Source organism: Paramormyrops kingsleyae, chromosome 11, assembly GCF_048594095.1.
Source record: "Paramormyrops kingsleyae isolate MSU_618 chromosome 11, PKINGS_0.4, whole genome shotgun sequence".
NCBI classification, from domain to species: domain Eukaryota; kingdom Metazoa; phylum Chordata; class Actinopteri; order Osteoglossiformes; family Mormyridae; genus Paramormyrops; species Paramormyrops kingsleyae.
The window spans coordinates 25,007,321-25,149,634 of NC_132807.1; the positions used below are offsets into that span (position 1 = coordinate 25,007,321).

Consider the following 142,314-nt stretch of genomic DNA (forward strand, 5'->3'; position numbering starts at 1 on the left):
CACCCAGAGAGTACCCACGGTTTATGGCCTGCTGCGTCCCAGCTTGCATAAGCACACCTCCAGGTGAGAGGGCGACGATTGCTGAGCTGGCTGTACTATTGGACATAACCTGCGACAGGAGAGGGCAAATATCAGCACACGTTGAGCTAATATGGACTTGAAGTCAATCTCAGCTCTGTCCAGGCTAGTGCGCACACATGCTAATCAGTACCTGAGTAAGACTGGGCTTGTAACTGGTCATTTCATGCTGGATGATACTGACAGAGTTGATGATGTCCTGGCTTGTGCTGTAGTGCTGATTCTGGATGGGCACAGGGCCGTGGGAATACCTGGCGGCACACGTAAAAATTCAACAGCTCAGATGCGGGTGACTTTGTGCTCCACAGCTATGGTTAAAACCTCGGCTGCCCCAGAATCTCCAACAGCAATGTCAACGTTTACTTGTGGGAACCAAAAACTGGCTAAAGGACAGACACCGACCTGTCAGATTTCTTCAGATTCAGGGCAACGGTCTTTTGTCCATTGCCTCTCTGTAAGTCCTCATACTCAATGGCCTCCTGCAGCTTCACCTGGGGAAACACCATGTCTTTGAGACGCTGCCCATGAGCCACGGCTAATGTTCTCCTGCATAACTGCAGAGGCACTGCAGCAGGGAAACTTCAGTCATCGCAGAAGCAGAGATTATACAGCCTTACATACGGATTCAGTGAGACGATTATAGGTTTATGGGACCTTGCTCAGAAGCTAGACCCACATCTGTCATTACCTTCTTGATGGGTGGCTGAAAGAGGTCCGAGTCTCTGGAGTTACCATCGGTGCTGCTTGTCTCACTGGCCTGGTCACTGAAAGGGTCCCTGATAGGAGAGTCACAGGGGACATGTGACTCTCCCTAGAACATCCAGCTCCACTCTCTAATGTATATTACAGTTACCAGGGTCATACATCACACACCACTCTCTAATGTACATTACAGTTACCAGGGTCATACATCACACACCACTCTCTAATGTATATTACAGTTACCAGGGTCATACATCACACACCACTCTCTAATGTATATTACAGTTACCAGGGTCATACATCACACACCACTCTCTAATGTATATTACAGTTACCAGGGTCATACATCACACACCACTCTCTAATGTATATTACAGTTACCAGGGTCATACATCACACACCACTCTCTAATGTATATTACAGTTACCAGGGTCATACATCACACACCACTCTCTAATGTATATTACAGTTACCAGGGTCATACATCACACACCACTCTCTAATGTATATTACAGTTACCAGGGTCATACATCACACACCACTCTCTAATGTATATTACAGTTACCAGGGTCATACATCACACACCACTCTCTAATGTATATGACAGTTACCAGGGTCATACATCACACACCACTCTCTAATGTACATTACAGTTACCAGGGTCATACATCACACACCACTCTCTAATGTACATTACAGTTACCAGGGTCATACATCACACACCACTCTCTAATGTATATTACAGTTACCAGGGTCATACATCACACACCACTCTCTAATGTATATTACAGTTACCAGGGTCATACATCACACACCACTCTCTAATGTATATTACAGTTACCAGGGTCATACATCACACACCACTCTCTAATGTATATTACAGTTACCAGGGTCATACATCACACACCACTCTCTAATGTACATTACAGTTACCAGGGTCATACATCACACACCACTCTCTAATGTACATTACAGTTACCAGGGTCATACATCACACACCACTCTCTAATGTACATTACAGTTACCAGGGTCATACATCACACACCACTCTCTAATGTATATTACAGTTACCAGGGTCATACATCACACACCACTCTCTAATGTATATTACAGTTACCAGGGTCATACATCACACACCACTCTCTAATGTATATTACAGTTACCAGGGTCATACATCACACACCACTCTCTAATGTATATTACAGTTACCAGGGTCATACATCACACACCACTCTCTAATGTACATTACAGTTACCAGGGTCATACATCACACACCACTCTCTAATGTACATTACAGTTACCAGGGTCATACATCACACACCACTCTCTAATGTACATTACAGTTACCAGGGTCATACATCACACACCACTCTCTAATGTATATTACAGTTACCAGGGTCATACATCACACACCACTCTCTAATGTATATTACAGTTACCAGGGTCATACATCACACACCACTCTCTAATGTATATTACAGTTACCAGGGTCATACATCACACACCACTCTCTAATGTATATTACAGTTACCAGGGTCATACATCACACACCACTCTCTAATGTATATTACAGTTACCAGGGTCATACATCACACACCACTCTCTAATGTATATTACAGTTACCAGGGTCATACATCACACACCACTCTCTAATGTATATTACAGTTACCAGGGTCATACATCACACACCACTCTCTAATGTACATTACAGTTACCAGGGTCATACATCACACACCACTCTCTAATGTACATTACAGTTACCAGGGTCATACATCACACACCACTCTCTAATGTATATTACAGTTACCAGGGTCATACATCACACACCACTCTCTAATGTATATTACAGTTACCAGGGTCATACATCACACACCACTCTCTAATGTATATTACAGTTACCAGGGTCATACATCACACACCACTCTCTAATGTATATTACAGTTACCAGGGTCATACATCACACATCACTCTCGAAATCTAAATTTCCTTCTGTTTCCCCGGCAAACCCTAGTATGCAGTAACCCCATGTTTCTGCTCCAGGTTTACAATTACAGTCGAGAGGTTACACAACCCTTAATGTTTACTTTTGTCGCATTTGCTGTATGACAATGATAACACTGTGCCTACATGTGGATTAATCTCCAAAGTGAAAGCATCTACATTTAAAAAAAATTTAAAATAACATTTCGCCACCCTAAAAACAGGCCATAAAATTCAGGGATGGGCTGATCCACAATTTTTCCATTCCGATCCAACTGCCAATACTGATGCAGATTCCAATACAAGAGCTTGTTTTACTTTAATATTTTAATATAATATATTTATAGTTTATATATTATTAATATTTTTAAGCTAGTAAATGCAGATGATAAAATGTATGTCAAAAAATCTTTAATTAGGTTACTAGAAACATACATAACGTACTGTTCCACCTCATTTGTACGTCTTGGGTTAAGCGTTCTTGAGGCATTTTGCAGTTCAATTTTGAATATCTTCCAAGCGAGGATGTGCAAGTAGCCGCTGCTTAAAAAGCCCCACAATTTTTCTCCCACTGATCGCAGCTGATCGTGTATCACAAGCTGCAGCGAGTGAACAATACAGCCCAAGCTACAATAGAATAATCATATCACTGTTAAGCCCTTGAAAAAGACCTTTAATCCCAAATGCTCTGGGGGCTCTACACACCCCTGACCCTGCTTTCCAACACCAAAAAAGTTCTCTCATGTGTATATACATGTATGTCTCTATCTCACATGGAAAACAAGGTGGGTATGCAAAAATTAAAAAAGAAAAATGTATGTAGCTATACAAATGCACTGTACAGCTATGTACTCTACAGATGTATGTAATGTACAAATGGCAATGTCAAGCCCTCTCATAAAAACGTACGTCTTGCCACCAAACTAAAACTGGGAAGGAAGTTTACCTTTTGACGCAACACTGGGCACGCTGCTAAAGCAACTGTGGAACTTGCTAAAGCACAGATAGGGCCCAGACCACAGGCAGAGACCTGATCTCAACCAAACTGGAAACCCAGGGAGTGACTAACAGTCTAATAACAGCATGTTGAAAATCTGACTATGAGAATTATTACAAAATCTAGTTACGCTATGCTGGTTGGTACCTACCCACAAATACTATCAGTAATTCATGACAGGGACGCTGAACTTACATACAAATGACCCAAAAGGCCCATTTTAAAGGCCTGTACAGGTTGTAGTCTGTCTGCACGGTTCCCCTCCATTCACTCACTGTTTGCGCAGACCTGCAGCCAGCACCATGGCACTGTGGTGGTTGAAGCGCTTGATGATGGCAGAATTGCTGTTCTCTTTTACAGATTTACCAGTATTGGAGGTGGAGGGGGCTGGACCGTAACCCTGCAACAGATACGATTGTGGGTTTGTTTGCAGGATGCTCACACCCTCTATGGGGTTTAGGAGACAGCTGCAGGCGGCCCTCACCTCATCCAGCGTCTTGTCTTCCAGGGACAGGAGATCGACCAGTGGGTTCTTCACACCTTGGACTACCATAGATTTTAAGCCTGGGGCACACAAAAAAACATATGAAATGTATGTTTACCATAGATTTCACAGCCATTTCCAACCAGTGAACAGCTACAATTGGATGCTTGACATAAACAGAGGACATGATGAGACCCACTGGCTCAATTCCCTGTACCAAACAATGCCAGGAGAGACAATGGATGCCCTGCAGACCCAATCACTAACCAAGCCATTACCCTTCTCATCCTGCTTTGCACACTCTGAAAAAAGGTCCTGCAGGCCAGTGCTGATTCGGTCCCGGTGAAAGTAGTGGGACTGGAAGAACCGGGTCCAGAAGTCCTTCTCTGTCAGGTTGTGTGGCACGTTCTCAGCATACTTCTGCTTCACTACAATAAGGGAGGTTACAGTAAGCAAACCAACGGCTCCCTCGCACTGAGCTGGTACTCTGCTGATTTGGACCAGATTGTAGGTAATAAATTTGCCTCTGGTCCTAAATGTGAGGAATTAACCTAAGCAGAGAAACCAAAACATGATAAAATTCAAGACATCAAATGACCTCACAAACTCTTCCCTCTGGTCATTTGCAGAACAATCAAGGACAAGATTACAGACAGGAAGCCAAGGCCACAGAGCAACTGACAGAGGCGAAATTCAAAAGCAAAGGAGATATGACTCATGAAAATATAAATACATTCCAAACCTTCAGGATGGCAACAGTCAGAAAAACAAAACCGTAAACCCCAGGCAACAACTCTTGGATATTAATCAGACCTTTCAGGCACTGTACCTGCAGGGTACGTTCTAAAGATGGACTCTATGATGTCTGAAGTGAGGTTGTATCTCAAACCGTTGCAGCCGTCTGTCTGAGGCCTGATGTCTGCCTGCAACCCACAGAGCCACAAGTGTACCCAGGGATGAACTAGGCACCATTCAGCATTAGGCATTGTTGGCTTTTGTAATTCCGTTACTTTGTCTTTTGAGGGTGGGGTCTAGTTTCACATCATTAAGGCTTACCAAGAAAGCAGCAGAGATCCCAACTTCCTGCTTGCTGCTGGAGTGGTCTACAGAGTTCATGCTAAGGCGATTGGCCCAAAACTCCTCAGCACTAATCACTTGACTGACCACCAGGTCCTTGTACAGCTGGAACAGTACGGGGTCCTCCTGAAGCATTCTAGGAGGTCATCAGAAGAAGCAACTTGTAAACAAACATATCCATGCCACAGGAGAACCCCTCACACCACTAAAACATTTTTGTTGAGCTGACAATAGACATAACTCTAAACATTTCATTTTATGGTAAACATAACCCTTATGAATAACCCGGACAACAGGTGGATTTAAAGTCAAAGATAATATTCTGTAACCATAATATTAAATGCATCAGAACTGTAAAATGTACTTTTCCCTGGGTTCTTACCGCTAGTAAGCATGAGAATCACAGACTAAGACATGTACTTTCACGCTGGTGTTAATTTGCAGTTTCAATTTGAAATGTTCATTACATACATTTCAAACAAAAAGCTCTGGATAAGAATGTGTTTAGCTATTGAATTATTAAGAGATCAAACATGGCAAACAATATGAATCTACAGACAGGGGGGTGCAGACTCAGGGTCACGGTCACAATAGACTGGGCCGCACCGGTTCTTCTCCTCCAGCTCCTTGTTAGCCTTCTTCTTGAACTTGGGCAGGAGCTGCTGTAGAAGGTCCTTGGCAGCGTCGCGGTCCCTCAGTGCTGTGCTCTCGCTGGCAAAGTGGAACGTGGTGCTCTCCCCGGTGTGAAGGACCAGCTGAAGCTGGATTTTGGCTTTGCCATCGGGGCTGATTTTTTGACCTGTGTATGTTGGGCGATGGAGAGGTTGGAGAACCGCGACACTTATGGTCAGACACATGAGGTGGGAATTACTGTGCCCCAATAGCTGCTGCATTCAGGGGTACAGCCATGAGCACTGGTTGTTCTTTCCGAATGTGTTTGCAGGCCCATGCAAGATGGCGAAAGTCCCACAATAATGTTACTTAAATTTAAGAGACCCTCATATTGATGAGGTAGGAGAAGCACAGGCGATTCCAACGCTCAGTCACCAATGGGTGTTGGACCTTCCCTTTTGGTTAAGTAAAAAATTCAATAATTGAAGGAGCTACTAAATAAAAAACTATTTAGTATCTATCAATCACCACTGGTACAGTATCTAAAAGTAGATGATCAAGATTTGCTTACAGATATATGACATTCACTTAACTGAATTACTCTTCAAGCATGGCACAGAATCCAGAAACTATAAAAATAAATTAAAAGGTCTAACTGATCTTCAGTAGCTTACTGAAGTATAGGAAAGTGTCATTAAAGACTTCCATCACAATGTCAGTAAGCTGGGCAGGACAGACCAGACTTCTGTTCTGAAGCCATAAACTCCAGTTTGTTCTGGATTGTCCCCATACATTCCCAAACTGGTCTGGGGGATATGTGCTGGTAACAGCACTCTTGGGAACCAACATGATAGCATTCTTAGTCAATACCCAAGCCACACCAGCCAACTCCTAGTCCTTAACTCAAATCTGCACAACCTTGCTCGGGAAAAGTATTATATTACACCTACAAATACTATCAGTAATTCATATGACAGGGACTCTAAACTTGCATCTAGTGCAGTATTTCAAGCATCTCTGAAAAAGTAGCAGCTATTCTGTGATTTATTCTCAAAACAAGAACTTCTTATATGAAACACGAAGGAAATCCTCAAAACAGGAGTCACACAGCATTCCCACAGTATTTGTCTATATCAAAGTGTGCAGGATATTGCTCAGGCTGATTGAAAGTTCAAGTGTATATGCTCATTTTTACTTAGCCAATTTAATTTAATTAGCCAAAGCTGTCTAAATTAACCATTAATCTTTCAGCCATTCCTTCAATAAATTACATAAGCCATTAGGGGAATAGGATTAAAACAAATTACTTGGAGGACATGTATATTTGCAAGATAAGACAAATCATATATATATCAGAATTTAAATTACCTGAGTTATTAATTTCACTTCATCATCATCATCATCATCTTAAATGACAATAAACATATATTGAACTAAAATTATTAATATGAATGGAAACACCTGAAAAGTCTGCCAAGTAATGTTTGTGTTGAATGGGATTTGAACGTAGTATTCTTCAAATCTCAACAAGCTTGGCTGCAATAAAAGCCAGAAGAGACTGGGCCCCCAGCAGTGTGACTGCAAAACCCCGTTAGACACATGTTCCTTCTGTTCAACTAGGAAAACATGCTGTTACTCAATAAGGCACATTGCAGGAATTTAGAAAGTGACAGTTAATGCACTGCTGCTTATAGAAATACTATGATGTTAAGTTCTCCAGTACAAACTCTTAAACTTCTGTTCTTTGATTTGAAAACAAATTTTGCATAAGCGAGATCTTCCATTATATATTACTCTATCATAAATGGTCACAAAGTGAAGGAAGGCATAGTGGACTTATCACAGGGAAACTATAACCTAATTCTACGTGCAGGCTACAAAAGACGTGCAACTTTGCTTTGTTACACAGCAACAGAAAATACTATTCAATTTTAAAATTAACTTAATTAAAACCTCCACTCCGCTCTCACATGGCACTGGTCATTGTGTTTTTCTTTTTAATCGTGCTTTACCGCAGTTATTGCTTGCCTCACATTCATAAAACATATGTAAACGCCCATCTGTGCAGGCAATTCTACTGTACTGCAGTAGCACCTGCAATGCATTTACAGCAGATGGAATTAGTCTGGTGGAAAAGTGTGTTCAACTGGATGCTGCAGTGTTAATGCAGACCTGCAAGAGTGTGAAAGCAGGCATTTTGAGAGTTGAACACCAAAAGAACAGAATGCAGGTAGTATGGGACCAAATATTTTGCTGGGCAGCCGATTAAATTAGATAAGAAGATCTTGTGTCACTGTGAACAAATGCATGTATGTTCATGAGGAAGCAAGGAAGACTCACAGCGAATGTCCGCATACAGGTGGCTGACTGTGAAGCGATCTTTGCCCTCTGGGCTCCAGGCGATCCTCTCCGCCATCAGGTACAGGGTGCCATCCTGCTTCCTCTGTCTCACTTTCTTCAACACCAGCAGCACCTCCTCTGATGAGGCTGCCATGGCTGGGCACAGACACAGAGACAGGCTGACCATCACCCACACAAGAGGCACGAAACGAGCAGCTGAGGCAATTCTTCGATGATGAAGGATCAGAGAGGATGTGGAGAGAGAGGCACAGGCTGACTACATAGCAGCTCACACTTTGACTGTCACTAATCTTGCAATCTGCACCCTGTCATGGAGCTGCCCTTTAGTAATGACAAATGTAACCAAATAGAAACACATGAAGTAATTTCTAACCAAATCAATTAAGAAGCACAAATCAGAATATAAAATTAAAATAACAATTACATAAAATAAAGCCAAAAATTCATTCATGAATTTGGTTCCTGTTCTTTGGCGACCCATCAAACCACGAAATAGCTGTCATTTATACAAAAGCACCGATTTTTTTAAAAAAAGAAGACTAAGACTAACTGCAAGGCGCCCCTAGGTCCTGGACCTGTGAAGCACTAGAGTAATGCTAATCACTTGTACAAACGTAAGCTGCACAAGTAAAACACCGAATGGGTGTTTAATTTTAGCGCGTACACCAGCAAACACACCAAAATCCCCTAAACAATATTCTTGTGACCAGGTTAAAAGAAAGTATGGGTCTACTTCTGAAACCTATCAACAGGCTCCACCATGAAACGCTACTTAGATAAAGGAATGTAGACTGGTGTCGTCAGTATTCCGAAGCAGAAAAATGTGGCTTGTACCTGTCTGCTGCTAGAAATATCTTTTTGTTTATAATTACCAGTCAACGGCCCAGACTACACCGATTTATTTTTAGATAATATGAAAGGGTACCAGTCCATCATGAATAGGATGCCGGTGCATCGGTTTCATAATGTACAATAAATCTACACTCATGGGACCACACAACATTTTATCAAATACCAACCTGGTAAAACAAGTAAAAAAAACATCAAGCTTCGCAACAGCTGCATATTATTATTAAAGAGCATGTTTTAAATGTCAGCTACATAAATGCCTGTCCAGCTAGTGAACATACCAAATATTCAGCCAACAGTAAAAATGTAGTCTAATATTCCCTCAGGATATTTGTATGCAATAACACCCACTTAAGTAGTTCATTTCTTAGTAACTCTCAGACAGGCAGACTACTCCAAATCCTTTTATCTATTGTGTTAATTATAGTCAGACATTATCAACTAAGCTGGTCAGCTAGCTACTTAGCAAAAGACAAGGGTCGTGCACTTGTGAGGGTTAGCAACCTTAGCTACATTTTCGATAGAAATCTCTCTGAAATATATTTACATATGTCTTACGTGACGGAGTTATTCGTGTGAATATCGTGGTAATTAATTTTGGGACAATAAGATGTTCTCAGCAAGACGGATAATTTACCGTTAACGTTCGTTATTATCAATGGAAACAAACGTGCAACTTCTCAAAAATCGCCACTCCGAACTCCTCCATCGGCACTCCGAACCGACTGTTACACTGAAATACATCCGGAGAGGAAACAATGGCTTTTCAATAAAGTGACCGTGAACATGTCTACGAGTGTTTAATATATAGAAAAAAATAATTCGTGCCATTATACTGATAATGGATATTTGAAATTAAAGTTTTCCAATATGGGCTCATTGGTTTGTTTAGGTTTACGTTGACATTATTATAAACTTACTTGGTTTCTGTGACTTTCCTGATATTTTTTATTTACTTTTTACAATTTTTTCTCTCTAGCTTCCTAAGACGCCTAAGCTGCTAATGTAAAATACGTGCTGAATTTGCAGTATATACAAACCTATGCCATTTCGCATATCTCACAGACTTTTTTTCTAGTGATATCGAGACAAAACTTTCTGAAGCAATGAAACTTCCTTTCCAAATGGGTCGGAAAAGGGTTCATTACTCGAAGCTTCACTGCACGGTGCTCAGTAGCAGCACCTGCTGGTCAAAGGGAAGAAGGAACTTGGCGGGCGCTACATTTGACTGTATCTAATCAGTCACTTATGATTTCACATCTTATCAATAAAGGCCATTAGAAACACTAAATATGGTGCCTAAGCTTACACTTGTATAAGAATAAATAGTACATCCAAAGAGGCTATAATAATATTTTTTTTAATTAATTTTTCATTGTTATACACATGTACTGCAGTGGCGTATTAGGGCCATTGTACATTAAATAAAATACTGAGCAGGGGGAGGAGAGTAATTTCTCAAAAATAAATAAATAGACAAACTAAGAAAAAAGAATTTCCGAGATTAATGTTGTAAATTTAGGAGAAAAAAAATTGGACATTCTCTTGATCCCAAATGTTTTAGGAAAACAAAAGCTGAGCATGCAAACAATATTATGGCAGCTGTTTAGGCTACAGTTTTTAATAAGGAAAGTATCGCGTTGTTTTTTTTTTACAGTGACGAATATGGCCTTTGTAGTTCAGTGCCCTTGCTCTAAGTATAGTATAGTAAGTATGGTATAGTATAATATTTATCCCAGTCTTGTGCAGTTAATACAATCACAGTTGCTGACTTGACATTGATTAAATGCAATAAAAGCACATTATTAATAATTAATTTGCCATACTTCTGTTGAAAAGACTACCACAACCACTCTAAAGAGTGTGTCACCTGTGTCATCTACGGCTTGATCTCCTTGTAGGGCACTCTTGAAGACTGTGACACAACAAAGACCTCCATTAAATCTTTGAACGAAAGCAAAGTACAGTGTCTGTAACAAAATGACTATGACCCATTCCTGGAGGTGCCGTTCCTGGTGGCCAGGCCCTCTATGTAACCCTGGCAAGACACAGCCTCAAATGGCAACACAGATCCATTTTGTGGACTCAACACCCGCAAGATAAAAGGTGGGGGGCAGGTGTAGTGTCAAAGACCATGAGGTAGCTAACAATGGCAATGGATACTGGCTTTGAGAATGTGTAATGTTACCCTTCTAATGGCGAAGGAGAGGAAGATAGAAATGTACTAGTTAGACATTGTTGTAACTCAAGTGGTGAATAGTTATTGGATTTCTGTGCTATGGACAGTACATAGCAAATATAATGTTCAATCGCAAGGGTATTCATAAGTGTACGTGGCACCATTGCTGCAACCACAATCCTCACCAGGAAAAGCGATATGAATGATGAAAACCACTATAATATAAAGGTATATTTGCCTCCTTTTAAAGACTATGAAAAGCAAGTCGATATACAGGACAGTCGGCATAAACACAAGATACTACCTATTACTATAACTACTTCAAATCTTTCCGGATTCAAATAGTATAATGAACACCACGCGCTCGCGCAGTGCGGTTGCTGCGCAAACGACGTAGAGAAACGTGTCCGCGTATCGTAAACCAGCCGTGGGCGTATCAGCTGACTGAGTAGGAAGGGTAGATGTTGTACTCACCGAGTCTGACTGCGTATTTGGGTTCGTAATTAAAAAACAAAAATAACATTTTAACGTTGTTTTACTAATAAGGACGGGAAGTGTGACAAATGGCTACAACGATCACAACCCAACGGGGTCAGGTACGTGTATATTTGCGTTTCCACACCTACGTGGATTTTCGTAGCTCTCGCTTTTGCTTATTTTGCCCGAATTTCTTGTTTATCTTATGAAGAGATGTGTATGTTATTCGAGGTGCTAAACCCGACTGGCGTCCAGTAGCGTAGCAAAATTGAAAGGAGCTGGAAACTGTTGTTTTGTTTTATGTCTAGTCGTAATAATTCCCATTCGATTTAAGCGTGTTTCATATGAAAATCCTTTTCTCAAAGCCCCGTGTAGTTGATTAGCTAACTGGCTAACCAGGTTGCTATTTTTGTTTTTGAGTCGATCTGGGTGAACTGCAAGTCTTGGTGACATTGGACACGTATGAGGATTTAAGCAGGGGCTTAAAATGGTAACTTTACATTAAGTTTTAAGAAATTAAGAGTGTCATGGCCGCGACATATCCGTCAGATAAGCCGCCTTAAGTGGAGTTTTATAGAGGCGTCGCGTGTTCAGCGGGTGATGTGATGATGCGACTCTCCGGCCCTCCGTGACACGGGCTTCCCTCTGCCGCTGTGAACGGCTTCTTCTTATGGGCTCTTCTCTCATTTCTTCCTCACTTTTTAAAAATAGGAAATAAAGTGATGCAATACCTCCTACAGCCGAATACTGGAATATTAGCTAGTCCTAATGCATGATATTTTTTCTATAAGCTGAGCAGTTCGTGACTTTTTTATATATTAATTTGGCATTATAATAACGTATATGAAATTCATGGATATATGCAATTTTCACAGTAAGACTTAATACTTCTGGCCACGTATCAAAACGTATAAGCAATGGTGTGTCACATATATGTACCAATCATATGACTGACTCACTATTAAGTGGTTTGGAAAATGGATGGATCGGTGGGTGATTGGGCTGTCTTGCTTGTTATTCTGCTTACTGGGAAATTCTGCAGTGTATTTTTTATTATGTGGATGAGTGGATGAAAGGTATATACACACAAAATATTGAAAGACTTGGTACAAATGCATATGAAATGGAATTGATGTGCTGTAACAGTTAGGATAGAAAGAAAATATACAAAGTACAAACCAAATGGATCATTCTTATGTTTGTTGTACAACCGGGTTTTTCTTAAACACCAAAATTCTTAGCTTAAATATACAGTGGAGTCTTAAATGTGATATTTTATAATAGTATTACTGGTCATTAAATATCATAAATTGATTTATTATTATTACATTTTGCATACATTTGTATTGTTTAATTCTGCAGTTCTGATGCTCTGTATGTGATCTGATATGAGGGGACAAAGTCCCTGATATCCCTTAAGCCAGTATAGTCACATGACCTTTATTAGATGTCTTCAGACCACAATAAAGATAGACGAAAATACTGAGCGTACATTTGGTTGCCTTTTCAGTTCCTATAGAAAGGACACCTCATTTTGTATTTCCACAGTGTGTGCTGCCAGTCTGGTTCCTAGCCCACCCTGTTGAAAGGGCACAGCTTTCCCAAATAGAGATGCTGTTCCCTACCCAGGCCCTCCTGGCATGGATTAATCTGCTTTTCCTATGAGTAACAGTTTCCTAATAACTGTAACATTTCTGCAATGGTCCTAGTGATGTAAAAACGTAGTTCTCCCACATCCAGTCCTGTAGATTGATATTGTTAAGTTTCAGGAAATACCACACTGAGTAGTTTCTATATGCCCAAGTTTCTCTTTCAGTCCTGTCTTCCTGTGGTTTTTGACAGTGTGAAGACACACGTTACTAATAAAGACGGCATGTACCTGCCTGTACTGCGATTACCAAACAATTCGAGTTATTTTGTTTTTTCTTTTCTAAAAAAGCTTATTTTTAAATTTTAAGAAACCTGAAAGACGAGGAGCATTTTCTTTCTGGGGGGGGGGGGGCAGTAAGTGTGCATGTCTCTCAAGTCAAAAGAAGGTCCAGTATGGGTGGGGCACAGCACTCCTCCTTTCAGTCCAAGCAGAGAGCAACACATTTTTCTTTCAGCTTGCACAGCTTTGGAGGGAGCTGAGTCACCATCATGGGCTTTTCTTTCTTTACACAGCTGCATTTGGTAGTTAAATGACTGTCTGTTTCAGCTTTTCTGTAGAATTGTGCTGGATCCCAGTTTGTGTCTATATAAAATAATACGACGTCTGATTTGTTGACAACGCTTAAGTGATGACGACAACTCCTAAGGACCACGGCGTGGCTGACTTGGGTGTGCCTGAATGTTTCTAATATGCTGCCTCGCAGGTCCATAGGATATTGCCAAGAGAGAGAGAAGTGTGTTGTCAAAGAGTAAAAAGTTGGCCAATACAAACATATGATGAAATGAATAGTCATCCATGATATGAGAAGGGTGGTAACTAAAGTAGGGAGATGGATTTTTCTGACCATTTTTTATTTAGGTAATTTGAAAAAGGTTCAAAGTTGTATTTTGGGTTGTACTCTGATTGTGAAAGATTTTTGATGAAGTTATAGCCAAGACAGGGATTTACATATGGGAAAGGGATCCATAAAGATAACAGGACACGCCCCCTTCATTGCGCTTGCGTCCCCTGCCCAGGTGTACATCGGGGAGCTTCCCCAGGACTTCCTGCGCATCACCCCGACCCAGCAGCAGCAGCAGGTCCAGATGGATGCTCAGGCCGCCCAGCAGCTTCAGTACGGTGGTGCCTTGGGGACTGTGGGCAGACTCAGCATCACCGTGGTACAGGTGGGGCTGTTTTTCACTTCCTGTTTCAGTTTGCTTGGATTGAGCTCCCTGTGAGTGTATGTACACGTGAGTGTCAGTATTGAGACTCACTCATTTTGGGTGTATATTCACATATCTGTATGTATGTAAACTTCTGTGTGTTTCTGTGTCCTACAGGCAATATAGTGCAAGTCACTTAAATTCTTCTTTAGCAATAACGGTCATTTGAAAATTGCATGTGATATGTGTGATCGTGCCCTGCTTTGCATGTTCCTGATCTGCTTTTGTGTGGAACATTGAAGACTTTCACTGGTCACTGGCACTGTGTCGTGCTACAGCATCCTGGAGGTGTTGGGAACGTGGGTGTGCCCTTCCTGCTAGGAATGGATGGCTGCTGTCTCTGATCCTGGTTTATTGGCCACTGGGTCACTTTCATATCCTCTTTGCATTCAGGCCAAGCTGGCAAAGAACTATGGTATGACAAGGATGGACCCATATTGTCGGATCCGACTTGGCTATGCGGTCTATGAGACGCCCACAGCGCACAATGGTGCTAAGAACCCACGTTGGAACAAGGTCATTCAGTGCACTGTGCCTCCCGGTGTGGACTCATTCTACCTGGAAATATTCGATGAGGTAAGGGGACACCATGCTTGTTGATGGAAATGATGTAAGGACAAATAGCTTAATGTTCTTGGGTCTGAGATTCTGTTTCCAATGCCTAGAAGATGATCGTGGAGCTAGATCCACTCGAACTCATTATTTTGCTAATAATTATAAATGGCCTCTAGGTGGAACCTTGAGGCACCCCAGGTATGAAATAGCTTGTTTAAATGGGCCCGGCTTGATTGTCTTCCTCCCAGAGAGCCTTTTCCATGGACGACCGCATCGCTTGGACACACATCACCATTCCAGAGGGTCTGCGGGAGGGTGGTGTGGTGGATGAGTGGTACAGTCTGAGTGGAAGGCAGGGTGACGACAAAGAGGGCATGATCAACCTCGTCATGTCCTTTGCCGTAAGTCTGCATGCATCTGTATAGGACCACAGTATTTACATACAAGTAATTGCTACCAATTATACAAATAGTCTTACACTTACTCTTTCTAGTATTATTACTATTGTAAGCTCCTGTCCTGTTAAGTAATTAAATACTAAATTGCCTGTTTCACTACACAGATGTTTATGTATATAATGTTTTTTCTATTTATGTTATCAGCCACATCTCTTAGAATTTTCAGAACTTTGTTTTGCTGTATAGTCAAATCATTTTGCAGCACATTGCACTATTTTTACTTGCTTGCATGGCTGTAGGCTTTTTCCTGACGTGTTTTGCTGATGGCTAGGCCCCGTTAAAGCCTGAACAATACACAGAAATAGTATCCTGATGTTTTTTTCTTTGCTGCATCCCTGCCCTGTCAGTCTGTTCCAGCCGGTATGATGATGCCTCCGCAGCCCGTGGTGCTCATGCCCACAGTCTACCAGCAGGGAGTTGGATACGTGCCCATTGCAGGTGTGTGAGACCCAGCACACATTCGCATGCCACACAGATGTCTGCATACGGCAGCCTGGGTCTGTATGCACGAGCATGGACCACCAGTGTTTCCGTGTAGTGGCGTGACTGTCAGCACGTGCAGAAAATGTCGACATATGGCAGACCGGGTTGTGATCGTAGATGCCTCGACGTTCCCTACACTTGGTTATATATGTGCACACGGTTGTGGAGCGGCATGCTTGTGTCTCCAGTCCGTGTGCACATGCTGGTCTAGGGATTGATCTGTGGATGTGCACAACAGACGCTGCAAGTGTGCAGACGTGGTCTACAGTCTTATTCGGGTCTGGTACTAGTTTCTGGCGGCAGTCCTGCCGCGTCGTAGCTGGGCAATCTGCTTCACAGGCCACGTGGGCATCCTTAAGGCGGGATGTTTTTCTATTCCCTACGGGCTCATCTCACATGTGTGCTGTGTTCATCAACTCCGCCCTGACACTTGCACTGTTTGTCCGGGCCTGCCTGCCTTTTCCGCAGGGCTGACGCATTTTGCCCCAGGTAAGTTTTAGCGCATGCATGTGTACATGCACGTTCATGCATGCAAGTGTGCACCTGGTGCTCAGACCTGAAACAGGCGGCGATCCACTTGTTTAAAAGGTCAGGCTTCCTTTATTTCAGTGGACATTGATGACTGTCAGGCCCCCTGCCCCGAACATGCTGCCGGGAGACATCGTACGGCAGCCGGTCCTGCTGGTGGCGTTTCACCACTATCATGGGAGGGCCGATACTAGTGAAACTCGTCTTAGCTTGTGAATAAACAAGCCAGTTTTAATGAGCATTATGATGTGAAGAAAAAGAAATGTAATTTGTAGTGCATTATTACTGATTTACAATTTGAGCTTTTAGTTATGAGAGTTGTAATGTATGTGTAAACTGGACAAAGAGTGAATTGCAAGAACAAAGTTGTAGAATGTAGGGACCCTGACAGGCAGCTCTGATAACATGCATCAAATGCATTGATGAGTAAACTACATTGAACAGGAATTTCCACCCGTTGTTGCTGGTACTGGATCATGGGACTCTGAAGTTCTCCAGATATAGCATTAGGCGCATCTGCACACCCTTAATGGGGGTGTCACACTTCCCACATTACCTCAGAACTGCTAAAAACCAGGATAAAATAAAAACAGCACTATAACATTGCAGGTACACCTAGTTTCATTCTTTCAGCCTTCTTTGTATGATCATTTATATGGATACGTGTCCTACCTTGGTTTCACTGCCAAAACAGCTGGTTAACACTAGTGGAATTTGCTGCCTAGTCATTCTCTTGCTATTTTTTTAATGACAAGCTTCAACCAGTGAAATAGACATTTTGAAATGGTTGGGTAGGGATGTGGGGCAAGCTGTTGCATGGTTATATACCTTTCCAGAAGGAGAGGTACTGACTTGAAGGTTGAGCTTGTATGCCTGTCTGCATGCTTGTGGAAGTGCATTGCTGTGTGCATGGAGAGCTTGGCTAATACTGTGAAAGCGCTGCTTCTGATCGACCAGGAAACAGGCTCCAGAAAACTTCTTTTTTTTTTTTTTTGCCTGCTGGTGAGTAGTACAGATAGTGCAGCTTTCCAGGACGCCCTGGAATTGTTTCTCTAACTAGTAGGTATGGGGCATGTGGAGAAACGAGGACATGTAGGTGACCCCGTGACTTCACTCTCTCTTCAGGAATGCCCGGTATATACAGCCAGGGGATGGTGCCTATGGCAATGCCTGCCGTGTCTGCGCCCGCTCAACAGGGCGCCCCCTGCAGCGAGGAGGACCTCAAGGCATTGCAGGACATGTTCCCCAACTTGGACAGGGAGGTTGTCCGCACTGTGTTGGAGGCCCAGCAGGGAAACAAGGACACCGCCATCAACTCCCTACTTCAGATGACTGAGGAACTGTAACGGCCTTCTAACCAACTCTTACTGCAGCCACCTGTACATACTTCTACTGTATATGTGTACTTATGTGTACTTGCGTCCGTGTGTTTGATAATAATGTAGATGTATAAATATAGTTATATATATATATATATATATATATATTTAAAAGGGTATCATTTATTTAATACATGCTAAAGGATCATTGGGTATGGGCTATAGTGGAAGTAGGAGGATGTCGTGCTGAGTGGAGGTGGGGGGGGGGAGCCGCCAAAATTTAGACAACTCAGATTGCCACTGAACGAAACAACGGGTGCCGTCGTTAGCCATTACACAACACTGTCACTGATGTAATAATGGTCTTTTCTACCACTGCAGTTGCTCTGTATCCTGTGTATTATCCGCTGACTCTAACCAAATACGCACGTCAGGCTTCATCACGGTCTGAGCTGAACTGTCACTAACCAGAGCGCATGGATGCTCCCGCTCATTGTTATGGAGTGTGTGAATATTGCAGTCTGCCAAAGGTTTTATTTGCTGTGTATTCACATGGTCTCGAAATATGATTGGGGGGGGTGGGGGGTTGGCCCTGTCTTTAAGAGAGATGAGTTTTTTGTGATTGTTGGTTTTTCTGCTGGCGCGCTTCACTGTGATCGAATTTTCTTTCTCCCCTGGATCAGCCGACGAGACCCTTTGGAACAGATAGACCGTTACTGCCATTTCTTTTCTCATTTTTCCTCAGTTGAATCACAAAAGCAATAAGCACACAGGTAATTTGGGGCTTCTTGTGCAGGAAATGAAAATGTAATAATCACCAAGTGGAGAAAGCCAAACGTAACCTTTTTTCGTTGGGGTTTGCAGGAGAAAGTACTGGATTATTTTGTATGCTGTCTGTGTCCTGTGTGGGTTAATTTGCCACCAGTAACTACGTTCACATTCTCAGCTATTAGCTAAAGGAAAATCTGAACAGGTTTGTTGATTCTGCTATTGTGGGAAAAAAGAAGAGTTATTGCTGATACTCAGACTATGCTCATGCTCAAAATGATCGGATTTTCTTCTTTTGTGTACCAGAGAAAGAAACTAGCTTAAGTACAAGATGGACTATACAAAATGTACATACCGGTGCCATTACCTTCAAGCCAGTTTTTGGAGGCTGTTATAGACTTTTTGTGTCAGTTACAGACGTGGTTCGCAAAAAAGGAAGATGGCTCTAGCATTATTGAACTAAGATGTATAGGGGGGGGGGGTGACCAAATCTGACCTGTAATATGAGAAAGGGATCAAACAAGTAATTGGGATTAAATGTACTTTTATCTTGCTTTACTGTCTTTAAAATATCTTGTTCTCTTTTACTTTAAAAATCAATTGAGCAGATAAAGAATAAAGGTAAATGTTCCACCAAGATGATTTTAATTATTTGTATTTTTAATTAGGGTTGTATCATGCTTATGTTTTCTGCATAGGAATGGGGAGCATCTTATACTAGATAAGCAGTTTGAAGGTGGGTGGGTGGGTGCAATAATTACAAGATAATGATTACAATTAAGTAGAATGATATTGATTATCAGTTTCAATAATAATACCAGTCATAATAATTATAAAGCCGATAAGAATAACTGGTGTAACCGCCCATTGTATTTTAAAATGATTGTTATTTTTAGAAAAGGCCCTTGAATTTGGAAGGTCGCTCTCCAGGAGAATGATGATGCCCCCAGCTTCCCATTCCTAGGTGCTGTGTTGCGGTATATGATGTGTGTGTCGGTGTGGATCAGCATGTCGGTGTCAACGAGTAACAGAAGCTGGCAGCTCCTCAGCTGTATCACTGAGTGCCACCTTGTGTTTCAGGAAGCGGCTCCTCAGCCAGACCGCGGGAATATTCTATTTTTGAGCCTACAAAGGCAAAATAAATCCACTCCACCTACTTAATCTAATAAAAATTTACAGCACAGGCAGCCAAAGAAGATGATGTTTAACTGATTTTCATGTTGGTGTAAAACTATTTCAGTTTAGCCATTTCAAAACCTCACTACGGTATTTTCAGCAAACATCCAATACACCAATGTGTTTTTTGACCACTACCCTACCTTGTTTGGCTAGTCAATTCCTCATTGAGTTTTAACTAGTTAAGTGAATTGACTAATTGAGCTGGTTTTGAAATTCAACGGATACATGGAATGGTGGGTGATGGGTGGCATGGTGGGGCAGTGGTTAGCACTGTTGCCTCACACCTCTGGGACCAGGGGTTGAGTCTCTGTCACGGCTCCATGTGTGTGGAGTTTGCATGTTCTCCCTGTGTTTTCGTGGGGTTTCCTCCAGGTTCTCCAGTTTCCCTCCCCCCACAAACCAAAATCATGCTGAGGTTAACTGGAGCTACCAAATTGTCTGTAGGTGTGCATGTGTGAGTCAATGGTGTGTGACTGTGCCCTGTGATGGGTTGGCGCCCCATCCTAGGTTGTTCCCTGGCTTGTGCCCATCGTCTCCAGGATCGGTTCTCGACCCCCCGTGACCCTGAATAGGGTAAGTGGTTACAGAAAATGGATGGATGGAATGATTGAGGTGCCCCTGAGGAGTGGTTTGGGAACCAAAGTGATGTATCAGTAACTTTTTGGAGAACAGGACAAATTCTTGTTTATGGATATGTTTTATGCATAAGATTTGAGCTAAAGGGAATGGGGAACCTGAAATATGAGAAAGGGATCAAACATGTAATTGGGATTAATTGGGCTTTTCTTTTGCTTTACTGTCTTTAAAATATCATCTTTTACTTTAAAATCAGTTGAGCAGATAAAGAATAAAGGTAATTATTTTACTTTATTTTAATTATATTTAATCAGGGTTATATTATGCTTATGTTTTATGCAAATATACACTTAATACCCAGATAAAAAGTCTTTGCTTGCATAAGACTTTTGCATGGTACTGTATTTGATTACTTCTCTGCATTCAATGTTTTCCGTTTTCTAATTACCAACATTGTGTGTCAGTAGGTCTTGCGTTACTTTCCTCGTTAAAGCAGCAGTGTCTGTCTCCACCAACAAGGAATAAGGACATATTGTGTAAGTCGATGCTTCTGTAATAGTCAGCCAAAAGAAATTAAGGAACATTAACTACAGTGAACATACGGGTGAATCCAATTTGTGTAACTAAACCCTGAAAGTGTGGTAATCTGCATATCCAGGAAACGTTCATTTTGACCATTCAAACATCTAGATGAAACAATTGATGCTTTAAAACTTTTTTAACCTTGCCTACCAGAAAAATAAAAAATAGACCATTTTGGTCCGTTCTCCATTCTGTTATGTTCTAACAATTTAACAACAATTGGAGATACAAAATTCAGACTGATTAATAAAAAATCCAATCCTGATAAGACTTCCTTTTTATGTAGAGGCCATAATAAAGGCACTTCTTAATATTATAAAAGTCTGGGAGGAGACAGGTAACTGCAAAGAGGTGCAGACTGATGTCTTGGTATTTTGTAACGCGCTATCTGTTGTACACGCTAAAACCTCAATCCGGGATTAAAACAGTGGATAAATATAGACTGCAATCAGCCCACAGTCACACTGATGGCTATTCCGATGACCACACCCAGAACAGGCTCTGCAGAGCAAGTAGAAGATCACCTACACAAATAGTGCCGAGTTTCAAGTTTTATTATAGACAGAAGTTGGTAGGATCTAGAGGTACAGCTCTCCGGTAATGTACCTTTAAGAGTCTGTGGCTTTCTAGTAGTGTGGGTTTGGGAATCAGCAGAATCTATAAACAAAATCACAAAATATTCCCATTGGGAACATATGCTGACATCAGCGGTTTCCTCTGCAGTTCTTTAGGGATCTTCCTGAGAGAAACACTTCTTGATACCTTTGTCAGCTGGCATAAGTTAACATCCACTAAGTAAAGTGCAGATCGCCCTGAGGTTTATGCTCCTATATCCACACAGGATATATGGTTTCCATGTGGTCCCTGTGTAAGGTGTAATTATGTTTACATGTGACAATACCTACTGTATGTGTCTGCATTAGAAGCCAGTAACAGTATTACTGGATGCGTCTGTTCACAGCACACTGCATTTATATGGATTAAAGCAAAACAAAATGACCAGGCAGTACAGGTCAAATAATTTAAGCCCATAAAGCCAGTTCTGTTGAATGATCATATGTAGTTATTATTACAGCTAACACGTCTGAAAGCCCTAAGCCCTCTTACTTAAACATACACAGACTGCTGATCCCATAAAAGAAAGAACCTTTGTATTTTGTGCTAACATTGACAGTTTTCTACAGCCAAGAAGAATTCAAACTCTTTATTCTAAAAATATATAAAAATATATTTACTGGGCCACACTGCTAGTTTACCGTCCATATCTAAACATTGAATTGAAAACCAACAACATCTCCAAAAAAAGGTGCCTAAAATTACAACTCTGTTCACTTTCAGTTAGAGTTCAATTTTGGGGATATCCTAGGGTTTCATTTCCTCTCATTGAGCATGTCGCCAGAGACAAAAAAAATATTTGAGGCCATTAAATGGTGTCAACAACCATGCTTTGAAAGAGACTGATTTTACTCAAACCAGCATTTAACAACTTAGCCTCCTTCCAGGAAAGTGTGTCACCATTTCTGTTTGTTGGGGACGAATCGATCCTTTTTCGTTTTTCAGTCTGCTTCACGTACTCAGCGATGTCCATCTTGGCAGTTTTTCAGGGCACGCTAGCCTGGTCAGTGTTCTTCGCCATCCCTGTATCCACGTTCAGGTTTGGCTCGTCCCGTCCCAATAAGAAAGTCTCCACCCGCTCCCTCCTGCTCTATGCCGTGCGATCCTCACTGTCGCGCTCGAGCAAAGGCGTCTCGTAGCCAGGTGGAATCCTCGTAGAGCCGTGGATCACCCAGGTACTCCGCGGTGCGCTTGTAGAAGTAGTAATACAGCACAGCCGCTGTGCATAAACAATGACGTTAATAAAACACGAATGCGCTCCATACTGCAAACACATTGTCATTAATAAAGATTTTGATAACATACTAAAATGCAGAAGTGTTAAAGACATAAGTGTTTGGTCTACATAGTGTATGCATAAATATATAAAGTGACAGGCTTACAGTGCACACTTTTGCCAACCAAGGTAATTGTGACTATATTCCACCAGATTCAGCTTCTGCTGCGACTGCTCATTATGTTAATGAGATATGATGGTGTAAATTTCACACAGAGCAAACAACATAGTCTGAAACCTATGTGAGGGAGCACAAGGCATTAGGAAGGGGACACCTAAACAGGAAGCCAGTCCATCACAAAGCGCAAACACCCAGCAAGTGCAATTAGGAGACACCAGCTATAACCACCATCTTACACCAAGTATGGGTGAAATCCCAAGGACACATGGAGGGAATATGCAAAAAAGCACACAACCAAGGTGGGAATTAAAATATATCCAGACATGAACTTTAGAAAGACTTCAGACATCAGAGGTGTTTTCTGGAAGAAATGCAAACAGCTGTGTGACACTGCCAATGCGATCTATGCACTTTCTGTGTTACATGACAGCCAATACAGCCAATAAGATGCAGGCATTGTGTGCCTGTGTAAAGTGGTCAATGTGTGAGATGTAATGCATTGTAAGATACAGCAGTATTACTTACACAGTCGCTGGAAGACGAACAGCACCTGTAGCCCATCTGTCCAAACGAAGCGATTTGAGTCCAGCCAGCGTAAATTCTATTCAAAATTAACATAGAAAATACAGGAGAGAAACAATGTGAACTGAAAGTTGGCTTGATCAAAAAATTGTACAACAGGATTATTCCATTTAGTTAGCAATGAATGCATTTTGTTGTGCGTTTCCCATTTCAATATCGTGGTCTACTACCCACACTGTTTTTAGTATCCTACAAACATGAATGCACCCCTCTCCTATAATATATGCTTGCTAATCTGGAACATAGCCTGAACACACCCACACACAGACAAACGAAAACAGCAACGATTCCTCCAAACAACAAGCCAATAAGTCCTGCTGGCACCATCTAGGTGGTTTTCAGTACCATGATCCAGCAGTGGAAGGAGATGCTGAGGCTCAGGTAGAGGGCAGAGAGGAGCAGCAGGGCCCGGAAGCGCTCCAGCAGCAGTGAAACCAGGCCCACCTGGAACACGTAGGTGTTGAACATCATGAGCAGAATGATGATCACATTGAAGAGGATGGCGATGTCCTGGATGCTGAAACACGGAAAAGCAGAGGGACCATGAGCCATGAAGCAGGATTAGCCAAGACATTCTACCCAACTATACTGTCACAGTCAAAATGTAGTCAAAACTTTAATCCTCTTTAGATTTTGTCAGTAGTAAAGGCTGGTTCATACTTTTCCACATGCGTCCATGTGAACTATTATGACGCGTTTTATATCATCGTGTGCCTCTGCATGAACGCATGTTGCACTCCGTTGCATGTTGTGCGCATGTGCAAAGTGGGCGGCTTAACCGGAGAAGTGTGAACCTTTCCTTGTCTGCGCACACTGTGTGGATGCGTGAATGTTGCGCGTGTGCGGAGAAACATGAGCCAGCCTTAATAGTCTAAAGGACACCAATCAAATAACCGCAACAATGACACAATAACAAACAGAGGGTGAAGGTTACAGGCACAGCTGAAGCACATAGGCTAACAGAGGGATAAAGAAGATTAACATATTATACAGATTGCATTGTCAAAGCTCACTCAAAGCCCTACAATATCCATCTAACTTCTAGCAGAAGCCCATTTTTCACCCTGTTAACACCCTGATAGCTTTTTCTTAGGCACTGTCAGCTTGAAAGGGCCAACAATGTTAGTGTCAAAGCATGGGTGACACCAATAATGAATGCATCTAAGGTGACACCTTCAGGAAATCATAATCCATCAGGACCTCACTTAAAAATGGAAGCAGTAGTGTTTTTGTGGGTTTATTTTCATGTAAAAGATAAGACTCTCATGGGGTCATTCATAGGAATGAAAACTGGTTATTTAAGCCGTCCATGGCCTCTAGCCCTGACCCCAATGGTCAGATGGATCAGGACCTGTAATGCTGTATGCCAACATCAGCATCGACTCGCTACCTTGTGCTAGTACCTTCCACACGCACTGCCTCTCTTTGTTACCCCTAACACAGCCTGGTGACATTCAGTATCCCAAAGCAAACTGAGTGACAGGCGGACACCTTATAAATACAGAAAGCTACATTCAAGTTAAGCCCAGGATTGCTATCTTATTCTGTCCCTTTTGTCCATTAGAGCCTGTTTCTACATTTCCAACACTACAAATGTCAGCTGTTAATGTGGATACTATACAAAGATACAGGTCCAGAACTAATACCATTAACTCATATCAACAGTGACATAGATTCTGCTTTAATGATCATTTCCACATCTATATTAATGTCACGATTATCACATCTAGTCTTGCTTACCCCTAAGTTAGGCAGGGGAGGAACAAAACCCATCTGAGCAAGGATGTAACAGAATCAGAAATCAGAGTAAATTTACCTATTCACTGGACATTCGCCTAAGCCCCTCCCCCATTCCCGCCCCTTTCGCCCCTGCAGACTCACATGAAGAGCACTAGCTGAATGACAGGCGCGGCCCTCAGCAGCTCGCTAAAGGAGTTGACGAAGAGGTCATAGGCCAGCAGAACCAGCTGGATCAGCAGCACCAGTGAGTAGTTGTTGGTCTGAAGCATCTCTGCACTGAAGCCGCATGCCAGTACGTCACTGGGGATCCTGAAGCATCTGCTGGGGCAAGTTCATAGGTTTCAGCACCAGTTGCTTCTCAGAACATAAATGGATGCATATACATACCTGGTCTAATATGAATGGTCTGCCCTTGTTTGGGGGGGGGGGGTGGATAGGGCAAAATCAAATCCATAATTGAGTCAAATACACCTTAGACATATTCTTATGCTGCAGCTTCAGTCGAGAACACTAGATGTGTATGTGCATGATTGTATGTATGTGTTTGTGTGTTTGATGCCAGGCAAACAAAACTCACCAGCCTGATATCAGCCATAACAAAAGAATCAGGATGCCAGCTTTAGGACCATGGAGAAGCTAAAAGAGGGAAAATATACAATAATATCAAAGTGCCTGCTGTTCACAAAACTGTGAAGCATGCCTACATATGGATGTGGTCAACCATAATCTCTTTAATAGAAATTGCAGGATCTAAAATCTTCCACTTAAAAAGCATGTAAATACTAATAAAAAAAAAGATAAGCATACAGATTAACAGAACCTGTGACTGGCCTCAAGTTTTCCATATAGAAATACTGCAGAAACCAAAATCTAAAGGCGAAAGGAAACAAGCAACAAATCTTGCACCAGCTTTTCACATCCACTTACTTTCAGCTTACAAGGTCCTTCCGGGAGTACTTTACGTTTTATTTAATGGCGCTTTGAAGAAAAAGAAAAAAAACCTCATGTCAAGAGAACACCGCGTCAGCAGCACATCTCTCATAGTAAGATCAGTGAAATCACAGCTCCATTGAACCCCGAGTGAGACTAGGAGTGGTCCTCCTACTTGGACTCAGCGTGGCATGGGATACAGTGGTAATTAACCAGTTACTACAGATGGTTAGTACAAATAACAGGAACAGAACAGTGTTAGGAGGTGCACGTGGACAGCGCGAAAGGGATTATGCCCAGCTGCACCGACTAGAAAGCCACAAATATTTCTGAAGAAGCATTAGACAAATTCAAAAATGGTATGATAATCCGATTGTAGGACAACGGCTCTATAACTCATATTTGATAAGGTACTCGGAACAGATTTCCAATTTCCAAACAAATACGCTACATAAATATTTATTAAATCACTAAAGCTAGTGTTAACAGTCTACTATGTTAGGTATCGTTTACGAAGAGATAGTTGTTAAATTTTATCTACATTAATAGTAGCTAGCTATGTCTGGACAGTGAAAATAAACAAATGAAAGCTTAGGTGACTTGCTGCCAAGAAGAAAGCCAATGGCACAGAGTGGATTATAGAATAGAGATTAAAGCCTATAATAATGTTGCCGTTGTTCAAAAATCTACGTACCATAAATTTTTACCTTAAGTGCGGCTTTCATTTAGCGCTTTGTGTTTTGCAGTTAATGGTCCCCGCATGACCGTCGCCCACCGTTAGCTCGCGGCGACCTCCTCCAGGGTTCCGCCCAGCGTCTCCATAGAAACGAAGCTTTTCCGCTGCCGTAATCCACGTAGAAAGCGCTCAGATATTGCTAACTCGTGACGAAGTACGATGTAATACATCGATCAGATAACATTTTACTTGACGGGGTACAAATAATATAGTATTACGCTGATACTTATGTATTAACCACAAACTAAGTCTTAGTTACATACAGATCTCATGTAAATTCATAAATAATAAATTGTGACGCATGTTTTATTCTAAGAAATTACTGTATTTGTTACTATATGTTAATTCTGTAAACCTTTCTGAACTACTGAAGGAACTACACTGAAGGAACAAGTCATGAATAACATAGTTTAAATATTGGTCATATTTGTTCATCATTAGTGAATCATGATGCAACTTTTATCCCAAGCAGTTACTATATATATATTGGTTGCTACATCTGTTAATACTGTAAACTACTTAAGGAACTACTAAGGAACTGCTTAAGGAACAAGTAATGAATAACACAAGTGAAACACCGACCTAATGTTTGTTCATTAATGAATCGTGACGTATCTTTTGTCAAGTAGCAACTATTTGTTCAATATCTGTTCATGATTTGTACTTCGGTAGTAACTGAGTTATTACTATGTATTTATGCCCCGTCAAGTAAAGTGCTACCCATTGCTTTTGTATAATTACAGTAACATTTTGAAACAATTTGATAACCAATTTATATAACAAGAGTCAATAAAGTTAGAAAATGTTAATGGCGCATCTTCCAATAAAACTGACAATGCCTTGTGTAATATTTTTTTAACCTGACAAATTAAACGTGAAATATTTTATAAAACTTTCTATGCGCATATGTACCCTACATTACGGCAACGCTTGTGTGACGCTAGTGCTTATGCATTCAGCTCCGGGTAGAAGCACACTTGTAAAGCGCCGTTCCAAATCACAATTGTATAGTGTTATTAATGTCTATGCGAAACGGCCGTTTCCGACGTGGGTGAATTCTGTAGCACCTTTGGTCTATAGGACGGTATATCAACTAACCTTTGCTTAACATTTCAGTGTGTTAAGCAAAATACTACCACCTAGTGGGAACACATAGTTATTAAAAACTTAATTGTTTTATATGTTAAGGGATAATCGTGAAAGCTATTTGCTTTCATTCTCCTTTTTTTATTTTAACGATGTCTTCCTAAACTATAAAACCAACATTGTAAACTAGTCTATGGTTAGTGCAGTTTAGTGTTTAGTTATTAATTTAGGTTCTGCCGTTTTCTTAAAGGGGTTTTACTATTGTATGGTACATGAAACGATGTACGTCAGCACGAAGTAACACCTGCATAAGGAGCATGAAGGAGACGGCGGCAGACAGACGGACGAGCGTCTGAAAGGCACCTGCTGCAGACACGCCGTCACGCCGACGGTCAGTATGGTGCGCTTTGGTTTTCGGGCTGGTTTGCTTTTCATTTAACAGACATTCCTTCACTTAAACGACTCGTTTCTTGTTTCTAATGAGAAAGCAATCCGGAACTACGCGTGGAATCGGGTGAGGACGTCGTCCGAAGTTGTTTGTTCCAGTAATTTTAGACGGGAGCGGGTATTTTCATTGTGTTGTACCATTGGGCAAAATACCTCTACTTACCTGTACGATATTCGTAATTAGTAATATAATTTGGCCTTTTTAAAATTTGATAAAAGTAGTCATTTTGAATTTGACCTATTTGCTTTTTTGGAGAATGAGAACATGTGTGTCAAATTAATTCAAATCTATAGTGGTTCCTTTTACACATTATGTTATCTGTCTCAACGCTATATAAAAATGCTTAAAATTTAAATATCGTTTGAGTTGCATGTGTTTCAGTGGGGATCTAAAATGCGTTTTCTTGAATGCAGTAGAAGTTTAACTTGGAAAAACAGAGGCGTTACACACAGACATTAAACATTAAGCAATGTTATTTGGGTTAAAAGTTACTTGCTCCGGGTTATTGAATCTGAATAGAAAACAGAAATTGCTGCATTTATTAAATCACTGTCCTGATTCAGTAGCTAGTCTAAGACTCAATTATGTTCCTACGATGAACAATCCAAATACCCATTTACTGGCAAAGGTTACTTATACCGTATAGAGCTGCAGAATTATTATTATGATTTATTATTATTATTATTATTATTATTATTATTATTATTATTATTATTATTAGCTTATTACCGGAGCACTGGAGCACTGACCAGAATAAATAAGTGAATGGATGGATATAAAGTGATATAAAATATCAACCGAATCATTGATCAGCCCTAACTTGTCGTTCATTTCATGTGCATAAACAAAGCAAAGAATCTCACTCAGAATTTCTCTCACACACTCAGCACAGTTTGGGTTTGTAGCTTTTAACATCTAGATGAAGAGGTCTGTCGCATTTTAAGTAGCACCTGATTTATACCTGAAACACTAAGTGATGATTTTTAATAAAGCCTTACAATTTGTGGTCGGGACAGACCCAGAACAGCCTGCTGCACCAGACCTCTGCTCTTCTCTGATACTGGTCATTATTTCCTGCCCAACCAAACCTAATTAAGGGGAAATATCACCTATCCTAATTTCTAGGACAGGCAGATGCAGCATCCTCTATAATCAAGAAATAATATAGAAAAGAGACTTTCATACGGCCACTGATATCCCAGATCCATATTGTGGCCTAGCGCTGTAAAGTTGATGGTACACAGTGAAAGTATCTTGTTTGTCATGGTTTTGTGACCATTTGTGAACTTTTTTTTTGGGGGGGGGACTGGATAAGAGTGAGGTTAGTGCTGGTAGACATGTCATATTTAATGCCTGATGTTTCGCGCATCAGTAATGGTTAATGCATGTCACTCCACACGTGTAATGTAATCCATCAGATGTAATAACTGATGTATTTAGGCTTTCATAATTAATGGCTATGCTTGTAACTTGTCATGCGTAATGTCACTTATACATAGTGATCAGTGTGTGTTACTCATATGTAATGGTTGACGTGTCATTTGTTTGGTCATTTGTCTCATTGTTGTGCTGTTTACATGCTTTCTGGTGTTTGCTTGTCGGGCCTTTTTAATGCAAATGACTCTTGTATGCAAACAACGTTTCTCTCTTTCCACTCCCATCGCCATCTTTGTCCACCTTAGGCTAGGGCTGGACTTTTAATCAAATAACTTCAATTATCATTTTGGCTTTCAACAATTATCAATACAAAATTATCGATATAAAACAATAATTGTGCCGCATTTGTGTGTCTTAGTTGAATGATATTTCAGGTTAGACACACCAGGGTAAGCAGAGAAAAAAACAGCAACAAATAAATTGTGATGGTAATGAGTTTTATAAGGAACCAAATAACGATCAAATAATAGAGAATAGCAATCCAGCAGCTAATACTGCTTGGACTTCCAATAATATGAACTATGGAAATATGTTATAGACACAATGGTAAGAAGATTTTCCTAAAGTTCTTGTTATTCCAGCTGACTCGCTGAGCTCATTCTCAAGTGCTAAACAAATTTACCACTGTACTCAGTGTTTCCATTACCCACAGTAGGCAGGGCGCTGTTAGTCCATCACTTTAAAACTATACACGCATGTATACCTTTAGAATGTACAAGTGGAGTTTTTATAGGAATTCGATGGCAATCAAATATTATAGGAAAATGTGCGAAGTTGTGCCATCAGGAGAAATCGGAGTGTATCTGGCAGTCAGCTCACAGAAAGTGGAATTGCCCCTAAAAGGCCATGTCCTTACAGACAGACACGAGTTTAATTAGTAAATTTGAAAGAGCTGAGTGTCTATGCAGGACGGTGACAGGAGCAGTGATTTATGGACGGTATGGCTGATGTAAACTTGACCCGTTGCAGTGTATCTCTCTCCTTGAACACCTTTCTTAAATCTCAAGAGGAAAAGTTTTTTTTTTTATTTAAAAAAAACAGTTCTAATTTACTGGAGTTGTTTGTATTTATTGACATGAAGCAGAAACTGCGTCTCTACATGTTTATCACGTCTCGTGTCCCTGTGTAATTATAGGGTGCAGAAGAGGCCAGCTCAGCTTTGAGTTGGTACCTGCCTTTTATTACCTGACATAAGATACTTTCTATATAATACTATAATCGCTTTAGTCATGCTGTAAGCCTTTGAAGACCAGGGCTGTTTGCCACTGAAATATCCACTCCTTATATTAATTAACAGTATTATGATCCGTCTGCTTGCCATAACTTCTTATTTAATGCAGATTCACAGTGAGCTTGAAGCACCAGTCCTGAGGCAAGTTACACCCTGCAATGGATGCCAGAGTATCACAGGGTTCTCAATCACAATAAGGACAATGTTGCTGGAATTTATATAGAGACTCTTTGCTGCTGTGCCTCATGTGACTCCCATCATATGACACATCCTGTTCCTTCATAGCAACATCCTGGAGCTAGAGAGAGTGATGGGGAGAGAGAGGGAAATTCTGCCGGTCTGTGTGCAGGCTTGGCTGAGATGTCTGAGGCCGGTGTGGGAGGGGAGAACGTCACAGAGCTCTAGCATCAGCCAATCCCTGCAGGATCCTGTCATGGGAATATCTCTGTAAACAGAGAGAGGCAGGAGGAAGAAAAACAGGCTTAGTTGACCGTGGAATATCTTGCAGGGAAGAAATTTCACAAACTGACTTATTGCAATTCACGCTTCAATTCGCTGAGCTTTTTAGAACGACCACTTCTTTCACAAATGTTTGTAAACCTGACTGCATGGCTAGGGGCTTGATTTTATACACCTGTGGCAATGGGTCTGAATGAAATAGCCGACTTCAGTGATTAAGAGGTGTGTCCCAATACTTCGGTCTGTATAGTATATGTCAGTTTGGATAGAAGTGTGATAAGTTAATGTTATGTACTAATTAGATGGAATTTCTGTTGGAGATGCATTATTTTCAGAAAAGACAATGAAACACTCGGTTTTCGAATGTATATACTTTTAATATCTTGGGTATCTAAATATTAGTGTTGAAGTGCATTAAGGGAGGAGACTGAGACAGACATCCTCAGAGTAATGGCCACGCAGGTGTGGAGTTACAGCTGATTGTGTTGATTTAAATATTGATGTTGTGGCTTTTTGCGCTGTTGACTTTCTGACTGAAAATGTAGATATGAGGTAACTTTGATCGTGGTTTTGTTTTTAAATTGGTGGCCACTGTGAAAGCATTGGTGAGTGAATGACAGTGATTGTCACAGGTGATTCTCTGGGTGGTACCATCAAAATGAGATTGATTACTGGCAGTGAGATGCTGATTTTCGTGACGCAGAGAAGTGTGTGATGAAACGGGCACATAGGTAATAAGTATCACAAATCACTGGTGCCGTTTGACTAGCTGAACATTTTCCCAGGTTAAAAGCCTCATGTTTGCTTTCAGTACCTCTTACGAGCCTTGAAATGACATTTCTGTGTGCTCACAGCTCACATTTCACAGTGGATGTGCAGGAACTGGGTCTGTTAGGTTATTTTTGTAACTTTGGTCAACCCAGATGATTGAAAGTTTTTTTTTTTTTTTTTTTACTTTTTTACTTCCTCATCACCTGCTCTGTATGTATAAACGTTACAAGGATGACGACAATTGCCCTGTTTGCCTAAATGACCAGTCAGGTTGAGATCCTGATCTGTTCTTCAAACTAGCTTAGTATCAGTGCAATAATGTTTGGTTATGTGGCCATGTTTGGTATTGAAAGTGCAACAAACATGACCTTAGTTCCACTGTGTCCATTTATCAGCGTCTCTCGAGTTACTGTGATTTATATCTGGTACTACAGTGAGTAGTGGTGTTCGGGGTCCGTCAATTCTCAAACAAGTATTTAACACTCATCAGCTCTTCCTGAGTATCTCCACCTGTGTGTATGTGTGTGTGTGTGTGTGTGTGGCATGCACTCTCATTTATATGCAGGTATGTTTTGGAAACAGACTCTGTTTGTGTAAGTGTTGCACTTCCCAAGCCTTTGGCACCATTAAAGGACTGACCGACGTTCCTCCTGTAGGCTAATTAATTTCCTCAATGGGGTCTCATTACCCGTTTCCTTGCGCTGATCTTGCCATCTCCCCGGCATGGCTTCCCTGGTTGTTGGTTCCTCCTGGGTATCTGCATGGAACACTGAGTTCATGAGCTCTGAGTCTCCTGGGCAGGAGTCCCAGCTGTCCCTATATGAGCTCTCCGGAGTCCCACCCCCATCCAGCACCCTGCAGTGTGGCCCCACCCATTTTTAATGACCTGAGTGCTGGTCTCTCCTGCCACTTACCTGTAGTGACCGCCTTTCCTTTATATGTTGGCTCAGCTTTTCCTGGATTGGTTCCTCTAACTTTATATTGAAACCGACTTTTTAAAGAGTTTAAGAGAGGCTGGGCCTACTGTTTCAGTTCAGCTAGGAGTCCATAAAGGGGAACCCTCACAGCTAAAAGGAACAACAGTGATCTCCCTCGGAGTCCAAATGTTAAGTGGCACACGTACACCAGGCTTTGGTTCTAAATGTACGCACTCTTCTGTCTTCCTGAGAACCTGCCACTGATTTTTTTTCCCACTGCAGAGGACATTGTTTTTGCTCATATCTCTCATGCAGAATGAGTCCTATTCATTCTGTAAAAGGACATTTTGGATCTTGCAACATACGTGTAGGCCCAACATTTAATTTATGTTTAAAAAAAAAAAATATATGGCCAGCTATGCTATTAAATGTATCTGGCTCCTATGACAACTTAATTTCACTCCAGGGATTAATAAAGATCTGTCTGTTTCTGTATCTCCATCCTCATCTATCTAATCGTTCAGCGTTACATTTAAGATGCTGTTATGTCTTTATGGAAGCTTCCTACCACTGCTAATGCAGTACAGGACACAAGTGTTATTCTTTAGCTTTTAACCTTGGGCAGCAGCTGTAATATGGTTTCCCTGATTTGATAAGGTATTTTTAGAACTCTTTTGGAAATACTCTTTGAGACCAAGATAACCTTTAAAAAGCTTTGTTTTTAAAAATGTATTTATTCTGTACATTTGTGTTGGAGACATTTTGTAAATGAAAGTGAAAACACTGGACCAGTTACCCGCTGCTGTCTGATACCAGGTTGAAAATTGAGATCCAGTAAGAAAAACATGCTTGTGTATTTGCATATTTTATGGGTGTAAGACCCCTGTGTCTCTCTTTCTCTGTGTCCTTGATGGTTCTTTTTAACTGGATGGCTGTGATGACGCGCCTTCCTGTCCTTCCCCCAGCAGCGATGTCCGGCTTGCTGGTTGACGGCGAGGTGTTCGTGGGGGAGGCCCGAGGTGAGATGTCCCCGTGTAGCCCCAGGCGGCGGGCGTGCGCGCACCCTAGGGCGGGTCGTGGCCGGAGAGACGCGGCGTCGCTCAGCCCCTTGGAGGAGGCGCGGACGTCGGGAACGCTGCAGCGGGAGGTGCTGGGGAAGGCGACGGAGCTCTTCCTGCTCTGTGATAAGGAAAGAAAGGGGTTCATCACCAAAAGAGACATGCTGGTGAGCAGCTCCCCGTCTCGGACTGTCTTTCAGTCTTAGGACTATATTCTCTGTGTTTGTGGTGGTGTCTTTACTCCTTTGTATATTTATATGATCCATTTTTATGTGTGTTTCTGTCAGTCTGTCTCAGTATTTGTATCTTGCCTGTATATGCCTGCTCACATTATTGTGTGTCTCATTTTGTTATATATACAGTTTTATCTGGGATGTCTCTCCATCTTGTCCTGCTGCATCTCTGACTTTTTCCTCTTTCTTTAACTCGTTAGCGGTTACAAGGAGAACTTCCCCTGACTGCCGAGCAGCTGGAGTCTGTTTTTGAGAGTCTGGACCAGGAAAGAAACGGGTTCCTGACACCTGTAGAATTCCGGAAGGGCCTCGGTGAGTCGCCTCTTTCATCAGGCCAGCGTTAGATACAGGGGTGCCTCGTGTGTTCAAGGCCGGGCCATCGTGAAAATCTGCAGGCGTCCGAGGTGAGGTCTGCGTGCCTATTTCCAGGGGAGTTGGTGTTGGAACCCGAAGCAGAGGTGGAGGAGGAGGTGGGAGTGCAGAGGGTGGAGAGGGTGAACCCAGATGAGCAGAGATTCACCCAGACCTTGGTGGAGCTGGGAGTGGAGACTCTGCTAAAAGAGTGAGTCTGCGTGTTTGTTTTTGTGTCTCAGAGTTTGATTCACCAAAACCGGATACGTAACTCGACAAATCGTTTATGTGGCACAGCTGATAAAACAGGAAGCTGGGCGTCTGTAGACAGGAAATCCGGGTTTATCCTTGCCTGCACCATGAGTAACCTGGCTTTCGTCGCTTTAGTAGTTTGAGCTGTAATGCGCTTGAACGCTTTTACCAGAGTGAGTGCGTGCTGTGCAGCACCGTGGCTGAGCTCTTCTGTGTGCCGTGCTCTGCAGCGGTCAGTGGGAGGCGCATGTCCTGTGGCGTAGCCTCCGACGGGACCATCCTGAGCTGCTCTGTGTCCTGGAGGAGCTCCTGTCCCATGCAGTGTCTCAGATGAGGGATGCGATGAAAGAGAGGGACAGCTTAGAGCATGCTCTGCGCAGGTCTGTCTGTCTGCCTCTGTCTGTCTGCCTGCCTCTGCCTGCCTGCCTGTGACTGCCTCTGTCTGCCTGCCTGCCTCTGTCTGCCTGTGACTGCCTCTCTCTCTATTGTGAAAATCTTACATTGCTTTGTTACTCTGTCTCCTCTTCGCCTTCTGTGTCTTCTCACATCTTCTCCATCCCTCCGCTCCTCAGACGGGAGCTGGATCATGACCAGGTGGTACGCTCCATATACGAAGAAATGGAGAACCAGGTCAGAGAGGAGAAAGAGAAGCGACACGCTGAAGTACGTCGTCACATGGGCTGTGTCCTTCACTGACGGGAGACTGTTATAATTATCGGTATTGTAAGTCTTCTTGATAACGATTCCAGAACAGCGTGAGGGAGAGTGACCGCTGCCAGCAGCTGCGGGAGCAGCTGAGGATACGAGGGCAGGAACTGGAACTTGCAGCTGCTAAACAGAAAGAGGTAAACCAGCAGGGGGCGATAGTATAGGTAGAGTTAATGGAGGCTATATAAATAAAATACATGCAGCATTAGATACTGAGTAGAAGTAATGCAAACTGTCTTTTATTCTGCAGTCACTGTACTGGTAGTGCAGACCAGTCATTGGTCAGGGAGTGTACACGCCTTCTCCGTGTCGTGTACACGCCTTCTCCGTGTCGTACACATGCCTTCTCCGTGTCGTCACTTGGACCCAAGCTGATTATGTGTGATGAGTGCCTCTGTCTCTCCAGCTGGAGGACATGGTGCGGATGCTGAGCTCTGAACAGATGGACACACGGGAGCAGAACCAGAAGGTCCAGTACCTCAACCAGCAGCTGCAGGAACAGCTGGAGTCCAGCAGGGCGGAGCTAGAGAGTGTAATGGGCCAACTCCAGCAGCTCCAGAGCACCTCCATTCATGAGCAGAGGGGGCGTGAGGGGTGAGCAGGAGACGAGCTGCTGGGCCCTGTCGCGTGTGCGTGTGCGTGTGTGTGTACACATCGTTTGGTAGTGATGTATCCTATGCAATTGGAACTTAAATGTACAAACAAACTTTTGATAATTGAAATTTACATCTTTCATGAATAACATAAAAAGCTTTATGGAATAAAAGCTTTACATGTAGATAATGTGTGTGCATGTCTTCATTGTTTACATTGTCTTTTAGTTGTTTGTATAGAGATTTTTTTTTATTGTCATCTAATAAGGAAATAATGCATGACTGACCTGTCGATCACTCTGTCCAGGAACGTGTTTAAGGTGTCCAAGAACATGCAGAAGGAGAAGGAGAGCTTGGTGAGACAGCTAGAGCTGCTTCGGTAGGTGCCCCTCTGTTTGGCTCCATCTTCTGGATCCCTGCGTCCTTGTCTGGTAAAACTACCAGAGTGCCGTGTACTTTGTTCAGTGTCAGACGACCTTGGTAAATGACTGACACAGTCAAGGTGTGTCCAGCTCAGGAGCTGAAGGCATGTGACTTATTACTGTTTGTTTGCTGGCTTTGCTCCAACAGTAGATTCCATTTCTGTTAATAAGTAGGCAAGATATAAGTGGGAATCGAGCTAAACCCAAGTCTGATTATTACTAAGTGCTGGAAAGAAGGATCTAGATCAGTGTTTCTCAACCCAGTCCACAGCGAACCCCAGCCAGTCCACGTTTTTACCCCCTACCAGCGCACCTGTACCAGCTATTCGGTGTTCCTGATTGGCTGGGAGCTGGGAGGGAGCAAAAACGTGGACTGGCTGGGGTTCGCTGAGGACTGGGTTGAGAAACACTGATCTAGATGGTCTGCTTAGTTCAAGTCTGTCTGTCCATATCTTCTTATCGCCTTTTACTAATTAAAAATTCTTCAGCTAATTTTCCCCAAACATGCTTCCTTTCATGTACTTTATAATGTGCTTATTTAAAAGACCAGTTTCTTTTTCATAGGGAGATGAACAAGAGGATGCGTGACGAGAAGGATGTCCATCAGTCTCACAGGGGGGTCTCTTACAGAAGTTCTTTCCACACGCTGGCCCCGCTCCCACAGTGCAGCTGGGAAAATGGTCACCCCCTCTGGCTGCACACCTCCCCTCCCTACTGGCCTTATCCGCCACCAATGAAGTAGAGGACCATGCCATTCTCAGGGCTGTGAAGGGGTGTTCCGCTGTGTGAAAACTGTTTTGGTTGCTGTCGGAATTTGGTCTGCAATCAGACAACAGGGTTAGTGAATGATGTATAGCAGCACTAGGTAAAAACAGATACGCTCTTTTTCTAGACACAGGATACAGATGTATCCAAAATATTTAAGCTTGAAGTATATTAAAAGCAATAATGTTAGAGCTAATGATGATATTTTTGGAAAAGGACTGGTTAGTCTTTTAGGGAAATTAATGTCAGTTGTTACGGGACTGAAATTTCCTATAAAAAAAAAATAATAATAAAAAATGTTAACTGAACTTTGAAGAACTGATTGAAGACTATCAAGCTAAAAATCAATCCAGTGACAACCCACAGCTCAGGTGAACCAGAGTAAGCTTGGCAAGTTTTACTTCGTTCTGGTCCACTCTAAGTACTGTTTCTTCCCCGTTATCAAACACATCCAATGTAATCAGTGTCTGCTGGTTAAAACTTTAAGGTGTATTTATTCTATGCTAGTGTGCATCTCAGAATGACTTTTTTTTAATCAGGTTCAGCTGTCACATATGAAATATGATTAATGTGACTTGCATGGACTTCGAAGGGTAGGGAGGGTTTTTCTGTGTTTAATGGCCTTAAAATGACACCCCCCTCCCCCCCGCCTTTATTATTCAATGAATGAGAAGTGTGTAGAATTAGGGATGTTATGAAATAAGCTTCGATTGTGTGCTCCTTTTATAGCGACTTTAGGGTTATTTGTGTATCAGCTCCTACATCATTTCCCAGAATGTGTTTTGGCTACTTTTTGTGGTAACTGTTACTTCTTGGCGGTATTTGAAATCGTTGCCATGGATATAACCTATAATCCAAAGTCTGCTCATGCAGGGTGAAATTTTTTTAATGTGAAACGTTTCTGAAATGTATGTCGCTCAGCCTTAAACGGTGCCTATCACACCATCCTTCATGTCTAGGTTCTGTAGTCAGGCTGTACTGGGTACATCTCTGACTGATATCGCTTATCAAGCAGTCATTTTGCTGGATTTCTTATACCTCAGTGTGCTCACAGAAGCTGGAAATGTGTGAATACTCTGAATTAAACTCACTGATTCCAACGGCTCATTTTTCATGCCCTTCACGAGCTGCGGTTCCACTATAAACTTCAAAATGCTGCTGATGCTCTGTTCCAGCCATCTTTGTCCCCGAGAATTATGGCTCATTTGTGTTGCCAGTGTCAATTTCTAACAGGATTTTTTTTTTTTTGTTATTGTGGATAATTGTTTTAATGATTGTCATTAGTCTTCATTTCATTAGAATAAAGCAGAGCTGAGAGCAAAGGCGAGATTCCTGCCCCTGATTCTGGTTCGTTTGATTCTTTCCTGGGATTTCTGAAGTGCTTACTGAGGTCAACTGATATAAAACCGAAGACTGTTCCAATGATCTATGCAAGCTTGAGGAGGCAGTATCTGTCTGCATTTGAATGTACATCCATATGAATGTTGTTCAGTGTGTTTATTTTTATTTCACTGTGTACAGAAGTTCAATTCCGAAAGTGTTTGTAATTGTATGCTTGGTTTGTGCTCAAATGCAGCAGATTTGGCATTTTAATGTTTGGTGTTTAAGTGTCATTTATAAAGCCATATTTTGCTGTGGAACCTTGGTTAAAATGGAATAAATAGCCTGGACAGATTGTGACTCATGAATATATTTCTTGTATTTTTCATCTGTGTGTCTGTCATAAAATTATGAAAATCTCCTCCCCATAAAACGACAGGCACTCACGTGCTTACCCAGTAGTAAATTAGACTTCATGTACAAAAATGTTGGCTGGAATTAAAACCGGTAAGTCATAAATGGTAATTAACTGACCAGGGAAATCAGTGTTTCCCCGTCAAAGTCTACTAATAGGATATTTTGCGGTGAAACTGGTTTAAATGGCTGTATATACTTTATAAAAACTACTTGACATGTCATTAACAGTAAGTTTACTGAAACATGCTGGGAATCTCTGCTGTTATTTGGTTATAAAAGATGGTTCATTTTTGAAATTCTGTGCATAATAAAATGGGATAATCTTATTTTTTTCCATTGGTTTTTCAGGAGATGATGATGATGATGATGATGATGGATGTGAAGAATGGAGAGTGAGGTGGTCCTTGCTGGGGTGCCGGCCTTGGCCTCCTTCCTCAGGCTGAAGAGGGACTGGGAGTGCTGAGCTCCGTCTTCCCCTCCCATTACCTTCCTGGACCAGTATGGACAGTGGGACTCGGGTCAAACTACAGCCCCTGAAATCTTCTTAGAGGCCAGAAGAGTGCAGCTTATCACTAAGGGACCAAAACTCCTGCTGCCCCCCCCCCAAGACCCAGCTGTTTTGGCTAGAACCATTTCTAAAGTCTGTCCAGAATCATTTTGTATGTGATGCCAGTGGCATTTATCAGTTTGTGTCAGATTGATTAAATTCTTCTGCCCCTGTTGGTGTGTTTCTTGGTGGAAGGTTTGTCTACATAGTACGTGGATTATATTTCTGCAGTTAGACAGTTTAATGTTAAAACATACCCCAGGTCTTTAGTTGGTGCTGGTGAATGATACCTATATGAATTTCCTTTTTTTATGGGGGGGGACACTGCTTACTGCTCTTCTTAAATAAAGTTGGACAACATCTGGTCATTTCTTGTCATAACAGCCCAAAGGTAAAAGGAAAATAAGTTTGTATTTGTACTGTTACAAGAAATTGCCACACGTATCGCTTCATATGGTAAATGCTACCAGCTATGGCAATCATTGCCGGTATCAAAAGTTCAACAGAAATATGAGTACATTTGGATCAAACACACAAACATGGAGGATTTCAGGAATATTTATTTGCGCTATACCAAGACCGTATGTGATCAAGGGGAAAAAAAAACTATGGCGGACCAAGTGACAATGACCATTTGAAACTAACCAGCAGCCACATTTACATCTACATACTTAGCCAGAAGGAGCCCTGGAGTCTTTTTCAGGCAGCATGGGGCCCAAGGCAGGTGAACACCCTGGATGGGATGTCAGGCCGTGGCAACACTCACACATTATGGGCAAATTGGAGATTCTGATTCCTCCATCTACATGGTACTAGTGATAGAACACTAAAATATAATCGTCTAGTATGTTGGAACTCTATTACTGCTGAAAGTAATGCACGGACAATCAAAAACAGCCCTTTTCTGCTGAATGCATTATGAAAGTGCATTATTAAGATGCACTGAATGTTCTACGAATGCATTATGAAGGTGCAATTAATGTAAAGTGTAACCAAAGCTTGGAATGCTAGATAACTATACATATCAATAACCAAATACAGTAGAAAGGTACACTGGGTGAAAATTTAGGATGGACAAGAAAAATGGTCACATTTTCTCGGACTTAGCTCCAACTGTTGGGCCTTTGTTCAGCAGAAATAACATATAGTTGTATTCTAGCTCTGGAGATGGCCGAAACCAAAAACTGTTCATTTATTTGATGATGATACCAGTGGTACACCAGTGGTTTAATCACAATGACAATGTTTCTCTCCAGACCAGAGAACCTGCGAACTGTGTCAATAACAGCCACATTTTCATCTATTTCCTCTGCGGATCCCAAGGGAAGGTCAGTTGTGCTTTTTAAATGTGTCTGATATCGGGAAACATCATCCAAAGTTGAAACGAGAATGGCAAGATCCTTTGGAGAGTTTCCTTGACTTCGCAGTTTTTCTACCAGTGACGTCAGTCTGGATAAAATGGAGTTTTCTTTTCCAGTAATCTCTTTGTAAAAACCCTGAAATAAGTACATGCAGTTGTTCTGTCTGATCATTTTCTCCATGTGATTCTTTACATCGTTCCCAAAATAAAATGTGCTTTGTGTTATTCTGTCAAGTTGCTTGCAAACCTCATTGTGTACAGCCACGCTATTCCGCAAGGATTTGTCTAAAACTATTTTATTTGTTTGACTTGAGGGTGATGGTAAACCATTGAATTTTGTGTGACTCTGCTGAAAGTAATCCAGAAAGACCCAAAACACACCATTCTTTGGTAGCACTATCCTTTCTGCTTTTTCATACCAATTTTCTTCTTCCAGGCGGAAATTCTGAGCTTCATCCACAATTATGTGCTTAATATCTGGAAATTCTTCTTTCAAGAAGTCTGTCCGTATTACAGTACAACAAATTTTCTGTTTTCTGAAGAAAAAAAGCTGTGTTATTACCAAATCAAATTACATTTTTAAAATTATTTTTTACATTTCAGAAAAAAACAATAATTTACAAAGTTTTGAATAAAGAAATTCTAGAAACTTACCCTACAAATTCTTTTAGTGGTGCTTTCTCACAGATGTAAAGGATATTACTTGTTTCACATCTAAATGTATTTTTAATCTTCCTGATTGCCAGGGTTGCCAGCACAGTCTTCCCTGTCCCAGGACAACCATGAACAAACAGTTTTCTCATGTCCTCTACGTCATATTTTGAGTGAAGGATTTCGAACTGCTCAACTGTGAGCAAATTTAATATCTCCTGCCCTAACTGATTGCTGAGTGCTGAAGTGAAGCTCATTACTACAATCACCAGGGCCCGTAGTAAGGCTCGCACTACCCCCATGTTCTCAGGCTTGTAGCACTCTGGGTACTGATGCTCTATCACAGTATCAGGACTACCCTGATCTCTTGGTATTAACTGCCCCGTCTCACAGTTCACCAGTTGTGGGATCACACAGACCCATTCTGAATAGCCTCCAAGATTCACAAGCTTCTGTCTGAGCTGGAAGGCAGTATCCTTGGCATATTCCCACAGACCAGAGCTTCCATTTTCCACCATAAAGAAAAGTTTAGGGTAATCCTGTTCACAGATCAGGAGGGCTTCACAAATGATCGCCTTGTTTTTTGGTCTGTCAATATCAACCGCCCAGCTGTTGGAGAGAATCAGGACTCCTTGACTGTCTTCTGGCATCAAGTTTTGAAGATTTGGATACTTTTCCCATTGCTGTTTTTTAAGGTCATTGGGGATTATTGTTACTTTTCCTTCATAAACTGTAAAAACAACAGCACAGTTTTTTTTAATTATAACCTCTTCACAATCAGTAAAAACAGTAATCAAATGTCTTTTAGACTTACCAGGGAACAATTTCTGCTGCAAAGAACTTAGGTGGTCATCTCTGATCCCATAGACTGGCTTGCATTTTGGAGGAGCAGCATTCTGACTGAGCACTTTCTCAAACTGTGCACATAACTCCTTATCATCTATATACAGGAGAACAATTAGGGTTAAGGTCTGTGTTTAATCATTTTCCCATTTTACCTGAAGCAAAAACAAAGATCTGTACCTGGATCAGTCACCTGCATCTTTTCCATCCAGACTGCAGCCTGTATCTGGCACACCTCTGTGCCTTCAAGGTGCCATGAATCCGGATCTTTTTCAAAAACAGTGCAGCAAAACTTTGGAATGTGTATGGCCACAACATATAGTGGGTCACTGGCATTTCCCCCAAGAACATCGAGGATGCGGACTTCCACAGAGCAGTCATTCTCCTGAGTGCAGCCTGAGGAGTGAACTGAGATAACCTTGCGGCACATGACTTCGACTTCTGTCTTTATGGATTCCTTGTTAAGACCTCTGCCACATCCAACAACCTTTTTTGTTTTGTCATCAACACCAATGAAGAGGTAGCCCCCATCAGTGTTGGCAAAGGCACTTACGTACTTTGGAATGATTTCTTTAAGTCTTGTAGGAAGGTTTTTTTCATTACTAAAACTCTTCAGCTCCACATTCACACTCTCCCCAAATGGTAACTCTTCTCCAAGCTGAACTTCCTGTCTTTCAAACAGCTGCTGACCATTAGGTCTAACTCCAGACGAGAAGCGGCATCTGTTTGCCAAAGACTCATCACCTTGTCCTTTTGCCAAATTTCTCTTTATCTTCTTCCTTAAGAACTCCGTTACTGCATTATTTTCAACATTTAAAGCTGATGTTCCAGATCTTATTCGTAGGCCGGTGTCAATACTACAAAGACGTACCCGACCCCCAGTGGAGCTCCATGTTTTCACAAAAATGAAGAAGTTCATCCCTATTTGCAAAAACCCAAAGTAATCTTCTACAGCAGAAGGATTAACCAGCTGTTTCAAAGCCTCTTCTAGGTCCAGGCCTAAATTTTCTTTGTCATACTTGTAGTTGTCATTCTTGACCGCCGCACGGACTATACCCCCACCAGAGTTGAGCAGGGCAACCACAGCCATTAAAATTCTCTGTTTCTGCTTCTGCTTTTCGGTCTTCTGTTGCATGATGCCTCTGGCATTCTCACCCAAGGTTACTTCTCCCACAAAGAGAACCTGATCAGGGAGGTCACTGCACTCCAGTGAAAGAGTCTCAGGTTTTGATAGAGCCATCAGGCTGAATTTTCTGTGATAACAATAATAAAGTTTTAAATTGTGGAATCTATTGACATTCAATAAAGACAAAGATGGCAGCATATGGGTAGTGTGCTGTTTGCCACAACCCCTACCTGTTGGTTTATCTTAAACTTTTCATGACCTAAAGGACCCAATAAAACCCTTGCACTCTTTTATTAAGTTTTTTTTTACTGCTTTGATGTTTATATACTAAAAATATTTTAACAAACGATATGATAATTATGTGACAAGCACAATTTGAACAAGCATTTTTATGGCTTTACAAATTGTATTATGCAACTTCAGAGTTACAAAAAATTGTTTTACTTTATTTTAAATTATAGTTAAATCTTTAAATTATAGAACGTCAGGATGGGAGACCACACCTCTTCTAATCATCCCAAACACAGCCACGCCACAGGGGTGCATCCTCAATCCCCTCCTCTATTCCCTTTTCACTTTTGACTGATTTCCCATTCATACCAGAAACACCATTGTCAAATTTGCTGACAACACCACCATTATAGGACTGATTGACAACAACGATGAATCAGCTTACAGGGAGGAGTTCCAGCAGCTGAGGCAATGGTGTGACAGTAATAACCTGGAACTGAATACATCCAAGACCAAGGAGATGATAGTGGACTTCAGGAGAGCCAAGCGGGCTGAGGACTCTGCCCTCTACATTGATGGAGGAGAGGTAGAGAGGGTGGAGAGCTTCAAGTTCCTAGAGGTCCACATCTCCGCCGATCTCACCTGGTCCAACAAATATTTCTCACCAGGTGGGGAAGGCACAACAAACAATGTACTTCCTCAGGAAGATGCGTCAGGCCCACCTCCCCTAACAGCTGTTGACCAGTTTTTACCGCTCTTCCATGGAGAGCCTCCTAACCTACTGCTGCGCAGTGTGTACTGAGGATCTGTAGCTGACACTGGCAGACTCCACCGGGGAGCCAGCAACGTCATCAAAGATGTCACACCCTGGACACTACCTTTTCTCTCCCCCCCCCCTCCCTCCACTCTGGCAGACGCAAGAAAAAAGAGACTGAACAAAACCTTTTACCCACAGGCAGTCAAATGCGCCCATCCCGCACCCTGTTTCTGTGAAATAATATCCACTTCGTTGAATGACTGTCTTCTATGCAGTACTATGCTTAGGGCAGGTCATTAAGCACACACTACCTCGGACTGACATATTGTACACATTGTACTCAGACACTCACACTGTATTAGGATGGCTGTCTCTTTTTGTGTGTTGTTCTTATTTCTTATTTTAACTTATGCTGCTAAACAGAGCTGCTAAACTGTTTTTCAATGTTTTGCATACATTTATAAACTGTGTATTATTACATTATTATGACTTGCTATCCATATTGATGAGATTAAGCTAGCAATACATTTTCAATAGGCTTTAATTAAACTGCTAATATTTACATGTGCCCAGAGAGAATTTGATCTAAAAATTTGTTCTAAAACTACTGCCGTTATGAACATTAGCCATCAAAATCGTACACAGAGTATTAATAATATAATACAGTAATAAAAAAAGAATTGATACTTTATTGATCCCCGTGGGGAAATTCTCCCCCAGCTTGCTCTCTGTAAGCGAGAGGGCAGCCACTTGTTGCTCGGGGTTAAGGGTCTTGCTCGCAGACGGGGCGAATCAGGGTCGCTAAACCTCAAGCATCTGGCGTGACACTCGCGCTTTCAGAGTCTCACCCTCACGCAACAAATCTTACAAATCTATATTGTTCCATTATAAGCCTAAAATTAGCTACATCAAAAGCACTGGCGTAGTTTGTAAAACCTACTGACTATTTACAAGATAATAAAACTGTTACATTCATGTAAATGCGTGTGGATTCGTGTGCAGACTTGTCTCGAATTGAATATCTCACGCCAGCCACCTGACCAAAGTTGACAACCCTGATTAAATAACTAAAGTATCACATAATGGGAAACTAAAGACATATTTTTAAGTGAATAACATAAGGCATTGACAACTTACCAGTCTCGTCTTCTAAATTTATAGGATTGTTCTCTTTTTTGACAAATGTCCCGTTTTTTGGGAACATGAACATCTAATTTAAAATTTCGTAGTTCCAAAAAAACTTCACTTGGTTTCCTTCTACCGCTATTCTTTTTCCTTCCTGTTCATGTGTACAACCCTATGTCCGTATATGGTTAAATACAGCGACGATTGGACAAGTCTATACTTTTATTTGATTGGTAGCAGAAATACAAAGCTTACTTTATTACCTAGCAACTTCGCGGCTGTTGGCCTGCCGCGCGCATCCACGTCAAGGAACAAGTGATTTACCACGTACAACTCGGGGGGACAAAAAGAGACAACTTTTCTGAATCGATAAGGCACAACCAAAGGGATTTGGGGATATTGCACAAAGAATTTCAGGGCTTGTCCTTTAAGGTGCGCAATTGCGCGTGCACGCCATCACGCGCCTAAAACGGTGAAGTATCAATAAAAAAGAATTAAATTGTACGCGCCTCATAATTTGTCACGTGACCACTCGACGCTCCACGGAATTATTCATGACAACAATGGCGTCGAAAAAAAGCATGGATAGCAAGGGTCATCCGTGTCAGAATGCAACGTTTTTGGGGAGGGGAGGGATGGTTGTTAAATAATTAATTCATAACGAATTAATTAATTGTAGCCTGCCATTTCCACTACCTGACCCGCATGGTCTTTGTTTTACCCATAACCAAACCATAAATAAATAAAGATAAGTTACACACAAATTACCACCTGTCAATCACTTTTTCCGCGGGACTCTGGCATGAATAGGTGTCGATAAACTTGGTTGGTAAAAAAAGTGCAAATTCACCTTTCTGGCAATACTTTAGCTTTAGACCGAATGAAACAGGACAGCCACGAGATACGTCTGAAGTGGTGTGTAGAATTTGCGGTCAAGTTATCCGCGCAAAAGATGCACAGACGTTCTGTTCGTTATGGTAAAACCATGAAAAATGCATATTTGGTGTAGTTTATTTAATCTAATTTAATTAAAATTATTTTGATTTTTTTCTGCTGTTTCTGTATGCCTCATTTATTAATGTAAACGAACTAGTTCGTGTAATTCGTTTGGAGTTCACTGTAATTTGTATTGTGATCGCTAACAACTTCCTTGTTATTATTTCCTTATAATAATAATAATAAAATAAGTAAAGATGCGGAAATTGAAAGCATGCATTTAATTTGGCTATATAGTGTGATTAAGTGTGTGTTTTTCGTGAGCTGGTTGCTGCTGCGGCGGGGGTGGGGCGGAGGATCGCGATGTCGGCTCAGCATCGTGATGTCTATCGGCCATCAGCGATGGACGATGGCATCGTCTGTCGACCCAACCCTATTGTCCAACTCTTAATATTGAGCTATCCCCACTCCTAGTCCAACAGCAATATCTTTGGCTACTGTCATTACTCAACCTGTGGTCTAGTTGCAGATTCTATCCTGGAAGGCAACCTACTCAAAACTACTCAAGCACTTAAGAGATGGCATCTTCATAACTAGTTATAGTATTCGCTGTATACATGTTAAGGATTGGCTGCTGCTGGGATCGACTGCTGATGTGTTCTTCATCCAAGAATGAAGTTTTCAGAGAAGACACTGGCTAACAAATGCAATTTCAGTGGAGAAACAGAATTTGGCTCATACAAATTATTGTATGCCATCTCTAAGTTTTGGCCCATATAATATTAATATTATGGTGCTCTTCCCCTCTGAGCCTTCTGCAGCAAGTGTTATGCAAATTGAGGACAATCTCCGAAGTATTGATGCAAAAAAGACTGAATTCTGAATTGCAAATTTTATTCATCAATAAAAAGTGATTCACTTTAAATGGGTTTCTACAAAATATGTTAAAGCATTAAAACTAGGACAAAATTCTCAACTAACACTAGGACTACAAAAAACAGAAATATGTACAAATACAAGTATATTTTGACTCATTGCACCAAAGTCCAACCACATTTTAGGTGCACAAAAAAAGGTAAAATTGTGCACCTAGCACTTTTAGGGTGCACAAAAAAATTTGTGCACCTAGCACTTTTTAGGTGCACAAATTTGTGTGCGCCTGCATTTTTCAAAGGACAAGCCCTGGAATTTCCCAGTTAGCTGGATAACTTAAGTCAAACATGAAAACTGTTCGATAGGAGGAGAAGTAAGTGACCTTCCTGTTGGACAACCCTTATATTTGGCTTAAGATATCTGGTTAATGAAAAAAGACTCCTTTCCGGAATACCCCCCCCCCCCCCCACCCGGTCTCTGCCACACATGATTTGAGTCCATCCAAAATTTCAGTTAAATATGAAGGAAAAGCAGTACAAGAAAATCATGCAAAAACAAAGCAGTACCTGATTTTTGTATTACCCAAACGCCAAATCTAAATAAATAAATACAAGAACTTTAAATGATCATCCTTGGATTTTAAAGCATTCATTGGGGGATGGCAGGTACTGTAGGTAGCAAACAGGGATGAGAAATAGGGGAGACCGGGTATGGTTGTGTCACGTCCACGGGGGCGGGTCAGTGCAGCAGCGGGCAATCACCACCTAATTAATGACTAATACGGAAGCGATTCCCCGAAATCGCGAAGTATTGTTGCCATATGCCTGTCGCAAACTGAGCATTTCTTTGTCTATTGTCTCTCCCACAGAGAACCAGAGGCTGCAGTAGCAGGTTGACCAGCTAATCACCCTCGTCTCTCAGCTTATGGAGGGACAGGCTGTCCAGGCTAACCTACCTGCTTCCCCACCCAGGGCGTCCGCTTTCGTGCCTGTTGCAATGCCTGAAAAGTATGACGGCAACCCAGATCATTGTCAGGCTTTCCTCATGCAGTGCGGGCTGTTTATTGAGGAACACCCTGAGCACTTTACTGATGAGACTGCCCGAGTTCGCTTTGTCAGCTCGCTCCTCACAGGACGCTCACGCGATTGGGCTACAGCCCTGTGGATGGATGACAGCCCGCTCCTAGATTCAGCACGCGAGTTTCAACAGGCATTTAAGGGGATTTTCAATCATCCCACCATCGGACACAGCCTGGGGAAGAGATTGTCCAACCTCAAACAGGGAGCCCGACCCCTCGCGGAATTTGCGCTAGAATTCCGCACCATATCAGCAGGGCTTCGCAGGCCAGAGGAGGTTCTGAGGATTCTCTACCGACGCACTCTCAACCCGGAAATACAAGACGAGCTGATGTCCCGCGGCGCCACCTTGTGTTTTGAGGACTACATTCGGTTCTCTCTGTCACCATTGACAACAGTGTCTGGGAGCGCCGTCGCAGACGTCCCCCCGAGACGATCCCCCCTTTGCCATCAACAGCCCCAGAGGAACATGCGGAGCACGTGCAGCTCGGACATGCTCCGCTCTCCACCACGGAAAGACGCAGATGCACCACCTAGGGATTGTGCCTATATTGCGGGGAAGCAGGACACCTCCTATGTTCCTGCCCTGTTTGCCCACACCGTCCTGAAGCCCAGACAAAGGTAGGCACCTCCTCGTTTGTTGGACTCTCCCTGACACAACTGTCCCAGTAGTTGTTACCTGCTTTGGAGAGGGACACCATACGTGTGTACTGGTTGATTCAGGCGCTGCTGGTAATTTTATGGACCTCGCGTTGGCCCGCCAACTCAAGCTCCCCTTACAGACACTCTCCAACCCCATTATGGTTCTGGGTGTCAGTGGAGAGCCTCTTCAAGGGGGACAGGTTGGCTACCATACGGACCCAATCAAGCTCCAGGTGGGGTTTTTTCATATTGAAACCCTCAGTTTCCTAGTTCTTCCCAAAGCTAAGGACCCTGTGATCCTTGGACACCCCTGGCTAAAGGAGCACAACCCCTGAATTGACTGGAGTACGGGTGAGCTAATCGCATGGTCGCCCCATTGTCTTCTCCAATGTATGGCCCTGCCTTACTGCGTCTCTTCAGTAGAAAGCCCAGAACCAGAGGACCTTTCTCGGATTCCAGCCGAATATGCAAACTTTCACGATGTCTTCAGTAAGGCCCTGTCGTTTCAACTACCTCCCCATCGAGAGTGTGATTGCACCATCGACCTCCTAGAGGGGGCAGCGCTTCCAAAGGGCTGCCTGTACCCCCTATCCGTTCAGGAGGAGGAGACCATGGAGACTTATATACAAGAGGGACTCCAACAAGGTATTATTCGTCCTACATCCACGGTTTCAGGCGGATTCTTCTTCGTGAAGAAGAAGGATGGAGGACTCTGCCCTTGCATCGACTATCGAGCCCTCAACGCCATCTCCGTGAAAAGATGAGAACCCCTACCGTTGATCCCGCCAGCACTCGAACAGCTTAGAAGGGCCACAGTTTTCACTAAACTAGCCCTCCGTATCGCCTATAATCTTGTGTGAATTCGCCAAGGCGAAGAGTGGAAGACCTCTTTCATCACCAATACAGGCCAGTATCAGTATTGGGTGATGCCTTATGGGTTATCTACCTACCCTCTCTCAACATGTCCGTCATGTGCGCAGGTCCTCCAGAGATTGCATGAGTACCACCTCTTCGCTAACGTTGAGAAATGTGAGTTCCATCAGACCCAGGTGCAGTTCCTTGGTTATGTCATTCGTCCTGGAAGTGGCCATGAATGAGAAAAAAGTGACCGCCATCCAACAGTGGCCATCACCTCGTACCCTAATGGAGTTGCAGTGGTTTCTGGGGTTTGCCAACTTCTATCGTCGTTTCATTCCAAATTTTAGCCAGGTCGGCGCACCTCTCACCTCACTCACGTGGGGCTCTGGCTCACGTCTGATATGGACACCCGAGACCGACCTAATTAATGACTCTAATACGGAAGCGATTCCCCAAAATCGCGAAGTATTGTTGCCATATTCATGATGCAAACTGAGAATTTCTTTGTCTCCCGCTAGCCCTGCCTGTCTCGCCCTGTCGTCTCGCCTGCCCTGCCTACCCGGTCTACTCTCGTCGTTACTCCCATCCCTTCGTCTCCACGTCCCGTCTCTACCCATAGGATTGACCTTCCTGGCTCCAGACCCACCGTGACCGACACGACTTTTGGATTTTCCCTCAGGACTCTGGTGTACCTGGTTTCCTTATTAAAGTGTTCTCCTGCATTTCGGGGTCTGCTTCTTCCCTGGGGAGAGTTGTAACACCACCAATTCCACCAATAAGGGATAGGATGAGAGTCATGTAATCATTTCAGTGTTTACCCACTTCCACTCTAAACCTACATGGTGGATATCAAGGCTGGAAACAGGTACATGCCGATCCTATTAATAAAAAAACATATTTTGAGGTAAAGTAATTTTTTTTGACCAAGATTATATTTTGTTTAGTATTTATACTATTGCAGATAAAATCATATGACTTAAGATTTAATTGTAGTTTCTCAGGTATGCTGTAATGTATTTTTCCCCTGCTAATTTCAAATCACTATCCTACTACAGCTAGTTGAACAACAGCTAAGAGGGATGGGGAGGGTTGTAACACATCTTTAATAAGTGTTACAACCATCCCCTTACATACAACTAAGGACACTTTCTTTGATTTGAATAATTTTGCAGAATGCCTAGACATTGGAAAAGAGACTGAAAGAGGTGTGTCTGCCAGTGTTTTTAAAAAAAGCATCTGATGAGGTCACAAGGAAGGGCCAATCAGTCAGGTCAGTTGCAAAGGCACATGGGTTCTGCCACGTAACACTGAGCAGATACTGCAAATCACTGCAGAAGCTGAGACCAGGGGTCCAGTGATCTTCCCAGTGTAGGTTACCACAGCAGCAACAAAGTTTTCTCTGAGGTGCAGGAGACGGTGCTGGTAGAATATTTGACTCACGTGGCAGACCTGTATTATAGACTGACAGTATCTGGGGGGGGACACACATTATTTTTATTAGATTTACATTTTTTATGCTCAGATGCATTGCAGTAGAGTGTACACATACATATCATTAAGGAAGTTTGTTCCAGCAGACTAGTGGATTTGAGTTATGGTCAGTCAGAGAGACACTGTTCTGGATTGTTCACTTATTTCAACAAACCTCTTATGAAGCATATAGCATGGTGTGACCAGTGTTTTTGCTTCTTTTGTCTAACTGTTACAACCTACCCCGGTAGTATGAAGGTCTCCAGCTTCGTGATGAAGCCACCCTGTAAAAGCAGACATCGCCTTTCAAGCATGGCGTTCTCTGTATCGAACCAACTCAAGTTCTTTATATCTCTGTACTCACATTAACTGCCATACAGCTGTTCAGTTACACATGAAGTGTTTGGAACTCAGAAACAATCTCTGCTTTTAAGTCAAGGCTTAAGATTGACCTCTTTAGTCAGTCTTTTGGATATTAAAATCCCCTTTTCTAAGGTGAATGGGAAATCGGGGGGTTCATGGTCATTTGAGATTAAAGGTAAAAGGAGGGATTGGTGCTGTCGTCCTGCCACTCTCGTAGATCACTTAAGCTGTTGACGGTAGTTTAGCTTGATGCCAAAACCCCTGGAACCCCTGGAAACCCTCATGTCTGTGTTTCCTTCCATCTCTCCATCTCTCCATCTCCATAGTTACTTTAACACTGCCGGAGGTGAGGTGTAAGGCAATAACTCTCTTCTCTTTCTTCTCTTTTCTGAACTGAATATCGAGCTGACACTTCGCCGCTTGAACCCTCACCGGGACTCCTTGGAGATCATTGTCTGGAACCAACTGGGACTTTTAAACTATATGGACTTGAACTCAATTCCAATTTAATACTGAACCAACTTTAGCTTAATGTTACCGAGAGGATCTTAGCATGCGGCCGAAGCAACAACACCTTCAGACTATTTTTATATCTTCACTTCCTTAAAATGATAAATGAATCATTAATCTTATACTAATGTTAATGTGCATGAATACATTTTCATGCTCCCCGGTCGCCCAGAGGACGATGGGGTCCCCTTCCGAGTCTAGGTTCCTCTCAAGGTTTCTTCCTGCTAGAGGGAGTTTTTCCTTGCCTCAGGCTTGCTTGGTCGGGGTTCAGGCTGGTTATATGTAAAGTGCTTTGTGACAATGACTGTTGTTTAAAGCACTATATAAATAAAATTGAATTGAATTGAATCAACCCTTTATATCCACAGACATTTTGAAACTTCAGTTTGATACCACAGTCGGTAAATTTTAAATCCGGTTTACGGTGTATGTGAATGCTGGTGTTTGTTTTGTCCTCTCAAACTACACAGTGGAGGGTTAGAGACCCCAGCCGACAGGCTCCCTCTGCCTCACCTCCACCTTGTAAATGTTGGAGGGGTGGTCTCTCTGTCCGCAGTGGTTGGTAATGGTCTTGCAGCAGCTATCCGGAACTATCCTGTCTTCAGACTGAGATGACAGGATCCAGGTGCTTTCCTTCCAGTCAGCAAAACTGTTACTGCCACAGCACTTAAACTATGGTAGGAGAGAGAAAGGGGGATGAAGAGAAGAAGAGAGGGTGGGATCGAAGTAGAAATGGGGGGTGAAAGGATGGCAAGAAAGAGGATGGAGACAGGAGGGGGTTGAAAAAAACAGAGAAGAATGAAAGAAGGATTCAGAAGGAAAAATAAACAAAATCAGCACACCATGGTTATTTTGGTGATGTGTGTTTGCCATAGTAACCATTTACAGATGATTGATGTTAATGTTTTTAAATAAGGGGAGTGTTCAATTCCATATGAGAGAATGGTTCTCATCCAAATCAATCAGTGCTCAGCTTTACGACCACAACAGATGTTTATCTGATCTCCAGAACTGGATGGTCGTGGAAAAATTTGCATGTGGAATAAACCACATCTCCCCACCTTTGGTCACATGCCTGGAGTTTTGACTAGCAAATGACGACTGACGCCTGCTGTGGGCACTCCTGCTGAAGCTGTGAAGCTGCCAGTGCTGTTCTTATTGGTTCAGGAAGCTGGCTACACTCAAGATGGGCCACACAACAAATGACTGGGAGACACATAAGAACATAAGAACTATACAAACGAGAGGAGGCCATTCGGCCCATCGAGCTCGCTTGGGGAGAACTTAACTAATAGCTCAGAGTTGTTAAAATCTTATCTAGCTCTGATTTAAAGGAACCCAAGGATTCAGCTTGCACTACGTTATCAGGAAGACTATTCCATACTCTGACTACACGCTGTGTAAAGAAGTGCTTCCTTAAATCCAGTTTGAAATGCTCTCCCGCTAATTTCCACCTATGGCCACGAGTTCTTGTATTTGAACTAATGCTGAAGTAACTATTCGGTTGAACAGCATCCAAACCTGTTAGAATCTTATAGACCTGGATCATGTCCCCCCTCAGTCTCCTTTGCACTAATTGTGTAGGCTGTAACCTTGTCTTGTATTGCCTGGGATACGCTGTAAGCCCCCCATTGTATTTATATATCCTGATATGTCAATATTTAGATATGAAAACGGGAACCAACACGTACAGTTCGTGCGAAATTCATAAAGGTCGGACCAAGTCTTTTCCCGGCTGCTCCAAACGTTCATTAACCGTGATTACAGAGCCGTGTTACTCATATCATATAACAAATAATATAAATAAAAACAATAACATACCTTTATAAACCTGGATACCTTATAAAATACTTCCAACTTTACGCTTAATAAAATGTATTTTCACAATTAAACCAACAATACTTTAAAGCACCTATTTAAATAAAAGCAATAATTACTCTTTAATACGTGGCATTTAAAGTAGGGTACAGAAGTAACACCTTACTAGGGGTATTTTCGCCGTTATCAAAACTTCCAACATTCCGTGCTGAAGATCACTTATTAAGTTATTACGAAACATTTGCAGCCAGCAACATTTACATATTTTTTTGTCGGAGTGAAAAGTTCAACGCATTTGGTGAAGTGTTACAAAGAGTTCATTTTCTGCTTTTTGTAATTAAATGCACGGCTCCGTCCGCTTGTGGGCGACACACATCCGCAGCGCTGTAAGGGGCTGAGTGACGGTGCGGCGGGTGGGGTCTGCGGGGCACGTTCCCCGTGCGGCTGCAAAGGACGCCGAGTAAGAAAAAGTGATTGCCGGGACAAGGGGAAAGGAAAAGAGGACGATTTGAAAGTTCACCTTCAGGAAAAAAGAATTACTCTGTTAAGTCGCGTGGACTACGAGTAATTACATTTCAGCAGCAGGTAAATGAGTAGTTTTATGGCAGATTACCAAAGCTATTGTTGGCTGCTTATAGGAAAGATACGTAGGTTGTATCAACAAAAAAGAGCGTTTAACCACTTGGTCTTTCTTTAAATATTACTTTACAGAAATCGCAAGTAGATACTTTTAAAGTGTGTGCGCAGTGCAAGTAAAAATTGCTTTTCCGCATTCGTTCTGCGCCATGTTATTTCTATAGCATGATCGTGATGTTGGTCCTGGTATTTGTGCCTTTCGGCGATGTGTATTTAAGTTACACACCATGTTAATCAGTGGCTATAATTTCCATTACTGTAATTGGTTTGTATGCGCTGTGGCGTGTTGAGCTGACAAACTGTGTATGCGCCTGTTTACTTTTGCGTGATAATAATGCAAGTTGAATACAGATCGCTAATGATCTGCACCCCTATGTATTATTTTATTGTTTTGTGGCTCTTCCCAAATATGCTAAGAGTCAATTTGGTGTTTTACTACCGAAAAGAATCACCCGAAACACTGTCCGCGTTGGGAAAGGAGGCTGCCCAGATTTTAATATTAATTACGATGTCGGATAATTTTTCATTTTGCAGTTCAGATTACACGAAATATTTTTTTCTCCCATTGGTTTAAAAGCTCTGACTGCAGGGTTTCGGCACTGACATCACCACAGAGAATAGTCTGTAATGTAAATAAATGCGTTTTTGGCGTACCGATTCCCATGCCGAGTCGTGGGAATACTCCTTGTATATTGCTGTGCTTTTATAAAATACTTATGTACTTAACCTCGAGGGGGTTCGTGTCGTTTTATGAAAGCTTAAGTTAGTTATCTGATCTTTGATTAAAATGTGCCCCTAAGACAAAGTTTTTTAAGTGTTATGTTATCTGCAATTTCCTTATGGATTAATACAGTATCTATCTATCTGTCTGTCTGTCTGTCTGGTCTGCCTCATTATACATGTTCTTTATTATATGGACATAGTTTCCATCCATCGATCCATTTCCTGCACCCGCTTGTCTCTAGCCTATAGTTTATAAATTATATGCAAGCATAGCTCTGCTTTCATTGCTACAAACACAGCAGCTCATGAGGTAGAGATGTCCTGATCTAAGGCCTATCGCTGAAATCTACAGTGTGGTTCTTCTGTGGTTCTTTAAGACGTTTAAAACTTACTTTTGTTCAACTGGTGGTTAAATGAAATGTCCTGTGTGCTGTCAGTATAGGTTTGTTGAAGATGCAGTGCTGATTATGAGGCTTTGTTTGGACTGGATTGACAGTCTCTTGTGAGCAGGGGGTCAGGCTCCGATCGGTGTGGACAGATGGGTGACAGGCCTGAACCGTGGTATTGTTGCCATGGTAACTGCAGAGGTGTACTATGGGGAAAGAATTTGCTCCACAAGGGGAGTTGTAAAGTTAAATTAAACAACATCATCTTTCATCCATAATTTAAGGAACAGCCCCCCCCCCTCCCCCATTCATTGATTCTTTCTTCTCTTGAGGGGGGCAGCTTGAGGAGTGGGCCATTTCTCATTGGCTGGAAACTGGTAGGGGGGGATGGGCACTGGGTGCCTGCTTCTATCTGCCAAGGAAGTCGGGAGGGGGGGTGGGGGTGCTGAGAAGGTGTGTATTATCTTAATGAACTGCTGCGGCAGGGATGGGGGCAGGATGAGCGGAGGGCAAGTTTGGACTCGATGACTGCAGACTGATTCAGAGCAGGATACCGGGTGGAATCACTGCAGTGATTACACTGCGAATAAGTGCTGTGTGTGTGTGTGTGTGCAGTGATTACACTGCGAATAAGTGCTGTGTGTGTGTGTGCAGTGATTACACTGCGAATAAGTGCTGTGTGTGTGTGTGCAGTGATTACACTGCGAATAAGTGCTGTGTGTGTGTTTGGGTGCCTGTGCCCATGCAGTGTGTGCATTTTTGGATTTTCTTCATCACCCCCTTTTTACTGAATACGCTTCCAGCTCAGGAATACCATACAGTGTGGTTGTAATGCCTCACGCCACATCTAACCAGATATTATCCGTAGGTAGGTTGAGCTTTTATAAGAAGTTTCCATGGATAAAGAGTGCACTGATGGCAGGGACCGGCCAGGCAGTGCGCAGGGTGTGGCAGCTGTTGGAGGTGGAGGTGGGGATGGGGTGGGGGGGAGGGGGGGTAGTAGTTGCTTTGTAGTTGCTGCCAGCCGTCTGCCGCCAGGTGATGGGCTGTCTGGGGAGAAAATAATCAGACAGAAGGAATGAATGACATCAGAGAGTCTGTCCAGAGTATGCCTTGCTACGCGTTCGGCTCGCCCCTGTTCCAAATCCACTTTCCCGGATGTTCCCTTCATGAATGAGGACCGCCTGTTAATGACTTGTGGATAAAACAGGGCCTCGAACAGAATTAAATACACGATATTGCCAAAAGTATTGGGACAACCCTCCAAATCATTGAATTCCGGTGTTCCAATCACTTCCATAGCCACCGAGGCGTGCAGACTGCTTCTACAAACATTTGTGAAAGAATGTGTCCTCTCTGGAGCTCAGTGAGTTCAAGTGTGATACCGTGATAGGATGCCACCTGTGCAATAAGTCCATTCGTGAAATTTCATCACGGCTAAATATTCCATAGTCAACTGTTAGTGGTATTATAACAAAGTGGAAGTAACTGGGAACTCAGCCATGAAGTGTTAGGCCACATAAAATCAGAGAGTGGGGACAACGCATGCTGAGGCGCACAGTGTGCAGAAGTTCCAGTGAAAGCAACTTTTAATGCTGCAGCATTCAAAGCCATTTTGGAAAATTTCATGCTCCCAACTTTGTGGGAACAGTTTGGGGACGGGTCCTTCCTGTTCCAACACTGCGCACGAGTGCACAAAGCAGGGTCCATAAGGACATGGATGAGCGAGTCTGGTGTGGAGGAACTTGACTGGCCTGCACAGAGCCTTGACCTCAACCCGATAGAATACCTTTGGGATGAATTAGAGCGGAGACTGCAAGCCAGGCCTTCTCATCCAACATCAGTGCCTGCCCTCACAAATGCTCTCCTGGAAGAATGGTCAAAAATTCCCATAAACACACTCCTACACCTTGTGGTCAGCCAGAAGCTGCTATATCTGCAAAAGGGTGGGCGAACTCCATATTAAAGCCTATGTATTAAGAATGGAATGTCATTAAAATTGATGTGTGTGTACCAGCAGCTATCCCAATACTTTTGGCAATATAGTGTTAATTCCTTGTGGCTGCTCTGGATCCATGTCCAAGCCGAGTTTTTACAGAGATGTGGAGCTGGACTTTGGAAAAGTTGTTGATGTTGTTGTGGATGTTGTTTACAGTCCTTTGCCTGTTCTCTCTCAGGATGGGGGCGTTTGATGAGAAGAAGGAAACGTGTGGGACCATCTGTCTCAAGTATCTGCTCTTCACCTTCAACTTCCTCTTCTGGGTGAGATTCTGTCAGCTTAGGAGTATCTGCTAGTAACACAAGGTTCATGTGTGAAGTTTTGTTGCTCGGGTGCCTTCATTTCGTAAATGTTCTCCTAGCTGGCAGGAGGTGCTGTGATGGCTGTTGGGATCTGGACACTGGTGGAGAAGAGCGACTTCATCAGCTTGCTGCAGTCCAGCACTTACGCAGTTTCTGCGTACATCCTGGTCCTGGCAGGGGTGATCGTCATGGTTACAGGGTTTCTGGGTTGCTGTGCCACTTTCAAGGAGCAGCGAAACCTTCTAAGAGTGGTAAGGCCTCTCAAAGCACTGTTTTTATTTACACTAATATGTAAAACTTTAACTAGAGTAACAAATTTGGACCAAAATCTGGAGTGGATATCTACAAAAATACTGTCTGGGTTTGTTACTGTCGATGGAGAAATATTTTTTAACCCTAGAGGCGTACTCTCCCATTGTTTTACATTTCCTGCGTTGTTTTATTTTTTATTTTTTTTAAGAGTGCCATGAAAAGCACTTTTCTACATGTCTGCATGACTGCATTTATCCAGCCATGCAATGCTCCTTCAGCAATAGCTCCATGGAATGCGATGACTGGTGTAGTGGTTACAGGTAGTGAGAAGGGCCAAAATAGTTTTATGTGTGTATGTGGCGATGGGAGGCTAGCAAGACAGTAAGAACTAGTTATTTTTAAACGAAAAGCCTGTTTCAGTGGACGTGCTTAGTGACATCACAGCTCAGCATTGTTGGTTTTCAGTTTCTGTCAATCAAACTAATGCAGTTTCTCAACCTGACCCTCAGGGATCCCCAGACAGCCCCCACCCCCCTCCCAGGTCCTAGCACACCTGAACCAAACAATAACGCAACCAAGGGCACTGAATGTCTGGTACTTGTATACTGGGAACTGGGCCGAGAAACCTTGTCATAGTTTCCGGTGCATTTTCAAATTCAGACATGCTTAAAAGCATGGATTACAGTCGTTTGGCAATAAAACTGATATCAGGCTGGGGAAATTCAGGGTCTATGAAATTCAGACACACGGCTATGTTCCCAAAGCCCCTTTGAAATACCAGGAGAACAGAGACTCGCTTTAGCAGTGGTAGCCTAATGGTTAGGGAAGTGTGCTTGTGGTTGAAAGGTTGCTGGTACACATCCCCAACCAGCAAAGTACCCCTGAGATACCCTGACCAGGGTGCTTCTTGAAGTCTGTACACCACAGGTTACACCAGCAGGGAGAAACGGGGAAACAAATGTAGACTTGCATGGCAAGCTGGATTTCGACTGGCCAGGAGACGAGGGCTGGGGTTGTGTGCTGGCAGCATGGAGAAGGAGGATTGGTGGGTGCCGGAGAATGTTTGTTTTTTGCTTCTCGGTGGATGAACTGAGTCACCATTTCCTTACCCTGACAAAGGGGGGGGGGGGGGGGGGTCCACTGCATAGCGGGTAGCAAGAGATGCACATTTACACCTTTGTCATGAGGAGCACAGTGCAGGGCTATAGCTGGACCTGACTGACTGCACATGTGTCTCTCATGTGTGCACACACATACACACGCACACACACACACATGCACGCACACGCACACACACGGCAGTATTCTCAGGATGTTGGGCCTTTTGTATCTCTCTTAGGAATACTTGTTATGTTGGCTTTCCACTTCCTTTACTTTCTTACTGAGCTGACTTTCTAAATTTGGAGTTTGTCCTGTTTGTCCTCTTTCCATCTCCCACCACATTCCAGACAGTTCAGGGCTTGTGGGGGGGCACACACACACACACACACACACACACACACACACGCATGCAAACATACCACCGCACACTATTAGATACTCATAGATAGGGGAACTGAACTGTCTTACATTCAGTGACACTCTTTCATGAGGGGTCTCTCTCTCTCTCCCTCCCTCCCTCCCTCCCTCCCTCCCTCCATGGTCACGCGATACAAGCTGGATGCGGACCTGCAGCATTTGCTGCCTCGTATTCGGCATCCAACCACATGAGACCAATGTACTCTTCTCATCCCCCTCGGTTTAATGTTCTTCAGTTTCCCACAAAGGTGTCAGATTCTTGATTGCAAAGACGTAGACACACAACACATGAGTGTAAATGGAGACGCACAGAGGAGGCGTCTCCTGTTGCATAAGCAGGTCATCAGCATGAATGGCTTCCTCAGTCCTACAGCAGGGATGTGGCACAGCGCCTTACACCAGTGTTTCCCAGCCCAGTTCTCATGGACCTCCAGACAGTCCATGTTTTTGCTCCCTGCCAGACAGTAATATGAGCCGGGAGGGAGCAAAAATGTGAACTGTCTGCGTGTCCCTGAGGACAGGTTGGGAAACGCCGCCTTATGTCTCTTGGTTTGATGGTTCACATCCCACTTTTGCTCTGTCTATGTAGTTTGAATATCTGAATGGGTTTCCTGTGGGGGCTCCTCCCCCAATCCAATGGCAGGCTGTTGGCCTTCTGTAGGTTACTCTTAGTGTGTGATTATGAGTGTGTGTGTGTTTGTGCTCTGTGGTGGATTGAGATCCTTCCAGGGTGTACACTATGCTTCCAGCAATAGGCTCCAGGTCCTTCCATGACCTGGACAGGAAGCGGTTTTAAGGTAGATGGATAGATATAGTAGGAGGGTAACATCACAGAGTGAGGTCTTTATCTAGGACTTGGATGGTTGCCAGACATCTGGGGCTTCACAGTCTTACAGTTGGATCTTTAATGTGTTTCCTGACCTTGTTCTGTGGAGGAGACAATGGTGTATTATAACTGCAGTTCTTCACTCACTTGTAATGGCCTTGAGTTGAGTTGGTAATGCAGTGGGTGTAGATAATGTGGTCTCATTTGTTGTCATGTCCCACAAGATGTTCCAGTGCGTAGTTAAGAGCTGACTCAGTACACTCACTCTGTAATGTGGACACACTGGGTTTATGTGTTTTTATGCTGCTGTAGCTATTTTCAGGGATATTAGCTGACCGCTGTTTGTTTGGTTGAATAATAGAGAGTAATGTATGTTTGGCTCGTTCAGAAACATTCTACTTAATGTACATTTTTCGTTTTCAGATACGTTGCATTAACAAGGCTTATGATTTTTGCATATATTACACTTTTTTATCTAATCCCCCAGTGCTCATTAGTCTGTAATTATGTATGTTGTATATAATCTAGCACTGATGCATTGGAATGACCATTTAATCAGCAACAAAACAAAACAAAGATTCAAAGTAGTGCTGTTTTGTGTTAGTAATGTCTAGCTTTATGTTACATTTACTTGGCAGGTGCTATTGTCCAAAGCAAAGTACCGCAAATACCACATGATATTAGGTAACACGTAGATTGTTAGTCCTGAACTTCTGCTCAGAATCCCTAAAAATGACCATTTAAACATGTGGTCGGGTGCATCTAGGGGCTCTAGAAATATTGAATTCTTCAGCACTGTCTAGATTGGCAGCTAAACATACAGCCTAAAAATCAAGCAAATGAACCCTTCTGTCCATAGTCCTATTTCACTTATTAGTCAGGTTTAAGAAGCCCATTGACTCTCCCACATACTCCTGGCCCATTGTGGTCCCATGGGAATCCTCCTGTCTTTTCATACTGTTGGCTGACTAGTTGTAGAGCTTAATATCAGTACCCTCCTCTGGGTGGGCTGGGCCTACTTAACATTCCACTTGCGTGACCTTTGACCCATGAGGCACCAGCGAGTCACGAGCCTTCACATGCCGAGCTTTCGGCCGCTCTGTGACTGCAGGTGAGATCACATTCCCTCACCCGTCAGCTGGAGTTTTTTCTCACACAGAATTCAAATTTCAAGTGTGTAGCTGTATAGTTTTTACTGGAAAGTAGTGTTTGTTTTTTTTTTTTTTTTTTACAACTAATTGTATTATGGTGGCAAGTTGGCAAGTTTATTCTGCTTTGTAATGTAATGTCTGGCCACCGGCCCCGTTTTGTTCTGCCAGTGAGGCACTGCCTGGTAGACCTGGTTACAGGGTGTATCTCTAAGTGCCTTGATTTGGACGGTGAGTCACATGAAAAGTATGAGCTATGAGGGAGGGAGATCTGTAAGTTGATCCTAGTTTATGGGAGTCCTGAGCAGGAAAACTCAGGGGTGAGGAGTGTAGCATGTGGGGTGGGGGCCCAGGGTGTTACTCCTAGCTAAAACTAACACAGCTATCCCCCCTCCCTAGCAGCTGATGGATTACCCAGGCGTCCCCCCCTTAGGTCGTACTCATGGTGCGTTCGTTTTTCTCTTGGAACTTGGAAATTCCGAGTTGAGTGACATCACGTCGGACAATCTCCCATTCGAGCGACCTTATCTCGGACAAACATGGCTGCCTTCACGAACGCGCTGCTGTGTGTTGTTGCTTTATATTTTAGCAGATTTGGAGTGAGATTATTTTTTCCCAGGGACAAACAAACAAGAAACACAAGCTAGTCAAACCACATTAAAAGCTTTATAAAAAATTTTAGTACATTCATAGCAATATTCTTTTTTCAAGAGGCAAACAAACTACAAACAAACCAAAGACACTAACAAGTCTGGTAAAAATCTGATATTGCATGATAGGATACTGTTTACGGTCATGATATGGTATTCTCTAAATCGAGCATGTGCAATTACATTTATAACTATTAATACATTTAACAAAATAAACATTTTTAAAGATTTATAAAATAGAATTACTGTTCAGTGTGTAAGCCGCCATGTTGAAATTATATCACTGGGGAATCTCGGACAAGAAAATTCTTTCCGACATCAATGTCATAAAAGAGGCGTGTTTCTGACGAGAAGTGATGTTTTTCGTGATGTTCCATCTCGGAGAGAAATAATCGAACGCACCATCACACTTGGCCCGGTTGCCTCATTCCATGCCCAAGCATGATTGTCCCCCCTCCCCACACCCCCTGCTGGTCCGTGCTCACATTGCACTTAATGTTGCGGCCAGACTTTTTGTGTGTTGTATCCAGTTGTTCCTGGATACTCTCATCAGCCCAGATTTCCAGCAAACACTGCACCTCTGTCATAGACCACAGTGATCCCTTTGCTGCAGTGATTGTTAAATAATTGTCGCTACCTGATCTGTACAGCCTACCTGATTTGTTCCTTCCTTGTTCGGTTCGTGTATAGTGTACACCTGTGCATGTGTGTGCCGGTCGCATCATTGTGTGTGTGTTCAGTGCTTGGGCACGGTTCATGATCACACTAGACGTGTAACGTATCCGAATCCAACTGAACCGTGTCCTGGCCCACTTCTCCAAGCGGGCCCAGGCACAGTACAGAACTATCACATTAGTCAAACAAACTGGACTTTGGGTGTCAAACGTGCATGGGCACAGTACGGATTGCCTAGTGTGACTACTCCCTTATTCTCTGATGGCCCTTGACCCTGGGCCTTCAGTATCGTGGGTAGAGCTGTGTGTACCTCCATACTGGTGCGGGTGGGGCTGTGTGTACCTCCATACTGGTGCGGGTGGGGCTGTGTGTACCTCCATACTGGTGCGGGTGGGGCTGTGTGTACCTCCATACTGGTGCGGGTGGGGCTGTGTGTACCTCCATACTGGTGCGGGTGGAGCTGTGTGTACCTCCATACTGGTGCGGGTGGGGCTGTGTGTACCTCCATACTGGTGCGGGTGGGGCTGTGTGTACCTCCATACTGGTGCGGGTGGAGCTGTGTGTACCTCCATACTGGTGCGGGTGGGGCTGTGTGTACCTCCATACTGGTGCGGGTGGGGCTGTGTGTACCTCCATACTGGTGCGGGTGGGGCTGTGTGTACCTCCATACTGGTGCGGGTGGGGCTGTGTGTACCTCCATACTGGTGCGGGTGGGGCTGTGTGTACCTGCATACTGGTGCGGGTGGAGCTGTGTGTACCTCCATACTGGTGCGGGTGGGGCTGTGTGTACCTCCATACTCGTCAGTCAGTGGAATCGCTCATATACAGAGCTGTACTCATATCTTTGTGGGGACCATCCATTCATTTCTATGGGCAAATCCCAACAATGACAACCTTAACCTCTAACCAGCCCTAACCTTAACCATAAGTAACCAAACAAAATACAGGACTTCTGGCATTTTCAGTTTTTTGATTGCAGTCACAGATTTTTATAAAATTGAATTTTCCCTTTTGGGGACTGAAGAAATGGTCTCCATGTCAAAATAACAGGTTTTTATCACATTATGGGGACAATTGGTCCCCACGATGTAATGTATACCTGGACCACACACACACACACACAGAGCCTGGATTATGTCGTCTCCGCTGTCTCTGCACCAGCAGGCGGGTGACTGCACTGTGAATAAACTTCTTGTTCTAAATCCCCCTGGTTCAGAGAACTTTATGGTAAGATGGTTGGCAACTGGCTTTATTTGGTCAGGCCAGGATGTTCCATTTACACTTAAACTCTGTCGTAACCAATTGCTTGCTTTAGATTCAGATTCACAGACTAAAAGAAGTTCTTTGATATGCTTTCTTACTAATAGCCCCTAAACAGCTGGAAATAACTTGTTTTACCGACTGCCAGTCTCTGGTCCATCCTTTGGGAAAGATGTTGGCTAGTAACTAAATTTCTGTTAATTGAAATTGGGCGCCTGTGTATCACAAACCTCAGGAAGAGGTTTTTCTGGAGCATGCTTGTAAGGCCCCCACATTCTTATCTGAGATCTAAGAAACGTGAAATCCAGAGAAACCTTGATCCAGAGAGGTTTTTGGGACAACCTCCCAATCAGCCAATAACAGTGGCTCCCCAGGACTGGAGGTCAGAACCACTGCTTTATTATTGGCTGATCGAAAGGTCATCCCAAAGACCCTCACCCACACTGGCCCTCTATAGTTCAGGTCCCCCAACTCTGCATTACTGGAAAGGTTTATATTGGAACAGGTATGTATTGTAGAGGCACATGGGCATGTTGATGGTAGTGAAGGGCAGTCTGTGTCCAGTGAAGGGCAGTCTGTGTCCAGTGAAGGGCAGTCTGTGTCCAGCAGAATGTCACACTGAATGGAGTCATTTACCTGAAAATAACTCCCGAGACACACCCTTGGTATCCCTAGTCTATGTGTTCATGTATCCACTTCTTTTTTTAGAGGTTACTCACTGACCAGTCAGATGGTACGATACCCAACGCCAGCCTCAGAATGACTGCTGACGGAGGTGTCATTCGTCTTTTAATGATGACCTCCTCTAAGTGGCATTGGGCCGGTAGTTGGTACCAAGGTTCTGCGTAAGGAGGTTTCCCCCTTGTTTCTATGCCAGTGTGTGTTATGCTACAACATGCAAACTATCGTTCGTATTCTCTTTTTGTCGTACGTATGTGCCAGTATTTCCGGTCACTAGGTAGAGCTGCTACTTTTTTTATGTCTTAACATGTGAGCTGCCATTGAAGGGTATTTCTCTTTCTCTTATACCCACAGTATTTTGTCCTCTTGCTGTGTATTTTCCTGCTTGAGGTCCTTGCTGGAATCCTGGCCTACATCTACTACCAGCAGGTGATGGTTGATTCCAGTTCCTACATGACTTTCCAGTTCCACCTAATGAAACCGCTCGATGTGTGTGTCCGGTTGTGGGCTGGTAATACGATTTTCACAAACCTGGATTCCTAAATGCTTCGTAGGAAGACTAATCTTGTGTTGAAGGCATGAACAGAATTCTATTAACTGCTCTGCAGCCTCATGTTTACCATTAATAGCAAATGATCTGTAAAGCACCAATTATAGTGTACTTGTCACTGTAATAGTTTTTGATGTTTCTTAATTAGTTTTTAGGCACTGTGAATATAACTGAAACCTTCCAGTTTTTTTGAGCTAAGCGCGCCCCCTTGTGGGTACATTGTGTCATACACCAGTCAACTCTGAACTCACTAGTACAGAATTATATAAAAACAATTTAAACTGTATTCAGATGATTTTACTAATTTGCTGATGTACTTGTTGCTCCTGTTATGACAATGATGGCACCACACACATATTTCCTTTATGAAAACACAAATATTATGTTACCTTGTGATTTCTGTTCAATTTTCATTTCCCTTCCTTTACATTTCCTCCCTGTGTTTTAACCTTCCTCTTCCTCTTCTGCATGCATACAGTGTTTCCCTTTCTGCTACCAGGTAAACCTGCCCTGGCTTCTGTTTCTCTCAATTACTTTACTGTTCTTTCTCAATTAAAAAAAATGCTTTATTAGCACTGACCAAATGAAAACAAATATAATTACTGATAATCAATTTCATGAAAAAGCAATAAAAAAAGTGTCTTGTTAAAAATGAGAATTTCTACTTGTATGCATGGCTGTAATAAAACAGCTAATATGTTACTATATAGCTCACTGTATTAATCCTTCTGCACAGCTGAATGAGGAACTGAAGCAAAACCTTAAGGAAACTATGGTACAGAAATACAAGCAGCCCGGAGAGGAGCGGATCACCAGGGCTGTGGACAAGCTGCAGCAGGAGGTGAGGCACTGGGGCACACAAACTGGCAAAGTGATATGTGGGCAGTGACCAGGGCAAGGATTGGGGGATGGCACTGTCCATATCTCCTGATGGTCTTCCGTATTAATCTAATGTTATTTTTTTTTAGGTTTGCGGTGCTCCTATTACTGCTAGATGCCTGTTTTTATTTAAAACACACCCCCTGCACATTAAAACTTTTCATACATCTACTTTAGGCTCTGTAGACATTGATGTGAACTGTGTATCTTTGCATATTTTATTATTATTTGATCAATAGATGCTGTACATAGATTATAGTGAATCAAACATTATACATGTGTTCCATAGTTTATATGTTATACAGAACATTATATGTGTGTTCCATTGTTTATTATGGCAAATCACCAAAACAACCATGGTGTACTGAGTGTGTTTATTTTCTTTTTCTGAGTCCATGCTTTGATCTTCTCATTCTTCTGCATATTTTCAATCCTCTTTCTCTCTGTCTCCATCCTCCTCCTTGTCATCCTTTTTCCTTTAACCCCCCCCCCTCCCCATTCCCACCCTCTTTCCTTCTCTTCATCCCCCTTGCTCTCTCCTCCCACAGTTTAAGTGTTGTGGCAGTAACAGCTCTGCTGACTGGAAGGAAAGCACCTGGATCCTGTCATCTCAGTCTGAAGGCAGGATAGTTCCGGATAGCTGCTGCAAGACCATTACCAACCACTGCGGACAGAGAGACCACCCCTCCAACATTTACAAGGTGGAGGTGAGGCAGAGGGAGCCTGTCAGCTGGGGTCTCTAACCCTCCACTCTGTAGTTTGAGAGGACAAAACAAACACCAGCATGCACTTACACCGTAAACCGGATTTAAAATTTGCCAACTGTGATATCAAACTGAAGTTTCAAAATGTTTGCAGGAGTAAAGGGTTGATGTATAACTGACTCATTCGTGAGAAAACGACCCATGGCTAATCACTGATATATCATTTTTTAATACTTCTTGAAGCGTCTTCTTGGCCGCAGAAATAAATTATTTCCAAAGTGACCTGTGCATTTAATTATAATTGATAATACTTCTGGCTAAAGGTGTAACTTGTATTGTCACACTTATATTCTTGAAAGTACTATTATGTTTATGCTGCCAATCATAATTCTCCCACAAATTTCATATGTACTTCCTTTTTTTTAATTTATAAACTGGAACCTGGAAAGTTCATGCACAGGGGATTGTGTACACTTATTTTAACCCACCACAAGCACAAGGGTGATAAGCACCTATGACTACATGATCACAACTTGCCATTTGGGAACAGACAAGGATCAAACGGAAATCACATTGAAACATGAGATATAATGCAGTCCTTTGAACAGCTGTATGGCAGTTAATGTGAGTGCAGAGATATGACGAACTTGAATTGGTTTGATAAAGAGAACGCCATGCTTAAAAGGCGATGTCTGGTTTTACAGGGTGGCTGCATCACCAAGCTGGAAACCTTCATACTGGAACATCTGAAGATCATTGGGGCAGTGGGCATTGGGATTGCCTGTGTGCAGGTCGGCTGAAAACTACCGTGGTGTCATCTTTCTCACTCGCCTGAATAAATAAATGCATCATTTCCATAAACATGCATATTTTTGCAATACGGCTAGGCAATGAGAAAAGGCTTGCAGTTTGATATGTGTCGTTGTCTCTCCCTTATACTTTCAGATCGTGGGAATGGTCTTCACGTGCTGCCTGTACCGCAGTCTGAAAGCGGAGCCGTACTGAGAGCCCTGAGAAGGTCGTCTTGCTGCTGTGCCTCCATGACATAACCACTGTATGGCCTTATGACCAGCACTGCGTCCTCCCTCTGTTTGTTTGTATATGTGCCATGTAAATCAGGGGGGAGAGAGATGCAGTTCCTTTAAGGAGCGTAAGACATAAGGTCATGGAAACGAGACTGTTCTGTAATCCCCCCCCCCCCCCACACCTTCTCTGCACATCCTGTATGTCGAATCCCAAAGTTCTCCCTCATACTGAAACGGTCTTTGGCCACTGGAGAGGAAGGAGAGACTGAGAAATGTGTTGTTAATGTTACCTGTACAAATCCATCCATAATTTTAATGTTAGATGCCATATTAAAACAATAAATACCACATTTTTCCTTTTACTTATTTTAAGGGACATTCATTTAGCCCCAATGTTGCTAAATTGACTCACAGGATAATTGTATAAATGTTGCTTTCACACACACTTTTTAAACATCACTAGCCTTTTCGGTTTTTATGTTTAATGAATGAAGTAATTACTGCTTTTTTAATTACACTGTTGTATTTAACACTTCAGTCTGAGCTTTGAGTAACACAACAAATGTAACACCTGTGTATAGCTCAAATAAATAATGCTGAAATCTCCTATTTTTGTGTTTGATCCTACTTTCTCCCCTTGCTTGAATTGGCTTGTATTTGCAATGAGATATTACTCCTACAGATCATTACATTTGTAACTTTCGGAAAAGGCATGAGGGTGGAGTGCATGCATTAATACTGATATATTGCATGATATAAGCTGTGCCTGTCCAGGGATCTTAAAAATAAAGGTCAGTTTTTTTCTGATTTCTGAGGTTGCAACAATATAAATTTTGATAGGGAAATACTATTTCATATCCGAAATAGAAGCCTAGCTGGAGTGGGAGCAGGAGCAGCTATTGGCTTTAATACGAAGTCCTACAATCATCACTGATTATTTCCTTTAACACATAAGAATGAAATTTTAAATGGTTTCACATATAGCCCTTTAACCGCAGTTGCTACTGGGACACTGGCTGACCTTGTTCTTGGTTGTATCTTCTAAATAAATAAAAGTAAATGTAATATTATAATACAAAATTCTCTGGTTTCATAAAACATTTCACGTGTTGAAAAATTTGCTGAGGTCTCATTTATTTAATCGTACTCCAAAGCTACTAACAAGGAAATAGAACTTTTGCAAAAAGTAACCTTTAACACCGCACTGTTGTCTTTTTTTATAACGTATAAAGTCAGACCTCAGCAATTTTTTTATTTTTCCACGTCATATTTTTACAGTTTGTTTTTTTGCCTCCTCTGCAGGACAGAACTACTTGGGTGCGTTCGACTTGGGCTTAGGTCTGTCTGCAGTAGGGTTGCCAACCCGTCCCGAATTGTCCGGGACATCCCGCAATATGGGCGATTTTGATTCGTCCCTTCAATGAGGGCAGTGGTGGCTTGATGGTTAGGGTAGCGCACTTGTAATTGAAAGATTTCAGGTTCGAATCCCCCACCAGCAAGTCACCACTGAGGTACCCTGAGCAAGGTACCGTCCCCAAGCGCTGAATTAGCTGCCCCCTACTATGTCACGAAAGTCACATATGGGTCACATTTCGTTGTTGCGCACTGTGTGCTGTGGTGTGTTGACAATGACCACTGATCACTAAAATTCTAATTCAGTGACCCTACTCTGCATGTAACGAGCTACTTTGTCGATAGCACCTAACCGTAACCCTTACCCTGATCACAAAAAAAAACCCTAACCCTAATAAGGCTCGATAGCACGTCTCGATACGTAGCTCAAATTGTCAGAACACCGGCTTTGAATGCAGTAACTCGCCGTAACGAAACAGAAAACGCGGATCCGACTGTACCATTGTACGGCAGTCTTTTACGACCTGGGACCTATCTAGCAGCAACATGACGTCTTTCCGAGGGGCAGTGCGCATGTGCATGACGTAATCTCGGGGTATGATTGGCCAAAATGTCCGGGATTGGCCAAAATGATTGGCCAAAATGTCCGGGAAATGTCCGGGAAATGTCCGGGAAATATAAAGGTTTGAGTTGCGGAAAGTCTGGTTTGAGACGTATATAGCTGAACTACGCGAAGAATTTAGAAGACGTTTCTGCGGTAAGTTGACTTTGCCTTATGTGTAGTTATTTATTTAAGAAAACATGGCCTTAATTTCCTATTACGTGAAACTTTCTTTAGTTATTTAATACACGATTGTGCACGATTTTGATATCTACATTTTATCAGTAGCTTTAGAACAAACCTTTAGATTCTCTCTTGGTACATGTCAATATTATCAGTTTAAATAAAACCTACTGAAAATGTATTCCTAACTTAAACTCAAACATTTGTTATTATTAACAAGTAATAATAATGTATTAATAGGCAGTTTATAAATGTATGCAAAATAATCCACTGGTCCATTTCTCCTACCATTTATCCATAATTTAAATTAAAGTAAAACCATTTTTTGTAGCTCTGAAGTTGCATAAAACATTGAGTAAAGCTGTAAAAATGCATGTTGTCTTGAATTATTATTCTTACAGAAAATTCAGTCTGATGGCTCTATCAAAACCAGAGACTCTTTCACTGGAGTGCAGTGAGCTCCCTGATCAGGTTCTGTTTGTGGGAGAAGTAACCTTGGGTGAGAATGCCAGAGACATCATGCAACAGAAGACCGAAAAGCAGAAGCAGAAACAGAGAATTTTAATGGCTGCGGTTGCCCTGCTCAACTCTGGTGGGGGTATAGTCTGTGTGGAGATCAATAATGAGAACTACAGCTATCTCTCAGATGGTTTAGGCCTGGACATAGAAGAGGCTTTGAAACAGCTGGTTCATCCATCAACCTTAGAAGATTACTTTGGGTTTTCGCAAATAGGAGTGAACTTCTTCATTTTCGTGAAAACATGGAGCTCCACTGGGGGTCGGGTACGTCTTTGTAGTATTGACACGGGTCTCCGAATAAGATCTGGAACATTAGTTTTAAATGTTGAAAATTATGCAGTAACAGAGTTCTTAAGGAAGCAGAAGATGAAGAGAAATTTGGCAAAAGGACAAGGTGATGAGCCTGTGGCAAAGAGACGCCGCTTCTTGTCTGGAGATAGACCAAATGGTCAGCAGCTGTTTGAAAGACAGGAAGTTCAGCCTGGAGAAAAGTTACCATTTGGGGAGAGTGTGAATGTGGAGCTGAAGAGTTTTAGTAATGAAAAAAACCTTTTTACAAGATTTAAAGAAATCATTCCAAAGTACGTAAGTGCCTTTGCCAACACTGATGGGGGCTACCTCTTCATTGGTGTTGATGACAAAACAAGAAAAGTTGTTGGATGTGGCAAAGGTCTTAACAAGGAATCCATAAAGACAGAAGTCGAAGTCATGTGCCGCAAGGTTATCTCAGTTCACTGCTCAGGCTGCACTCAGGAGAATGACTGCTCTGTGGAAGTCCGCATCCTCGACGTTCTTGGGGGAAATGTCAGTGACCCTCTATATGTTGTGGCTATACACATTCCAAAGTTTTGCTGCACTGTTTTTGAAAAACATCCGGATTCATGGCACCTTGAGGGCACAGAGGTGTGCCAGATACAGGCTGCAGTCTGGATGGAAAAGATGCAGGTGACTGATCCAGGTACAGGTCTTTGTTTTTGCTTCAGGTACAATGGGAAAATGATTAAACACAGACCTTAACCCTAACTGTTCTCCTGTATATAGAGAATACGGAGTTATGTGCACAGTTTGAGAAAGTGCTCAGTCAGAATGCTGCTCCTCCAAAATGCAAGCCAGTCTATGGGATCAAAGATGACCACCTAAGTTCTTTGCAGCAGAAATTGTTCCCTGGTAAGTCCAAAAGACATTTGATTACTTTTTTACTGATTGTTATGTGGTTATATTTTTTTAAAACTCTGCCATTGTTTTTGCAGTTTATGAAGGAAGAATAACAATTACACCTGATGACCTTAAGAAAAAAATATGGAAAAAGTATCTAAACCTTCAAAACTTGATGCCAGAAAACGGTCGAGGAGTCCTGATTCTCTCCAACAGCTGGTCAGTTGATATTGATAGACCAAAAAACAAGGAGGTCATTTGTGAAGCCCTCCTGATCTGTGAACAGGATTACCCTAAACTTTTCTTCATGGTGGAAAATGGAAGCTCTGGTCTGTGGGAATATGCCAAGGATACTGCCTTCCACCTCAGACAGAAGCTTGTGAATCTTGGAGGCTATTCAGGATGGGTCTGTGTGATCCCACAACTGGTGAACTGTGAGACAGGGGAGTTAATACCAAGACATCAGGGTAGTCCTGATACTGTGATAGAGCATCAGTACCCAGAGTTCTACAAGCCTGAGAACATTGAGGAAGTGCGAGCCTTACTACGGGCCCTGGTGATTGTAGTAATGAGCTTCACTTCAGCACTCAGCAATCAGTTAGGGCAGGAGTTCTTGAATTTGCTCACATCTGAACAGTTCGAAGTAATTAAAAAAAATTATGATCTAATGAACATGAGAAAACTGTTTGTTCACGGCTATCCTGGAACAGGGAAGACTGTACTGGCAACCCTGGTAATCAGGAGGATTAAAAATACATTTGGGTGTGAAACAAGTAATATCCTTTACATCTGTGAGAACATACCACTAAAAGAATTTATCAGGTAAGTTTGTAGTTTGTATATTATTAAAAATTTGTAAAATATTGCTTTTTTTAAAATGTATTTTAAAAATTGTTTTTTTAATTGATTTGGTAATAAGTGTAACAGAGCCTTTTTTCTTCAGAAAAGAAGAAATTTGTCAGAGTATAACACGGTCATCCTTCATGAAAGAAGCATTTCCAGATATTAAGCACATAATTGTGGATGAAGCCCAGAATTTCCGACGTGAAGATGGAGATTGGTATAAAAAAGCAAAACAGATAGTGAAACCAGGGAATGGTGTGTTGTGGGTCTTTATGGATTACTTTCAGCTCAGTCACACAGAACCCAATGGTTTACCATCACCCTCAAGACAAACCAATAAAATACCTTTAGTCTATTCCTTGCGGAATAGCGTGGCTGTACACAATGAGGTTTGTAAGAAACTTGACAGCATAAGAGAGAGTAAATTTAAACTTGAGAGAGATATAAAGGAACACATGGAGGGATTGATTAGGCAGAAGAACTGCATGCACTCACTTCCAGGTTATTATGAAGAGATCATCACAACAGAAAAAGAAAAATTATCCAGACTGACATCACTCTTAAGAAACCTGCTAAGACAAGGAAACTCTCCAAAAGATATTGCCATTCTTGTTTCAATTTGTTTTAGCATTGATAGTGTGAAACTTCATTTGGAATACGAAATTAAACTTCCTTTGGGTTCAGCAGAGAATTTAGATGAAAATGTGGTTGTTGTTGACTCAGTTCGCAGGTTCTCTGGTCTGGAGAGAAACATTGTCATTCTGATTAATCCGGTGGTTCACCGGTTTCAGAGAAAAATAAAAGACCAATTTTTGGTTTCGGGCTTCTCCAGAGCTAGAATACAACTGTATGTTATTTTTGTGAATGGGAAGAGCAACAATTGCACTTAGTCTGTCAAAGGTACTGCAGTGTAAATATGATCACATTTTTTGTCCATCCTAAGCTTTGACCCAGTGTACCTTTGTGCTGTTTTTGGTTATTGATATGTATATACAGCACCCTCCACAATTATTGGCACCCCTTGTAAAGATTTGTAAAAAAGGTTAGAAGAAAATGCACCTTTTGGTGTCACACTGAAAAAATGAGAAAATTCCAACCTTTCACTGAAATAAATTTATTCGAAGAAAAAAAAAAACCAACAAATTATTTTTTAACAAAAACAGATATGCCACAATTATGGGCACCCGTGCTTTTAATTTTTTGTACAACCTCCTTTTGCCAGCATAACAGCACTGAGTCTTCTATAACACTTTGTAAGGTTGGAGAATATAGAGCAGGGCATCTGAGTCGATTCCTCTTTACAGAATCTCTCCAGATCACCCAGGGTCATGGATTACACCTTGAAGGTCCCTATTCCCTCCAACCAACTCAAAAATGTACAATTTATAGGGGAAACATGCTTCAGCTACATTGTGTTCACTATAATTTCCATAGGTGCCAATAATCAATCGTGACACATGTATTTTTGTTCAAAATAAATTTCCCTGTGCATCTTATTTTTTTTTTTCTCAATGAAAGATTGGATTTTTCTCATTTTTTCAGTGTGACATGAAACTGCTTCACCAAAAGGTGGATTTTTTTCTAACCCTTTTTACAAATCTTTACAAGGGGTGCCAATAATTGTGGAGGGTGCTGTTTGTATGTATGTATGTGTGTGAGTGTGGTATTTTTCATCTGATTACTGCTGGATTCCTAAATCTCTTGAATGCAGAAACCATTATAAAGGCTGGTATGGTGTATTACAGATCTTATGAAATGTATGATTAACTTTTGTGATTCTGTTTCTTTTTAAGACAAATGCTAAGTACAGAACACTAAGGCTGAGTTATTGACTTTCATTCACTCACCATCTTAATGTCATAAAGGTAGTTTTATTCTGCTATAGTGTTAATTATTCTGTTTGCTTTCTCTTGTATATCCTAAATAATGCTTTCTAATTCACACCCTGGTTAAAAAAAAGATTGTCAAATAAATGAAAAAATGACCTTAATGAACCTGTGTCATATGGTTGTGATAGAGGGCAAGACATAACCCTGTATTAACATGCATCCTGGGTGATCCGATCCGATCAGTGAGATCTGCCGGCGGCTGCAGGGGTGGAGTATAAACTGACTGGCCGCAAACAAGTGGGGCAACTTCTACTTCTCGTAGTGTGCGAGACCGGACTGCAATGGCAGCACTGCCAGAAGGGTGTAGATAAATCTATATACATCACCTGCATGCACATTAGCTTACTTCTTTTACAATAATCAACTCCTGATCCAAACTGTTAGCAGTGGGGAAAAAAAACTATTGTGTATAGTGGCCCTGTGTAAAAAGATAGCTGCCAGGAAAAAGATCAAATACATTTATTTAAAGGATTCAAATGTTTGTTATGCAGAGTACAATGCAATTCTTACTTGAATTCCGCCTTCACAGATTAGAGTTAGACGATTACACAAATAAAGCAGCGCAACATTTGCTGCGCTACATCTCTCTAGTCTAGTCGAAAAAAGACGCCGAGTCCCTCCCCCCCATTAATTCACTTAAGGTGTGACGAAATGATTGAAGAAATGGTTGCAGTTTCGTTTCTTCGTTTGTTCAGTCTGCGCATGTGCGCTGTTTAGAATCCTGGAAATATAAAGCCGCTAAAAATCAGAGAAGATTTGTATCTTTATTCGACTGATACGAGATGTTTCGTGAATTGCGCTATACCTTGACAAGCGGTAAGGTGAAAATGGCGGCTTTTCCATTTTGAAGATGCGAAATGAAATCCCGCTAATCAGATTTCCGGAAAAAATAATCTACGATTGTTTTTTTGGCAAGTCGAGAAAGAAGTTGACTAATTTACAAAATTGCAATGGAAACAACTTTTTCCGAGTTAGTGAATGGTTAAGTGTGGTAATTCTGTGCCGAGTGTTATATTAACAAACAACGGAAACGGGACATTATTTATATACAAAAATAACGCTTTCAAGAGTTACATAGGCTAGTTAGCCCCAGCAAACAGCAAGACGTCCTTTGGTCGTCCATATCCTGCGTTCGATTATCTTTCAACAGAAGGGAAAGTTGTAGTTTACTGTGTAAGCACTACGTCTCATTTGTGGCTCATTAAATCGGTCGCACACTCTATATATTCCAACTTATCTGTGGACGTGTTGCTACGGAGTTTTATACGTAAAGCACCGAGCGTAATGTGTTATCAACTGATATTGCTAACAAGTAACTGGGCCATAGCTGTCAAGTCTCCCGTTTTGGCCGGGAAACTACCGTATTTTACCCCTCTTTCCCGCCGTCCTCCCGTATTAGTATTTTCCCTTAAATCTCCCGTATTATAATATCATTTAAAAAAAAATCCTCTGCCTCTCCAAACTGAACTGTCAGTAGCCTCGCGAAAACTGCCACCTGCAGTAATCTGCAGGTCATTTACAACATTAACCAGGTCATAAATGCGGAGGTTAAAATGGCAATGCTGTGTGCGAAAAACAACGTTACTTTCACCTTCTGTGACGACTTCAACAAGGATACAAAGTCTGCAACAAATCTGTATAATAAGTCATTAGTGAATGCCAGAGTGCCACATGAGTGAACATGAGAAATTAAAAGAAAATGTGTAGGCCTAATGGGGAAAAAAACTGTAAATGACAAGTGGTTATTTTAGATTTCTTGTACTGTACATCTGTCTTAAAATGTAAGGGATACTGGAGCTTGGTTGGGGTGGTGGGATGGCTCGCGGTGGGTGCCGGGAAATTTCCCTTATTTTCAAATCCAAAACTTGACAGGTATGAACTGGGCTAGAATTGGATTTCATGATTAGTCAGATTTAAGGTAGTTCGGGCTAATTAAGTGAACGAAGATAAAGCCCATTTAAACTGAGGTACCTTAAATCCGACAAGTTGTCCGGCTAAGTAAAAAATCTTGCTTTTTGATATGGATCCATGGTATTGCTACTTCTGTGGCAAATGGAACGCATCTATGGGAAGCCGTTATAACATTTAGTCAAGTCACACTCCTATCCGTAATTACATTTTAGATAAACATAATATAATTTCTCCTAGTCAAAATGTTGTATTCCAACTAGTCAGAATGGCAATTACAGATATCCACAATTGCATTCTTACTAGTACAAAATGTATTTCAAGATATTGAAAACTTGATTTCTCCTAGTAACAATTCTATTTAAGATATCTTTAAATCTTTACAAAGTATAAGTGGCCGTTTTGACATTTAATTGCTAGACTGGCTATGTAATGCAGACATCCGTAATTCAATTCTTCCTAGTCAAGAGAATTTCGGATATCTACAGTGGCATTCCTCCTATCCACAATTGTCATTTCAGATATCCACATCGTTATTCTTCCTAGGAGAACTTGCATCACTTTTGCCATTCATGTCTATTGGGCTTTCATTTTCAGATATCCACAATTATATTTCAGATATCCAGAATGTTCATTCTGGATATCTGCAATTGAATTTTTACTAGGAAAAACTCCCATTTCAGATATCTACAATCCAATTGTTACTAGTCATAACATAATTTGGACAGTGAGTCACCTGAAAAGTGAGTTGTGAGGGAGGGAGATCTGTAACTTGATCCTAGTTGATGGGAGTCCTGAACAGGGGCGAGGAGTATAAATGAATAAATGCATCATTTCCATAAACATGCATATTTTTGCAATACGGCTAGGCAATGAGAAAAGGCTTGCAGTTTGATATGTGTCGGTCTCTCCCTTATACTTTCAGATCGTGGGAATGGTCTTCACGTGCTGCCTGTAACGCAGTCTGAAAGCGGAGCCGTACTGAGAGCCCTGAGAAGGTCGTCTTGCTGCTGTGCCTCCATGACATAACCACTGTATGGCCTTATGACCAGCACTGCGTCCTCCCTCTGTTTGTTTGTATATGTGCCATGTAAATCAGGGGGGAGAGAGATGCAGTTCCTTTAAGGAGCGTAAGACAAAGGTCATGGAAACAAGACTATTCTGTAATCCCCACCGCCACCTTCTCTGCACATCCTGTATGTCGAATCCGAAAGTTTTCCCTCATACTGAAACGGTCTTTGGCCACTACACTACACTACAGTCTGAGCTATGAGTAACACAACGAATGTAACACCTGTGTATAGCTCAAATAAATAATGCTGAAATCTCCTATTTTTGTGTTTGATCCTACTTTCTCCCCTTGCTTGAATTGGCTTTTATTTGCAATGAGATATTACTCCTACAGAACGTTACATTTGTAACTTTCGGAAAAGGCATAAGAGGGTGGAGTGCATGCATGAATACTGATATATTGCATGATATAAGCTGTGCCTATCCAGGGATCTTAAAAAGAAAGGTCAGTTTCTTTTCTGATTTCTGAAGTTGCAACAATATAAACTTTGATAGGGAAATACTATTTCATATCCGAAATAGAAGCCTAGCTGGAGTGGGAGTAGGACCAGCTATTGGCTTTAATACGCAGTCCTACAATCATCACTGATTGTTTCCTTTAACACATAAGAAATTTTAAATGGTTTTACAATTAGCCCTTTAACCACAGGTGCTACTGGGATACTGGCTGACCTTGTTCTTAGTTTTATCTTCTAAATAAATAAAAGTAAATGTAATATAATACAACATTCTCTGGTTTAGTAAAAAGTTTCATGTGGTCTTCAAAAATAAAAAAAATGCTGAGGTCTGATGTTTTATTAAATCACAGTCCAAAGCTACAAAGTAACATAAGTAAATAAATGTTACTTTTTGCAATAGTTATAACATCGCACTGTTCTCTTTGTTTATAACCTTTTTTTATAGACCTAACTTAGAAAGTTAGATCTCAGGAAATTTTCCATTTTTCAACACCTCGTATTTTTTTTCAGTTTGGTTGCTTCCGTTTTCCGCTGGAATCGCACTGTTGGCCTCTGAAGGATAGAACTACCTATCGGAATGTTTGACTGTCTGGCGGTGCGCATGTGCATGACGTAATCTCGGCGTATGATTGGCCAAAATGCCCGGGAAATATAAAGTTGAGACGTATTAAGACATAAAGGCTAAGTACAAAACACTAATACTGAGTTATTGACTTTCATTTGCTCACCATCTTAATGTTATGAAAGTAGTTTCATTCTGTTGTAGCATTATATTTACTCTGCTTTTTCTGTAATTCTTTTTAAGTCATTTCAGTTAAAAATTGCGCCTTGGGCCTCATGCTGCCTGAAAAAGACTCCAGGGCCCCTCCTGGCTAAGTATGTAGATGTAAATGTGGCATCTGGTTAGTTTCAAATTGTCATTTTTGCTTGGTCCACCATACAATCTTAGTATCTTAGTATTGCTTAAAAAAATATTCCTGAAATCTTTGTGTGCTTGATCCTGCTGTATTCCAAATGTTTCTGTTAATCTTTTGATACAGGCAGGGATTGACATAACTGGTAGCATTTGCCATATAAAGAGATATGTGTGGCAATGTCTTGCGGTAACAGTGCAAAATGCATACTTATTATATGTGCACTTGTGCTGTTATGACAAGAAATTACCACGTATCACTTTATACAGGGAATGCGTACTTGCGTACCATTTATGTCGATCCCTTGACATAAGAGGGTGCATATGGATTTATACTGATATATTGCATGATAGTGACTTTGGAATATGGTTACCCGCACCTCAATAAAGATACAGCCATGGAAAAAAATAATTAAGAGACCACAGCACAATTTTTTTGTTTCACTCATTTCTCAATGTATGGGTGTGCGTATATTAATATATATACACTACTCAAAAAAATTAAAAGAACACTATATCAGAGTATAGCATCAAGTCAATTAAAAGTCTGGGATATTGGTTTGGTCAGTTAAGTAGCAGAGGGGGTTGTTAATCAGTTTCAGCTGCTTTGGTGTTAATGAAATTAACAACAGGTGCACTAGAGGGGCAACAATGAGACGACCCCCAAAACACGAATGGTTTAACAGGTGGGGGCCACTGACATTTTTCCCTCCTCATCTTTTCTGACTGTTTTTCACTAGTTTTCCATTTGGCTACGGTCAGTGTCACTACTGGTAGCATGAGGAGATACCTGGACCCTACAGAGTTTGCACAGGTAGTCCGACTCCTCCAGGATGGTGCATCAATACGTGTCATTATCAGAATGTTTGCTGTGTCTCCCAGCACAGTCTCAAGGGCATGAAGGAGATTCCAGGACACAGGCAGTTACTCTAGGAGAGCTGGACAGTTAGTAGAAGGTCCTTAATCTCCTTAATCAGCAGGACTGGTATCTGTTCCTTTGTGCAAGGAGGAACAGGATGAGCACTACCAGAGCCCTACGAAATGACCTCCAGCAGGCCACTGGTGTGAATGTCTGTATTAGGATGAACTCGCGGACGATTACATCACCCACGTAGCATAGAATTAATAAGAGTTGTTCACTGTCCTCCTGTTACTGTTATATTCTGGGAAATTCTGATTATTCTTTTTTTTTTTTTTTTTTTTTTTTTTTCCCCTCCTCCACCCCCCCTCTGCGGAGGACTACTTTATTTGTATTTTTTTTTATTTTTTTTAATTTTTTAATTTTTTAATTTTATTTTTATTTATTTATTTATTTTATATTTTTATTTGGTTCCTCAAAAGAAGGAGAGGGAGGGGGGGAGGGAACAAAGGAGAAGAAGGGGGGAAGAGAGATAGAGGGATAGAGAGGAAAAGAAAAAAAGAAAGAAAAAAAGGAGAGAAAAGGAAAAAAAAACAAAACAGACAATCTGCTTCCATGTCTGCTGAAAAGAGAAAGACAACATACAACACCTGTACTAACCACAACAACCATCAAACGTTAAATGTTATTGAACAGTACACACAACCCGCATTACAACACATGCCCAGAAGCAACAGCCGGTCAAGACAGTGTGTGTCCGTGAGCACGTGTCTGTGAGCACCTGTGTGCACACCTGTGTGTGTCAGCGCGCTGGTGTTCCTAAGGTTTCTCCACGTAATTGTCTAGTAGTGTGTGTGGGGAGCCACAGCCCCGCCCACCTAGGACATGAAGCCGACATGGAGGAGACCCGGGCCCCAGACATCCAGAGGCCCCTCAGGGCACGGGAACACCAGGAGGACCACCGCAGGGACGATTGCAGCCCCCACCCAGAAAAAGGCAGAGGAGCGCTCCGGAGGGGGGCCATCCGGCAGCCACATCGCAGGAGCCCCAGGGGGCCGTGGCGGCAAGCACGCAGGCCCCGCCGGCGGCCGGCCACACCAGGGCAGACCGGACCCCGGGCCCAGAGGACCAAGGGCCCCCCCACCCCCCAGCTGGGACCCGACAGGCAACCGCCGAGAGTGAGTCAGCACACACCAGAGCATCCAGCCCCGGACATCGAGAACCACCAACGCATCGGCAGCCGGGGGCCCCATCCACCAGCAGGGAGTGTGGTGGGGGGCAATAGAGCCTGAGATGTTATTTCAGGTGGAGTCTAAGACCCAAATTCTGATTATTCAACTCAACCTACTGTAGCAGACATACATATGAGGTGATTGAGGTATGGACTGATTCTGATCGTGAATGGACTAATCATCCTGAGATTCAAATACGTCGACCATGATTCACTCATAATATTACTGTGCCAAGGTTGAACTGCACAAACATATTTTTCACTGGTCACTTATATAACTTGTTTCTCACGAATAATTTGTTTCTCCTAGAAAGAGTTAGGACACCTGTCTTGTCTTTCTCTGGGGAAAGGGATGCTTATCATGTCTCTCCCAGGAGAGAAAGGAAAGTGTTGCTCAAAATGTTTTGTTCTTATAGAAAGATCTAGAACATCTATCTTGTCTTTCTCTGGGGAGAGGGATGCCTATCTGGTCTCTCTCAGGGGAAAAGGGAAAGCGCTGCCCAAAATGCTTCGTAACCGCAAACGCAAACAGCCTCTTCCGGACAGGAATTGGAGAACGAGGAGCGCATCGCCTGAGGGGAGGAGTGAGTCTGGCCAGTTTGCCCCCCTGCCCGCATGCGTACCACTCCCAATTTAGTATAAAGAAAGGGGGAAAACTCAGTACCGACCGGAGATCAGCCATGGGATAGAGCGCGCATCGCCCGGGACTTTCTCGGGACTCACGTGTTGGTCTCCTGCCAGGACTGAAATGGGCTCCGTGTGTGAAGGTGGGTGATGATGGCACGTCCGAGTGTGAATAGCTTTGCAGCTGCTTGTGCATTTCATTGATTATTAGGATTAATTATCACTGTTTGTGATAATAATTCACATTTTCTATGTTTTATTGCTTATTTTCTCTATATATAACCATTTGTATCTTTGCACCTATTATTATTGGCTATGATACATAATACTATTTGTTATCACTTGTAATACGAGGTTATTTTGCATTGCTTTTGATACAATATCTTGGTATTGATTTTAATGCAAGGTTATTTTGTATTACTTTTAACAAAGCGTTTCTGAAGGGACCTAAGCGTGCCTGTTTGTTCTTTCGAAAGCCCTATAATCCCGCTCTCATACTGAAACAATGTCTCTGACCAAACAATCAGAAACAGACTTCATGAGGCATTTGCCATAGAATACCAGAATTTTCAGGTCTGCCATTGGCTCCCTGTGCTTTTCACAGGTGAGAGCAGGTTCACCCTGAGCACGTGACAGACGTCAAAGGGTCCGGAGAACGTTATCCTGCCTGTAACATTGTTCAGCATGACCGGTTTGGTGGTGGGTCAGTTGTCTCATTATGCGCATGCTCCGACATTGTCAGGCATACAAGCCATACAAAATACTGAGTACGATTTTGAGTTGCTGCAATGACATTTCAGCAAAATGGAATAGCCTGCCACATCATTTTTTCACTTTGATTTTCAGGGTGTTTTTGAATTCAGACCTCTGTAGATTGATCATTTTCATTTCCATCAAACATCCTTTCATTCCTAACACATTACCCAGTCCATATCAGTATAGATATCCAGCATAATTTTTTTTCCTTTGAGATCTGATGTGTTTTCAAGGTGTTCTTTTAATTTTTTTTGAGCAGTGTGCTCTGCGTGGAGATTTCAAGATAAGGATATTCTGCCTCCCCTGCTGCCTGCGAAGCCTCTGCTAGCTGTGGCGTCTCTCCTGCATGTCCTGCTGTTCATCCTGCTGTCAGAAACCACACCATCATCTACCTGCCATCACCTACCTGCCCCCCCCCCCCAGCTTTGAGAGTCAGATCTGAAAATTTGGACAGTTTAATTTAGGACATCATACCCATTTGACTTCCTTTGCCTGCTCCTGGAGGACTGGCTCTACCCTTGTGTCTGGTTCCTCCGAAGGTTTCTCCCTTTTAGGGAGTTTTTCCCCTTGCCACTGTCACCTCTGGCTTGCTTACTGGGGATTTTGGGCTGGGATAACGTAAAGCACTTAGCAAGCCATGATACAGGCAGAAGTGTGACACATCTACTTTTGTCTCCAAGACACAAAGGGGTTAATTCAGTGGTTCCCAAACCAGTCCTCTGGGACCCCAGACAGTCCACATTTTTTCTCCCTCCCAGCTTCCAACACCTGTACCAGGTGTAACAGCCTCTTGTTCTTGATTAGCTGGGAGTTGGGAGGGAGCAAAAATGTGAACTGTCTGGGGTCCCTGAGGACTGGGTTGTGAACCACTGGGTTAATTTGAGTAACTGAAACACACTAGTGTTGTAGTCAAGACCGCCTAAACTGAGACCAAGACATTGCCGAGACCGGAGGGTATCAAGACCAAGACACTGCCGAGACTTGAGGGTACCAAGACCAAGTCCAAGACCAAGACACACTAAGGCGAGACCAAGACCAAGACTGGTCGAGACCAAGACCAAGACCGAAAACAGACTAGGACTAGAATCGACATCACATTACTCAGATCAACTGTAGAGAAAAAAGGTATTGCTGTAAAGTGTCATTACTCGTTAAATCAAATTCATGTTATCTTTTCAATTATATTGTCCATATGTCCATATGTCTCTCATTTAAAATCTCCCAGATTTGTCATAGTTACGAGGCCTGATGGAAAATAATATTCTCAGCAATCCTCTCCTATAACCATTTTATCAGACCTCGTCAAGGGAAAGAGATGGGATGTACCAGAAAGATGTTCATATTAAGTACCAGGGAGAGAGGCCTCGGGTAAGCTATGAATACCGCTATGTGATGATCCTCTGCTTTGAATTGAAGAGAATGAGCCTCCAGATTGATTTGCACCTCCAAGAACGTGCTTTCTAATGAATGTGAAATACCTAATTTAATTGAATTATAACTATGCTATTAGTGCTGGGAGATAAAACGATCTCGATTTCTTATCGATATAAAATAAGGACGATCACGATGATACACACAGACTATAAAACACGATCAACCAAATTTGCTCCGTTTTAGAGAATGCGCTGAGACAGACAACTCGATGGCCTATCGAGCAGAGGTTTACTGAACGCCAGCACAACAGCCAATCACCGACGACGTTGTAATTTTGCCCATCCTCCCTTAAAGAAGCAATGGGTGCGTTCAACTGCAGCTGACGCAACATGGAGCGCGATCTGTCGGCGGCTGCAGGGGTGGAGTATAAACTGACTGCAGCCAAGTTGGACAACTTCTACTCCTCGTAGTCTGTGAGACCTGACTGCAATGGCAGCACTGCCAGAAGGGTGTAGATAAATCTATACAAATATCTCCTGCATGCCTTCTTCACAGATTGGACGATCGGTATGTCTTTCTGATAGGTATGTCTGATTGTTATGTCTTTCTGATAGGTATGTCTTTCTGATTGTTATGTCTTTCTGATAGGTATGTCTTTCTGATGGGTATGTCTGTCTGATAGGTATGTCTTTCTGATATGTATGTCTGATGGATATGTCTGATCGGTATGTCTTTCTGATGGGCATGTCTCACTGGTATGTCTTTCTGATAGGTACGTCTGATGGATATGTCTGATCGGTATGTCTTTCTGATGGGCATGTCTCATGGGTATGTCTTTCTGATAGGTATGTCTTTCTGATGGGCATGTCTGATTGATATGTTTGATCAGTATGTCTTTCTGATGGGCATGTCTCATTGGTATGTCTTTCTGATGGGCATGTCTCATGGGTATGTCTTTCTGATAGGTATGTCTTTCTGATGGGCATGTCTGATTGATATGTTTGATCAGTATGTCTTTCTGATGGGCATGTCTCATTGGTATGTCTTTCTGATGGGCATGTCTGTTTGATAGGTATGTCTTTCTGATGGGTATGTCTGATCGGTCTGTCTGATGGGTATGTCTTTCTGATGGGCATGTCTCATGGGTATGTCTTTCTGATGGGTATGTCTCATGGGTATGTCTCATGGGTATGTCTTTCTGATAGGTATGTCTGTTTGATAGGTATGTCTTTCTGATGGGTATGTCTGATCGGTATGTCTTTCTGATGGGCATGTCTCATGGGTATGTCTTTCTGATGGGCATGTCTCATGGGTATGTCTTTCTGATCGGTATGTCTGATGGGTATGTCTGTCTGATGGGTATGTCTTTCTGATACATATGTCTTTCTGATAGGTGTGTCTGTCTGATTGGTATGTCTGATCGGTATGTCTTTCTGATGGGCATGTCTCATGGGTATGTCTTTCTCATGGGTATGTCTCATGGGTATGTCTTTCTGATCGGTATGTCTGATGGGTATGTCTGTCTGATGGGTATGTCTTTCTGATACATATGTCTTTCTGATAGGTGTGTCTGTCTGATTGGTATGTCTGATCGGTATGTCTTTCTGATTGGTATGTCTCTTGGGTATGTCTTTCTGATCGGTATGTCTGATAGGTATGTCTTTCTGATCGGAATGTCTGATCGGTATGTCTTTCTGATGGGCATGTCTGATGGGTATGTCTGATGGGTATGTCTGACAATTAAACAAATAAAGCAGCATAACATTACAGTAACTAACAATAAATAAACCACTAACTTACGTGTACTGTTAGAGCATTTATGTAATTTATTTAAACTTTATTTTACCAGTAAATGAACTGAAACCAGTTCTCACTGCTTTATGTGCTTTTCGGGAGAAATAGCAGATAACACATTGGAACTTCCTGGGATACAAACGTCATGCGTGTGACTAAAATCTTCAGCCAATAAGGGCAAAGTTGTGTCGTCATGGAGGCGGTTCCAGTTTGTGCTACACGGTCTGTCTCAAGTCGTCTTGCTCTCGCGAGGATTTTGTACCATGTGACATGGTGACGCATGGTGACGTTTTGGAACATTTCTTTGCCGACTTCGCTATCATGCGATGTGTATGAAGTGTGTGGACTGTGAAGCACTGTGTCCATTGAGAAAATGTATACAATGTAACGTTTTTAAAGTAGATGCATCTGACTGGTTGCATTTGAATTGAGGCGCATAATGAATAATGATACTGTTCTGTGAGGATGTGCTGTTTTCTCTTTTTTCCCCCATCCCATCGAGACCGCTATGTCCGAGACCAAAACAAGACAGAGACCAAATAGGGTCGAGACCAAGACAAGACCGAGACCAAATAGAGTCGAGACCAAGACAAGACCGAGACCACAAAAAATTGGTCTCAAGACCGGTCTCGAGACCAAGACCGGTCTCGAGAACTACAGCACTAGAAAACACACAAATTAACTACAGGAAAACTACAAAATACACACCTTGGGAAAACTTAAGCTAAATGGAAACAGAAACTCAGTTACATCTGCTTAACACACAGTACAGCACATCTAATACACATTAAGAAACAATAATGACTCACCAATGACTCATATCTTATATACCTATAAGAAGGTATAAAAATATAAGTGTATAAGAAGACCTATATATTGTGCAATACATTTTAAGCATTAATTCCTAAACTGGTACCTCAACTAGATTCACTAAAAGTGACACTAACATAAAAATGAAACAAATGTGCCCATGAAATTAAACCTACACTGAGACTGACAAAGTCATCGCAGTAACCAACTAAAACTAAACTTAAATTAAGATAGATACAAAAATATTAACAATATAAAAATAAATGTAAAACACAAAACTATAATAACCCTGCTCTGGCCACTGGAGAGGAAGAAGGGACTGAGATGTGTCGTTAATAATACCTGTACAACTAATACTGTGAGCGGCTCAGCCTCTGTGCCGGTTCGTGCCCTGACCTCGGCAGAATAAACACATCTGTACCCCCCAGCTCCAGTGGCGCTGCATGACGGCTGCATGACGTCTGTGTGTGGCATGCAGAGCTAGACGGCGTAAGCAAAAAAGAGAATTTCCCCATGGGGATTAATAAAGTATATATTCTATTCAGTATTTTTTTAACATTAGCTGTAACTTAAAATAATTAGTGCACTTTTTTTCTTTTAGCTCTTTTAAATGAGGGACACTCATTTAACACCAATGTTGCTGAATTTGATTCACAAGGTAACTATGTGAGAATGTTGCTTTCACAAGTATATATTTATACATCTTTAGCCTCGCCAATGCCCAGCCAATCAGTTATTTGTATTTGTTTCCTGTTCCTTACTGCTTGGTATTGTCTTGTTTATTATTGTGTTTCCCGTGGCCTATACTACGAAGCGGGGTTACTGGCTTATCGGGGTAACTTGTCGGATTTAAGGTAGTCTGGGCAAAATGTAAGCGAAGGAAAATTAAGTTCATTTAAACTGTGGTACCTTAAATCCGACAATTTACCGCGATAAGCCAGTAACCCCGCTTCGTATAGTACAGGCCACCGGGGGGTATTCCAGAAAGCTTGGTTAACTTACCATTTGGTAAATCATAACCTCTGGATTGATATACCCCAAACCCGCATACCATGAGTATGTCGGTTCCAAAACACCTGAGAAGAGTAAGTTCAATCAACCTCCTATTGGTTACCCAGAGTTAATGCGCGTGCACCGTACATACATAAAGACGTTTTCAATTGATCGCCGATTTCACGAGTCAAAATGGAAAATCAAAGTGAAAAAAAGAGAGCGGCATACTTCACAGAGGCGGAGTTGGAAGTTTTAATGCACGCATATGAGGAATTCAAGCCAATAATAATGAAAAAAAGCAATACGGCTGCATCGGCTAAAGAAAGAGAGTTGGCTTGGCAAAAAATAACGGACAGAGTGAATGTGTGAGCGTATTAAATTGCAAATTTGACATCGCCTCCCCTTTTATTATAATGCAAAGTAATTAAACACCCCTTCCTACGGAAGAGGATTAGGGCCACTATGAAAATATTATTTGAATTCTGACTTTAATCTCAGAATTCTGACTTTAATCTCAGAATTCTGACTTTAATCTCAGAATTCTGACTTTTTTCTCAGAATTCTGACTTTAATCTCAGAATTATGAATTTTTTCTCAGAATTCTGACTTTAATCTCAGAATTCTGACTTTTTTTTTCTAAACTCAGAATTCTGAGATTAAAGTCAGAATTCAAATAATATTTTCATGGTGGCCCTAATCCTCTTCCGAAGACTCAGCATATTAATCTTTTTAAATTGATATTTTTAAATAAACACAGTTCACTTCCGTGTTGCCGAAATGATGCTGTACATAGTTACAGTTTCGTTTCATCGTATGTCCAATCTTCCATGCAGAACTGCCCTGCTAACTAAATTGGACCAACCTCTATGGAGGCTTACTGCGCATGTGTTTAGTGAAAAATCCCGCGAATATATAAAGATCCGAGCTACCGCAAATCTGAGCTACATCTTTAATCGACGGATGAAAGGCGGATCTACCATGGACTACGGTATACACTGAGAAGACGAGACGAGTTTCTGAGGTAAATTGCAAAGAGTGACGTTTCCATTTTGAAGATGCGAAATGAAATCCCGGTAATAAAATTTCGAGAAAACAAAGAATAAAAGTTTTTATGAGGTGGCTGATTTATGGCAAGTAGAGAAAGAAGTAATTTATAAAAGTATGGTAATTTTGTGCAGAGTATGGGTGTCATTAGGTCCGATCACTCGGGGCTAACTGAATTTACATTACTTATGGCACATTATTTATTCATGGTATACATAATAATGTTTTCAAAACTCATATAGCTGTTTTCTGTGCTGAGTATTTGAAGATGCTTTATATTTGGCCAATTATTCGTAACACACCCACTCTGTTATCAGCAACGCACAGTGTAGTAACCCCACCACTTCTTTCACATCTTGTGACTTTCGTCATTGCTGTTTTAAATAAGAATTTATTACGAACACCACACGTTTTAGCCGCAGATATAACCTATGTTTCTGTAACATTATGTTGAAGTACGACGTACTGATCTAAATCCCATTTTTGGATCCTGGGTGAAGTTGCCCCCCCATACGTTTAAGATTTTAGCCAAACTGGGGGGTATTCCAGAAAGCAGGTTATGTGACATACCCGGGTAAGTTTAAGGGTAAGTTAGTGATAACCTCAACTTTCGGTTCCAAAAACGGAGGTTAACTTTCTGGGTATGTACGTAACCATAGCAGCTTACTCTCTGAAGATAACCTGCTACTGAGCAGGTTATGTTCCAGGGTCAGTTTGTTGCAGAAGGTTACTGAGCATGGCGTGCCCTTTTGATGACGATCCTGTGGACGTGGAGGCATAAATTATACGAGGTTTTTTTCGCCGGGAGAGAGTTATAAGACCACGTATTGATATCTTTTCATTTCCTAATGATTATTTGAAAAAGCGTTATCAGTTTTCAAAAGAATCGTTCATTTACTTAACATCTCTTGAAACCGCACATTGCAAATGTCACAAACCCAAACCGCGGGTCTGCGCTTAGCACAGAAAACATTCTGTACACAGCGCTTCGGTTTTTTGCGTCAGGGCATTTTTTGTGCAATATGGGCGACGCAGAGCATGTAGGAAAGGCAACTGTGTGTAGAGCCGTTCGCACAGTATGTCTGGTACTTAACGCTTCTTACACACGTTTGTACAGTTCCCTGTCCATAAAGCTCTGCGTGTTATTGAAGAGGAATTCCACAGAGTGGTAGGTTTGTCCTTTGTAGTAAAATCTATGATGCATATTTAATATGTAGTCATACTATTTATATCTATAGCCTACATGTATTCATCCTGCACACACACACACTTGATACTTCCATATATGACTTTCTATTTCAGGGTTTCCAAATGTAATTTGTAATACATGTATAGTGACAATAAAAGGCATTCATTCATTCATTCATTCATAATTGGGTGCATTGATGGCACCTACATTCCTATTAAAGGTCCTTCAATAAATGAGGGAGACTATGTTGATAGATAGATAGATAGATAGATAGATAGATAGATAGATAGATAGATGTCTTTATTGTCACGATACAAGTACAGCGAGATAGCGTAGGAAATCTATTCATAGTATCAATGTGCAGGTAACTTGATTTTGTATCCTTAATTTTTTGCCTTGTTAAAATCATCAAACTCATTACTTTTTTCCACTAACTATAGGTAATCATTACAGGACAGTACAATGCTGGTTACCACTGGTTGCCCTCAGATGGGGTGAGGGGAGGTGGTGGTGGGCCCCCGCCAGTTAGACGGGCTTCAGCCTTTTTTCCATTAGCTACATGACAGAAGGAATATACTAAATCGTGTTTAATAAATAGTTAAGTGATCGTGTAATCAATTACCTTTTTGCAGAATGTTTTTGTGTTTAATTTTGACTTGGCTCAAAGTTCTTCTGGCTCCAGAAGGAATACACCTTATTAAATAAGAAACCATATATTCCTAGTCGATACACATTGTTATTTTAACCTAAAGAAATGAATGGCAGGAAAAGTAAATGCTTTCATAGTGATTTAACAGTCAAAAGGATACGGAAGGGTTACGTGTTTAATTATTTTTCATTATAATAAAGGGGGAGGCGATGTCAAATTTGCAATTTAATACACACGCATTTACTCTGTCCGTTATTTTTTGCCAAGCCAACTCTTTCTTTAGCCGATGCAGCCGTATTGCTTTTTTTCATTATTATTGGCTTAAATTCGTCATATGCGTGCATTAAAACTTCCAACTCCGCCTCTGTGAAGTATGCCGCTCTCTTTTTTTCACTTTGATTTTCCATTCTGACTCGTGAAATCGGCGATCAATTGAAAACGTCTTTATTTATGCACGGTGCACGCGCCTTAACTCTGGGTAACCAATAGGAGGTTGATTGAACTTACTCTTCTCAGGTGTTTTGGAACCGACATACTCATGGTATGCGGGTTTGGCGTATATCAACCCAGAGGTTAAGATTTACCAAATGGTAAGTTAACCAAGCTTTCTGGAATACCCCCCAGGTCTCAGTTGTTTGTGCCGGTGTGTGTCGTTGAAATTTTCGTTTGTGCTGTTTGAGTTTCTGAGATATAAAATGTTTGTTTATATGGTGACGTTTTCCAGCATGCGGTTTGCTGCTTTAATTCCTGAGCTATAAATGTTTGTTTACATTGTTACGTGACACCTTCCGCGATCCGAAATCCTCCCCCTGTGACGTATCGCTCAGCTGTTTGGCCGATGGTCCAGTTTCAAGTTACCTCCTAAGTTTCGAGTTACCACGAAAGCTTTAATGTAAACCTTACAGAAAGAGTTCACGTCAATAAAATACTGTCACATTTTTTAAGTGTTTTTACTAATTGTCATTAAGAAATCGTTTATATTTAGTTTGATAGTTCGACGCTTTGTTAGATTATTAATGTAAATTCAGTTTTATCCTGTACTGCTGCAGCAAATTAATAATTTAATAAAACGTCGGTTGTACTAACAAGCTAAATGTGAACGATTTCTTAATAATGAACAAAAGCACAAAAACATTTGTAAACGTATTTTATTGATTTGAACAGTAAGCGTAATGCGCTTGTGCGGGAAGCTGTGTTGTACTGTTGGTAAGCTCCTTTTAATAAAGATAACCCTGCAATTACAAAATTACCAACATTAAGCAGCTTGTTTCCTTGTACTTGGAGAGATGGTGAAGGCAGCTCCAGTCTTTGTACAGTCATCCATGCCTGTCGTAGTTAAATTATATATTAGTAGGATTTATTCACCGTTCAGTGTTACCCTTAACCACTATAATATATTAGGTTTACCGGTGGAAGTGGACATCGCTGCTGTTTTGTCAGTCTTTTTACACGCTATCGACACAACGACGTATTCCGTGGATCGTCTGGGTTCGCTGGGCTGTTTCACTCGTTCAGCATTAGTCCGGGGTGGGGTCAGCCCAGCGCGGATCAGCCTCACCTGGATATTCATTGCGTTGTGCCCGATCTGTTCCCTAAAGTTTTTTATTATTATTTTTTCTTTATTTTGGTTGCTTTATTGTTACTTGATGGAATGATTTCATTTTGTTAATTTTTTGTTTCTTTGATTGTTGATATTTAATAACCAAATAAGCAAAACAAAATCAGAGTAAACGCAATTACTCTGATTTTGTTTTGCTTATTTTGTGTTGTATGTTTTTTCTTCTTCTTTGATTTTGTACGGATCAATAATGGACGCTAAGGCGCAGGGAAGTGTACTGCTGTTTTAACCCCGTGTCTTGTCTTTCTGCTTGTTAGCCACAAGAGCCGAGTCCTCCCCGCTGGTGGTGGAGAATTACACTTGTGTGCGTGTGCAGTGCAGATCATCAGCATTAGCCCACTATGTGTGTGTGATTACCAGAGTGTTCGCGGAGGTCCCGCCTTTGGTGAGTCCCTTGCCCGTCTGTCAGTTGATGCACTTTACTTTGCTTTGTCTGCAATATTGGTGCCTATTGTGTTTTAACGTAGAATTACTATTCTTTAAATGTAATAAAATTAATTTTATCAATTCACGTCTCTGGCCCCTTTGGTGGACTGAACCTATGTGCCTGTGCATTATTCATAAAGGATTTTGGGTAACAGTATTTCCCTGAGTGAAACTTCCCTGGGGTGGCGTAGTCGGCTGTCTATTCGGTCGGGTATCGCGGACCACTCTGCCACATTCTCATATATAATACACCATTGTGCACGATTTTGATAGCTACATTGACTAACAGTAGCTTTAGAACAAATCTTTAGATTAGATTCTCTCTTGGCACGTGTCAATATTAGCGGTGTAATTAAAACCTGCTGAAAATGTATTTCTAGCTTAAACTCAAACATTTTGATAACAGATCATTACAAATTAATACACATAATGTATTAATAGGCAGTTTATAAATGTATGAAAAATAATCCACTGGTCCATTTCTCCTACCATTTATCCATAATTTAAAATAACGTAAAACCATTTTTTGTAGCTCTGAAGTTGCATAAAACATTATGTAAAGCTGTAAAAATGAATGTTGTTTTGAATTATTATTCTTACAGAAAATTCAGCCTGATGGCTCTATCAAAACCACAGACTCTTTCACGAAAATGCAGCGAGTTCCCTGACCAGGTACTTTTTGTGGGAGAAGTAACCTTGGGTGAGAATGCCAGAGGCATCATGCAACAGAAGACCGAAAAGCATAAGCAGAAACAGAGAATTTTAATGGCTGCGGTTGCCCTGCTGAACTCTGGTGGGGGTATAGTCTGTGCGGAGATCAAGAATAAGAACTACAGCTATCTCTCAGATGGTTTAGGCCTGGACTTAGAAAAGGATTTGCAACAGCTGGTTAATCCATCAACCTTAGAAGATTACTTTGTGTTTTTGCAAATAGGGATGAACTTTTTCATTTTTGTGAAAACATGGAGCTCCACTGGGGGTCGGGTACGTCTTTGTAGTATTGACACCGGCCTCCGAAAAAGATCTGGAACATTAGTTTTAAATGTTGAAAATAATGCAGTAACAGAGTTCTTAAGGAAGCAGAAGATGAAGAGAAATTTGGCAAAAGGACAAGGTGATGAGCCTGTGGCAAAGAGACGCCGCTTCTTGTCTGGAGATAGACCTAATGGTCAGCAGCTGTTTGAAAGACAGGAAGTTCAGCCTGGAGAAGAGTTACCATTTGGGGAGAGTGTGAATGTGGAGCTGAAGAGTTTTAGTAATGGAAAAAACCTTTTTAAAAGACTTAAAGAAATAATTCCAAAGTACGTAAGTGCCTTTGCCAACACTGATGGTGGCTACCTCTTCATTGGTGTTGATGACAAAACAAGAAAAGTTGTTGGATGTGGCAAAGGTCTTAACAAGGAATCCATAAAGACAGAAGTCGAAGACATGTGTCTCAGGGTCATTTCAGTTCACTCCTCAGGATGCACTCAGGAGAATGACTGCTCTGTGGAAGTCCGCATCCTCGACGTTCTTGGGGGAAATGACCCTCTATATGTTGTGGCCATACACATTCCAAAGTTTTGCTGCACTGTTTTTGAAAAAGATCCGGATTCATGGCACCTTGAGGGCACAGAGGTGTGCCAGATACAGGCTGCAGTCTGGATGAAAAAGATGCAGGTGACTGATCCAGGTACAGGTCTTTGTTTTTGCTTCAGGGACAATGGGACAATGATTAGATAAATGCAGATCTTAACCCTGACCTTAACTGTTCTCTTGTATATAGATGAGTTTTGTGCACAGTTTGAGAAAGTGCTCAGTCAGAATTCTGCTCCTCCAAAATGCAAGCCAGTCTATGGGATCAAAGATGACCACCTAAGTTCTTTGCAGCAGAAATTGTTCCCTGGTAAGTCCAACAGACATTTGATTGCTGTTTTTACTGATTGTGAAGAGGTTATATTTAAAAAAAACTGTGCTGTTGTTTTTACAGTTTATGAAGGAAAAGTGACAATTACACCCGATGACCTTAAACAGAATTGGGAAAAGTATCCAAACCTTCAAAACTTGATGCCAGAAGACAGCCAAGGAGTCCTGATTCTCTCCAACAGCTGGGCAGTTGATATTGACAGACCAAAAAACAAGGAGGTCATTTGTGAAGCCCTCCTGATCTGTGAACATGATTACCCTAAACTTTTCTTCATGGTGGAAAATGGAAGCTCTGATCTGTGGGAATATGCCAAGGATACTGCCTTCCACCTCAGACAGAAGTTTGTGAATCTTGGAGGCTATTCAGAATGGGTCTGTGTGATCCCACAACTGGTGAACTGTAAGACAGGGCAGTTACTACCAAGAAATCAGGGTAGTCCTGATACTGTGATAGAGCATCGGTACCCAAAGTGCTACAAGCCTGAGAACATGGAGGAAGTGCGAGCCTTACTACAGGCCCTGGTGATTGTAGTAATGAGCTTCACTTCAGCACTCAGCAATCAGTTAGGGCAGGAGTTCTTGAATTTGCTCACATTTGAGCAGTTCCAAATCCTTCACTCAAAATATGATGTACAGGACATGAGACAGCTGTTTGTTCACGGCTATCCTGGAACAGGGAAGACTGTGCTGGCAACCCTGGTAATCAGGAGGATTAAAAATACATTTGGGTGTGAAACAAGTAATATCCTTTACATCTGTGAAAACGCACCACTAAACGTTTCTAGTTTTTTTATTCAAAACTTCGTAAAATATTGTTTTTTTAAAATGTATTTTAAAAATTGTTTTTTTAAAATTGATTTGGTAACAAGTGTAACAGAGCCCTTTTTCTTCAGAAAAATATACTTCATGGAAGAATTATTTCCAGGTATTAAGCACATAATTGTGGATGAAGCCCAGAATTTCTGCCTGGAAGGAGATTGGTATAAAAAAGCAAGACAGATAGTGGAACCAGAGAATGGTGTGTTTTTGGATTACTTTCAGCAGCGTTACATAGAACCTAATGGTTTACCATTACCTTCAAGACAAACCAATAAAGTTATTTTAGTGAAATCCTTGTGGAATAGCTGCATGCACTCACTTTCAGGTTATTATGAAGAGATAATCACAACAAAAAAAGAAAAATTATCCATACTGACATCACTCTTAAAAAACCCGTTAAGACAAGGAACCTTTCCAAAAGATATTGCCATTATTGGTTTAACTTGGATTAGCACTGATAGTGTGAAACTTCGTTTGACATGGGAAATTAACCTTCCTTTGGGTTCAGCAGAGAATTTAGATGAAAATGTGGTTGTTGTTGACTCAGTTCGCAGGTTCTCTGGTCTGGAGAGAAACATTGTCTTAATCTAGTGGTTCAGAGAAAAATAAAAGACCAGTTTTTCATTTCGGCTATCTCCAGAGATAGAATACAACTATGTTATTTTTGTGAAAGTGTAAAATTTTTGCTCTTTCCTAAGTCTGTCAAAGGTACTGCAATGTAAATATGGCCATTTTTTTTGTCCATCCTAAGCTGTGGCCCAATCTACCTTGCTGCTCCTTTTGCTTATTGATATGTATAATTATCTAGCATTCCAAGTTTTGGTTACACTTTACATTAACAGCACCTTCATAATACCTTTGTAATGCATTCTGAGAACATCCAGAGCAGCATGTAAGCATGTCTCAATATCCTAACATACCTTAACAGCTTTAATATACATTAATAAACATGATATGATAAACATTCTAATTGTGTAATCATATCTGTATCTGAATTATGTGCATTTTAAACAGTTTTTTTATGTATCTGTGCTATATACATTTGTATTAGGACGAACTTGCGGACGATTACTTCCACTAACAGATGGCACACCTATAATATTTGAGTCTGTAAGTAACAGGTATCCAATGTAGTAATTCATGAGTGTGAGGTGTGGAGCTGAGTGGGGAATCGGTGACATTGGTTTTGGATGAACTGATCTGTCAGTGCTGTCATTCTAGCTTCACACTCCCTCATGGAGTTGGAGTGCTGACATTTCAGGGACTCCCCATGCCTGCCTTCCCACCTGCCTGTCTCTCCTAATTATGCTGCCATAGCCATATCTGCTGGAGCTTACATATTACACTCACCTAACTGTTTGCCCTGCTTGTAGACTCCCTACTTTGGCTAATGCACTTTATTTTACCTACCCCTACATCTTTTGGGGTACACTGCCTGGAGATCTCAAGATAAGGATATTCTGCCTCCCCTGCTGCCTGCGACGCCTCTGCTAGTTGTGGCGTCTCTCCTGCATGTCCTGCTGTTCATCCTGCTGTCAGAAACCACACCATCACCTACCTGCCATCACCTACCTGCCCCCCACGCTTTGAGAGTCAGATCTGAAAATTTGGACAGTTTAATTTAGGACTTTGCCATCATACCCATTTGACTTCCTTTGCTGGCCCTTGGAGGATGGGCTCCCCCTTTGTGTCTGGTTTCTCCCAAGGTTTCTTCCTTCTAGGGAGTTTTTCCTTGCCACTGTCACCTCTGGCTCACTTACTGAAGACTTTGGGCAGGAATAACGTAAAGCACTTAGCAGGCCATGATACAGGCAGAAGTGTGACACATCTACTTTTGTCTCCAAGACACAAAGGGGTTAATTTGGCTAACTGAAACACACTGGGAAAACAAACAAATTAACTACAGGAAAACTACAAGATACACACCTTGGGAAAACTTAAGCTACATGGAAACAGAAACTAGGCTACATCTGCTTCACGCACAGTACAGCACATCTAATACACATTAAGAAATAAGAATGACTCACCAAGGAATTGAACAAAAGCTGGAACTTAAATACAATGGGCAACCAAGGTAACAAGAAGGGCAGGTATGCAATAGACAATTAATCAATGAAGAAGGGCACAGGAACAATGAGCAACAGGTGAAACAAGCACGAGGAACCTGGGATAGACAGCCACACTGAAAACTAAGAAACAAAGCCAACACTAGGATAACAATACTAGGGTAGACTAGAACCACAGGAACACACAGGAATAATATACAGGTAAAACCAAAAACCGGGAAACAATAATAAATACAAGAAAATAGCAAGCATTGGGGAACAGGAAACAAATACCTGGTGAGGCTGGGCATTGGACAATGAAATCGAACCCATGACTTGAGGGTTACCAGTGTCAGAGTCACACGCTAGATAGAATCTTTGGAATATGGCTACCTTACTGAAGATATATACACACACACATATATATACACATATACCTATAAGAAGGTATAAAAATATGTGTATAAGAAAACATATATATTGTGCAATACATTTTAAGTATTAATTCCTAAATTGATACCTCAACTAGATTCACTAAAAGTGACACTAACATAAAAATGAAACAAATGTGCCCATGAAATGAAAACTATACTGAGACTGACAAAGTCATCGCAGTAACCGACTAAAACTAAACTTAAATTAAGATAGATACAAAAAATATTATCAAAATAAAAATAAATGTAAAACACAAAACTATAATAACCCTGCTCTGGCCACTGGAGAGGAAGAAGGGACTGAGATGTGTCGTTAATAATACCTGTACAACTAATACTGTGAGTGGCTCAGCCTCTGTGCAGAATAAACACATCTGTACCCCCAGCTCCAGTGGCGCTGCATGACGGCTGCATGACGTCTGTGTGTGGCACGCAGAGCTAGATGGCGTAAGCAAAAAAGAGAATTTACCCATGGGGATTAATAAAGTATATATTCTATTCAGTATTTTTTTAACATTAGCTGTAACTTAAAATAATTAGTGCACTTTTTTTCTTTTAGCTCTTTTAAATGAGGGACACTCAATTAACACCAATGTTGCTGAACTTGATTCACAAGGTGTCGGGGAGAGTGATCAGCCCCCCCCCGGCTGCTGGCCCACAGAGTATGAGACACGCGCTGATTTACTTGCTGCAAGGGTAACCCCACCTCAGTGTGAGCTACAAAGGTGTGGCCCCTCGACAGAGTTTATTTATACTATAAGGTAAACATACTGATATCAGGTTACATTGTGGGTGTGAACAACATTTTAGAATGGGATGGAACCAATGGGAATGTGGGAGTGGGAACAGGAACAACAGAACGTGCGTCAGAGGTGGCCTCGTCTGCTGCACGTGAAAGAAAGTTACTGTTGAGCATTTACACAGTTGCTACATGGAACAAGTTATGCATCCTTGAGAATACACGTGAGTGATAATATACATACAATTTCAACCCAACACAAGGGTAACTATGTGAGAATGTTGCTTTCACAATGTTGCTTTATTTTTATACATCTTTAGCCTCGCCAATGCCCAGCCAATTAGTTATTTGTATTTGTTTCCTGTTCCTTACTGCTTGGTATTGCCTTGTTTATTATTGTGTTTCCCGGTTTTTTGTTTAACCCGTGTTATATTGTTACTGTGTGTTCCTATGTTTCGGAAAGGCACCGACCCTGACACCTACATGTCATGTAAATAAATGTTATACATAATACTAATAATACACTTGAAAATGAAACATGTACGCAGTTTTTATTAAAGTTACGAAAAAATAAAGGATACTTTCTGTAACGCTTCTAACACCGTCCTGTTTTTATATTTTGAGACTCAGCATATTAATCTTTTTAAATTGATATTTTTAAATAAACACAGTTCACTTCAGTGCTGCCGAAATGATGCAATGCATAGTTACAGTTTCGTTTCATCGTATGTCCAATCTTCCATACAGAACTGCCCTGCTAACTAAATTGGACCAACCTCTATGGAGGCTTACTGCGCATGTGTTTAGTGAAAAATCCCGCGAATATATAAAGATCCGAGCTACCGCAAATCTGAGCTACATCTTTAATCGACGGATGAAAGGCGGATCTACCATGGACTACGGTATACACTGAGAAGACGAGACGAGTTTCTGAGGTAAATTGCAAAGAGTGACGTTTCCATTTTGAAGATGCGAAATGAAATCCCGGTAATAAAATTTCGAGAAAACAAAGAATAAAAGTTTTTATGAGGTGGCTGATTTATGGCAAGTAGAGAAAGAAGTAATTTACAAAAGTATGGTAATTTTGTGCAGAGTATGGGTGTCATTAGGTCCGATCACTCGGGGCTAACTGAATTTACATTACTTATGGCACATTATTTATTCATGGTATACATAATAATGTTTTCAAAACTTATATAGCTGTTTCTGTGCTGAGTATTTCAAGATGCTTTATATTTGGCCAATTATTCGTAACACACCCATTCTGTTATCAGCAACTCACAGTGTAGTAACCCCACCACTTCTTTCACATCTTGTGACTTTCGTCATTGCTGTTTTAAATAAGAATTTATTACGAACACCACACGTTTTAGCCGCAGATATAACCTATGTTTCTGTAACATTATGTTGAAGTACGACGTACTGATCTAAAACTCATTTTTGGAACCTGGGTGAAGTTGCCCCCCCCCCCCATATGTGTAAGATTTTAGCCAAACTGGTCTCAGTGGTTTGTGCCGGTGTGTGTCGTTGAAATTTTCGTTTGTGCTGTTTGAGTTTCTGAGATATAAAATGTTTGTTTATATGGTGACGTCACCAGCATTAGGTTGGCCCCCGTTTGCGTCCGATTTCGCAGTCGTTTGTGCCGTTGAATTTTTTTGCTGCTTTAATTCCTGAGCTATAAATGTTTGTTTACATGGTTACGTGACACCTTCCGCGATCCGAAATCCTCCCCCTGTGACGTATCGCTCAGCTGTTTGGCCGATGGTCCAGTTTCAAGTTACCTCCTAAGTTTCGAGTTACCACGAAAGCTTTAAGTTAAACCTTACAGAAAGAGTTCACGTCAATAAAATTAAAAATACGTTCACATTTTTTAAGTGTTTTTACTAATTGTCATTAAGAAATCGTTTATATTTAGTTTGATAGTTCAACGCTTTGTTAGATTATTAATGTAAATTCAGTTTTATCCTGTACTGCTGCAGCAAATTAATAATTTAATAAAACGTCGGTTGTACTAACAAGCTAAATGTGAACGATTTCTTAATAATGAACAAAAGCACTTTAAAAACATTTGTAAACGTATTTTATTGATTTGAACAGTAAGCTTAATGCACTTTCGCGGGTAGCTGTGTTGTACTGTTGGTAAGCTCCTTTTAATAAAGATAACCCTGCAATTACAAAATTACCAACATTAAGCAGCTTGTTTCCTTGTACTTGGAGAGATGGTGAAGGCAGCTCCAGTCTTTGTACAGTCATCCATGCCTGTCGTAGTTAAATTATATATTAGTGGGATTTATTCACCGTTCAGTGTTACCCTTAACCACTATAATATATTAGGTTTACCGGTGGAAGTGGACATCGCTGCTGTTTTGTCAGTCTTTTTACACGCTATCGACACAACGACGTATTCCGTGGATCGTCTGGGTTCGCTGGGCTGTTTCACTCGTTCAGCATTAGTCCGGGGTGGGGTCAGCCCAGCGCGGATCAGCCTCACCTGGATATTCATTGCGTTGTGCCCGATCTGTTCCCTAAAGTTTTTTTTTTCTTTTTCTTTATTTTGGTTTTATTTGGGTTGCTTTATTGTTACTTGATGGAATGATTTCATTTTGTTAATTTTTTGTTACTTTGATTGCTGGTATTTAATAACCAAATAAGCAAAACAAAATCAGAGTAAACGCAATTACTCTGATTTTGTTTTGCTTATTTTGTGTTGTATGTTTTTTCTTCTTCTTTGATTTTGTACGGATCAGTAATGGACCCTAAGGCGCAGGGAAGTGTACTGCTGTTTTAACCCCGTGTCTTGTCTTTCTGCTTGTTAGCCACAAGAGCCGAGTCCTCCCCGCTGGTGGTGGAGAATTACACTTGTGTGCGCTTGCGGTGCAGATCATCAGCATTAGCCCGCTGTGTGTGTGTGATTACCAGAGTGTTCGCGGAGGTCCCGCCTTTAGTGAGTCCCTTGCCCGTCTGTCAGTTGATGCACTTTACTTTGCTTTGTCTGCAATATTGGTGCCTATTGTGTTTTAACGTAGAATTACTATTCTTTAAATGTAATAAAATTAATTTTATCAATTGATTATTCATAAAGGATTTTGGGTAACATAGTATTTCCCTGAGTGAAACTTCCCTGGGGTGGCGTAGTCGGCTGTCTATTCGGTCGGGTATCGCGGACCACTCTGCCACATTCTCATATATAATACACCATTGTGCACGATTTTGATAGCTACATTGACTAACAGTAGCTTTAGAACAAATCTTTAGATTAGATTCTCTCTTGGCACGTGTCAATATTATGTTATGACGCGTAAGCGCCCGGAACGCAGACAAACAGGCAGGAATCCAGGGATCAGGAAAACGGGGTTTAATGGCAGCACAAGCACGCAACGAAACAACTTCAATGACCGGACTGGGGAAATAAATGGAACGCGGACTAAATACAATGAACTAATGAGAACAATCAGAAACAGCTGTAAAACACTGGGATTCCACATGAGTTTAACGAGGGGGCGTGGCACATGAGAGGAGCGGACGATCTGGGCATGACATATTAGCGGTGTAATTAAAACCTGCTGAAAATGTATTTCTAGCTTAAACTCAAACATTTTGATAACAGATCATTACAAATTAATACAAATAATGTATTAATAGGCAGTTTATAAATGTATGAAAAATAATCCACTGGTCCATTTCTCCTACCATTTATCCATAATTTAAAATAATGTAAAACCATTTTTTGTAGCTCTGAAGTTGCATAAAACATTATGTAAAGCTGTAAAAATGCATGTTGTTTTGAATTATTATTCTTACAGAAAATTCAGTCTGATGGCTCTATCAAAACCACAGACTCTTTCACTGGAATGCAGCGAGTTCCCTGACCAGGTACTTTGTGTGGGAGAAGTAACCTTGGGTGAGAATGACAGAGGCATCATGCAACAGAAGACCGAAAAGCAGAAGCAGAAACAGATAATTTTAATGGCTGCGGTTGCCCTGCTCAACTCTGGTGGGGGTATAGTCTGTGCGGAGATCAATAATGAGAACTACAGCTATCTCTCAGATGGTTTAGGCCTGGACCTAGAAAAGGATTTGCAACAGCTGGTTAATCCATCAACCTTAGAAGATTATTTTGTGTTTTTGCAAATAGGGATGAACTTTTTCATTTTTGTGAAAACATGGAGCTCCATTGGGGGTCGGGTACGTCTTTGTAGTATTGACACCGGCCTCCGAAAAAGATCTGGAACATCAGCTTCAAATGTTGAAAATAATGCAGTAACAGAGTTCTTAAGGAAGCAGAAGATGAAGAGAAATTTGGCAAAAGGACAAGGTGATGAGCCTGTGGCAAAGAGATGCCGCTTCTTGTCTGGAGATAGACCAAATGGTCAGCAGCTGTTTGAAAGACAGGAAGTTCAGCCTGGAGAAAAGTTACCATTTGGGGAGAGTGTGAATGTGGAGCTGAAGAGTTTTAGTAATGAAAAAAACCTTTTTAAAAGACTTAAAGGAATCATTCCAAAGTACATAAGTGCCTTTGCCAACACTGATGGGGGCTACCTCTTCATTGGTGTTGATGACAAAACAAGAAAAGTTGTTGGATGTGGCAAAGGTCTTAACAAGGAATCCATAAAGACAGAAGTCGAAGTCATGTGCCGCAAGGTTATCAAAGTTCCCTGCTCAGGCTGCACTCAGGAGAATGACTGGTCTGTGGAAGTCCGCATCCTCGACGTTCTTGGGGGAAATGTCAGTGACCCTCTATATGTTGTGGCTATACACATTCCAAAGTTTTGCTGCACTGTTTTTGAAAAACATCCGGATTCATGGCACCTTGAGGGCACAGAGGTGTGCCAGATACAGGCTGCAGTCTGGATGGAAAAGGTGCAGGTGACTGATTCAGGTACAGGTCTTTGTTTTTGCTTCAGGTACAATGGGAAAATGATTAAACGCAGACCTTAACCCTAACTGTTCTCCTGTATATAGAGAATACGGAGTTATGTGCACAGTTTGAGAAAGTGCTCAGTCAGAATGCTGCTCCTCCAAAATGCAAGCCAGTCTATGGGATCAGAGATGACCACCTAAGTTCTTTGCAGCAGAAATTGTTCCCTAGTAAGTCCAAAAGACATTTGATTAGTGTTTTTACTGATTGTGAAGAGGTTATAATTAAAAAAAACTGTGCTGTTGTTTTTACAGTTTATGAAGGGAAAGTAACAATCACACCCGATGACCTTAAACAGAATTGGGAAAAGTATCCAAATCTTCAAAACTTGATGCCAGAAGACAGCCAAGGAGTCCTGATTCTCTCCAACAGCTGGGCAGTTGATATTGACAGACCAAAAAACAAGGAGGTCATTTGTGAAGCCCTCCTGATCTGTGAACAGGATTACCCTAAACTTTTCTTTATGGTGGAAAATGGAAGCTCTGATCTGTGGGAATATGCCAAGGATACTGCCTTCCACCTCAGACAGAAGCTTGTGAATCTTGGAGGCTATTCAGGATGGGTCTGTGTGATCCCACAACTGGTGAACTGTAAGACAGGGCAGTTAATACCAAGAGATCAGGGTAGTCCTACTGTGATAGAGCATCAGTACCCAGAGTTCTACAAGCCTGAGAACATGGGGGTAGTGCAAGCCTTACTACAGGCCCTGGTGATTGTAGTAATGAGCTTCACTTCAGCACTCAGCAATCAGTTAGGGCAGGAGTTCTTGAATTTGCTCACATTTGAGCAGTTCCAAATCCTTCACTCAAAATATGATGTACAGGACATGAGACAGCTGTTTGTTTACGGCTATCCTGGAACAGGGAAGACTGTGCTGGCAACCCTGGTAATCAGGAGGATTAAAAATACATTTGGATGTGAAGCAAGTAATATCCTTTACATCTGTGAGAACATACCACTAAAAGAATTTATCAGGTAAGTTTCCAGAGTTTCTTTATTATTCAGAACTATGTAAAATAATGCCTTATTCTGAAATTAAGGGGATTAACAAAGCCTTTTTCTCTTCAGAAAAGAAAAAATTTGTCAGAGTGTAACACGGTCATCCTTCATGAAAAAGGAATTTCCAAATATCAAGCACATAATTGTGGATGAAGCCCAGAATTTCCGGCGTGAAGGTGGAGATTGGTATAAAAAAGCAAGACAGATAGTGAAACCAGGGAATGGTGTGTTGTGGGTCTTTCTGGATTACTTTCAGCTCAGTCACACAGAACCTGATGGTTTACCATCACCCTCAAGACAAACCAATAAAAGCATTTTAGACAAATCCTTGCGGAATAGCGTGGCTGTGCACAAAGAGGTTTGCCAGAAACTTGACAGAATAAGAGTGAGTAAAGCTAAACGTAAGAGAGATGTAAAGGAACACATGGAGAGAATGTGTAGGCAGAAGAACTGCATGCACTCACTTCCAGGTTATTATGAAGAGATAATCACAACAAAAAAAGAAAAATTATCCAGACTGACATCACTCTTAAAAAAACTGTTAAGACAAGGAAACTCTCCAAAAGATATTGCCATTCTTGGTTCAACTTTGACTAGCGCTAATCGTGTGAGACAGGAAATTAATAGTTTGACACAGGAAATTAACCTTCCTTTGGGTTCAACAAAGAATTTAGATAAAAATGTGGTTGTGGTTGATTCAATTCGCAGGTTCTCTGGTCTGGAGAGAAACATTGTCATTCTGATTAATCCAGTGGTTCAGTTGCATGATCGAAAATTAAAAGAACACTTGTTGGTTTCAGGCTTCTCCAGAGCTAGAATACAACTGTATGTTATTTTTGTGAAAGAAAGAACTGGAAATAAGTCAGTCAAAGGTACTATAGACTAAATAGTGTAATTGTGACCAAATGCTTTTTTTTGTCCATCCTAAGATGTGGCCCAATCTACCTTTCTGCTCCTTTTGGTTATTGATATGTATAGTTATCTAGCATTCCAAGTTTTGGTTACACTTTACATTAACAAACATTCTAATCGTATAATCATATATCTGTAGAAACTGTATCTGTTATACATTTAATAAGCAATTCATTTAAAATCCCAGACACAGGCTCACACATAAAACACACACACATACATATATAATATAGCATTGTCTGTAAATAATTTCCTTTACATACTCTCGACATAACAGAAACCAAGGATTATATGTGACGATAACGCGTTAATGACCTTGTAAAGTGCTTTGATGTTTAGGGATGTTAGCATGTTAATCCTGTTGCTAGTTGCCCTATTCCTTTGCCATGCAGTAACTACCTAATGCCATTAGGATGTTTGTAAAGAGGGAAGGCTTGTTTTATGGAATATTATTTAATACCATATAATGTTGAGAGAACATAATCATTATGATATTATCAAAAAGCATGCCAGATACTCATGATGTAATCATTACAATGTAATCATCGTAATGTAATCAACTGAGTATGTATCTGCACTTTATTTTAACCTCAAAGTTTATGTTAGTTATTAGCCCTGGTTGTATGAATATCCACCTTAATTCACAGCTGAGCATTTTAAAAAATCCAAGTAGAGATGGTTGTGCCACAGTTATGTTCGGCAGAGGGACCAAACGATAAAAGAAATGAGTAACAAATTTATCATCTAGGGGTGTGGATCAAGGGAAACTGATGGTGAATGGTTGAGGGAATGATGATGCTTAAATGACAAGATATTGTTAAACGATAGGAAAATGTGTAAAAATTAGCCTTGGTTGTAACCTCGTTGCAATAAAGACTGAATTTGGATCTACACAAGCGGCTTCTGACTTTCGACTTTGGCGGGGAAGGAAAATCCACAACAGTTTCTTATTTTGTGATGGCTCAGCTGTAAAAGAAATTACACTTTATTCATAAAAATGTATACATTTTGAGTTTATTCGGTATGTACGAGAGAACTATTTACATTTGGATAGCTATTTACATTTTGTTAAATTTCCTCAGTATAATATTGTAATGTACTGTACTCGGAATACGGAATATATTCTCATTGTATTATTTTACAGTTTCATTCCTAATTCATAAATGCACCCTGGCATCTTGTTAAAGCTAAAAACTAAGATGAATCCTGTCACTTTTGCATTTGATGGAGTTTTGCTGGCTGTTAAGCTGGTGTTGGAACACACTGTGAGAATGACGCATATTCAAAAAAAGCAGAGAAAGGGCTATTTTTGAGTGTCCATGCAATACTTTTGGTAACAGAGCTTCAATATATTAGACCATTATACATTATATTGCCAAAAGTATTGGGACACCCCTCCAAATCATTGAATTAAGGTGTTTCAATCACTTCCGTAGCCACAGGTGTATAAAATCAAGCACCTAGGCTTGCAGACTGCTTCTACAGATAATTGTGAAAGAATGGGTCACTCTCAGGCACTCAGTGAATTCAAACATGGTACCATGATAGGATGACACCTGTGCAATAGGTCCAATTGTGAAATTTCCTCGCTACTAAATATTTCACAGTCAACTGTTACGGTGGTATTATAACAAAGTGGAAGCAATTGGAAACAACAGCAACTCAGCCACAAACTGGCCACGTAAAATCACAGAGCAGGTACGACGCATGCTGAGGCGCACAGTGTGTGCAGAAGCCGCCAACATGTTGAGTCAATAGCTACAGACCTCCAAACTTCGTATGGCCTTCAGATTACCTGAAGCACAGTGCGTAGAGAACTTCATGGCATGGGTTGCCCAAAATACAAGAACATATAAGGGGAAAACAAAACTAATGACTACTATTTAATAAACAGACCAACATGTAGTTGAGGCATGCCTTGAGCCCATGATGGTTGGGTAACACAGATATACAGCCCCAAACTTAGTCCATTCAGCTATGCAGCAGCCCAGAGAGCAGCTGAACACACTGTGTACTAAAACAAACCTGGGAAATAATGGGAGACAGGGTGACCAGCGATACCTGCTGGCCAAACAGGGAAATGACACATGGACCAGGGCAGGACAGGGACCGATCCTGACAGGTCTAGAGAGAGCTGCATAAGCGAGTCTAGATAACCCATCAGCTTCTGAATGTAACATTCTACCTTTAATTGACAGGTTTCTTTGCAGCCATGAATTCATTTTCAATAACGTGGGTAAAGTTTAAATGACACCTAGTGCTTTTTGTTGTTTGATAAGTATTATTCGTAAGTAATCTGGTCCTTTGGTATTACAGACAGACGTAACTGCAGACTCTTCAACAGTCATGAATTCACATTGTCTGATATTTAGGCAGAAACTAAAAGCCATTGTAATGTAAAACGTATAATACTGATCTTATATTATTTGCAACGTGTCATTTTCTCAGAAAGCCTGATTGTGAACCATCTACAATAGAATACAAACCAACTTTAATTCTGCTAGCAAAACAGAATCCAATACTTTATAATTGTTGTTTAAAAGGGTCATTGGATGCCAAGTTTCCAAACTCTAGTTGTCTTTGTTAGGTTTTGGAATTAGAGTAATGATATTCTGAGTCATGCTTATCACAGCTGTTTTTGTCTCTGATGTTGTTGGTGTGGATTCATCTTTTGCATCCATCCATCCATCCCTCCATACATCCATTTTCTGTAGCGATATTGCGGGGGCGTGGTCTTTGCGGTATACCTGACCAATAACAGATGGCGCACCTATAACCCAACCCACCTCCAGTCAAACGGATACGAGGCATTTTCTGACTTACTCAGGCAGACACCTGTAAACGCTAAACAGGCCGATTCCCAATTTTCCCAATTTTCCAACCCAGGCAATCAGGAAGATTAAAAATACATTTGGGTGTGAAACAAGTAATATCCTTTACATCTGTGAGAATGCACCACTAAAAGAATTTATCAGGTAAGTTTCCATAGTTTCTTTATTATTCAGAACTATGTAAAAGGATGCCTTATTCTGAAATTAACAGAATTAACAAAGACAAATTAACAGAGTAAGAGAGAATACATCTGAAGTTCAGAAAGATGTAGAGAGACACATGGAGAAAATGATTAAGCAGAAGACCTGCATGCACTCATTTCAAGGTTGTTATAAAAAGATAATTGCAACAGAAAACTCAATTTTGTCCAGACTGACATCATTGGTTGAAGACCTGCAAAAACGAGGAAACTCGCCAAAAGACAGTGTCATTCTTGTTTCAACATGGGATGATGTTTCCCCATATCAGAGACATTTAAATCAGACAACTAATCTTCCCTTGGGATCAGCAGAGGAAATAGATGAAAAAGTGGTTGTTGTTGACTCAGTTTGCAGGTTCTCTGGTCTGGAGAGAAACATTGTCATTGTGATTAATCCAGCAGTTCACTGGAGTCAGGGGAAAATTAGGGGACAGTTTTTGGTTTGGGCCATCTCCAGAGCTAGAGTATAACTCTGTTATTTCTGTGAAACGAAAGAGCAAGAATGGAATTAAGTCTGTCAAAAGCACTACAGGGTAAATAGTGTAAATATGAGCAAATGTTTTTTTTGCCCATCCTAAACTTTGGCCAAATCTACCTTTCTGCTGTTTTAGTTATAAGAACATAAGAACTATACAAACGAGAGGAGGCCATTCGGCCCATTGAGCTCGCTTGGGGAGAACTTAACTAATAGCTCAGAGTTGTTAAAGTCTTATTTAGCTCGGATTTAAAGGAACCCAAAGATTCAGCTTTCACTACGTTATCAGGAAGACTATTCCATACTCTGACTACACGCTGTGTAAAGAAGTGCTTCCTTAAATACAGTTTAAAATGTTCTCCCGCTAATTTCCACCTATGACCTTGTATTTGAACTAATGCTGAAGTAACTATTTGGTTGAACAGCATCCAAACCTGTTAGAATCTTTTAGACCTGGATCATGTCCCCCCTCAGTCTCCTTTGCTTGAGGCTGAACAGATTTAGCTCAACTAACCTTTCCTCATATGACATTCCTCTAAGACCAGGAATCATTCTTGTGGCCCTACGCTGCACCTTTTCTAAGGCCACAATGTCCTTTTTAAGATATGGTGACCAAACCTGCACACAATATTCTAGGTGAGGTCTCACCAAGGAATTGTATAATCTTAGCATTACCTCCCTTGACTTAAACTCCACACACCTGGAGATATACCCCAACATCCTATTGGCCTTTTTTATTGCTTCCCCGCACTGGCGAGAATGAGACATGGAAGCATCAACATACACACCAAGGTCTTTCTCATAATCAGCTACCTTTATTTCAGTAGGTCCCATAAAATACCTGTACTTTATATTTCTGCTCCCTACATGGAGTACCTTACATTTGTCTATGTTAAATTTCATCTGCCAGGTATCGGCCCAGTCACTAATTAAATCACGATCCCGCTGTAGCTGCTGAGCCGCTAGTTCAGTATCTGCTACACCATACACCTTGGTGTCATCTGCAAATTTCACCAGTTTACTGTATATATTGGTGTCTATGTCATTTATGTAAATTAGGAACAATAGTGGTCCTAAAATTGAACCCTGATACATATAGTCAACTAGCATTCAAAGCTTTGGTTACGGTTTATATTAACTGCACCTTCATAATGCATTTGTAGAATATTCAGTGCACTTTAATAATTCATTCATCCATTCATCATGCATTCATTGAACATTCATAAGCAGCATGTAAGAATACCTCAACAACCGAACATACCTTAACAGCTGTAATATACATTAATAACAAACATAATAAACATTATAATCATATAATCATGCAACTGTAGAAACTGTACTTTTGAACTATGCATTTAAAGCCATGTTTTTATGTATCTTTAATATGTGGATTTAATTAGCATTTCATTCAAAACCCCATACGCAGGTATACATACACAATCACATATTCATACTGTATTTTGTATCTGATTACTGCTAAGTTTCTAAATCCCTTTGATGGAGAAACAATTGTAAAGGCTGGTATTTGTATTACAGATCTTGTGAAATATGTGGTTTACTTTTGTCATCGTTTCTTTTTAAGTACAATACACTAAGACTGAGTTATTGACTTTCATTCTCTCACCATTTTAATGTTATGAATGTAGTTTTATTCTGCTGTAGTGTTTTTATTGTTTGCTTTCTCTCTAAATATAAATCCTAAATAATGCTTTCTAAGTCACCATGGTTAAGAAATAGTCAAATAAATGATTAAAAATGACCTTAATGAACCGGCGTCATATGCTTGTGATAGAGGGCAAGACAAGTGGTATAATGTGCAAATAAATATTAAGCCAACTTGTAAAGGGTGTGTTCTTACAAAGTAGTTCCAAATCTTTCAGTTTTTTCCAAATCTTTCAATGGCTTTTACCATTGTTTAGAAAACGTACTATAATTTTCCTTCACAAGGGGAATGAGCTTTACAAAGCCTGAATGTTTCGGTCTAGTGCATTGAGGATGAAGCCCAAAACACCCTGTGGAACATGGTACAACAAAGGAGCAGAAAGGGGTCATTTTTGAGTGTCCACGGATTATTTACCGCGGTAATAGAGTACCGACGTACTAGACGATTATATTTTAGTGTTCTATCACTAGTACCATGTTGATGGAGGAATCAGAATCTCCAATTTGCCCATAATGTGTGAGGGCTGCAATGGCCTGGCATCTCATCCAGGGTGTTCACCTGCCTTGGGTCCTATGCTGTCTGACAAAGACTCCAGGGCCCCTCCTGGCTAAGTATGTAGATGTAAATGTGGCTGCTGGTTATTTCAAATGGTCATTGTCACTTGGTCCGCCATACTTTTTTTTTTTTCTTGATCACATACTGTCTTGGTATAGCGCAAATAAATATTCCTGAAATCCTCCATAATTGTGTGTTTGGTCTGGCTCTACCCTTCTATTTCCGTTGAACTTTTAATACCGGCAATGATTGCCATAGCTGGTACCATTCACCGTATAAAGGGATACGCGTAGCGTGTCATAACAGCACAAATGCATATTTTATGTGCATTTTGGTTGTTATGACAAGAAATTACTAGATGTTGACCAATCTTATTTAAGCGGAGCAGTGCCCCTCCCCTAAAAGGGAAAAAAATAAAATCATAGGTATGCCTCACCAGCACCAACTAAAGACCTGGGGTATGTTTTAACATTAAACTGTCTGTAACTGCAGAAATATAATCCACGTACTATGTAGACAAACCTTCCACCAAGAAACACACCAACAGGGGCAGAAGAATTTAATCAGTCTGACACAAACTGATAAATGCCACTGGCATTACATACAAAATGATTCTAGACAGACTTTAGAAATGGTTCTAGCCAAAACAGCTGGGTCTTGGGGGGGGCAGCAGGAATTTTGGTCCCTTAGTGATAAGCTGCACTCTTCTGGCCTCTAAGAAGATTTCAGGGGCTGTAGTATGACCCGAGTCCCACTGTCCATACTGGTCCAGGAAGGTAATGGGAGGGGAAGATGGAGCTCAGCACTCCCAGTCCCTCTTCAGCCTGAGGAAGGAGGCCAAGGCCAAGGCCGGCACCCCAGCAAGGACTACCTCACTCTCCATTCTTCACATCTATCATCTTCTCCTGAAAATACAAGAGGAAAAAGTAAGATTCTGTGCATAATAAGATGGGATAATTTCAAAATGATCCCTCCTTTATAAACAAGTAATAGATCAGAGATTCTCAATATGTTCCACTAAACTTAATATCATAGCAGGTCATCTTTATAAAGTCTATACAGCCATTTAAACCAGTATACCCACATGCTGTCCTATCAGTACATTTTGGTGGGGTAACACTGATTTCCCTCGTCAATGAATTACCATTTAGACCAGGGGTGGCCAATCTTATCCACAAAGGGCTGCTGTGTATGCGGGTTTTCGCTGCAGCTCCCTAATTATATTACCAATTAGAGGACTGATTGGCTGAGTCGTCCTCACACCTGGGTTTGAGCAGCTGACCTAAAGGTTACCCCAAAAACCTGCATACACTCCGATCCTTTGCAGATAAGATTGGCCACCGCTGATTTAGGCATTTTGGTTTTGCCTCTATTAATTCCAGCTTTTTTCATACATGAAGCAGTTTTGTACATGAAGTCTTCTGCACATAATTTGAAGGATTAGTGCAGCCCTATTCATGGCCGTACCTTGATCATACTCTCCAGCTTGACAGCATCAGCTGCAAACTTACGGATGCCATCAGACAGCTTCTCTACAGCCATGCGGTCCTCATTGTGGAGCCAGCGGAAGTCCTTCTCGTCCAAATGAATCTGCTCCAGCTCACATGCCTTTGCTGATGGGAAACAAGAGCAGTCAGATCAACCCCAACTAACTGGGTGTCTTGTGGATAGAGCAGCTTAATATAGACCAGCACATTTGCCATTATGAAGTTTTAGCAGGAAAGATCTTGTCCTTTAGTCTGTTTATATAATTGGTTATGCAAGGTTGGATTATTCAGCTACAGACAGCATTTTCAGAACAAAACGAGGGATCAAACTTTCCAAATTAGCATTACTTCATCACCCCTTCAGCATCCCCATTATATAATTAGGACATGATCAGGTCAGTGAACAGCTCAGTTATCTGAGGCTGCTTGCTGCCATATGGTGTGTACATGGTATGGTAAAGGTCATGCACAATTTGAATTTCATAGTTTATGGTTGCAGTGGTAAATGACCTTATGTTCATGTTACACAAACTTGTACCTGCTTCGGAAGGACGGACAAGTCCCCTTACTTAAAGGAAAGATACTAATCTTCAAAAAGAAAAAGGAAAATTTGCATTATAAAAAATATGGGAGGCATGAGAGCCATTCATTTCTATGGGGAAAAATTTAACCCCAACATGACGACCTTAACCCCTACCCAGCCCTAACCTTCACCATAAGTAACCAAACTAAATACGAGACTTTTGGCAGTTTTTGTTTTTTGATTGCATTCACAGATCTTTGTGGGGACCTGAAAAATGGTCCCCACATCATCAAAATAACAGGTTTTTATTACTTAATATAAACATAATCCACATACACATACACATACACATTTCAAAGCAAAATGTCAGGTACTTAACGGATTTAAAATGAGAATAATTTTATTCCAATAGGGCAAATAGTTCTGGGGCAGAGTATGACCTTCTTCTGCAGAGTATGACCTTCTTCTTCAGAGTATGACCTTCTTCTGCAGAGTATGACCTTCTTCTGCAGAGTATGACCTTCTTCTTCAGAGTATGACCTTCTTCTGCAGAGTATGACATCTCCCTCCCAACAGACCGTTTTCAAGTGTGGCATACTGTATACCCATGATGCAGTGGTACAGGGGTCTCCAACTCCGGTCCTGGAGAGCTACCGTCCAGTAGGTTTTCTATCCTACCCAGCTTCTGATGAGCCACACCTGTTCTCAGGTAAATACCAGGAGCAGGTGTGGCTCATCAGAAGCCAAGTGGGACAGAAAACCTACTGGATAGTAGCTCTCCAGGACTGGAGTTGGAGACCCCTGCACTGGTATCTAGGTCCTCACCTCCCTGTGCTGTGAGGGTGGGCGGGTGATTCTCACAAAATCTTGATTTCAAAGATTTCAAATATGAAGTATTTAAAAATACTTGCATCAACAAATTTCTTTTTTAGCCATTAATAACCAGGTCTGAAGTATTTGTAAGGGTAAATTTAAAGTAATTTACAGAAAATTTACCCAAAACAAGCCATCACCGCAACAGTCTGAAAACATGAAGACCATTAAGAAAGCCAATATATTTTCACATTTTAAAAAATTTCTTATTAACAGTCATGCTTACTAGAAACTGTATATTTTTTAATTAACATTTTTATTTGATTCTGACTGATTTCTGTCATTACCACAACACCTTCTGGATTCTACAACCTAATATTTTTTGTATTGCACTTGGTTCCCGTCTGTGCCCGTTGTTCCTGGGATAAGCTCCAGTCCCTCCGCAACCACAGCTGGGATTAAGCAGTTTCAGAAAATGGATGGATACTTTATTGATCCCCAAGGGGAAATTATCTTAATGCCTCCCCCAGCTTGCCCTCTGTAGATGAGAGCAAGCTGGTTGTGAAGGGCAGCCACCCATAGCGGTGCCCATGGAGCTGGGGGTTAAGGGCCTTGCTCAAGCACCCGCAGATGTGCCAAGACTGGGCTCAAACCAATATCCATCTGAACACACTGGCTGAAATTATTCTGTGAGTAAAAAAACAGTAAATGTAAAGTTTACCACTGGAGTGAAGAACTTGACCAAATAGTTCTGGAACCAGTTGTCAAGAGCAGGGTTTTATTTTTTATAAAGAATGTCCTTATTATTCAAGATGTAGCATCTATGTGGAGAAAAATTGTGCTTGCATATGCGAAAGTGTGGCAGTAACACCTGTTTGTGAAACTTTGATAATTTGACAGGGATTTTACTTATTTCATAATTACACATTAATAGAAACCTCAAACCTTACTTAGATTTCCAGAAAGCCTTTGATGTTGTCCCCCACAAACGGCTCTTGTTAAAGCTTAAAGCTGCAGGAATTTTAGGAACTGTGGCAGCTTGGATCAAAAACTGGCTAACTGATAGGAAGCAGCGAGTAGTTATTAGAGGCACTATGTCACAGTGGGCCTCCGTTTATAGTGGGGTACTGCAGGGTTCAATTTTAGGACCACTATTGTTCCTAATTTACATTAATGATATTGACACGAATACATACAGTAAACTGGTTAAATTTGCAGACGACACTAAGGTGGGCGGGGTAGCAGATACTAATCTAGCAGCAGAGAGGCTTCAACGGGATCTGGATTTAATTAGCGAATGGGCTGATACTTGGCAGATGAAATTTAACACAGATAAATGTAAGGTAATCCATGCAGGGAGCAGAAATATACAGTACAGATATTTTATGGGTTCCACTGAAATAAAGGTAGCTGATTACGAGAAAGATCTCGGTATGTATGTTGATGCTTCCATGTCCCACTCTCGCCAATGTGGGGAAGCAATAAAAAAGGCGAACAGAATGTTGGGTTATATCTCTAGGTGTGTGGAGTTTAAGTCAAGGGAGGTGATGTTACACTTATATAATTCCTTGGTAAGACCCCACCTAGAATATTGTGTGCAGGTTTGGTCACCATACCTCAAGAAGGACATTGCTGCCTTAGAAAAGGTGCAACGAAGAGCTACGAGAATGATTCCTGGTCTTAGAGGAATGTCTTACGAGGAGAGGCTAGCGGAACTGAATCTGTTCAGCCTTGAGCAAAGGAGACTAAGGGGGGATATGATTCAGGTCTATAAGATTCTAACGGGTCTGGATGCTGTTCAGCCAAATGACTATTTCAATATTAGTCTAAATACTAGAACTCGTGGCCATAAGTGGAAATTAGCGGGAGAACATTTTAAAACAAATTTGAGGAAGCACTTCTTTACACAGCGTGTAGTCAGAGTATGGAATAGTCTTCCTGCTATTGTAGTGGAAGCTAAAACCCTGGGTTCCTTTAAATCAGAGCTAGATAAGATTTTAACAACTCTGAGCTATTAGCTAAGTTCTCCCCAAACGAGCTTGATGGGCCGAATGGCCTCCTCTCGTTTGTAAATTTCTTATGTTCTTATGTTCTTATGTTCTTAAACCACCAGTTCTAGAGAAAATGTAATTTGGGATGATGTTCCAGATAGATGAAGAATTAGGGATAAAATGTTTTAACCATTTCAACTAAAAAGTATTGTTTAAAGTTGTGAAATCTAAAAAATGTAGCTGTCTATGTTAATTACAATTTGCTAACACAGATTTTTGTTTCCATATGAAATTACAAAGCATGCTATTTACCTTTTTCAAGGAAGTCCTATCAACATCTTGCTATGGCATGGTGAAGGACGGAAGAGAGATGGAGAATGCCGCTTATGTCAAAATGACAGGTTGGGTCAAAGGTCACAAAGGTCAAATAAATCAAAAAGTGACAGGTCCGGGCTGCAAGCCGGGTGACGTCATGAGGTAGTGGGAGGGGGGGCTATTTTTTTTGGCTGTGAGCCAGTTGAGCGTTGGGATAGGGGTTTATTTGTATATAGTTTATTTATTTATTATAATTATTATAATTTAATTATTTATTATTATGTATTTATTTATTATAATTTAATTATTATTATTATTTTATATTGAGGAGAGTGCTTATGAGTGTGGTGTTTTGTCTGCATCCACCGGGTGCCGAGCAGGGGACTGAGCAGGGGGTTGGTGCGTTAAGGTCCCAAACACTGGGTCTGAGCGGGTGGGTTACCTGATGGAGTGTGAGCGTACGCTGTACCGTGGTAAGGTCCCGTGGCTTTGGATAATCCGCAAAGGACTCGGAGAGAGCGATGCTGTGTGTGGTGCGGTACCGTGGTAAGGTCCCGTGGCTTTGGATAATCCGCAAAGGACTCGGAGAGAGCGATGCTGTGTGTGGTGCGGTACCGTGGTAAGGTCCCGTGGCTTTGGATAATCCGCAAAGGACTCGGAGAGAGCGATGCCGGAGAGCTGAGAGTTGTGCTGCGCGAGACTGAAAGAAACCCTGTGAGAATGAACAAGTTGGAGCAAAGAATGAGAGGAGGAGGAGGGTCTGACGTCCAGTAAAAAACGCTTAGCAGTAGTTTGACCGTGTGTGTGTGTGCGTGTGTGTGTGTGCGTGCGTGAAAGCCGACACCCCCCTGCAGCAGTAGCAGTTTGGCCTTGTGTTTTTCCTCATGCAACCTATGTACATCCCGATAGGTCAAATCCCGGTCAAACTGTAATTTGGGCCACACATCAAGTTGGACATTTTGTATTTCAGTAAATTTTGTCTTTTCCCCCGACTCCCCCCATACCGTCTGCGCAGTTAAAACGTACATCGAAATAGACAACAGATAAAACTTGACAGGACGTATATTTCTCCTTAAAGAATCCTAAGAAGTACCCAACCCCAGAAATTTTTATTACCTTGAGCAGGGTTTCCCTACTTTGGTAAAGAGACACAAGTAGGCTACCCCACTGGAAAGAGAAAACTACACGGGACATGCATAGAGTGAGTATATTATTTATTTATTTTATACACGTTTTATGATAAACGCTATACATTAAAAATAACTTATTCTAATAATAGGTATTCCCTGTTTTCTATGTACAAGAGAGACGGCGTGGACCGGTCAAGAGAAAATCTACGCAAGACCTGAATCAGCAGGTATGGACGGAGCAACACCCCCTCCTCTACCCGAAGCGCTATTAAATGAAATAGACAACATCAACAACGCTAATAATGATGAAAATGATGCGGTTTACTTTGCTCAACACGACTCGCCACCCGCATCGTCTGGTGAAGCGACGGCCCAAGAGCCCTGTTTGCTACCATCCTTAGAGACATTATTAACCTTCCTGTGCTGTTAGGGTCGGCACCGACCCGTTTTTTAAGTTTAACATGCATAAAAGCACCACATACATTTGTGCATACTCTTAAAACGAAAGGCTCCATATTGAACCTTTTAGATTGGTACATATATGACACTCCTTGGACATTCTCAATTAAAAGAAATGGCACCTTTTTGAAGGCAATGGTTATATTTCCTCTGCTTAGAACCCCTATAGTTCTATATAGCACCCCCAAGACCCCTTTTTTCTAAATATATACTGCATCAAAGCTTTTTGACTTTGTCAGGAATCTCTATTTAAACTAAATAAATTAAAACAAAATCAAGGTAAGGCATCCCCACACATGTAAGGTAAGATAAGACCAGTTCAGTTTATTTATATAATTCTCTAGAGGTTTATTTTATCATTATTTTTTATTGAAAACGAGAGGAATGCTGTCAAAAGAAAGGTCCACAAAGCCACACCAAAAATATTAAAACCAATCTTTTCATGGATAAGGAAGCCTAACAAGGTAACCAAGAAGTAAGAAACAAATTGGATGATAAATACTTGTTTTGAGGGTATCTTATGGCTGATGTAAGACACGTGCTGCTTGACACCGACCCGTCTAACATAAGAGACAGGAACAGAAAGCTAACATAGGCCGAAGGTTAAGCGTGTTAAATGAAAGGCAGCGGGATAATTCCCCATAATGCCGCACTATAACAAAATCAAACGCGACGTGAAAATGTTTAATAGACCTCAATAAAAATGTCAGGGACGTCTACGACAAACGCAGATTGTTGACTAGTGGGGAAACTGCCTTTTGGATACCGAACTGTAAAAACTAGCAGCATCGCAAAAAGGGTGTTGTAAGTCTTTAAAAATATTTCATCGAATGAATTTGTTAGTGTAACATGAAAGTTTTTTCAAAGTAAGATGTACAGATGTTTTAAAATGTAACATATGAAAGTTTTTTCAAAGTAAGATGTAGGCCTACAGATATTTTAGAATGTAATATGAAAGTTTTTCAAAGATGTACAGATGTTTTAAAATGTAATATGAAAGTTTTTCAAAGTAAGATGTACAGATGTTTTAAAATGTAACATGAAAGTTTTTCAAAGTAAGATGTACAGATGTTTTAAAAAATGTAACATGAAAGTTTTTCAAAGTAAGATGTACAGATGCTTTAAAAATGTTCCGGTGTTTTATTTTCTAGACGCGTTGTACAAAAAAACGTTTTGTTATGTGTACGCAGCGCAAGCATGTTTGTACAAAGTTTTATGCATTCATTTTGCGAATCAGTTTTGAAATCTAATATGAACGTGGCTTTTATTTTACAAAAACAAAGTTGCAAAAAATTTGTAGGCTCTTTATCAAAGCAGATTTTGTTAATATAACAAAGTTTTTTTTTTTATTATTTTCAAAGTTGCACAAGGGTTTTAAAATGTAACATGTATACGTGTGGTTTATTTTTCAAACTTGTACAAAAACGTGTGTGTACATTTATCAAATAAGTTTTAAAATGTAACATGTACAGGTATTTTATTATTCAAAATAAAAGTTGTACATACATTTTGTTATATGTATGCAGCACGGTCATGTTTTTAAAATGTACTAATTTTTGCGGGGTGGTGGGAACCTCTCGTGGAATCTATCAATCTTTAGCAGCTTTTGAACCCTGAGCCACACGGGGACTGGGGCTTTTAACCGTACGTGAGACTCGACACCTACACATTAGATCCGTACTTCAGCAATGGTTCCCATGTACCCAGTGTAGGGTCAGGTCCATCGCAAGAGAATGTCTCCGCCGTGAGAGAACGATCCACCAGCATTGTGTGTATCAACGAATCTGTAACCATTCTTTCCATTTATTATATGCTGAGTTTTCCAAAATTGTTTTTTAGCTGAAGCATAAAAAGCTGTAACTTCGAGTGCACCTGGTTTAATAGCATTTTATTTATAACAGTAGGAGCTTGTAAACTGCATTTAGCGGTCGCATTAAAACACATTAAAAACTTTAAAGAATAAAGCCTTAGTTATTTTTAATAAAGACGGCTTTCTAGTAAATGGTTTTCCTACAAGGTGATCCCGTGGCCTATACTTAAGACATCCGGGCGCCTGATTTGAGATGTTTACTGAGGACGGTATGTTAAGTTAACAGTAGTGACTGAGTTTTTTTTGCACTATTTGTTTATTGTTTGTTGTGTGTTCTACATACATGTTTTCACTGGAGGATCTGCTTTTAATCTCATTGTACATGTGTATAGTGACAATAAAAAGGCATCCATTCATTCATATAATATGTCGGACACAATGGCTCTGAGCACGAGGGAGTCTGCGGTGAGGCGCACGAGCTGCTAGCTGATGTAACGCTGCGAACGGTCGGGGCTCTGACATTCTTAAGCTGCGGCTATCTATCCCTGAGACACTTTAGCCAGGATCGTGTATATTTGCGCTTAATGCTGCTGTCAATGTCAGGGTTTTGCTGACTCTTATAGGAAGCTGGCGAGCAATAACATTTTTTAGCTGGTCCTTTTCATTCAGTACATACACGCTTTAGAAGAAAACCTAATCACCATTAAAATAAATAAATAAATGTACAAAACTATTGAAATCTCCCAGAAGCATGTGCATATTTTTCTGGTTTGCGTGTGTGTGTGTGTGTGTGTGTGTGTGTGGGTGGGTGTGGGTGGGTGTGTGTGCGTGGTTGCCTAAGCCCAGTCGGCCTAGTGTTTGATAGGTGATGGAGAAGCGTACGGTCGTGGGGACAATAAACTACATGCGCCTATGCCAACATGTGTTTAAGTACTGTATAGCGACAAACATGGACGCTTTCTTTAACGTAAAACAGTTAAAGGCTCATTCGGTTTTGTTAACATTCTTAATTTTTTAAATTTCAAGTAGCCTCTATTCACCTTACATTAGTTCTGATTTACTGTAGTCACCAATTAGAGTATTTTAAAACAATGTCACTGAAATGTCACCACATGTTAAAGCTATCAAGGAAACATGATTATATCAGCGGAACAAACCAGTCGCCGGTATGTATAGACAGACCATGTGTTGCTCATCAATCGACAGCATTTTGAAATCTATTTGTATTTAGACAAATATATAGGGAATAAAGCGTTGTGTTTTAAAAGGCAGACATTGAGGCTGAATTTAAATTGTTCACAATTGTATTTTTTTCCGCAGCTAGAAGTGTCGGCTGAGGCTGATTTTAATTGGCATGTCGGTTTAGGATTCTTGCAGTAGAAGTTATGCAGTGAATTGCGGTACTCTGAAATTAAGTGATATGTGTATTAGAATCGTGAAGCGTCATCTTCCTTTGTTTTAGGTTCACCCCAGGCATTTTATGAATTGTAATGTAATATCAGACAGTGTGTGATGAATTTCTGAAGGCATGTTATATATGACCATTTCGTGGAAGCGTCTCATGGAAAAATGTACTGTAGTTGCAGTTTGTTAGGACTAAAGACTGGCTAATATGACATGGTGAACAAGTCCTGTGGTTAAAGAATGCCTGCCTGCTGCTTAAAACATTGTGTTGTATGCCGAATGTTTCTTGCCCATAGACTACATGTTGCTATACTGTTCCTTTATAATATTCAAGTATTATTTTTTAAATAATTTAATGAAATAGGTAAATATCTCATCATTGATGACTATGGTCCACCTGATTGACAAGTAACCTGTCCTGGACAGAGGTTTCTTTAAGGCCTGTTGTGGGAACCCCATGGTGTAGCATTAAGAGAAAGAATACAGGGAGTGGTACAAATGAGCAGTTGTCCTGCCCCCTTTTTCTCATTTTGGATGCTTAAATTACTAAATTGTGATTTTAATGCTAATCTGTATGATTCTATGGTCTGAGTGAGTCTCCAGTGCTACATGAATGGTAAACTTAAAAACTCAACTTCTCTTAGCTTAATGATATTTTCTTTTACTGTGTACGATTGGTAGAAATGAAAATCGTGATTTGCCTCTCAGCTTGTGTGTGTGTGTGTGTGTGTGTGTGTGTGTGCATGCGGTGTATCAACAATGACAATTAATCACTAAATTCTAAACAAACCCACATATAAAACCCCCTCCCCACCCTCCCCAGACACCTATAAAACACAGTATTCTTGCTCGCACCCCCCTCTCATTTTGTGAAAAGCATGTCTGTTGCCAAGACTACAGCTCGTGTCCTGAGTCGTACATACTATGACCCCAGCCACCCGGGGTCATACGGAGGGGCCTCCAGACTGCAGAGAGCCGTGCAGGAAGATACGGGGAAAAAAAGTGGCTACTGATGACATCAGAGAGTGGCTGTCTATGCAAGACAGTTATACTTTACATAAGCCGGCTAAAAAGAATTTCCCCAGGAACAGAGTGTTTAATACCGAGAGCCATGTATCAGCGGCAGGCCGGTTTATGCGACATGTAAGGGCTGGTGACGTACAACGACAGGTTAAAGTATCTCCTTACGGTGATTAATTTTTTTTCCTAAAAGGCCTACTTGCGTGTGTTAAGAAACAAGACAGGGGTGGTTGTAACGGAGGCCTTTGATTTTATTTTAACCAAGGAGGCGTGTCCCTCAAGTTACACACGGATGCGGGTAATGAGTTTGAAGAAAGAACTTTTCAGAAACTTTTAAAAAGTCATAAAATCACCCATTTCACCATTTAACCAAACGTTAAAAGAGAGGATGTCCAAGTCAAATTGTATTTTCTTACAGCTTGAAAAGTGCGGGTGTGGTACCATCAGATTGGAAGCATGCTAATATAACACCCTTATTCAAAAAAGGGGATAGAAGTAAAATATCTGTACTTTATATTTCTGCTCCCTGCATGGATTACCTTATATAATTTCATCTGCCAAGTATCAGCCCATTCGCTAATTAAATTCAGATCCCGTTGAAGCCTCTCTGCTGCTAGATTAGTATCTGCTACACCGCCCACCTTGGTGTCGTCTGCAAATTTAACCAGTTTACTGTATGTATTTGTGTCAATATCATTAATGTAAATTAGGAACAATAGTGGTCCTAAAATTGAACCCTGCGGTACCCCACTATGAACGGAGACCCACTGTGACATTGTGCTTCTAATAACTACTCGCTGCTTCCTGTCAGTTAGCCAGTTTTACATCCAAGTTGCCACAGTTCCTAAAATCCCTGCAACTTTAAGCTTTAGGATGAGCCGTTTGTGGGGGACAACATCAAAGACCTTCTGGAAATCTAAGTAAATCACATCATAGGCCTTTTTGTGATCAATTTCACTTGTAGCTTCCTCAAAGAACTCAAGTAGATTCGTTAAGCAGGATCTACCTTTCCTAAATCCATGTTGGCTATCCTTTATAATGTTATTTGCATCTAGGTAATCTACCATTTTCACTTGAATTATAGCTTCCATTATTTTTCCAGTAATGCTAGTTAAACTGATTGGCCTATAGTTTGCTGGATTACTTCTATCCCCTTTTTTGAATAAGGGTGTTATATTAGCATGCTTCCAATCTGATGGTACCACACCTGCACTTTTCAAGTTGTAAGAAAATACAATTTGACTTGGACATCCTCTCTTTTAACGTTTGGTTAAATGGTGAAATGGGTGATTTTATGACTTTTTAAAAGTTTCTGAAAAGTTCTTTCTTCAAACTCATTACCCGCATCCGTGTGTAACTTGAGGGGCACGCCTCCTCGGTTAAAATAAAATCAAAGGCCTCCGTTACAACCACCCCTGTCTTGTTTCTTAACACACGCAAGTAGGCCTTTTAGGAAAAAACATCAATCACCGTAAGGAGATACTTTAACCTGTCGTTGTACGTCACCAGCCCTTGCATGTCGCATAAACCGGCCTGCCGCTGATACATGGCTCTCGGTATTAAACACTCTGTTCCTGGGGAAATTCTTTTTAGCCGGCTTATGTAAAGTATAACTGTCTTGCATAGACAGCCACTCTCTGATGTCATCAGTAGCCACTTTTTTTCCCCGTATCTTCCTGCACGGCTCTCTGCAGTCTGGAGGCCCCCTCCGTATGACCCCGGGTGGCTGGGGTCATAGTATGTACGACTCAAGACACGAGCTGTAGTCTTGGCAACAGACATGTTTTTCACAAAATGAGAGGGGGGGTGAGAGCAAGAATGCTGTGTTTTATAGGTGTCTGGGGAGGGTGGGGAGGGGGTTTTATATGTGGGTTTGTTTAGAATTTAGTGATTAATTGTCATTGTTGATACACCGCATGCACACACACACACACACACACACACACACACACAAGCTGAGAGGCAAATCACGATTTTCATTTCTACCAATCGTACACAGTAAAAGAAAATATCATTAAGCTAAGAGAAGTTGAGTTTTTAAGTTTACCATTCATGTAGCACTGGAGACTCACTCAGACCATAGAATCATACAGATTAGCATTAAAATCACAATTTAGTAATTTAAGCATCCAAAATGAGAAAAAGGGGGCAGGACAACTGCTCATTTGTACCACTCCCTGTATTCTTTCTCTTAATGCTACACCATGGGGTTCCCACAACAGGCCTTAAAGAAACCTCTGTCCAGGACAGGTTACTTGTCAATCAGGTGGACCATAGTCATCAATGATGAGATATTTACCTATTTCATTAAATTATTTAAAAAATAATACTTGAATATTATAAAGGAACAGTATAGCAACATGTAGTCTATGGGCAAGAAACATTCGGCATACAACACAATGTTTTAAGCAGCAGGCAGGCATTCTTTAACCACAGGACTTGTTCACCATGTCATATTAGCCAGTCTTTAGTCCTAACAAACTGCAACTACAGTACATTTTTCCATGAGACGCTTCCACGAAATGGTCATATATAACATGCCTTCAGAAATTCATCACACACTGTCTGATATTACATTACAATTCATAAAATGCCTGGGGTGAACCTAAAACAAAGGAAGATGACGCTTCACGATTCTAATACACATATCACTTAATTTCAGAGTACCGCAATTCACTGCATAACTTCTACTGCAAGAATCCTAAACCGACATGCCAATTAAAATCAGCCTCAGCCGACACTTCTAGCTGCGGAAAAAAATACAATTGTGAACAATTTAAATTCAGCCTCAATGTCTGCCTTTTAAAACACAACGCTTTATTCCCTATATATTTGTCTAAATACAAATAGATTTCAAAATGCTGTCGATTGATGAGCAACACATGGTCTGTCTATACATACCGGCGACTGGTTTGTTCCGCTGATATAATCATGTTTCCTTGATAGCTTTAACATGTGGTGACATTTCAGTGACATTGTTTTAAAATACTCTAATTGGTGACTACAGTAAATCAGAACTAATGTAAGGTGAATAGAGGCTACTTGAAATTTAAAAAATTAAGAATGTTAACAAAACCGAATGAGCCTTTAACTGTTTTACGTTAAAGAAAGCGTCCATGTTTGTCGCTATACAGTACTTAAACACATGTTGGCATAGGCGCATGTAGTTTATTGTCCCCACGACCGTACGCTTCTCCATCACCTATCAAACACTAGGCCGACTGGGCTTAGGCAACCACGCACACACACCCACCCACACCCACCCACACACACACACACACACACACACACACGCAAACCAGAAAAATATGCACATGCTTCTGGGAGATTTCAATAGTTTTGTACATTTATTTATTTATTTTAATGGTGATTAGGTTTTCTTCTAAAGCGTGTATGTACTGAATGAAAAGGACCAGCTAAAAAATGTTATTGCTCGCCAGCTTCCTATAAGAGTCAGCAAAACCCTGACATTGACAGCAGCATTAAGCGCAAATATACACGATCCTGGCTAAAGTGTCTCAGGGATAGATAGCCGCAGCTTAAGAATGTCAGAGCCCCGACCGTTCGCAGCGTTACATCAGCTAGCAGCTCGTGCGCCTCACCGCAGACTCCCTCGTGCTCAGAGCCATTGTGTCCGACATATTATATGAATGAATGGATGCCTTTTTATTGTCACTATACACATGTACAATGAGATTAAAAGCAGATCCTCCAGTGAAAACATGTATGTAGAACACACAACAAACAATAAACAAATAGTGCAAAAAAAACTCAGTCACTACTGTTAACTTAACATACCGTCCTCAGTAAACATCTCAAATCAGGCGCCCGGATGTCTTAAGTATAGGCCACGGGATCACCTTGTAGGAAAACCATTTACTAGAAAGCCGTCTTTATTAAAAATAACTAAGGCTTTATTCTTTAAAGTTTTTAATGTGTTTTAATGCGACCGCTAAATGCAGTTTACAAGCTCCTACTGTTATAAATAAAATGCTATTAAACCAGGTGCACTCGAAGTTACAGCTTTTTATGCTTCAGCTAAAAAACAATTTTGGAAAACTCAGCATATAATAAATGGAAAGAATGGTTACAGATTCGTTGATACACACAATGCTGGTGGATCGTTCTCTCACGGCGGAGACATTCTCTTGCGATGGACCTGACCCTACACTGGGTACATGGGAACCATTGCTGAAGTACGGATCTAATGTGTAGGTGTCGAGTCTCACGTACGGTTAAAAGCCCCAGTCCCCGTGTGGCTCAGGGTTCAAAAGCTGCTAAAGATTGATAGATTCCACGAGAGGTTCCCACCACCCCGCAAAAATTAGTACATTTTAAAAACATGACCGTGCTGCATACATATAACAAAATGTATGTACAACTTTTATTTTGAATAATAAAATACCTGTACATGTTACATTTTAAAACTTATTTGATAAATGTACACACACGTTTTTGTACAAGTTTGAAAAATAAACCACACGTATACATGTTACATTTTAAAACCCTTGTGCAACTTTGAAAATAATTTAAAAAAAAACTTTATGTTATATTAACAAAATCTGCTTTGATAAAGAGCCTACAAATTTTTTGCAACTTTGTTTTTGTAAAATAAAAGCCACGTTCATATTAGATTTCAAAACTGATTCGCAAAATGAATGCATAAAACTTTGTACAAACATGCTTGCGCTGCGTACACATAACAAAACGTTTTTTTGTACAACGCGTCTAGAAAATAAAACACCGGAACATTTTTAAAGCATCTGTACATCTTACTTTGAAAAACTTTCATGTTACATTTTTTAAAACATCTGTACATCTTACTTTGAAAAACTTTCATGTTACATTTTAAAACATCTGTACATCTTACTTTGAAAAACTTTCATATTACATTTTAAAACATCTGTACATCTTTGAAAAACTTTCATATTACATTCTAAAATATCTGTAGGCCTACATCTTACTTTGAAAAAACTTTCATATGTTACATTTTAAAACATCTGTACATCTTACTTTGAAAAAACTTTCATGTTACACTAACAAATTCATTCGATGAAATATTTTTAAAGACTTACAACACCCTTTTTGCGATGCTGCTAGTTTTTACAGTTCGGTATCCAAAAGGCAGTTTCCCCACTAGTCAACAATCTGCGTTTGTCGTAGACGTCCCTGACATTTTTATTGAGGTCTATTAAACATTTTCACGTCGCGTTTGATTTTGTTATAGTGCGGCATTATGGGGAATTATCCCGCTGCCTTTCATTTAACACGCTTAACCTTCGGCCTATGTTAGCTTTCTGTTCCTGTCTCTTATGTTAGACGGGTCGGTGTCAAGCAGCACGTGTCTTACATCAGCCATAAGATACCCTCAAAACAAGTATTTATCATCCAATTTGTTTCTTACTTCTTGGTTACCTTGTTAGGCTTCCTTATCCATGAAAAGATTGGTTTTAATATTTTTGGTGTGGCTTTGTGGACCTTTCTTTTGACAGCATTCCTCTCGTTTTCAATAAAAAATAATGATAAAATAAACCTCTAGAGAATTATATAAATAAACTGAACTGGTCTTATCTTACCTTACATGTGTGGGGATGCCTTACCTTGATTTTGTTTTAATTTATTTAGTTTAAATAGAGATTCCTGACAAAGTCAAAAAGCTTTGATGCAGTATATATTTAGAAAAAAGGGGTCTTGGGGGTGCTATATAGAACTATAGGGGTTCTAAGCAGAGGAAATATAACCATTGCCTTCAAAAAGGTGCCATTTCTTTTAATTGAGAATGTCCAAGGAGTGTCATATATGTACCAATCTAAAAGGTTCAATATGGAGCCTTTCGTTTTAAGAGTATGCACAAATGTATGTGGTGCTTTTATGCATGTTAAACTTAAAAAACGGGTCGGTGCCGACCCTAACAGCACAGGAAGGTTAATAATGTCTCTAAGGATGGTAGCAAACAGGGCTCTTGGGCCGTCGCTTCACCAGACGATGCGGGTGGCGAGTCATGTTGAGCAAAGTAAACCGCATCATTTTCATCATTATTAGCGTTGTTGATGTTGTCTATTTCATTTAATAGCGCTTCAGGTATAGGAGGGGGGTGTTGCTCCGTCCATACCTGCTGATTCAGGTCTTGCGTAGATTTTCTCTTGACCGGTCCACGCCGTCTCTCTTGTACATAGAAAACAGGGAATACCTATTATTAGAATAAGTTATTTTTAATGTATAGCGTTTATCATAAAACGTGTATAAAATAAATAAATAATATACTCACTCTATGCATGTCCCGTGTAGTTTTCTCTTTCCAGTGGGGTAGCCTACTTGTGTCTCTTTACCAAAGTAGGGAAACCCTGCTCAAGGTAATAAAAATTTCTGGGGTTGGGTACTTCTTAGGATTCTTTAAGGAGAAATATACGTCCTGTCAAGTTTTATCTGTTGTCTATTTCGATGTACGTTTTAACTGCGCAGACGGTATGGGGGGAGTCGGGGGAAAAGACAAAATTTACTGAAATACAAAATGTCCAACTTGATGTGTGGCCCAAATTACAGTTTGACCGGGATTTGACCTATCGGGATGTACATAGGTTGCATGAGGAAAAACACAAGGCCAAACTGCTACTGCTGCAGGGGGGTGTCGGCTTTCACGCACGCACACACACACACGCACACACACACACGGTCAAACTACTGCTAAGCGTTTTTTACTGGACGTCAGACCCTCCTCCTCCTCTCATTCTTTGCTCCAACTTGTTCATTCTCACAGGGTTTCTTTCAGTCTCGCGCAGCACAACTCTCAGCTCTCCGGCATCGCTCTCTCCGAGTCCTTTGCGGATTATCCAAAGCCACGGGACCTTACCACGGTACCGCACCACACACAGCATCGCTCTCTCCGAGTCCTTTGCGGATTATCCAAAGCCACGGGACCTTACCACGGTACCGCACCACACACAGCATCGCTCTCTCCGAGTCCTTTGCGGATTATCCAAAGCCACGGGACCTTACCACGGTACAGCGTACGCTCACACTCCATCAGGTAACCCACCCGCTCAGACCCAGTGTTTGGGACCTTAACGCACCAACCCCCTGCTCAGTCCCCTGCTCGGCACCCGGTGGATGCAGACAAAACACCACACTCATAAGCACTCTCCTCAATATAAAATAATAATAATAATTAAATTATAATAAATAAATACATAATAATAAATAATTAAATTATAATAATTATAATAAATAAATAAACTATATCAGCAAACAATTTGTAGAATTCACAATTCCATAGCCATCAGGTCCCGGTCTTTCATAAATTTTAAGGTTCTTGATTGATTCCAATACTTCTTTTTAAGAGATATTTATGAACCCTATCGTCTACTGCATTATAATTTTGCTGCATTATATCGCTCTAGTCGAAAAAAGAGGCCAAGTTTTGTCCCCCAATCACTAATTCACTTGAAGAAGTGTGCTGATGCAAGAAATAGTTGCAGTTTCGTTTCTTCAGTCTGTAAGACAGAACGACGCTTCTGACTCAATTCACCAAATCAACCTCTGTGGAGGCTTACTGCGCATGTGCGCTGTTTAGCCAAAAAATCCCACGAATATAAAGTTCCGAGCCGTTGAAAATCTGAGAAGACTTGTGTCTTTATTCGAGTGAGAAAAGACGGTTTGTGAACTGCGTTATACCTTGACAAGAGGTAAGTTGCAAATCGCGACGTTTCCCTTTTGAAGATGCGAAATGAAATCCCGTTAATCAGATCTACGATTGGTTTTTGGCAAGTCGAGAAAAAAGTTGGCTAATTTACAAAATTGCAGTGAAAACAGAATTTCCGAGTTAGTGAATGGTTAATTGTGGAAATTCAGTGCAGAGTGTTATATTAACAAACAACGGTAACTGAATTTACATTACTCGTGGAACATAATTTATCGCTATACAAAATAACGCTTTCAAAACTTATATAGGTTGGCGGTTCTCTGCTGTGCTGAAAATTTCCTGATAATTTATTTTTTGCTAATTATTCGTAAGAGATCCATTATATTATCATCAAGGCGCCCTGTATAGCAAACCCCACCACTCATTCACATCTTGTACGGTTCGTGTACGGGAGTATAATTCGTTTTCCGATGTTAAAAAAGCAAAAGCGAAAAACGGGTGGTTTTCACCAATTTGACCAGACCAACCCTAAATGGAAATTGGAAAACGGTTTATTTTACATTCGCGGAGGGGGGGTGCTGAGTTGCAACCAAGGCGTTTTTTCTGAGTTCCTGTCTGTTTGCGGATGTACCAAGGCGGTGTGAGACATATGAGCGCTATCAGCTGGAGGAGGGCGGACATCCTGTTCCAACCAGTTTTATGAGCCACTTTCTCGCTTCACGACCAAAGGAGATGTCTCTTGACTTCACTTTGTTGGAACATTTAGTATTGATGTTGGTGTCGTATATTTTCCAGGATAATTGTAGTCCCAGAAAAGTGTTATTGGAGTGCCCGGGACTTATCACAGCTGTTTTTGTCTCTGATGTTGTTGGTGTGGATTCATCTTTTGCATCCATCCATCCATCCCTCCATACATCCCATTTTCTGTAGCGATATTGCGGGGGCGTGGTCTTTGCGGTATACCTGACCAATAACAGATGGCGCACCTGTAACCCAACCCACCTCCAGTCAAACGGATACGAGGCGTTTTCTGACTTACTCAGGCAGACACCTGTAAACGCTAAACAAGCCATTTCCCCAATTTTCCCTTTATGATTGGTCTAGTCAAATTGGTGAAAACGACCTGTTTTTTCATTGTTGTATTTTCCATCTTAAAAAATTAATTATACTCGTACACGGATCATGGAATCACTATATTCGCATTATCATTTTGTCGACTTACTGAAAACTTGCCTATAATTTTCGCGAAAAAAATGGTATTGCAACTCTATGGATAATTCGTCAAAATATTGCATGTTGGCCAGTTGTCATACTGCTTATCTATGATTTAAAATAAAGTAGAATACTTAATTGTAATTTCATAATTATGATGACTGCTGATGTTACAAATTATTATAATCGAATGAAAACTGTATATAGTCAAAAGGCTTAAATAAAATAAGGGGAGTGATTTAAGATGACTGAACAGGTAGGGGGCGGGGCAAACAGCACACTGTCCATATGCTGCCAGCTTTGCACTTAACTTAAATCTCTTCATTATTATCACAGAATATTCAGGCTGATGGCTCTATCAAAACCTGAGATTTTTTCACTGGAATGCAGTGAGCTCCCTGATCAGGTTCTGTTTGTGGGAGAAGTAACCTTGGGTGAGAATGCCAGAAGCATCATGCAACAGAAGACTGAAAAGCAGAAGCAGAAACAGAGAATTTTAATGGCTGCAGTTGCCCTGCTCAACTCTGGTGGGGGTATAGTCCATGCGGAGATCAATAATGAGAACTACAAGTATAGAAAAGACAATTTAGGCCTGGACCTAGAAGAGGCTTTGCAACAGCTGGTTCATCCATCGGCTGTAGAAGATTACTTTGGGTTTTTGCAAATACGGATGAACTTCTTCATTTTTGTGAAAACATGGAGCTCCACTGGGGGTCGGGTACGTCTTTGTAGTATTGACACTGGCCTCCGAATAAGATCTGGAACGTCAGCTTTAAATGTTGGAAATAATGGAGTAGTAGGTTTTTTAAACGATCAGAAGAAAAATTTGGCAAAAGGACAAGGTGATGAGCCTGTGGCAAAGAGACGCCGCTCTTCGTCTGAAGATAGACCTAATGGTCAGCAGCTGTTTGAAAGACAGGAAGTTCAGCTTGGAGAAGAGCTACCATTTGGGGAGAGTGTGAATGTGGAGCTGAAGAGTTTTAGTAATGAAAAAAACCTTTCTAAAAGACTTAAAGAAATCATTCCAAAGTACATAAGTGCCTTTGCCAACACTGATGGGGGCTACCTCTTCATTGGTGTTGATGACAAAACAAGAAAAGTTGTTGGATGTGGCAAAGGTCTTGAAAAGAATTTCATAAAGACAGAAGTCGAAGACATGTGTCTCAGGGTCATTTCGGTTCACTGCTCAGGCTGCACTCAGGAGAATGACTGGTCTGTGGAAGTCCGCATCCTCGACGTTCTTGGGGGAAATGCCAGTGACCCTCTATATATTGTGGCCATACACATTCCAAAGTTTTGCTGCACTGTTTTTGAAAAACATCCGGATTCATGGCACCTTGAGGGCACAGAGGTGTGCCAGATACAGGCTGCAGTCTGGATGGAAAAGGTGCAGGTGACTGATTCAGGTAAGGGTCTTTGTTTTTCCTTTGGTTACAATGAGGAAAATGATTCTATAAACACAAATCTTATCCCTGACCCTAACTGTTCTCCTGAATGTAGATGATGATGATTTGTGTGCTCGGTTTGAGAAAGTGCTCAATCAGAATGCTGCTCCTCCAAAATGCAAGCCAGTCTATGGGATCAGAGATGACCACCTAAGTTCCTTGCAGCAGAAATTGTTCCCTGGTGAGTCCAACAGACATTTGATCACTGTTTTTACTGATTGTGAAGAGGTTATATTTAAAAAAAACTGTGGATTTGCTGTTGTTGTTTTTACAGTTTATGAAGGAAAAGTAACAATTATACCCGATGACCTTAAAAAACAGCAATGGGAAAAGTATCCAAACCTTCAAAACTTGATGCCAGAAGACGGCCGAGGAGTCCTGATTCTCTCCAACAGCTGGTCAGTTGATATTGACAGACCAAAAAACAAGGAGGTCATTTGTGAAGCCCTCCTGATCTGTGAACAGGATTACCCTAAACTTTTCTTCATGGTGGAAAATGGAAGCTCTGATCTGTGGGAATATGCCAAGGATATTGCCTTCCACCTCAGACAGAAGCTTGTGAATCTTGGAGGCTATTCAGGATGGGTCTGTGTGATCCCACAATTGGTGAACTGTAAGACAGGGCAGTTAATACCAAGAGATCAGGGTAGTCCTGATACTGTGATAGAGCATCGGTACCCAAAGTGCTACAAGCCTGAGAACATGGAGGAAGTGCGAGCCTTACTACAGGCCCTGGTGATTGTAGTAATGAGCTTCACTTCAGCACTCAGCAATCAGTTAGGGCAGGAGTTCTTGAATTTGCTCACATTTGAGCAGTTCCAAATCCTTCACTCAAAATATGACGTACAGGACATGAGACAGCTGTTTGTTCACGGCTATCCTGGAACAGGGAAGACTGTGCTGGCAACCCTGGTAATCAGGAGGATTAAAAACACATTTGGATGTGAAGCAAGTAATATCCTTTACATCTGTGAGAACATACCACTAAAAAAATTTATCAGGTAAGTTTCCAGAGTTTCTTTATTATTCAGAACTATGTAAAATAATGCCTTATTCTGAAATTAAGAGGATTAACAAAGCCTTTTTTTCTTCAGAAAAGAAAAAATTTGTCAGAGTGTAACACGGTCATCCTTCATGAAAAAGGAATTTCCAAATATCAAGCACATAATTGTGGATGAAGCCCAGAATTTCCGGCGTGAAGGTGGAGATTGGTATAAAAAAGCAAAACAGATAGTGAAACCAGGGAATGGTGTGTTGTGGGTCTTTCTGGATTACTTTCAGCTCAGTCACACAGAACCTGATGGTTTACCATCACCCTCAGAACAAACCAATAAAAGCATTTTAGACAAATCCTTGCGGAATAGTGTGGCTGTGCACAAAGAGGTTTGCAAGAAACTTGACAGAATAAGAGTGAGTAAAGCTAAACGTAAGAGAGATGTAAAGGAACACATGGAGAGAATGTTTAGGCAGAAGAACTGCATGCACTCACTTCCAGGTTATTATGAAGAGATAATCACAACAAAAAAAGAAAAATTATCCAGACTGACATCACTCTTAAAAAAACTGTTAAGACAAGGAAACTCTCCAAAAGATATTGCCATTCTTGGTTCAACTTCGACTAGCACTGATCGTGTGAGACAGGAAATTAATAGTTTGACACGGGAAATTAACCTTCCTTTGGGTTCAGCAGAGAATTTAGATGAAAATGTGGTTGTGGTTGATTCAATTCGCAGGTTCTCTGGTCTGGAGAGAAACATTGTCATTCTGATTAATCCAGTGGTTCAGTTGCGTGATCGAAAAATAAAAGAACACTTCTTGGTTTCGGGCTTCTCCAGAGCTAGAATACAACTGTATGTTATTTTTGTGAAAGAAAGAACTGGAAATAAGTCAGTCAAATGTACTACAGACTAAAGAGTGTAATTGTGACCAAATGCTTTTTTTTTGGTCCATCCTAAGCTGTGGCTCAATCTACCTTTCTGCTCCTTTTGGTTATTGATATGTATAGTTACCTAGCATTCCAAGTTTTGGTTACACTTTACATTAACAAACATTCTAATCGTATAATCATATATCTGTAGAAACCGTATCTGTTATACATTTAATAAGCAATTCATTTAAAATCCCAGACACAGGCTCACACATAAAACACACACACATACATATATAATATAGCATTGTCTGTAAATAATTTCCTTTACATACTCTCGACATAACAGAAACCAAGGATTATATGTGACGATAACGCGTTAATGACCTTGTAAATTGCTTTGATGTTTAGGGATGTTAGCATGTTATTCCTGTTGCTAGTTGCCCTATTCCTTTGCCATGTAGTAACTACCTAATGCCATTAGGATGCTTGTAAAGAGGAAAGGCTTGTATATTACTATATAATGTTGAGAGAACATAATCATTATGATATTATCAAAAAGCATGCCAGATACTCATGATGTAATCATTACAATGTAATCATCATAATGTAATCAACTGAGTATGTATCTGCACTTTATTTTAGCCTCAAAGTTTATGTTAGTTATTAGCCCTGGTTGTATGACTATCCTCCTTAATTCACAGCTGAGTATTTTAAAAAATCCAAGTAGAGATGGTTGTGCCACAGTTATGTTCAGCAGAGGGACCAAACGGTAAAAGAAATGAGTAACAAATTTATCATCTAGGGGTGTGGATCAAGGGAAACTGATGGTGAATGGTTGAGGGAATGATGATGCTTAAATGACAAGATATTGTTAAACGATAGGAAAATGTGTAAAAATTAGCCTTGGTTGTAACCTCGTTGCAATAAAGACTGAATTTGGATCTACACAAGCGGCTTCTGACTTTCGACTTTGGCGGGGAAGGAAAATCCACAACAGTTTCTTATTTTGTGATGGCTCAGCTGTAAAAGAAATTACACTTTATTCATAAAAATGTATACATTTTGAGTTTATTCGGTATGTACGAGAGAACTATTTACATTTGGATAGCTATTTACATTTGGATAGCTATTTACATTTTGTTAAATTTCCTCAGTATAATATTGTAATGTACTGTACTCGGAATACGGAATATATTCTCATTGTATTATTTTACAGTTTCATTCCTAATTCATAAATGCATCCCGGCATCTTGTTAAAGCTAAAAACTAAGATGAATCCTGTCACTTTTGCATTTGATGGAGTTTTGCTGGCTGTTAAGCTGGTGTTGGAACACACTGTGAGAATGACGCATATTCAAAAAAAGCAGAGAAAGGGCCATTTTTGAGTGTCCATGCATTACTTTTGGTAACAGAGCTTCAATATATTAGACCATTATACATTATATTGCCAAAAGTATTGGGACACCCCTCCAAATCATTGAATTAAGGTGTTTCAATCACTTCCATAGCCACAGGTGAATAAAGTCAAGGACCTAGGCATGCAGACTGCTTCTACAAACATTTGCGAAAGAATGGGTCACTCTCAGATGCTCAGTGAATTCAAGCATGGTACCATGATAGGATGACACACGTGCAATAGGTCCAATTTTGAAATTTCCTCGCTACTAAATATTCCACAGTCAACTGTTAGTTACGGTGGTATTTTAACAAAGTGGAAGAAATTGGGAACAACAGCAACTCAGCCACAAAGTGGTAGGCCATGTAAAATCACAGAGCAGGTACGACGCATGCTGAGGCGCACAGTGTGTGCAGAAGCCGCCAACATGTTGAGTCAATAGCTACAGACGTCCAAAGTTCGTGTGGCCTTCAGATTAGTTGAAGCACAGTGCGTAGAGAACTTCATGGCATGGGTTGCCCAAAATACAAGAACATATAAGGGGAAAACAAAACTAATGACTACTATTTAATAAACAGACCAACATGTAGTTGAGGCATGCCTTGAGCCCATGATGGTTGGGTAACACAGATATACAGCCCCAAACTTAGTCCATTCAGCCATGCAGCAGCCCAGAGAGCAGCTGAACACACTGTGTACTAAAACAAACCTGGGAAATAACGGGAGACAGGGTGACCAGCGACACCTGCTGGCCAAACAGGGAAATGACACATGGACCAGGGCAGGACAGGGACCGATCCTGACAGGTCTAGAGAGTCTAGATAACCCATCAGCTTCTGAATGTAACATTCTACCTTTAATTGACAGGTTTCTTTGCAGCCATGAATTCATTTTCAATAACGTGGGTAAAGTTTAAATGACACCTAGTGCTTTTTGTTCTTTGATAAGTATTATTCGTAAGTAATCTGGTCCTTTGGTATTACAGACAGACGTAACTGCAGACTCTTCAACAGTCATGAGTTCACATTGTCTGATATTTAGGCAGAAACTAAAAGCCATTGTAATGTAAAACGTATAATACTGATCTTATATTATTTGCAATGTGTCATTTTCTCAGAAAGCCTGATTGTGAACCATCTACAATAGAATACAAACCAACTTTAATTCTGCTAGCAAAACAGAATCCAATACTTTATAATTGTTGTTTAGAAGGGTCATTGGATGCCAAGTTTCCAAACTCCAGTTGTCTTCGTTAGGTTTTGGAATTAGAGTGATGATGTTCTGAGTCATGCAAGATTCCATTTCTACACTTCCCGTAAAAACGTTGAGCAAGAAGGGTGATAAATCTTCCGCAAACAGTTTGTAGAATTCAGGATTCTAGCCATCAGATCCCGGTCTTTCATTTATTTTAAGGTTCTTGATTGATTCCAACACTCTTCTTGGGAGATACTAAAATCATTAAGAGCCCTATCTTCTACTGAAATAATCTTATTGTGATTGATGGACTCTAAAAAGGAGTCCGATGTATCCTCACAGTACCTAGACGTACAGAGACTGCTGTAAAAATTGGAACAGAAGGATGCTAATTCTTCAGGATCTTTAACAATTCTGTCTTTCAACTTCAGTTGATTAATTGTAATATTTGCTACATTAGATCTCTCTAGTCGAAAAAAGACGCCGAGGTTTGTCCCCCCCATCATCACTAATTCACTTACTGCATCCGAAATGATGCAGTAAATAGTTGCAGTTTCGTTTCTTCGTTTGTTCAGTCTGCAAGACAGAACGACGCTGCTGACTACAGTACATTCAAGCAATCAACCTCTACGGAGGCGTACTGCGCATGTGCGCTGTTTAGCCAAAAAATCCTACAAATATAAAGATCTGAGCCGCTGAAAATCTGAGGAGAGTTGTATCTTGATTCGACTGATTAGTGAACTGTGCTATACCTTAACAAGACATTTTCAGAGGTAAGCTGCAAATAGTGTCGTTTCCATTTTGGCCAGGTATATCGCAAAGACCACTCCCCCGCAAGATCGCTACAGAAAATGGATGGATGGGTGGATGGTGCCTTTCTCAAACCCAAAGTCGCTTTACATGCAAGGACAAGAATAAAAAATGTAAAATGAATGAATGAAAAATAACTATAGTTATATAATGAATGAGATAATGGAAAATGCTATATGAGAAATATACAAATTCAAATTAAAGATTTTATGGTCAAGGGCCAAGGTAATTTCTTTGTTTCGAAGTATGATTAAAATGTCCTGCGATGGGTCGGCACCCCGTCGTGGGTTGTTCCCTATCTTGCGCCCGTAGCCTCCGGGATAGGCTCCGGATATCAGGGAAGACTGTGCTGGCAACCCAGGCAATCAGGAAGATTAAAAATACATTTGGGTGTGAAACAAGTAATATCCTTTACATGTGTGAGAATGCACCACTAAAATAATTTATCAGGTAAGTTTCCAGAGTTTCCTTCTTATTCAGAACTATGTAAAAGGATGCCTTATTCTGAAATTAACAGAATTAACAAAGACAAATTAACAGAGTAAGAGAGAATACATCTGAAGTTCAGAAAGATGTAGAGAGACACATGGAGAAAATGATTAAGCAGAAGACCTGCATGCACTCATTTCAAGGTTGTTATAAAAAGATAATTGCAACAGAAAACTCCATTTTGTCCAGACTGACATCATTGGTTGAAGGCCTGCAAAAACGAGGAAACTCGCCAAAAGAAAGTGTCATTCTTGTTTCAACATGGGATGATGTTTCCCCATATCAGAGACATTTAAATCAGACAACTAATCTTCCCTTGGGATCAGCAGAGGAAATAGATGAAAAAGTGGTTGTTGTTGACTCAGTTTGCAGGTTCTCTGGTCTGGAGAGAAACATTGTCATTGTGATTAATCCAGCAGTTCACTGGAGTCAGGGGAAAATTAGGGGACAGTTTTTGGTTTGGGCCATCTCCAGAGCTAGAGTATAACTCTGTTATTTCTGTGACACGAAAGAGCAAGAATGGAATTAAGTCTGTCAAAAGCACTACAGGGTAAATAGTGTAAATGTGAGCAAATGTTTTTTTTGCCCATCCTAAACTTTGGCCAAATCTACCTTTCTGCTGTTTTAGTTATAAGAACATAAGAACTATACAAACGAGAGGAGGCCATTCGGCCCATTGAGCTCGCTTGGGGAGAACTTAACTAAGAGCTCAGAGTTGTTAAAATCTTATTTAGCTTGGATTTAAAGGAACCCAAGGATTCAGCTTTTACTACGTTATCAGGAAGACTATTCCATACTCTGACTACACGCTGTGTAAAGAAGTGCTTCCTTAAATCCAGTTTGAAATGTTCTCCCACTAATTTCCACCTATGACCATGAGTTCTTGTATTTGAACTAATGCTGAAGTAACTATTTGGCATCCAAACCTGTTAGAATCTTATAGACCTGGATCATGTCCCCCCTCAGTCTCCTTTGCTTGAGGCTGAACAGATTTAGCTCAACTAACCTTTCCTCATATGACATTCCTCTAAGACCAGGAATCATTCTTGTGGCCCTACGCTGCACCTTTTCTAAGGCCGCATTGTCCTTTTTAAGATATGGTGACCAAACCTGCACACAATATTCTAGGTGAGGTCTCACCAAGGAATTGTATAATCTTCGCATTACCTCCCTTGACTTAAACTCCACACACCTGGAGATATACCCCAACATCCTATTGGCCTTTTTTATTGCTTCCCCGCACTGGCGAGAATGAGACATGGAAGCATCAACATACACACCAAGGTCTTTCTCATAATCAGCTACCTTTATTTCAGTAGGTCCCATAAAATACCTGTACTTTATATTTCTGCTCCCTACATGGAGTACCTTACATTTGTCTATGTTAAATTTCATCTGCCAGGTATCAGCCCAGTCACTAATTAAATCAAGATCCCGCTGTAGCTGCTGAGCCGCTAGTTCAGTATCTGCTACACCACCCACCTTGGTGTCATCTGCAAATTTCACCAGTTTACTGTATATATTGGTGTCTATATCATTTATGTAAATTAGGAACAATAGTGGTCCTAAAATTGAACACTGATACATATAGTCAACTAGCATTCAAAGCTTTGGTTACGGTTTATATTAACTGCACCTTCATAATGCATTTGTAGAATATTCAGTGCACTTTAATAATTCATTCATCCATTCATCATGCATTCATTGAACATTCATAAGCAGCATGTAAGAATACCTCAACAACCGAACATACCTTAACAGCTGTAATATACATTAATAACAAACATGATAAACATTATAACCATATAATCATGCAACTGTAGAAACTGTACTTTTGAACTATGCATTTATAGCCGTGTTTTTATGTATCTTTAATATGTGGATTTAATTAGCATTTCATTCAAAACCCCATACACAGGTATACAGACACAATCACATATTCATACTGTATTTTGTATCTGATTACTGCTAAGTTTCTAAATCCCTTTGATGGAGAAACCATTGTAAAGGCTGGTATTTGTATTACAGATCTTGTGAAATATGTGGTTTACTTTTGTCATTGTTTCCTTTTAAGTACAATACACCAAGACTGAGTTATTGACTTTCATTCTCTCACCATTTTAATGTTATGAATGTAGTTTTATTCTGCTGTAGTGTTTTTATTGTTTGCTTCCTCTCTAAATATAAATACTAAATAATGCTTTCCAAGTCACCATGGTTAAGAAATAGTCACATAAATTATTAAAAATGACCTTAATGAACTGGCGTCATATGCTTGTGATAGAGGACAAGACAAGTGGTATAATGTGCAAATAAATATTAAGGGTGTGTTCTTACAAAGTAGTTCCAAATCTTTCAGTTTTTTCCAAATCTTTCAATGGCTTTTACCATTGTTTAGAAAACGTACTATAATTTTCCTTCACAAGGGTAATGAGCTTTACAAAGCCTGAATGTTTCGGTCTAGTGCATTGAGGATGAAGCCCAGAACACCCTGTGGAACATGGTACAACAAAGGAGCAGAAAGGGGCCATTTTTGAGTGTCCATGGATTATTTACCGCGGTAATAGAGTACCGACGTACTAGACGATTATATTTTAGTGTTCTATCACTAGTACCATGTTGATGGAGGAATCAGAATCTCCAATTTGCCCATAATGTGTGAGGGCTGCAATGGCCTGGCATCTCATCCTGGGTGTTCACCTGCCTTGGGTCCTATGCTGCCTGACAGAGACTCCAGGGCCCCTCCTGGCTAAGTATGTAGATGTAAATGTGGCTGCTGGTTATTTCAAATGGTCATTGTCACTTGGTCCACCATACATTTTTTTTTTTCCTTGATCATATACTGTCTTGGTATAGCGCAAATAAATATTCCTGAAATCCTCCATAATTGTGTGTTTGGTCTGGCTGTACCCTTCTATTTCCGTTGAACTTTTAATACCGGCAATGATTGCCATAGCTGGTACCATTCACCGTATAAAGGGATACGCGTAGCGTGTCATAACAGCATAAATGCATATTTTATGTGCATTTTGGCTGTTATGACAAGAAATTACTAGATGTTGACCAATCTTATTTAAGCGGAGCAGCGCCCCTCCCCTAAAACAGAAAAAAATAAAATCATAGGTATGCCTCACCAGCACCAACTAAAGACCTGGGGTATGTTTTAACATTAAACTGTCTAACTGCAGAAATATAATCCATGTACTATGTAGACAAACCTTCCACCAAGAAACACACCAACAGGGGCAGAAGAATTTAATCAATCTGACACAAACTGATAAATGCCACTGGCATCACATACAAAATGATTCTGGACAGACTTTAGAAATGGTTCTAGCCGAAACAGCTGGGTCTTGGGGGGGGGGGGCAGCAGGAGTTTTGGTCCCTTAGTGATAAGCTGCACTCTTCTGGCCTCTAAGAAGATTTCAGGGGCTGTAGTATGACCCGAGTCCCACTGTCCATACTGGTCCAGGAAGGTAATGGGAGGGGAAGATGGAGCTCAGCACTCCCAGTCCCTCTTCAGCCTGAGGAAGGAGGCCAAGGCCAAGGCCGGAACCCCAGCAAGGACCACGTCACTCTCCATT

At 41.1% G+C, this 142,314-nt stretch overlaps 10 protein-coding genes and 2 long non-coding RNA genes across 26 annotated transcripts in view; 7 read left to right on the top strand and 5 right to left on the bottom strand.

Moving 5' to 3' along the window:
- gtf2h1 (general transcription factor IIH, polypeptide 1) overlaps positions 1-9,873 on the bottom strand; it is an 11,275-nt gene extending 1,402 nt beyond the window's left edge. Inside the window, exons 1-12 of the mRNA XM_023819669.2 lie at positions 9,778-9,873; positions 8,271-8,426; positions 5,925-6,117; positions 5,298-5,454; positions 5,071-5,164; positions 4,520-4,669; positions 4,242-4,321; positions 4,033-4,157; positions 767-854; positions 481-569; positions 212-329; positions 19-109 (exon numbers count right to left, since the gene is read on the bottom strand). Of these exons, the coding sequence (XP_023675437.1) occupies positions 19-109; positions 212-329; positions 481-569; positions 767-854; positions 4,033-4,157; positions 4,242-4,321; positions 4,520-4,669; positions 5,071-5,164; positions 5,298-5,454; positions 5,925-6,117; positions 8,271-8,424 (1,339 nt within the window). The 5' untranslated portion in view covers positions 8,425-8,426; positions 9,778-9,873. The remainder of the gene's footprint in view (positions 1-18; positions 110-211; positions 330-480; positions 570-766; positions 855-4,032; positions 4,158-4,241; positions 4,322-4,519; positions 4,670-5,070; positions 5,165-5,297; positions 5,455-5,924; positions 6,118-8,270; positions 8,427-9,777) is intronic.
- A 1,865-nt stretch (positions 9,874-11,738) lies between these two features.
- Positions 11,739-19,402, top strand: tollip (toll interacting protein). Its single transcript, XM_023819724.2, has 6 exons — positions 11,739-11,915; positions 14,464-14,613; positions 15,046-15,228; positions 15,456-15,608; positions 16,013-16,103; positions 17,802-19,402. Exons 1-6 carry the CDS (start codon positions 11,883-11,885, stop codon positions 18,020-18,022), a joined length of 831 nt encoding a protein of 276 aa, XP_023675492.1. The 5' UTR covers positions 11,739-11,882; the 3' UTR covers positions 18,023-19,402.
- Positions 19,403-21,636: 2,234 nt separating this feature from the next.
- On the bottom strand, positions 21,637-27,185 carry tmem138 (transmembrane protein 138). 4 transcript variants are annotated; one of them, XM_023819627.2, is made up of 7 exons: positions 27,072-27,185; positions 26,362-26,412; positions 26,012-26,070; positions 25,576-25,752; positions 24,040-24,211; positions 23,638-23,713; positions 21,637-22,934 (listed from the first exon to the last, which is right to left on the bottom strand). In XM_023819627.2, exons 4-7 carry the CDS (start codon positions 25,701-25,703, stop codon positions 22,822-22,824), a joined length of 489 nt encoding a protein of 162 aa, XP_023675395.1. In that variant the 5' UTR covers positions 25,704-25,752; positions 26,012-26,070; positions 26,362-26,412; positions 27,072-27,185; the 3' UTR covers positions 21,637-22,821. The 4 variants fall into 4 exon arrangements, with proteins under 4 accessions (XP_023675395.1, XP_023675396.1, XP_023675397.1 ...); XM_023819628.2 differs by having other exon boundaries at positions 25,576-25,755; XM_023819629.2 differs by having other exon boundaries at positions 27,059-27,172.
- An 890-nt stretch (positions 27,186-28,075) lies between these two features.
- Positions 28,076-40,290, top strand: cracr2b (calcium release activated channel regulator 2B). 6 transcript variants are annotated; one of them, XM_023819615.2, is made up of 11 exons: positions 28,116-28,147; positions 28,437-28,577; positions 34,418-34,674; positions 34,941-35,052; positions 35,170-35,302; positions 35,574-35,723; positions 35,916-36,006; positions 36,093-36,188; positions 36,458-36,645; positions 36,952-37,023; positions 37,631-40,290. In XM_023819615.2, the coding sequence occupies exons 3-11, from the start codon at positions 34,420-34,422 to the stop codon at positions 37,806-37,808; spliced, it is 1,275 nt and encodes a 424-aa protein (XP_023675383.2). In that variant the 5' UTR covers positions 28,116-28,147; positions 28,437-28,577; positions 34,418-34,419; the 3' UTR covers positions 37,809-40,290. The 6 variants fall into 6 exon arrangements, with proteins under 6 accessions (XP_023675387.2, XP_023675382.2, XP_072574432.1 ...); XM_023819614.2 differs by having other exon boundaries at positions 28,077-28,577; positions 34,415-34,674; XM_072718331.1 differs by having other exon boundaries at positions 28,077-28,577.
- A 367-nt stretch (positions 40,291-40,657) lies between these two features.
- LOC111844766 (schlafen family member 13-like) lies at positions 40,658-46,467 on the bottom strand. 3 transcript variants are annotated; one of them, XM_072718330.1, is made up of 6 exons: positions 46,221-46,467; positions 44,772-44,968; positions 43,150-44,222; positions 42,941-43,066; positions 42,130-42,856; positions 40,658-42,011 (listed from the first exon to the last, which is right to left on the bottom strand). In XM_072718330.1, the coding sequence occupies exons 3-6, from the start codon at positions 44,207-44,209 to the stop codon at positions 41,219-41,221; spliced, it is 2,706 nt and encodes a 901-aa protein (XP_072574431.1). In that variant the 5' UTR covers positions 44,210-44,222; positions 44,772-44,968; positions 46,221-46,467; the 3' UTR covers positions 40,658-41,218. The 3 variants fall into 3 exon arrangements, with proteins under 3 accessions (XP_072574431.1, XP_023669310.2, XP_023669307.2); XM_023813542.2 differs by lacking the exon at positions 44,772-44,968; XM_023813539.2 differs by having other exon boundaries at positions 43,150-44,968.
- An 8,545-nt stretch (positions 46,468-55,012) lies between these two features.
- On the top strand, positions 55,013-69,577 carry cd151 (CD151 molecule). 2 transcript variants are annotated; one of them, XM_072718337.1, is made up of 9 exons: positions 55,013-55,339; positions 58,677-58,761; positions 58,860-59,051; positions 66,165-66,239; positions 66,839-66,859; positions 67,097-67,201; positions 67,788-67,946; positions 68,648-68,734; positions 68,889-69,577. In XM_072718337.1, the coding sequence occupies exons 2-9, from the start codon at positions 58,678-58,680 to the stop codon at positions 68,946-68,948; spliced, it is 783 nt and encodes a 260-aa protein (XP_072574438.1). In that variant the 5' UTR covers positions 55,013-55,339; position 58,677; the 3' UTR covers positions 68,949-69,577. The 2 variants fall into 2 exon arrangements, with proteins under 2 accessions (XP_072574438.1, XP_072574439.1); XM_072718338.1 differs by lacking the exon at positions 66,839-66,859 and having other exon boundaries at positions 55,014-55,339.
- Positions 69,578-70,989: 1,412 nt separating this feature from the next.
- On the top strand, positions 70,990-75,612 carry LOC111847991 (schlafen family member 9-like). The gene is made up of 5 exons (XM_023819649.2): positions 70,990-71,078; positions 71,507-72,582; positions 72,666-72,791; positions 72,875-73,601; positions 73,723-75,612. The coding sequence occupies exons 2-5, from the start codon at positions 71,520-71,522 to the stop codon at positions 74,510-74,512; spliced, it is 2,706 nt and encodes a 901-aa protein (XP_023675417.2). The 5' UTR covers positions 70,990-71,078; positions 71,507-71,519; the 3' UTR covers positions 74,513-75,612.
- Positions 75,613-76,147: 535 nt separating this feature from the next.
- LOC111847994 (uncharacterized) lies at positions 76,148-78,751 on the top strand. The gene is made up of 2 exons (XR_002839205.1): positions 76,148-76,327; positions 78,345-78,751. It is a non-coding gene; the product is annotated as an uncharacterized lncRNA (long non-coding RNA).
- A 10,395-nt stretch (positions 78,752-89,146) lies between these two features.
- LOC111847992 (schlafen family member 9-like) lies at positions 89,147-135,791 on the top strand. 4 transcript variants are annotated; one of them, XM_072718334.1, is made up of 6 exons: positions 89,198-89,323; positions 93,060-93,187; positions 93,831-94,900; positions 94,994-95,113; positions 133,246-133,972; positions 134,066-135,791. In XM_072718334.1, exons 3-6 carry the CDS (start codon positions 93,844-93,846, stop codon positions 134,880-134,882), a joined length of 2,721 nt encoding a protein of 906 aa, XP_072574435.1. In that variant the 5' UTR covers positions 89,198-89,323; positions 93,060-93,187; positions 93,831-93,843; the 3' UTR covers positions 134,883-135,791. The 4 variants fall into 4 exon arrangements, with proteins under 4 accessions (XP_072574436.1, XP_072574435.1, XP_072574433.1 ...); XM_072718335.1 differs by lacking the exons at positions 133,246-133,972; positions 134,066-135,791 and adding an exon at positions 95,198-96,900 and having other exon boundaries at positions 89,147-89,323; XM_072718332.1 differs by lacking the exons at positions 89,198-89,323; positions 93,060-93,187; positions 93,831-94,900; positions 94,994-95,113 and adding exons at positions 130,209-130,357; positions 131,863-132,932; positions 133,027-133,152.
- On the top strand, positions 102,974-106,857 carry LOC140593461 (schlafen family member 13-like). Its single transcript, XM_072718336.1, has 4 exons — positions 102,974-104,049; positions 104,133-104,258; positions 104,343-105,063; positions 105,157-106,857. Exons 1-4 carry the CDS (start codon positions 102,987-102,989, stop codon positions 105,971-105,973), a joined length of 2,727 nt encoding a protein of 908 aa, XP_072574437.1. The 5' UTR covers positions 102,974-102,986; the 3' UTR covers positions 105,974-106,857.
- On the bottom strand, positions 112,266-114,581 carry LOC140593395 (uncharacterized). Its single transcript, XR_011993697.1, has 3 exons — positions 114,559-114,581; positions 113,191-113,336; positions 112,266-112,628 (listed from the first exon to the last, which is right to left on the bottom strand). It is a non-coding gene; the product is annotated as an uncharacterized lncRNA (long non-coding RNA).
- A 6,177-nt stretch (positions 135,792-141,968) lies between the features above and the next one.
- Positions 141,969-142,314, bottom strand: part of taldo1 (transaldolase 1) — a 7,109-nt gene continuing 6,763 nt past the window's right edge. Inside the window, exon 8 of the mRNA XM_023819606.2 lies at positions 141,969-142,314. This exon is cut by the window's right edge and continues 21 nt beyond it. Within this exon, the coding sequence (XP_023675374.2) occupies positions 142,303-142,314 (12 nt within the window). The 3' untranslated portion in view covers positions 141,969-142,302.

Bases quoted from the DNA above. Each gene is read 5' to 3' on its own strand.
- LOC140593461 (XM_072718336.1), top strand. From the start codon at position 102,987: ATGGCTCTATCAAAACCACAGACTCTTTCACTGGAATGCAGCGAGTTC. The intron at 104,259-104,342 runs GTAAGTCCAAAA...TTGTTTTTACAG, and splicing joins GCAGCAGAAATTGTTCCCTA to TTTATGAAGGGAAAGTAACA. The intron at 105,064-105,156 runs GTAAGTTTCCAG...TTTTCTCTTCAG, and splicing joins CCACTAAAAGAATTTATCAG to AAAAGAAAAAATTTGTCAGA.
- tollip (XM_023819724.2), top strand. From the start codon at position 11,883: ATGGCTACAACGATCACAACCCAACGGGGTCAG. The intron at 15,229-15,455 runs GTAAGGGGACAC...TCTTCCTCCCAG, and splicing joins ACCTGGAAATATTCGATGAG to AGAGCCTTTTCCATGGACGA. The intron at 16,104-17,801 runs GTGTGTGAGACC...CTCTCTCTTCAG, and splicing joins TGGATACGTGCCCATTGCAG to GAATGCCCGGTATATACAGC.
- LOC111844766 (XM_023813539.2), bottom strand. From the start codon at position 44,293: ATGCTGCCATCTTTGTCTTTATTGAATGTCAATAGATTCCACAATTTA. The intron at 43,067-43,149 runs GTACAGATCTTT...TCCTGTATATAG, and splicing joins GATGCAGGTGACTGATCCAG to ATGATAAGGAGTTATGTGCA. The intron at 42,012-42,129 runs GTAAGTTTCTAG...TTTTTTCTTCAG, and splicing joins CCACTAAAAGAATTTGTAGG to AAAACAGAAAATTTGTTGTA.
- LOC111847991 (XM_023819649.2), top strand. From the start codon at position 71,520: ATGGCTCTATCAAAACCAGAGACTCTTTCACTGGAGTGCAGTGAGCTC. The intron at 72,792-72,874 runs GTAAGTCCAAAA...TTGTTTTTGCAG, and splicing joins GCAGCAGAAATTGTTCCCTG to TTTATGAAGGAAGAATAACA. The intron at 73,602-73,722 runs GTAAGTTTGTAG...TTTTTTCTTCAG, and splicing joins CCACTAAAAGAATTTATCAG to AAAAGAAGAAATTTGTCAGA.
- tmem138 (XM_023819627.2), bottom strand. From the start codon at position 25,703: ATGCTTCAGACCAACAACTACTCACTGGTGCTGCTGATCCAGCTGGTT. The intron at 24,212-25,575 runs GTGAGTCTGCAG...TCCGTGTTTCAG, and splicing joins ATTCAGCTAGTGCTCTTCAT to CATCCAGGACATCGCCATCC. The intron at 23,714-24,039 runs GTACTGAAAACC...AATTTTGAATAG, and splicing joins CCTTCCACTGCTGGATCATG to AATTTACGCTGGCTGGACTC.
- LOC111847992 (XM_072718332.1), top strand. From the start codon at position 131,876: ATGGCTCTATCAAAACCTGAGATTTTTTCACTGGAATGCAGTGAGCTC. The intron at 132,933-133,026 runs GTAAGGGTCTTT...TCCTGAATGTAG, and splicing joins GGTGCAGGTGACTGATTCAG to ATGATGATGATTTGTGTGCT. The intron at 133,973-134,065 runs GTAAGTTTCCAG...TTTTTTCTTCAG, and splicing joins CCACTAAAAAAATTTATCAG to AAAAGAAAAAATTTGTCAGA.
- cracr2b (XM_023819614.2), top strand. From the start codon at position 34,420: ATGTCCGGCTTGCTGGTTGACGGCGAGGTGTTCGTGGGGGAGGCCCGA. The intron at 34,675-34,940 runs GTGAGCAGCTCC...TTAACTCGTTAG, and splicing joins TCACCAAAAGAGACATGCTG to CGGTTACAAGGAGAACTTCC. The intron at 36,189-36,457 runs GTAAACCAGCAG...CTGTCTCTCCAG, and splicing joins CAGCTGCTAAACAGAAAGAG to CTGGAGGACATGGTGCGGAT.
- cd151 (XM_072718337.1), top strand. From the start codon at position 58,678: ATGGGGGCGTTTGATGAGAAGAAGGAAACGTGTGGGACCATCTGTCTC. The intron at 67,947-68,647 runs GTGAGGCAGAGG...CTGGTTTTACAG, and splicing joins CCAACATTTACAAGGTGGAG to GGTGGCTGCATCACCAAGCT. The intron at 68,735-68,888 runs GTCGGCTGAAAA...TTATACTTTCAG, and splicing joins TTGGGATTGCCTGTGTGCAG to ATCGTGGGAATGGTCTTCAC.